Below are 144,179 nucleotides of genomic sequence, written 5' to 3'. Positions count from 1 at the left end.
TATCGAGCGAAAATTGCATTCTTCAAAAAACGCAAGTAAAGATCACGGGACGTGGGAGCGTCCCGCCCCGCCAAGGAAACCAAACGTCAGCAGCCAACAGAAGCAAATCCACCGCCAAAGACGAAAGAAAATAAAAGCGACCAAGAGCAAGATTACACGACAGAACAAGTTGGGGTTTTTTGGGTTTTTCATCCCTCTGTATGACAGCCCCATGAAGGCCCTCGGAGTTTATTTTTGGTACACTCAATCTCTAGTGGCCCCTGACGCCGTAAACCAAAATACAATCCGCTGGACCATCAGGGGGAGGAGATATTAAAGTTATAAAATCGCTGTTGAAAAAAGTTTTCGCTTTCTTTGACAGGGCTTTCTTTGGCGAAAAAAGGAATCAAGCTGAAATTTCGCACACACATTCCTTGTGCCCTACTGATGTGCCTTTTGTGCCATTTGACCCCCCCCTCCCCTTCCCCCCCTCGTTTTTTACCTCCCAAATTGTACCTTCCCGGGGTTCTATCACAGCCCCCCCCCCCCGGGGGCTATGGTAATGATTTTTTGTATACATATTATTGGGAGGGGGGCATTGAGTACATATATAAAAATTCAACCCCCAGGGATATCATGGGCCGGAGTAATTAAAATTTGAAAATCACTAACTTTCCCTAAATTCTTATGTACTTACTCTCAGTTCATAGGGTTTGTTTATCTCGGACTGCAATTGCAAGGTTAGAAAAGATCTAACAGTTATTCCAAAGTTGTCTTAGGAAATGAAATTCAATCAAGACTAAAACATATCCAACAGTTGCAACTAGACGTTAAATCACGGATATCCCAAATTTGCCGCAGCGACTGTGCATGCGCGCAGACTTAGTTCATTGGGCTTCCTGTTTTCAGATTCTATGTTGTTTGTTTATACTTAAGCAGAGCAACAAATCTATGAATGAGATTAGAATGCTGTCCCCCCCCCCCCCCCCCCCAGTTTCGCCGATACAAAATTTCTTTTCTTCCTGTTTTTCAGTTTTGATATATTTATGGAGGGAAGAAATTTTAAATGTCTTCGAGAAACTGGGGTTAAACCATTACAATATTTTACATGACAAATTATATGAAACTGTACGCATATGAATACAGCACATATAACTTTTTAATTGAAAGCGAAAAATAGCACTTTTTTATTGGTTTGCTTATTTTCTAAATTAATGGATTTTTCACAAACATAATGAATTGAAAATGTATGAAATACGTGTGTGGATATCCGTGCTTTGCAGTAATTTGTTAGCTGAAAAAAAATTTTGCAATTAATTTAAGCAAAACTTTTAATGAGCTTAGTCCGTGCGCAACATGCGCATTCGCTATGGGAAATTTGGGATATCCGCGATTTGACATCGAGTAATGTTGTATAGATCTTCTGACACATTCAAATTTAAAATATTTAATGGCTTAATTTTTTTTTTTTTTTTTTTTTGCTTGGTGATAACATGCGTTATTTCGTTTTTTAAATAAACTCTTAAACAAAACTAGGTATTAAACAAGACAAAGACTTCTATCAAGAAAAAGATAAATCACCAAACAATTAAAATTATCCCATAAAACGTAAAATAATTCACGATTTAAGAAAAAATGTAATTAAACAAAAAGTGAAAAGCTAGATTAAAATAACCCTCAAGCTGTAAAACATTTAAAGAAACCTTCATGAAAAAGTTGAAAAATCTGTCAAATAAAGAAACTGTAATAGAATTTATTGCGAAGTTGTAAAAATACTCGAAAACAATATAATTTAAAATATAGTATTTTATTATCCAAGAAGTTTTCTTTGTAACAGAGAGGATACAAGAATTGTAATAAAATTTAAACCGCCAAATTCTGGCAAAATGAACATAGAATCTTAAAAGTCAGAAAATAACTTGACGTAAAATTAGGCTAGCCATTATTGTTCCTTAAAAACACAAAACAGCGTTGTTTCAATTGAAAATTTTCTGACTTGAAGTTCTCAATTCTAAAAATACAGACAAAGTAATAATATCAATGCAAAAAGATGTGATATCTCATCAAAAACAATCCTGTTGTAAAAATTTCCCCCCCGCCAAGAAAACCTTAAACTTTTCCGCACAAAAAAGAAAACCTTCATCCTAAACCCAAAAACCCTCAGCCATAAAAAGTTATGATATCTAGTTTGCTCGCCAAGTATCTGCCAAACTATCATCCTCCCTCTTCTCCTTTTTCATCACAACTACTTCCATTAGAACCTCATCCCACCTTCAACTCCTCAGAAATATGGATAAATCTTTTAAATTGTTTATCTTGTTTGGCAGGAAGCTTTTCAAAGTGAAGTGGTTGCTTGGTGAGCCTTGAAAAATGCGTGTTTGTCGCCCTGTCTATCATTCTTTAATAAATTTTGAAGGAATAATTCAATTTTAGAGAACCTAATAAATATCTTTGTGCTTGAATAGGAAAATAAGATCTAACAACGTTTTATCACACAACATTAGCATATTACTGCAGACACGTGTTTCGAGGTTTCTAGGAACCCTTTTTCAATGCAACGAAGCGTGAGCTTCATGATAAAGAATCAACCGAGAAAAGACCGGATGACGTTATTTGAGCCATTCGTTTTGATTGTTACGTGAAATTATCGTTTTATTGGACATCCGTCATTTTATAGGTCTCTACCTTTTAGATGTATTGCACAATCTAAACAGATAAATGATTAGAAAGCACTTAATCGATTAGAAATAAAGAATTAAGGTAATCTTTTTAACCGTGAGACCGGAACCAAAATTCTCAATTTGCCGAATGAAACTGAAAATTTTACCGAATGATGATAATTTTGCCGAATTGTGAGACAAAATTTGCAGAATAAGGAAATTTTTGGAAGGTCACAGTGACTTCCCAACGACGCCCCTGCGTGAGAGGCTTGTCAGCAAATTTTTGCAAATTCGTATTTTGGACGTTGTTTGTTTTTGCTACTACTTATTGCAGACTAACTCACATTACGATTGCCCCTGGCAGTCCAAAAATAGTATCAAAATTGTTGTTCGGATAAGGCGAACTACGGTAAAGACGAATTGATTTTAAAGATTTTTAAAAGTTCATTTTAACGACGTTCAACAGTATTAATATATTTTTTCTTATTTTAACGTACTTTTAAACTAACCAATTTTATTTATTTTTTTATTTTATTTATTTAGTTATTTATTTATTTATTACGAGTAACCGATATTTTGACTTCTATGTGCTATGAAAAATTGAGAAATCAATTATAGATAGCAAACTTGACGTTGTTATCTATATTATGTTATTCACAAATAAAATCATTTTGGTTTTTCCATTTCATTTGCAGGGCCCTAGGCCACACTCTTTTTCAGAGCCCACTGTAGTCAAACTGTTTTATTTTATCCGCTGTTTGAAACAATTTTAGCCGTATGGAATGTATAAGAAGTGAAGGTCTTAGGCAACGACCTGGTTGGACTTTAAAGAAATCAGTTGCTGTTCATTTGATCCACTGATGTTGACCATTGCAATGAAACTTTTTTCCTTTAAAACGACCACTGAGAGTCGCTGTCAGTGGTTCATTCAAAAAAAAAAAAAGAAATTTTCACATAGTATTCTTCAAATTATACATTATTATGTAGTAGTTAAAGAACTGTGTATAAACTTTGTGTTGTCAAAAAAAAAAAAATAATAATAATAATAATAATAATCAAAAATATGCTTTTCTGTATCAAATTGACCTTACTCCCTCCCACCTTAAAAAAATGGTGCATGATTGGAACTTAATTGCGAGCTTGATTGCGAATTAGAGTTCATCACACTAAAAACACCCCAAAAACATAAACTTCGGAGGCAACAATTTCATCGCAAGCAAGTGCAATTGAGTTTCCATGTGCAACAAATTAAGCATAAAAAAAGCATTTAAGCTGATGGAGGAGGGACCGTATAAAGGGGGAACAGTTGCTCTGGGGTTTAAGATCTCTAGGGGCGTTAAAAAAACTTTTTTTTTTATTTAATTGATATTAAAATATAAAAATAGAACTACGAAAATATTAAAGATCACTTAAAATTGAGTTTTTAAAACTCCAATTTCGAAAATTTATCCCGAGATAGCATATGAACCTTCCCTCCTGCTCACATCACTATAGATCATTTAAACTTGCTGTTTTAGTATTACAATTCTGAAAAATTGCCAGAGGTAGATTTTTGAAAATCATTCTTTTGTCCAATGCAACTAAGTATTACCGACAACCGTGCGTTTAAGAACTTAATTTCGAAAATTTCCCAAGCTCTCGAAACTCCTTCGCTCTTAACGTCACAAAAATCGTCCATAAGCGCGTTTTTTAGAGCTACAAGTTAGAAAATTTACCGGGGGATAGACACCCAGCTCTTCCTATTTTCCCATGAGTATTATATTTAGAACTAGTCTCATATTACTCATGTAAATTGTACTAGAACTTGTTGCCTGTGCCACGAAAAATGTATTAGTAATGTTTTTAAATTAATTTTTTTCGCAAAAAGAGTATTTGAACATTTATGAATTAAAAGTTAAAAATTTGTGTGTGAAATTTGTTTCTGTCCACCCTATTCCATACTCCCAATTTTAAATTACTTATTAATATAGTAGATAAAACTTCACAAAACCCCCGTGCACACACATTTATACTAAAATTTTTGCTTGTGTGAAAGAATACTTCCAAAAGTATCATACAAAGATATAAAATATTAAGAACAGTCGACATTCTTCAATGAAAAAATAAATTTTTACTGTATTTTAAAAATGTTCTATTATTCAACATAAAATATTGTTACCACGCACAAAAGAGCATGAAATAAAACAGTACGGTACGTACAGTATGTAGTAAATAATAAAATGCAGCACTATAACAATACTGAGCAGCAGATACAATAATTCAGGGGCGGATCTAGAGGGGGGTCATTGGAGCCATGGTTCCTCCCAAAACCTTGTGATTGTAGGAATTTTTTACTTTTTTTAAGAAGCAAAAAGAAAGAAAATATTATGAGAAGATAACAAAATGTAACACATGTGTTTGACTTAAAAAGAATTTCAGGTCTTAATTGGGAGAGATATTATATCCATCTCCTCGAAATAGAACTATTATTTCAAAATTTTGCTCCATCGCATCGTTTACATCATTTCTTGATTCCAACTTTAGACACTTGGACGATCTCTTAATACTGCTGTCCCCAGAATACACTTATTGCTCATAAGAACAAAGAGAGCCTAAGTTTGCTTCTCTATGTCTTTAATTTTTTTGGGGTAGGGGAGAGGCCCTTTTCCGATGCTCCTCCACAAATGCCATGAAAGGTAACCAAAGTTGCATTTTCGGACTTCAATTTAGAAAATGTTTCAACGCCATCAAATATCGCTTATCTTGATTAAAAGCGACTTAAATGGCTTACAGCTGGATTTTTACAGCTTCAATGGCAAAATATTTCCAGGAAGGGAAGATTCCAAGCACTCTCACTCTCCCTTTAATATCAGCAAAAATTGCCTAAAGGTACATTTTTATGCTCGACAGCAGAAGAGCACCCACCCACTTTCCTAATTTCTCAACATTTTAAGCAGAATATTTCGGTTTCTTAGCTTCATTTTCAAAAAGTGTTTGGAGTCAGCACGCAAACCACCCTGGCTGCATCATTAAAACTAGTCTAAAATGCTTTTTTAGGACACTAATTTTCAAAAATTACTCGGAAATTTCAGTTTGGAAACATGGTTTGAGGGAGTTTCCTAAACACACCCCCCTTACCAAACGTCTCTAGAGATTGCCTAAAACTGAGTTTTTAAAACTTCATTTTAAAACTTTTGTGGAGTTTGTTCAAAAATTTCTTATGGCCCCTCCCAAAATTATCGGCTAGATCCCCACACTGCAATAATTGTATTTATAACTAAAAGAAATGAAGATGATGATTATTTATGCTGCGCGATCAGACAGTTATCTCTTCCCAGACGGAACCTGCACATCAGGCTCTCGTCAGAAGTAAAGCCCTGGATCCTTCTGCTTTAGTCAGAAGAAGGGGAAGAAGAAAGAGTTGTGAATTGAGCTGAATCTTTCTGCCGAAGTTATCCTTCCGAAAACTTTTGTGATTTGAGCGAGAATAGCGCGTTAGCTCTTAAAATCGTTACTCGTGAAAAACTTGCGTTATAGCCATTTCGCGTAAGTCGAATCATTTGGTACCGTGAGTCAACTGTACTCTAATTTTTAAACTGATAAATACTAAAACTATATTTCTAGAAATAATATTAAATTGTACGACAATGAAGAAATATTTTATTTCAGATTTCTCATGTACACGCAGGGATTAATTTGCATGGGAGCTCACAGGACAGGAGCCTACACTTCTTTTCTATTCGTGTAATTTTTCTGATTTTAGACGGAATTCGAATTATTTGTGAATTAAAATAAGTTCTATGGAATAGGACTTCTGGGCACCTGCACTTTTTTCGTTGGAAATTGAACCCCGATAAGAAAGGAAATTATCTTGCAAACATTAGCCCGTGCATTGTTTCGAATGATTTAACTTTTTAATGTATAAAGTTACAATAAAAGTATCTGAATGATTGAAAAGTCAGTCCTTTTCCCCCCTGCAAACGTTTTAAGTTTTAACAAAAACAGAAAACTTATTAATTTTAGTGGTGCCATCTACTGCCAAAATTAGAAGATTATTCTGATTTTAGATTGATTTATTAATCACAAATTGCGAAAACAAAATTTTATTCAATATTGTTTTGGGGGAAAATTTTTATTCTTCAGTTCAAAAGTTTTTTGTCGTGAAAACATTTTTTTTTTTCATTTAAGTATCACATTTCAACTGTTTTTATTTTTTGTTGCTATTAACAATAATTTGATACAAAAGCTAGAATATACTACTATATGCGGAATATTGAAAATATACAGAGATACCTATACTCAGTTATTGAGTAAAGGAAATAATTTACTATCCCTCTTATCTCCTCCGGCAAGAGGGGAATTCATTAAGTAGGCTGCGTCATTAACACTTTTAAACGGGGGAATGAGGGAGAGTAATTTTAGCGGGTTTTTTTTATGTCATGGGGGGGGGGGAGTCTCTTTTTGGGATTTGGTATAAAGCACTATGTAGCATTTAAAGTGGGTGTGGCATCACCTTTAGAGAGCGATGGGCAGCAGAGGCGGATCAATTGAAGGGGGGGGGGGCCCTAAGCGGTAAAAAATTTGCCCCCCCCCCCATCTTAGGTAAAAAAAAGAAGTTCCAATAAAATAAAAATAAAGTATAAACAAAAATTTAAAGCAATTTCGTTACACAATAATTTTTATTTTTAGTATCTAACTTATATAAATTTTCGGCGTGCTTTACTGGCAGCAAAATCGTCAATTATTCTTTTAGTGTCGATGCGATTGAACATATCTTCCTCTATGTATAAAATCGCCAAGTTATCTTATTTATCTAATCCCATTTTATTTCTTAAATAATTTTTCACTCTCTTCAAAACAGAAAAAGATCGTTCGCCAGGCGCATTCGACAATGGAATAGTTAAAAAAAATTTCAGCAATGTTTCCATGTTCAGAAATGTACAAGACATTTCTTTCGCTGCATGATAAATGTGATAACAAGAGTCTGGAAGTGAGTCTAAAGTGTCTGGATTTTCTGGTGTTGTTTCAGAGGCGTTTTTTTTTTTGAAGGAACATAATAAAGTGATAAAATTCATCTTCTAAAGTGCAAAAATCAATATCATTTCTGTAAATTTCCTTCAAACTTTTGAGTGATGCTTTTATTTCTTCTGTAGATATGCTTCGATCAAAGAAGATCCGAAATGGCTCAAAGGCAACTTCATATTTCTGAGCTCTTAGAAGAGATAACTGTGCGTTTATGCTGTCACATATCACAAAAAAAAAAGAATTAACTTTAAAATCGTTTCTGGTTGAGAACTCGTGTCCTGTTTCTTTATTTTCATCAAAAAAAAGAAAAAAAAATAGTTCCTCTTTCGACGTATGCTAGTTTGCACATCCTCTTCACTAAATGCTAACCCTGAAATATCAGTCGCTTCTTTTTCTACTCTTTCGTATTCTTTTCGAAAATTAATGATGAAATTTTCTAGCGATTTCATTAAACTGGAGCCTTTTAAGAGTTCACTCTATTGATTGCAATGATTTGCTAACTGCGTTTATTCGTTGCAAAATAGTGTTCCAAATCACAGTCATTAAGGCAGTTTCATATTTTGCCATCTTCTTTAAGAGTGCTGTCGCCTCTAGAACTGCCGCTTTTTTATCTTCTTTCGCAGTACCAATTTCTTGCAGAGCCTCTATTATATATGAGAATCCAAGTTTTATAGCCAATACCGCATCTGCTCTAGCTGACCAGACCACCTTGTGTCAGATACTCTTTTTAGAGAAACTGATTGTCTCTTTGTGTACACTTGGAAGCCAAAGTGCTCCATCTGCTGTTGATGCAGAGCCAAGTGCTGTTGATGCAGAGAAAAATGTAAACAGCTTCTGTATAAACATAAAATATTTAATTGCAGAGGTACAACTTTCTGCAGCGAACTTTCCTATTAAATTTAGGAAATGGTTCGCACACAGAATAAAAAGAAGTTTGGGACAGTACTTTCGTTTCGACATATCTGCACGGGCCGTTCGTTTAATTACAGTTAGTAATATTTGAAACCAACATATTCGACCTTTGCATTCCATTCAAATTTCGGGGTCCTATGGCATAGTGGTGAAAACTTTGGGGCCCCTAAATCAGAACTCACGGACCTGTTGATCAAGGGCAGATCCACCATCTGGTTAAGGAGGGTTCATTTCGGGAGTCATTTTTTGGCATAAAAACAGCATATTTTGGAGGCCCGTAAAGTAGAACTCATGGGCCTATTGGTAAATCAGGCTCCGGCTGTAAAAAGTCGTTCATTCAGTTTCAGTTGGAAAAATCTAAAACCAACGTATTCGAACTTCAGATTTTAGTCAAAGTTCGAGTCCCTACGGCATCGTAACTCAAAATATTGGTTAAAAAATTTCGGGGGATCCCTAAACTGGACCTTACAGACCTATTGGGTTAATCAGATCTCGACTGTAATAAATATCTGTATTTTAGTTACAGCTGGTAATTTCTAAGACAAACGTATTCGAGCTTTAGATTCTAGCCGAACTTCGAGGCCCTATGACATCGTAATTCAAAATATTGGCGGAAAATATTTGGGGGGATCCTAAACCGGACCTCATGGGCCTATTGGTTATCAGATCTCAACTGTAAAAAAAAAACACTTTAGTTTAGTTACAGTTGCTAAACCCTAAAACCAACGTATTCGAGCTTTAGATTCTTGTCGAACTTCGAGGCCCTATGGCATTGGCATCGTAATTCAAAATATCGGTGAAAAAGATTTGGGTGGGGGCCCCTAAACCAGTTATAATGGGCCTTTTGGTAAATCAAACCTCAATCGAAATAACACATTCGTTTAGTTACAGTTGGTAATATTTAAAACCAATATGTTCGAGCTTAACAGTTTCCACTCAAGCTTTGATCCCTATTGTATCTCTGAATTTCGGGGCCCTGCGCCATCACGGGGCCCCCCGCGGCCGCTTAGTTTGCGTACCGTTAGACCCGCCACTGATGGGCAGTATCTCCAGTGGTTACTACCTGGGGGGGGGGTCAAAGCGCAGACTGCGCCAGTGAAATTTTTAAGGGATGTTGTTTTGAGGAGTATTTTTCCATTTGGGGGGGGGGGGCTCTTTCTTTTGGAGATCTTTGTGATATTACGGGGGTCGGGGCATGCTGTTTGGAGGGCACCAAGTACTTCTTATTTTTACGTTCATTTCTCGCATAGACTTCTAGAATAGGACCTACATTATCACCTCAAATTTTGACAGGGGAATTTGTTTCTAAGGAGTGAATATCTGTAACAAGAAAGTTTTTAACATATTACAAAAAATCAGTGCAATGTTGTACGTTTAAGTTCTTTCACTACTTTGTGTCGAGATTGCGTTCTTTGAGTTTTGTTTTCTATGTAATCGCTCATAGGGGTCAGGCAGACCTATGCCATCACCTAGGGCGGCAGATTTTAGGGGCATTAAATTCTATGATGGCAAAATGTAAGATCGCAAAAAAATGAGAAACTCCAACTTGTTCCTCTTAGTTTTTCTTCTTTGCAGCTCAAATTGCAACAATAGGTGCGAGTATGCTCGATTACTTGTGAAGAAATATAGCAATTACTAGCTTTTGCCCGCGGCTTCGCTCACGTTGATGTAGTTTTTTTTTCAATTGATTCAAGTTAATGGTCATTACAGGCAGAGGTCAAATAGGTACCAAAACATTGTTTGTCTCTAGCTTCGCCGACATTTCAAATTGCCTGCCCCTTTAAATGTATCAAAAGGTATGATTAAAACTGAAAATTAAGGGGAAAGGGAGTAAATGAAATGTTGGCAAAACTGAGAAGAAATCCAAAAATCACAAAAAATAAATCACGAAAACGTTCAGGAGTTGTAAAGAAGTCAGTTTGAGTAATTCCCAAAAAATCCAATTCGAGTGAGGTCAACTATTCCTAAATAAAGTGAAACAGTTCCCTTATAATCCCGATCTCCATCAAATACATAATATCCAGCGCTACACCGGCAATCTAAATTATTGTATAATGTGTAACTTCTTACCGTAGAAATCGTCCCAAAATAGGGTCAACAATGATGCTACCCGAAATGTTTCCAATAAACAGTAAAAATTTGGCAATTGTTTGAAATTGTGTGCAAAGACAAAGTAATGGAAGTTTTTGCGCTGTTTATGAATTTGCGAATTAGTTGGCGAATTATTTTACGTGTTAACAAATTTAAAGAAAAAAATATTAAAGAAATGGCGATATTTGGTTACATGGTGAAAACCGAGAAACAGTATTGCGTAGTCTTTAGCTTCAAAAATAGCGACAGTTGAAAAAAATGCCAAATGCCTTAGCTATTGAAATGATTCCACAAAAAAAGTTTGGCTATATTCCAGCTGATCGATTAAATATCCAGTCAATACAAATAAATAAAAAAAACATTAATTGCCTCAAAGTTGCATTAAAATGGAAAAAAATCAGCCAAATCTATGTATTATTTGCCAATCTTGTGCAAAAATCTTACTTCAAGATTTGACTTGAGAAAAGCCTTGAACAGTCACGAAAAGCAAAGATAGTCAACAATACAACAGTAGTCGTTATCGACAGGGAGTTGAGATGATACACTAAATATTGTATTGAGTTAAGGAAAGCCTTTGAACATGGAACTAAAAAGCTCATAACTCGTTTTTTATTCTACTTAGAAATTTCGAACAGGTGCCATCTTCAGCAGAAAAATCAGAGCTTTCGATGGATATATAATGTTAATATGTGCAAGTATTTTTTCATCCCCATATTAGAGAATTTATACGAAAATTGTTTTATTGCCCCCTAACGGGGTTTTGCCCCCCATAATGGGACGAAAACTACCCTATGTGTTATTCTGATGCATAAGCTATATTATTGTAAAGTTTCATCAAAATCCATTCAGTAGTTTTTGCGTGAAAGAGTAACAGACATCCATACATCCATACAGACAAACTTTCGCATATATAATAGTAGTAAGATTAAGACCAAAGAGCGGCAATTGCAATTATCGCCCTATAAATGTTCTAGGTTGCAAATATGCTACGTTCGTTACAGCATAGGTGTGCACAGAAATTTTGGAGCCTTCACAAATGACTTTTACGGGCTCCCCCCCCCCCCCCCACCCTCTATATTGTTTACCCTACATCCCTACACATATTTCACCTCTCATTTTAAAAATCTCGGGCCCCTTCAGGCTCACGACCGGCCAACAGGTGTCCCCCCGCCCTGTGCACGCCCTTTCGTCACAGTATAGTAATTTTGTTTCAAAAACCAATTTATGGCATTTATACTGTATGAAGTATTACGCATAAGTTTTATTCTTTCGCAAAATTTTGCAAAACTACAAATGATTATTAAACGTTTAAAGCTCTTGTTGTGCAATGAAAAAAAGTCTCTGAATGTTACGTTCGTCGCGATGGAATGTCACAATGAACAAAATTTTGTTGCTTAAGAAATCACAAACGCACGTAAGATTTTTGCTCTAAGATTTTCCAATTTCTGTCTGTCTCGGACTACATTTAAATAACAAACGAAGCATATTTTTTGAGAAAGAGCGTTTTTTTGCTCTCTCTAACTGAAACACCATCAAACACACATACACAGACTTTTTTCTCTCTCACAAGTGCAGGATGTTGTCACAGCTTTTGATTTAAGACCACTAAAACATTGGTTTACTGCACATATGTAACTCTCCCTCCCCATTATTTTTATTATTTTTTAACCACGTGTTATGCAAGGCACCCACCATTTTTTTTTCTTTTTTTTTAATGTGCAAAAAGCTAGAAAATATGAAGTATTTACTGCACGTACAATAAATACTGTGATTATCAATAATCTCAATCAGCAAAGTGTTGTGGTCATGGTTTGAAAAAAATACATTGCATAATGATCAAACGGTATGCGTTTTAAAAACAGTAGCAATAAAATAAATGTTTGTATGGAGTGGAAACCTGTTACACAGCTGTCAGTTCAACATGCTTTTCATTGCATTAACGTGTTACGAGTAAGACTGTTTCTGTAAGAACAGGTGGCAATAAACATCTTTTATTATTCTTTTCCAAAAATGTTTCGTCAATCTTCGTTTTTTTTTTTTTAATGCTAACTAGGGCAAGTGGGCAGATATTGCAGAAGTAACATTTTTGAAGTGAAACTTCATATGCGAGGGCTTTGAAATTCTGATCCAAAACCTTTTTGACGTAGTTGGTTTTAATTGTTGCCAAAACTATAAAAATAATAGTAATTATAAAATTAAAATAATTCCACTTTTTACTTTCTGCCAAAATCAATGAAAAATAATTATTTTTAAGTTAGTTTTGTTAATGAATTTAACAAATTAATTTCAAGGACAAGCAGGAGCTCGTGCGTTTTGTTGATTTTAAACTTTGCAAATAATGCAGGTTTTCGAAGATTTATTTGATTCAAGCCAAGTCAATAGTTAAAAAGCGTAATCCAAATTGCTTAAGTTCAGCCTTGAAATTTGTTTGTTAACTTTTATTAACAAAATTAACTTTATAACAACTATTATTTTTCATTCTTTTTGGCAACAATCAAAAATCGGATTTCAATTATTATTTAGTTTTCTCCTTGTTCATAATATATTTTCTTCATTAAAATATACAATTTTGTTGTGAGTATGCCAAGTCAGGCACAGAAAGAACAAGAGCTTGTCGTGAGAGAAAACGTGTGGGTGAAAAAAAAGAAAAGATAACAGTTTAACTTCTATCCTGCGTATTTAATTCACACATTTTTATTTATTTTTTTAAACGCACAAGAAAGATAGAAAATATCTATTAATTTTTCGATTGAAAAATTGTCACAAAAAAGAGGTGCGGCAAACTTAAATTTAGGAGAAGGGAAAATTTGCAATTCGCCGAATGAAACCCCGAACTTTACCGAATACAATAAGTGGCACACATACATAAAAATAATGAAAAGATACGTCAAGCAACATTTACTTTTTTTGAGTGCAATATTGTAAATTATATACAAATTTGTCAAACCATCATACAAAATATGCCGATTAAGAATTTTTGTTGGAAAATCTCTGTAACCTTCCGTGACTTCGTATCGGGGTGGTACTAATTCTTGTCCACTGCTGTGCTATAGGTATAATACTTATGCCATAGTTAATCTTTGGAAATGTTATCGAAGTAAAAATACTGAAATCTTTCATAAGTAAAAGCTGCCTTCAGATACGAACTGGTAAGCCATTTGATACCTCGAATGAAACATTCATCATTTCATCTTCATTCTTCGTAGAGGCCTCAATATCCTTAAAATAGAAATTTATTGAATGGACAACAACAAAGTTAAAACTAAATTCACCCCGTTGCGGTGGAACACAGCGAGCCAAATTTAAGTTCTTTAATTCCCTTGCATCACAGAAAAAGTGAACAATTCTTCAACTGGCAAAAACTGATAAGAATAAAAGTGAAGTCCAATGAAGTCCAAGAAAAAAAAGAGGAAAGGAAAGAAATACAGGATGATCCGAAAGTGTAGATTTCTAAACCTAACCCGGCAGCATTGTAAATGTTATGCACATCCTAATTACAGTATTACGACGCTGTCAGGTTAAGTTTTCCAACCCTATAGATATTTTTATACGACGCATAAAAACATATTTACGGTGCCATCGTGACAGCTAGATTTACATTCTTATTCCTAACACTGAATTTAAAAAATATATATATTAAAAAGGTATAACCACAAACATTATATTTTCGCAACATGCAAACATAGAAATTTATTTGTGAATTATTACTTTTCATTAAAATGAAGTAACATGTCTCACATTTGAGAAAAGCAAAGTAACGTCAAATACGCAGCAGATATCAAAATGGTTAAATATAGAGAGCAAGACATTGTGAAACGTCTTGCTTTCGTCCTACTTTTTACGATCCGCAAACGAAAAGTATTTGAGGAGAAAAGAGTCAACACAGATCCATTTCTAAAATGTAGAAAATCTGGATTGGAAATAAGTTAACTAATTAAATTATCAGTTGTTTTGATAAATACATTTGGAAAGTTCAAGCAGTTTGTGGCAAACAGTTTAATAAATCCATATTTACTGAAAAGAGAAAAAGGTGAATTATTCCACTTTCATTGAAAATCGGTCCCGGTTTAAAAAAGATTTTACACTACCAGCTTTTGTTCTTTATGTTATTCTTAATATTTTAACTACGTAGATCTCTGATGATCAAAGAATCTAATAATACAAGCAATTTCCGAAAATTGAGACACATTCATATTGTAACATTTAGTTGTAAACCAAAAATCATTAAGAGCCATTGTCTGTAAGGATCAGGCAGGTTGGTGATTGTTGACATTTTTAATTTTCTTTATTTTTTCAAATGTTGTTCCTTATCATGAATATAATGTTTGTGCAAAATATGAGCTTTATCTGCCTTACCGTTTTGGGGGAATTAAATTTTGAAATTTAGGGGGCGTTGCACATTTTTGCGTGTTTTTCAAATTTGCAGATTTTAAAGTTCTTGTTACTTTAAGCGCCCCTATAATGACATGGATCTTTAAATTCTATACTATTATATGGTCTTCTTAGATACTATTATAGCTGTTAAATCGGAGTCACTACGAGGGTGACGGCCACAAACTCCGTTTAAAAATGACCGAAAATGAATTTTTTTACTACATTCAATGCCAATTTTCTCAAAGCGCCTTTATGATGACACCAACGTTTTTACATAAATTCCTAGCTACACTTGCATACGTCAAAAATATGTAACAAAATTTATGTCACTATAAGGGTGCCAGAAGATATCGGAACTTTTATGTGATAAATTTCACAAGAATGCAAATGTTTAAAATCAAACTACTACTCTCACTCTCATAGCAGAGAGCTGAAACTAATTAAGTTTGATAACCAACATGTTCGTCTAACATATGAACTAAAAAAATTGGTGTCACTCCTATTACTTTCGGAAATATAATCATTCGAAATTAGTATGTTATGGAGTTATTTAAAAAAAGACTTTTCTAATTCGAATGGTTTTTTGCACGGTTTGTTTTAAACTTTAATATAAAATTACAGTAGTGACACCTAAAATAATATGTTTCTACTGCTTTTTATAAGAAAAAAGCTTTATAAAAAGCATCAGAAACACAGTAAATCGATATGGGTACAGATGGACATGTTGTGTAATGTGCATTATAGGCTAAAATAGTCGTACTAATATTCATATTTCTTCAACCATACTAATTTTTAATCTGTTATTTATATTAAAAATGCAACTATTTATAACATGATGTCTTAAATAGTTATGAACAGAATGTATTATATAGCCAGCATTCAGAATCTGAAACATAATTTGAGGATGACGTAGACTAAAACAAAGAAAACATAAAAAATCAAATCACCCAGTTTTAGAAAGACGGTCATCTCTTATTGATATCTGGTAATTTTGTAGCAAAAAAGGTTGGAAAAACATGGTATCCCGGAAAAATAGTAGATGTTGACCATTTGGCTAATCTGAATACAACTAGCCCCCTCATAGCAGAGATCTGAAACTAATTAAGCTTGATAACCAACACGTTTTTCTAACATTTGAACTAATATAATTAGTGTCACTCCAACTACTTTTGGAAATATAATCATTTGAAGTTAGTATGTTGTGGTGCATTTTTTCATTTATTATTATTATTTTTAATTTATTTTATTTGTTTATGTATTTTGTTAATTTAATCTTATCACACCCAGACAGTGTTTTTAAACATATTTTTAATTTATTACAAAGAAGCAACGTTTAACATAAGCAGCTTTGGGCAGTAAGAGTGTCTTTATCTTGAATAGAAAATGCTTGTTTCGATATAGGTACAGGTGGATCCATTGTGCATTATATGTTTAGATTATCATAGCAATACTCGCCTTTTTTCCAGTCAAATAAATTTATTTATTCCAATCCTTCTTGCCATGCATTTGACCTTTACTTGCAAATAGTCAACTTCTACTATTTCTCCGGGATACCATGTTTTTCCAAGATTTTTTGCTACAAAATTACCAGATAGCAATATGAGAAGACCGTCTTTCTGAAACTGGGTGATTTGATTTTTTATGTTTTCTTTGTTTTAGTCTACGTCCTCCTCAAATTATGTTTCAGATTCTGAATGCTCGCTATATAATACATTATGTTCATAACTTTTTAAGACATTATATTATAAATAGTTGCATTTTTAATGTAAATAACAGATAAAAAATTGGTATGGTTGAAAACATATGAACATTAGTACGACTATTTTAACCTATAATGCACATTACACAATGCGTCCATCTGTACCTATATCGATTTACTGTGTTTCTAATGCTTTTTATAAAGCTTTTTTTATAAAAAGCATTAGAAACATATTATTTTAGGTGTCACTACTGTAATTTTATATTAAAGTTTAAAACAAACCGTACAAAAAGCCATTCGATTTAGAAAAGTCTTTTTTTAAGTAACTCCATAACATACTAATTTCGAATGATTATATTTCCGAAAGTAATAGGAGTGATACCGATTTTTTTTAGTTAACATGTTAGACGAACATGTTGGTTATCAAACTTAATTAGTTTCGGATCTCTGCTATGAGGTCGAGAGTAGTAGTTAGATTTTAAAAATTTGCATTTTTGTGAAATTTATCACATAAAAGTTCCAATATCTTTTGGCGCCCTTATAGTGACACCAATTTTATTACATATTTTTAATGTATGCAAGTGAATTGGCATGAATGTAGTAAAAAAATTCATTTTCGGTTATTTTTAAACGGAGTTGGTGGCTGTCGCCCTCGTAGTGACACCGATTTGACAGCTGTAATAATATCTAAGACCATATAATAGTATAGAATTTAAAAGTCCATGTCATTATAGGGGCGCTTAAAGCAACAAGAACTTTAAAATTTGCAAACTTGAAAAACACGCAAAAATGTGCCACGCACCCTAATTTTAAAAATTTAATTTCCAAAAAAAAACGGTAAGGCAGACAAAGCTCATATTTAATAATAATTAAAGCACAAACATTACATTCATGATAAGGAACAACATGTGTGAAAATAAAAAAAATTAAAAATGTCAACAATCACAAATGCCGTAAACTGCCTGATTCTTACAGACAGCGACTCTTAATTGTAATCATCAAACAATAATGTTTTTATTTCTAGCATTCTTAATATTAATTAAGATCTACAAATATTCAGTGCAGTATTTATTAATATTTGTTCATTTCATTTCTCGTCGTTCGTTCGTCGGCTAGCTTTTATTTCAAGCATTTTTAATACTAACTGAGATATAATATTCATTGCAGTATTTCTGGAATTAATATTAGTTCATTTCGTTTACTTTTTCAATTATTTATTAAATCACTTATGTATTCATTTACTAATTCACCTGCATTATTTCATATAAAAAGTCTCTAATTTATTCATTCATTCACCTATTTGATACACTCATTTATTAATACTCATATTTTAATCATTAACTTATTTGTTCGTTGATTGTTTCACCATCTATTCATTTATGCATTGATTATTTTAGTTACCGATTCGTTTTACCAAAAATATTTTTAATAATCAAACAGAAAATACTCCATTAGAAAAATATATTGTTTTTCACTTTGTCCCATGGAAAAAAAGAAATTTCACCTTTTTTTTAATGTACAAATTTCCTGCCAAAAATTAAAAAATAATGTTTCTGTGCCAGTTTGATTAAAAAAATTTTTTTCTTTATATACTGTAATTTTCAAGACCAATTTTCTGTTTGTTCATATTTAGAAAGATAAGTAATCTTAGGTATTTCAGTTCACCTTACATTCCTTCACAAAGTGGTTATAATTACAGATATTGCAACCCACTATATGAGTCTACTTATAGCTCGTTCTAATAGAGGTATGTCCAAGAGTTAAGTTTCCATTAGAGGTGGGCTATGTCGTTCTTTTTAATGATCCGTTCATCAGAGGATCGTTCATTCTTTTGATCCGTTCGTTCAACTCGTTCATTTGAAAAAGTTGCAGGTGGTCTATCTGCACGACATGCTCATGCACATTCGAAATGTTTCATTTGATCAGTAATATTCGTTGAAGGAAAAATAACTAAAATTATCTAAAAGTGAGAAAATTTGTCTATGAAAAATTAATCAAAAAAATTTTTATTTGGAGTCATATGTAGAATGTTCAGAAAAGCGCAGCTAAGCTGCTTCTTCGTCAGTGGGTGGGAGTAGCATACCCTAAAAAGAGACTCACTGGTGTCGGAACGCGTCGCAAGACAGCAAGTAAACAAAGCGAAAGTATTCTTTGATATATTATAAAGCAAATGTTGAATTAAATACAGAAATGATGTTCTTTAAAGCAATTAATTCAAAATACGATTTGAAAAAAGACAAGATGACTTTATTTTAAAAAGAATTAACGGGGTAGTTGCAGCCAATTTACTGTAAACTGGTTTCAAAACAATTTTTTTTTTAAGTAAACATCTGCTTTTTAAATAAAAACTGACGTAATTGTCGAAACTGACCTTTTCTGAACCCAAAACAAACATTTGTCAACCATGAAATCTACACAAAAAAGAAAAGAAAAAGGTGCGTTCCTGCAATATTTTTTTGCAGCTCCAGCACTGTATATATACAAGTAGTTTTACCAATAGATCATGTATAGCGAAAAAAGTAACAACAAACATATCGGTAGCTCAGCCGGAGTACCACCGGATAACTTAATTTAAAAAAAAGACTCGTCTAAACATTAGGGAGCTTCAAAATTATTCCACAGTACCGATGAGAACAGAAAAAGAAACCGCAACATCTTTTTAAACGGGGACAAAATTACAGAGTAATAACCCTTAAAAATCTCTGGATATTGAATGTTAAATGAGCGTCTTGGAAGTCGCCAACCAAGTTAAAAATAAAGCCAAATCAATATAGACGGTAGTTGATAGGAATGTTATAGAATACCAGGATCGCCAGAAAAGTAATAAAAGGTATTTTTAGAAATAATTTTGACGGCAGAAAGTGTGAGAAGGATTGTTAGCAGGTGGGAGGGACAGGAAGTGGAAAGTCCGAGCATTTTGTTAATAGCTCAAACAAATTACGCAAAACATTACTAATGGATACATTGGATAGTTGCAAATGAACTGCAATGGTCGAAAAAAAAATATGAATAAGCAGAAAGTAAAAAGGTGCGAAATGAATACGTTGTACTGCATTGAGAAAAAATAAATTTGAGATTGATTGAGAGTTAAAAATTTGAAGATTAATGTAATACAAAAATGCGATTTTATCTCAAGTGCGTCAATAACATGTTCCAAACTGCTCACCGTTCAAAATAACGGTCGTTCATTCTTTAGATGAACGAACGGATCCGTTCATTATAAGGATTCGTTCTTTTTGACCCGTTCGTTCATGAACGACACATCCCTATTTCCATAAGAAATTTGCAATGAGAAAACACTGGTTATTAACTTTGACTACCAGGTGAAAAAGGGATGCATGGAGAAAAACAATCTATGGACAAAAATATGATTTGATCACAAAATTTATTCAATGGATTTTCCATTTGCTTCAATCCAGTGGTTGGAAGTAGCTCGCTACAAGTAGCGACGCTACTGAAATAGCTACATTTTTTAGTAGTTTGTCCACTGTAAAAAATCTCGGAAAACTCTCTGAATATACAAAAAAGCTTTCCGTAATAAACAGATTCGTACGCCCTCAGCAGTTTTCTGCTCTTATCAAATACCTTTCCCGTTTAACAAGAAAGTAAGAGTCGACGCCTGCGCAGCTCACACGGCAATTTTATAGTCCAGCACCAAATCCAAACTGAAACTCGTGAAAGCACGCAATGATAACAAAGAATCTTATTGCGCAAAAAAAAAAAAAAAAAAAAAAAAAAATCGGTATTTTTTTTTTTTTTTTTTTTTGTCTTAGAGAAAATTCTTTGGAATAAACAAAATACTCCTGTTAAATGCATTTTTCTGATCTAAAGCAATAAGTTGTTCTTCTCTCTAGAAAGATGACTCATGTGCGAAGTAACACTCATCAAGGCCATTAGTAGAAGTTTTGTTCCTCGCATGAATTCACTGAAGATAATTTTAAAGTCTTATATTTTCTTGCTAATGTATCGTCATGAGATTGAAGTGGAAGCTATGTCACTTATTTTTAAGTACGAAGTGCAACTTCTCGACGCATGCTCGCGGAAGGAATACAAACTGAAATTAAAAACCAAATAACTGCCGAGAGGACGCCATGTAAATTCGTTGCTTCGCATAACTTGTGTAGGTAATTTACTTTTTTCTTGGATACTTTTCTTCTTTCGACCAAATGGGTAATTTTTGTAGGCAGAATTTTATTCTGTCATAAAAATCACCTTTTTGGTGACCAAAGCCTGCAAAAGACCACCACCGAGGAATAGGTAAGTCGCTTTGCAACTCTATTACTTTAAAGTGATTTAGTTCGTTAAAAAAACTATTTTCCTCGGTATCATTTTTTCGTTGTGAACTATTGCAATTTGAAAATATTTTACATTACATAGAACACATATTTAAAGTGCAAGTGTGTCTAGTTTTTTTCTGTAAAATTTATGAATTGAAGATTATAAAAAACTTTAAATAAGTGTTATTGTGTACTTTGTTTTTATGAGTCAATCTCAGTTAATATTTGGCTGAACATTTATGTATCAAACATTATGAATTAAAAATGTTATAATATGCAAATTGTCAGGTTTGATAGTTCGTCTTTAAGGTTGCATGTTTTCATTCTCTTGTAAACAGTGTAGCTAGATTGTATGAATAAAAAAAAAACTATCTCTTGTAATTAGGAACATAGTGCTTCAGTATTATCTAAATGACGATATCTCTTTAAATATTTGCATTAGCGAAACGCTTTAAATTAGTTAAATGTGTATTAATTTATTTAACAAATAAATACATATATGTATTTAAAAGTGTCTTCATTTTTTTCGTTTTACGAGCCTCAATTTTACCAAAAGCAAAAAAAAAAAAAAAAAAGACTTGATAAAATAAATAATTTTGTATTTTTACACCATATTAAAGTATTTGACTTATAATTTATATGATACTTTGATTAATAATGTATATGATACTTTGATTTATAATTTATATTATACATGAAATATTATTTATCTCAGCAGAGCTTCATTAGAACGATTTATTTTAGTTGCAATGTACCTGCCCTTAAGGGAAAGAAGCTGCAAATATAACAAACAAGAATTATTTCTCAATAATATATTTTTGTATATATATGAAATACACAAGCAATGAATAGCAATGAGAAAAACAAAATTAAATGTAGCAATTATTAGAATAATGTTGAAAGGTTGAATTCGGAGCTCATCAGCCGTGGAAGATTCGATAAATATGGTCAAAAGACCAAAAGATATTAAACTACTTACTAAATAGAGAGTGTTTAAGCTCTAATATATGCATTACATTGGGCCAAACGCACCATATGCTAAACTATATGCAATAAACAAGAGCTTAAACCTAAAATTAAAAGTAGGGGTTTTTTACCTCGACTAAATTAAGAAACAAGTCCCTATAATTTGTCTTCCTCAGGACAGTACCTACTGCATGCATACTAGTTTAATGTAGGACAGTCAGGAGGAATGAGTCAGTGGCAAAAACGGAGCAGCTGCATTAACATGCCAAAATAAAAAGTAATATTATTTCATGTCATTGTTTTAAAAGTGATCATTTTTTAAAAAACTATGTTATTAATATACAATGTACATATGGGGAGAAGACGAGGGGCGTTCACCACGCAGACTGTGCCATTGACATTTTCAGGGGGTTGCTTTTTTAAGGGGGGGGGCGCTTTATAGCATTTTATGGGTGCACCATCACTCTTATGGTGGGGGGGGGGGATTCTCGTATATATGAAATGGAATAATCATGTAATAGAGTTCAATGTTTAAATAAATAAAATATATATTGCATTTTGCGCACACTGTAAAAATAAAATCAGTAACCTATTTTGAATAAGTATTTATATTTGTGATGAGCTGGAAAAGGGCAAGAACAGAAGAATCAACCCGAATGGTTCCAGCAGGGGGACTTGGTGTCATATTTAAATTCATCAATTTCTCTGTTGGTACTTTTCGGTACACTTTGTTCTTCAGAGAAATTGACTTGAGGTGAACGAATTCCGGAACGCGAAGGGTAGGTAAGTCCTGTCAAATTTTATCCAAAGATATAAGCTATCAAGTTTGATACAAGAAATGTTTTTAAGTTCTGCATTAAAAATACAATATGTTGATAGTTTTGTCTTTAAAATATTGAGAGAAAAACTGAAGTTTAAGATTGTTTAACAAACAATCCCCACTTTTCAGAAGGTACACCCCCCCTCCAATTCCCCGAAGATTTTGTCATTAGGAATGAAACTACTAGCTTATTTCATAATTTTTCAAAAATTTATAACTGTGCATATGTTATGCTGTTAACCATGCTATTTGTCATTAGAAATTCAAAAAAAAAAAAAAATCCACGAATGATTCTAAAATTGCTTGTATTATTGCTCTTAGATATGAAAGAATTGAAACTGATATGGTATGCAATACTATAATAAAGAATTATATTTTAGAAAAAAAATCACGGAAAAAGGATTCCGAAATTCTCGGAAACGTTTTTGAAAATTGTTTGGAGAATTCCGAAATACTCGGAAACGTTTTCGAAACTTTCATGAACCACAGCTGCACAGAATACTCAGAAACATTTCTGGAAATTACGGAAAGAGGATTCCGAAATACTCAGACACGTTTCCGGACATTACAGAAAGAGGATTCCGAAATACTCAGAAACGTTTCTGAAAATTACAGAAAGAGGATTCCGAAATACTCAGACACGTTTCTGGACATTACAGAAAGAGTATTCTGAAATACACAGAAACGTTTCCGGATTTTTTTTACAGTGTAGTGTAGCGCACTGCTTTATAAAAAAAAAAAAGTGTAGCGAGTAGTTCGATACAAAAAAATAGTTTGTAACGATTTCTGGAAACTACTTTTAAACAAACTTTAAAAAAAAAAAAGAATCCTAGGTTCAAACGAATTTGACTGGCGCAGATTTTACACAAGTACACCGTCAAATACAATGCGAAATATGACTCATAAAAATACGAGCTGAACTCAGGGATATCATTTTGACTCCATACGTTCTATCTGTTTGACGCCATTACTTTGTTTGCCATCGTAATTTTCATATTTCGCCAATATTTGTATTAAATAAAGCTTGACTTACAAAAAAAAGTATATGAATTAGCGATAACCGCAAATTTAGTAACTCCTTTGTTTTTTCTGGCTGCCGAGAATGTCCCGTGGATGAACGCTTTATACTAGTATTTTAAAGAGATTATTGTCACAATACTGTAAAAGCACTGAATTTCACAAAAATGATGATATCGGTGATCTCGCGAGTCGAAAATTTCGTGAATTTTATAAGAACAGACCGACAGTCGGAAAACAAAAATATTTCGCGAGGCTTAAATTTTCGTGCTTACGACGGGCATGCGAAAATTAAAATCTCGCGAAAATAAGTGCTTTTACAGTATTTACCAAATAAAGAAACTATTGTAAATGTTATAGAAGAGGATGATATTGAACGGCCCTTGCCGGCTTACAATAAACACGAACATTTTATATAAGAGTATGATAACGGATATTTTTTGGGGGGAAAAAAAGAAAAAATAAACAAAATATAATTCTTAGTAATTTTCCATGTTCAGATGAGCTAATTTATCAGTCTAAACCTTTTTTTTTTTTTTTTCAATCCTCTTACGGTGTGTGTATTACGGTGTCGCAAAAAAGTCGAAAGTTGATTTTTCAAGTCGCACGCCCTGTCATATTTTTGCTTTTGCGTCAAAACAATGGGGTCGTTTCTGAAATTTTAAAAGTATTTTTTTCTGAAAGAGCATGCTTTAAAACATGGATTTAACCATGTTTTAAATAATTTGACAAAGTTTAATATTTTTAACAATTATTTTAAACGGTGCAATTTCACTGTTTACGCTTCTGCAAATGACATCACAAATGATGAACTGCAATTCACTGCTGCCATAAGCAGATCGCAATATTTAATTTCCATCTTGACTCACGTGTACTGGGAATGATAAGGTTAACAGGAAGCGTTGAGCGCAATATTTAATTTGCTTCTTGATTATCATAACGTGGAAACGCGGTAGACAGATGCTCCAAAGTACGTCATTTGTGACGTCATAAAGACCATACCTTACTTTTGAAATAGAACATTTAAAAAAATTAATTAAAAACAAGCGTTGGGAAAATAGAAGTTTTTTTTTTCTTTTCTTGCTCCATGTTTTTTTTTTTTTTTTTTTTTGCTTATTCTATCAATTTCAGTGATTAAAAATAATAATTTTGACTGAGGGAAACAACCCCATTGTAAAAAAAAGTTTCTTATATATAATTTGAAAACAGCAACCAGTTCCGATTTCCGTCTGAAAGTATGAACCAGCACGTGTAATGCTAGACCAAATAATATGTATATATATTTTAGAAACTCGAAATTCCCTCTGATAAAACGATTCCCTTATACCAAATATGCACCACAAAAGCATTTATTCAAATTAAAAAACATTTAGGTATTCCATGCTTGGCCTAAAATATATAAATTTCTTCAAAAAAATGATTTTTCGATACATATTTTTTTAAATATAAGGTCAATTTTATGAAATTATCAAACTGAAAAATATAAACTGTAAAGTAGGTTATTAACTTTAGACACAAATGATTGCTCTCCTGCAATATTTAAGTCTCCCACATAGTACTCAAATATATGGATTTTTTCAAGGCTTGGTTAAAGTTTTAATTTTAAATGCATTTTTTATTATTCATTTGCAAATGTTGAATTTCATCTGAAAATGTATCCGCTTATAATTTGTAAATTTTGAAAAGATAAATAGAAAAAAATCAATTTTTTGAAGAAAATTATAAATTTTAGGCCAAGTGTGGAATACTTAAATGTTTTTTAAATTTGAATAAGTGTTTTTGCGGTACATGTGAATGTGGGGTATAGGGCAACGTTTTATCAACAGAAGCTTCGACTTAAATTTTTTTTTTTTTTCGATTTGGCCTAGCATACAAGTGCTGGTTTCAGACGGAAGTCGGCACGGGTTGCCGTTTTTCAAAGTGTATGTTTTTTTTTTTTTTTTTCACAATTGTTTTGAAATAAGAGGAAAAATATAAGAAAGTATGTGAATTGAAAAATTGACTTTCATTTTTCGTGAGACACCCTAGTGTGTTTGCTTTTTTTTACTTATTTTTTGAAAAGTAGTGAAGTAGCGACTACATTTCAAAAGTAGTTTGTAGTTGCTACATTTAAAAAAAAGTAGTTGTAGTTGCTACATTTAAAAAAAAGTAGTTGTAGTTAACTACATTTGTAACAAAGTAGATGCAGTTCGCTACAAAAAAATGTAGTTTTTCCAACCACTGCTTCAATCACATATTCAGATAGAAGATGCTGGAGATATCCTTCTCAACAGTAGTAGGGATAAGTCGTACATAAACGATCAGGTCGAAAAAGGCTCCTTAAATGAACAGCGCAGTACGATCTCTCTCCTAAAAAATGAACGTCCTTTCTTTAGAACGCTGATATTTATGCTTTAGTTCTCATCCTCTCTCATTTAACTTCTTGATTAAAATATTTTTTTCTTTTAGTATCTTTAGATGTTACTTTCATTTTATACATTCAAAATTATTTTTGATTCTCACTTTCAAACCGTTTTATAAAACTCGCTTTATAAAAAAAAGGCTCAATTTTTTAAATCTTTTGACGTCACAAACGCGTCAGTTTTATTTATTTTTTAATATTAAATAAAATGTAATTATTTAATTTTTTGGCGTGTCGAAATTGAACCTGCGGCTTTTGGAGTAAGATAATAATGTCTTTACTACTCGGTTAGCTAGAAATAGCTTACAAATTGAACTATACTTTTCTTTATACATCAAAACCTAAACGATATTTTCGATTGAATTTTATTGGCATATCATAATGGGGGGGGGCTGTTTTTTCTTTCTTTAAAGTTCACGGGAAACTAGGCTGGAAAATAAAGTTCGAGTTAATATTTATGCATATGAGAGTGACGTTCTGATAAATTGTTAATTGATACGCGAGTGTTCAATATGTGAATATAAATATGATAATAATACAAGTGAATACTTAACATTGTAAGAAAATGCGGTCCTAATTTTAATTCAAGAAGTAAAATAATTTTTACACATTGTTCTATTGTAACAATAAACAATCTAAAATACTTCAGATCATTCCATTCCAACTTTTTATTGACAAATGGCAAAAATAAGAGAATGTATTTTTTTCTTTTTAAATTTTCATACAAAACGCAACAGTACAGATATTCATAATAAATTTTCTGTCGATTTTATTGATAAGTTGCGGTACTGCTGTTATACAAGAAATTTCAGTTTATACGCAGAGAAACTTCTTTCTGAGAAAAGAAATTCAGCATACCAATGCATGTTTTCATACTCATTCACAGTGGTGTTCTCCATATACGTTGTATACTCTCAAAAATTTTTTAACCACATCGCATACACCCTCAAGCTTCAAAAATTTTCATATTATGACATAGTGTATAGGATCGCATACACATATAATGGATCACTGGGAGTATACCTTCAGAAAATTTGATGGGAACATCACTGCTCATTCAAAAATAAATCAGAAAGTTGTCACAACAGTAAGTTTCATTAGATGTCCTTTTTGGGATATAGTACTTAAATATGTATTATTTCTTTCTTATCTCTAGTTTATAATGGCTGTTTGGGGGGGGACATGCTTCCCCCATGTCTAATTCTCCCACTCCCTATTATGTCATATGTTGTTTCTCATCGATTAAAATAATTATTATAAACACTAAAAGTAGCCTTTTATAAAATAGAATTTTCATTTAATAGTTATTTTCATAAGTCGTCAGATTCTTTTCCATTATTTTCCAAAAGCTTCAGAAAATTCTGGATATGAACATTGTATTTCCTTTCAAAAATATTTGACATCCAAAACAATAATTTTACCAATCTTTTTATGGTGTTATCGGAAAATTGTCGACTTTCCATGGCTCGGCATTTGGGTATCATGAGGAACCCCCATTCTCTCCGGGATTTTGTAACAAAACGTAACTATAAATTTTTGCATGCATATTACCACTTTCTTCCGTAAAATGTGTTGAATGTACCGCCTCCCCCCAAGGAGAAACCCTCTCCTTTTGAAATTTTGAATTCATACACGAGTACAGAATTAAAAAAAAATTCAAGTCATTTTCAATTAAAATGATTTCGGTCAAATATTTTTTGATTCTTGCCTTTAAAAAAAATCAACTGACCAACATTTTTTCCCTACTTATATCTTTGTAATAATTCATGTGATTTCTTGCCCGTAAGATTGAAAATTAAATTATTTGAGAATGTTATGTCTTCGCTTCGTTTTATTCGCAGCATTCGTATAAGACAAATAAGCTTGTATGTATCATGAAACGAACATAGTGATTTAGAATTCAATTTTAATATTATTGCAAATTATTGACGAAATTTTACCACCACATTTTCAAATTTTAAGAAAAATTTCTGCTTAATATGCAGCTTAATTCGTTTCAGTGGATAGGTAGGGGAATGTGGGGTAAAATGAAATGATGAAATATTTACTCCGCTTGTAGCGCCACTTACCAAGTAATATTTTAACTATGTAGTAACATATGTATAGGCTATTACAGTCGTGCAATATTTATTTAGTTTACATTTAGTTTTTTTGTATTTTCAATATTTTTCACAATTTGTCAAGTGTCAAGTCCATGCAGGGCAAAGTGGATGGGGCAAAGTGAAAGAGTTTATTTTGTTGACTCATTCAATCATTTGCTAAATAATTTATGTATTCATTTAGAAACTAATATATAAACATTCCTTTGTTTAATAATTCATTTAGTTTCTTATTCATTCATTATTTTATTCACTCATTTATTTTTCCTCATTCATCAATTATATTTGAAACAACTTTATTTATTAATTTATTTTTTCATTTTATAGATTATCATTTTTTTAGCTCATTAATTTGTACAAAAAATATTTTTAAAAATCGAGTAGAAAATATTTCATTCAAAAAATATTTCATTTTTTCACTTTGCCCCATTAAAAAAAGGGAAAAATTTCCACGTTTCTTTTGAAGGCACAATTTTATTGCCAAAAATAAAATATAATGTTTCAATTTTTCCGTATGTACTGTAATTTTCAAAACAAATTTTCAGTTTGTTCATTTCGAAAAAACTTAGTCATCTTAACCATTTATTTCACTTTGCCCCACATTCCCCTTGTGAGTTCATTGCCTTTTACTGGTGAAAACAAGTCAAGTCAATTAGTTGGTGCTGCCATCTATTGAAATATTTTCAAAAGCTTTCCAAATGCTTTGGTTTAAAAATAAGTTTTTGCGCTGTTAGAACTCTTATTACAAACAAAAGCTTGACCCGAAAATTTCAGTAGCATATAACTAAATAGATTTTTTTTCTTGCATTGAAAAGCTTCTTCAAACAGAATATATTGCTTATGATCTATAAACACTTACCCACAGAGGCATGATCACTCTTACAGTGTCCCTAAGTCAGTGAATGTAAAATGCCCGAATAAACTTTTAAATTCTGCTTAGGCTTAGTATGCCAAATACTCTAGATTGGTTCCGAATCCATGTCTCTGTCGGTCCTTTCTCTGGATATTTATAAGTTTATCTTTACTCCCGGGCCGGGCATGTTGGTAGGATCTGAGGCAATATGCTGGTTGCAAGCAGGGCTGTGGAGTCGGAGTCGGAGTCGGAGTCGAAGAGTCGGAGTCGGACTGATTTTGGGGTAAAGGAGTCGGAGTCGGAGTCGTTAGAACACATTCCGACTCCGACTCCGACTCCGGGCTTCTTTTTTTCTTTCCTTTTTATTAACTCTCCTTGCATTTTTTAAAAATTGACTACCAATTGGTTCGGTTACGTGTGTAAGAAGATACTAATGAGAAAATAACTGCCATTATGGCAATCAGCTAGCTTGGGTGCTTACCGAACTTTCTGTAGCCGTCCCCTAGTTTGCTTGCTTTTTAACTTAACTAATAGCAACTGTCAGCGAACGGTTTTGTTGCCTAACATTTTCAAGTAATCACTTTCATATAAAAATAGAAATATATATTGTTTTGTTCGATCTCAGTTATAAAGTAGTAAAGGAAACGTAACAAATTAGTAAGTCAAAGCCGGTAGCTAAGGTTGAAATTTTTAAGAGTGATCGGCAAATTCAAAGAAGTTCTGGAGCGAAAGCACGAATCCAAAAGATCTGATGAAATAATTTAATGTTTTTTTCTTCTATAAGACTATTTCTATAAATTTGTTTCTCACTAAAAAGTATAGAACAAAATAAGTGTAAATGATTTCTTGATTACAACACTCAATAATTGCAGTTAATCTTAAAATCTTCATATTAAGGTTAATTCTAAAGCAGCCAATAAAATTTAAATTAAAAATTTAGCGAAGAAGAAATATAGGTATAGTAAAAGCTATTCGTACAAATTTGTATACCGCCGCATTTTGTGTAAAATAAGCTCCTGATGTATACAAGCCCTATTTTCGTTGAAATTTTATTGATAAAATATAATTTAAAATATATTTACGAAAATTTTTAAAATTAAAATATTTATATTTTTTATAAACTCTGAAATTAACTTTGAGTGTCATCTACCAGATGGGTGCCACCCGGGGCAAACCACCCCCACTCAAGAACTTGGATTTAGAAAAAAAGCTTTTTTTTTTCTCTCAAGTTACAGCTTTTAAAAATTGAAAGAACACGATTTGGTTAATATCTATTTGTTAGACATTAAGGGGGGGGGGGCAAATTACAGGCAATCCTTTTCAATTTTTTTAAAAGGGTTTTTTATGTCATCTTACTTTTTAACTCGTAACTATTGGAAAATTTGATTTTTAAATTGAATTTCTAACGTTGTATGCGTCTTGGGTTTCATAAAAAGGAATTAATATTTCAATCTCTGTTTAGAGGTTTTCCCCCTTCCCCTGAAGGGAGAGAGGGAGTTGAAAAAAATACAATTAAAAAAATTTTAAAAAGTCCGGAGTCGGAGTCGGAGTTGGAGTCGGAGTCGGACGTTTCAAAATCCAGGAGTCGGAGTCGGGGTCGGAGTCTGCCATTTTCCTTCCGACTCCGCAGCCCTGGTTGCAAGTCCCTCCTACAAAACCTATCCGAAAATGTCTCCCTTTTGATCGCTTTCCTCACCCCTAAACTACGCTTTAATAGTCTCATTTCTTTTCTGTAATGTAAGTAATGGCAACATAGGTATAAATAAATTTTTAATGAACTTACAAGTGAAAATTGCATTACATTCCTTCCGTGTGATTGCTATCAAAGTTTGTAACATTTTGCCAAGTGTCGGGAAACCAATGGCATGGTGTCAATGGTTGATGTCCGTGACAGAGCGCCCTAAGGCTCCTGTCACAAGGAGACCAACATGAAACCCAGAAACCACAGACGATAGTATAATAATGAAAAAATAAGTCACAATTGAAAAAACATGGAAAAACAAGTTTTTTCACGCATAAATTATTTGCCCTCGTGTTCCCGTTATGGAAATATGAGGACTAAAATCCGCCAAAATTTTAAGAAATGTCGTTAAATTAGCAAGTTTTGGTGAGTAATGGAAGACATCTTTCATACGACGGTTTGTACATGGATGCAGACGGTAAAATTGCGTGATCAATTTGCAAAATCTTTAATTTGGAGCTTTTTTTTTTAAATTTTGGCTGATTTTAAGATCCGATGTCTCGATAACGGGCAGACGAGCGCGAATAAGTTTTGCGACAAAAATATGTCTCAAGATGATCTTTCGATTGCTACCTAACTTTCATCATTATTACACTAATCGTGTGGTTTCCTGTTATGGATATTCCTCGGACAATCCACCGACAGTCTAGGGGAATTAGATCGCTCTGAATGTCAATCTGATTTTGAGGAATGGAGGGCCGACCTGTGCCTTTAAAATCCGCTATCCCTTCTCCGACCCGAACTAAACTTTTTTAACTCGTAGTGCTACCGTCCTAAATGCATTTCAGCAAGCTTTCAGTAATTCTTGATATCATTTTGATGCTTTTTTGTCAAGGGCAACCCTTATTTTAAGCCACAACCGTTGATCACCTTTTAAAGTCATGTTTTAGAGAGATGAAAATAAAACGCATCACTTAAAGGCCACATAACAACTACCCTTCTATCTAGATCGACTGTACGTAGCATTTTCACATCCATAGCAGCTCCCCCTCCCTCCCCCATCTCACCTCTTCCATACCCCCATTTACGCATGTGCGCTCTTTTGCAAGCTTCGAGGTCAATTTGTCTCCGTTTAATTTACAGCCCTCGTATTTAACCATTTTTGTGTCTGTTTTGCATATTTCTGCTCTACTCTTATAGTGGAGTGCTACTTAAAGCATTTTTATATAAACTACAACTACAGTAAATTAGCAATGTATAAAAACCCAACTAACATTTGACTGAAAGTATTATTACATTATAATGTTACAAGTTTTCATTCACTTTAAACGGATGAACTTCTTTTTGTATTATTTTTGTTCCAAATTGGTTCTCACTTAAGACCGTAAAGCGTAGACTTCGGAAATAGACTAGACGCTTTTTATTCAGTAAATAATTGAAATGCGCAATCAGAACTTGAAATCCTTGTTAGTTTTCATTCTGTAGGTAAAACACTGATGATGAAGAGGAAGAAAAAGATAAGAGAAGCTAATGATGAGTTAATGAAAAACTTTCAATTTTCATGTCTTGCAAAGTTGTGCTTAGAGCTGAAAAATAAAAATCCACACCAGAGTCATAACCAGACTTATGTTCCGGGAAGATTTTTACCAAGCACATTTCTCATGAAATCTGTGTGATCAATAAAATTTGATTTCATTTGTGTATTCTATTGATTTTTCCTACCAAGGGTTCCCACCTGGGGGGGGGGGGGGGGTCATGGTGCAGACTGCGAAATTGAAATTTTAGAGGGGTTGTTTTGAGGGGTATTTTTTACTTTTCGAGGGCGGGTACACTCTTGTTCTTAGGAGGGTTGGCACCCCTGTTGTTACAATAGGTTGTTTAAATGATGTGGTGCTGCATTATATAACATGAGCAAACGTAAAAAAGGACGTATCAATTAAATGAAGGGAGGAAATCTGATGTGTACACTACATAATTCCACCGTTAATTAATTGTTAACTTAAAATATTCCATGTCTTTTTAACAGCTCCAAAGAATGCGTGTACTCATAAATCAGTATTCGAATTAATACTTCTTAAATTCATATTTTTGATACTTATAAGATTGTGTTGAATATACAGCATTGCACTTTCAAGTGTAAAGAATCCGATGTTTTTGTTAGCGTTACGCGTCAGGTATTCAAAATTTGCAGGAAAACGCTGTATTGTTTTCGAAGAAAATTATGTTCACAATAAATACAAACGCTGCAGATAAAGCAGAGTTGGAATATTCTTCAATAATAATAGTTTAATTTTTTCAAGAGAAATTGAAACATTAATAATCAAATAAAAAATAAATATCAATTTTTTCAACAAAAAAAGTGTAATAAAAAGGTTTTTTTTTTTTTTTTTGAATAATTTTGCAATTTTTTTGGAGGAGTTTTGAACTTAAAAACTCCACCCTTTAGTTATGGCCCTAATCCATTCATTTAATAAAATCGTATTAGAATACGAGGTTTTCCCCTGTTATAAATCGAGCATTTTTGACTTGAATTTCCTTAACTACATTACTTTTTTTATTAATTATTTCCAACGCATTTCTCACGTGGCTATAAGTTAACCTGAGTGTCAGGCTAACTTTTTATCAGGTCAAAAATTCATTTTAAATGGTTTTAGCAACACATAATTAGTTCTTAATTTTAGATAACTGCATAATACTTTATGATTTTTTTTCTTCGGTTTTATGCCGATAGATACAACAACCCTATTACAATAGATATGAAGTAGTCAAAATTAGAGATAATAGTGGCACAAAGTTACCTTGAGTAATTATGTGTTATCCCGAAAATATAAAAAAATTCCGTTATCGAACACATATAGTGTAGTACAAATGTTCCCCCTTGGTCGGCGGAGCAAACAAAATTTTGCAAAAACGTGATTTTTCTGACTCAGTTACAAATGCCGAAAAATAAATAAAGCAGGAAAACACACACACACACACACACACACAAATTGTCAGACGTAAAAACACAGGACAGAACTGAAACTTATTTTTTCTTCCTTTTACATTCTAAACTGTTACTTCATTCGCAAGTTTTCTCTCACGCCACGCTCTTATTTTTTCTGCACCTGACATAAGCACATTCACAACAAAATTGTATATTTTGATGAAGATTATAAATCATGAGAAAACTAAGCAATACTCGAAATCCGCTTTTATTTGTTGCCAAAAATAATGAAAAATAATAGAAATTATAAAGTTAATTTTGTTAATGAAAGTTAACAAACTAATTTAAACGCAGAACTTAAGCAATGTGGACTACACTTTTAAATTGATGGTTTGACTTGAATCAAAGAAATATAAACTATTTGAAAAGTTCAAATCCACGAATATATGCTTGCTTAAGTTCAGCCTTGAAATTAAGTTGTTAAACTTATTAACAAAACTAGCTTTATAATTGCAAATATTTTTCATTGTTTTTGGCAACAGTTAAAAACAACACTTCCGTCACACAAAACGTTTGCCGATCAGAATTTCAAAGCTATCGCCTAAAAAGTTCCACTTCAAGTTGTCAAAGGCAACAATTTCATCAAGGACCATTCACTTTATTCCCTAACTAGACGCACTCTATAAGTGGGAAACAAAAAGCAAAATTAAGGGTAGAAATTTACTTAAATATGTTTATGACCCCTTCTTTACTTCTCAGAATTTATTACCAAAGAATATTATTACCCTCAGCTATATGTTCCGCATTGCCCGAAGGATAATGCATGGAATCCGTGTCCAGTTTCGAGATTAAAGGCATTTATACCCTACCATATTTTTGAGTCACTTGTTTTTGAATTCATTATTTCACAAAAGCTGAGTCATGTTTACCAAGGTTCTCGAACTCAGGTCACTCAATTCACTAACAAGATGTTTGTTTGGCAAGACGAGTTTAAATAAGCAAAGATGAAACGGATCAAGGTACCGTGTTGTTAGTGATTTCGGTTTCAAAAGTGGAAGGTACGTTTTTAAGAATTATGCAAACTGGTTACCGCTTTAAAACTACTATGAGACCATCTTTACCTGTATATATTATTTCTTTAGCCTGGTTTTTGTTTCTACGCGAGATCTTCCTTAATTCTCGATCGATTTCTTTGATTTACCCCTCATTTTAAAGTTCATCGTTTAGGCTATTGACGAAAAATAGACCCAAAGTCTAAAAATTATTTTTCTGTTAAAAAAAATCTGTTTTAAAGGACCGGACTGAGGTTTTAGGAAAAAATTATAAGTTTAACTTGCTCCGTGAATGGCAGAGCAGAATAGTTCGATTGGCAGAGCGTTCGACTGGTAACCAGAAGAACGAGAGTTCGGGCCCGTCCCGGATGATCTGCATCGAAAAATTAGACAAAAATCATGCATTACATAAACACTTATAAACGATAAATAACACAAGTAAGGGAATAAAATAAATGAGATAGGAACGCTCCTTGTTATTACGAAAAGTTGATGCAAACCTTTAGCTCAATTGATTCTTAATTATAAGGATTTTGTTTTGTTTTTAAAGCTTTGGCTTCTGTCAGAAAAATTAAACGTGATGTGAACCAAAATATAAGTATCAGGTTTAAGATTTCAGACTACAAAGGAATAATTTTTGTTCAGATAAAAAATCGTATACTAAAATGTAGATCTTCTAATGACAGTTTTTGACTCCTTGGACAAGAAAAAATTACTACTCTGATTCGAAGCACAGGGCGGAGTTCCGCACGGGTCGACTAGTTGCTTCTTTATTACCTAAGTATTTTAATTTAAAAAAAGGTGTTAAATCCATATTGTTGTGTTCAGATTCTTTTTTAAAATCTTGAGCACATGCTTGGATCTATTTAGCCTTTCAACGTCGCTAGCCCATTTAAGTTAACCATTCTGATCCTGCAAACCTGGGGCTACATTAGGCCCTCCGAGCTGTAGTTGATCAACAGCTTATAGCCAATTAAGGCAGTGAAGAAATTCAATGAGCCATTGCTCAGATACACATCATGCGGGGAAATTTTAATTTTTTATTATCGCAAGCTTAATAGTACTTTCTGTACTGGGCCTGATTATTGGTCATGGCCTAGGTCCCCCGCTGTTTAGGGCCACACGTATGGGCAAAACTATTTTAGCCAATTGCTAAAATTTTTAGTTTTTACTACGAAAGGGCCCAGAAAAAGCTTTTGGCCTTGGGCCTCTCGATATCTTAATTGGTCCCGGAGAATAAAGTGGTCCAGAGGTGGGCGCAACACCCTCCGCCTTTGTTTTCATCATCATGTTAGTTGGGGTTGAATATTTGTTATATATATAGCTGCCTTAAAGTCTTAAAAGTCATAAACACCGGTAGAACACCATCAATGCCGTTACACAGCCATGTTCTGTGTCGTGTTCTCGCAGTTGTTTCGCGGAGTTTCGAAGATTCGGAGAAGTTTTGCCGCAAAACATTTGCGAGAACAAGTCTCAGAATTCAGCTGTGTTACGACATGTATGGCGTTCTACCAATGTTTATGACTTTTAAGACTTCAAGACAAACTGTGCATAACAAATATTCGAGCACAACTAACATAATGTTGAAAATAAAGGAGGGGTATGCCCACTTCGGACCATTCTATATATAGTAAAAAGTGTAATAAAAAATAACAACGTCGAATAGCACAAATTGCAGATTACTGCATTTGAAATAAAATTGTTTCCTCTTATCCTTGGAAAAAATTGTTAATTCTAGAAATGCGTCTTTTCTTTTTGAGCAATCACTATTGCTTATTGTTCTCACTTGACAGTTTTGATGTGCTATCATTTTATTATCCCGCCAGCACCCTCTGCCAGCACCACCATCGATCGGCTCCTCACGATGCTGCTCCTCTAGTGAAAACCATCTCCAGGTTGCGTCTCTTACTTGCCTGCACCCTGCACTTACTCCTACACACACACATACACCTACACACACAAAGACATACACAGATGCATACATACAGACATACAAACACATACACACACCTTTACATATACACAACTACCCACACACAAACACGCAACTACCCACTCACACACACGCCTACCCACACATACACAAACCGCCCACACACAAACAAACATACCCCCCCCCACACACACACAAACACACACGCCTACATACACACACACACACACTCGTGATTGTGAAAAACATAACTTGAATTCAAGATGTCAAATTTTTTTTTTTTTTAATTTTTTTTTGCGATTACGATACTTTTTTTTAATTTGTTTCTTTTTTTTTCGTAAGACAACTAGAACTTATAACAAAAACAGTTTCTTTCTTTTACCGTTAGTGAACAGATAACGAAAATGTGCTTCAACTTAATAAACCACTTAATAAACCCTCCAGAACTCACGTCAAATCAGTGACCCAAGAACTCGCCGCTTGAGAATTTTTCTCACACCATCTATTGCCTTCAAAAAATGTTTAAAGTGCTTTTTTGTTGAATATATTTCATTTATTGTTTGTCCTAGACAATAAATTATGTACAAAACAATACCCCCCACCCCCTTATAGAAACAAATACAATATTTAATAAAACAAAATGTAACAAAAGATTTTTTTTCCTTCTTGGTTTGAAAATTTCGCTCACGAGTAGTGATTGCAATACCGGTATACCGATTAGGAGCTATTTTGCAATTTCGTAATACCGATATTTGCTGGGGTAGAATACCGGTATTTTCGGTATTAGCAAAAAAAATAAATATTTTTAATTAAAGAGTTTTTATTTTAACTAATTAGATATCTACAGTTATTTAAAATATAAATTTCTTTTCCGATGAAACAGTACGAAAATCAATCTCATGAGTAAAAATTTGGCGTCAAAAGCACGAATTTAAAAAATTTCAATGAATAAAAGTAGCGGAAAGATTACAAAATGATATTTTCATCACTAGATGGGTGTTGAATCGCACTTTTATAAGTTTATATGAGCCACGTTTTTATTTTCTCCATTTCCTTGACTTGCTCTCTTATGAAAATTAATTATAAGTGTAATTACGAATATGTTTGTGCTGTGAACACTTTATTCCAACTATCAATAGCAGAAACTCTTTACGATATTTTTTCAAATATTTGTCTCAACTCTACTGAATTTTGAGAAAAACTTTTTCTTGTTAGAATATCAAACATAAATTTGTTGTCACCGGTTTTATTCTGCTTTGTACCAAGCGATATAACAATTATAATGCCTTAAACATTTGCAAAGAGGTAAGGCATAATCAGTTGAAACATATTTTCTGACATTTATATAAATTTAAAGAATTTCGAAAAGAAAATGAAGAAGAAAACACAAGATCAAATTCATAGTAAATTTCAAACCAAAAGATTAATAAACGCAAACACAAACTAATCTGACCGAAAGGAAATCGTTGAAGACGATGTTAATACTGGGAAAAAAATGTCGTTTGAATAACGGTTACACTAAGCAATAAATAATAATGACAAAAAAAAACTACCCAGAAAAAGAAACATCCACACTCACAAAAATGTTTTTTTTCAAAACCAACAAGATAAAAGACCGAACCATTTGAAGACGAAGCACTTCCAGGCGGTGTATCGTGCTTTATTAACAGTACCACCGGCTTGAATGAATTCAGAATGAATATTTTCAACTGCAGGTAATTTATTCACTAAAAAGGCGTTTCAGTCTTAGTGACAATAAAATATATGCATCATGTTTCTTGCTAATAATTGATTTTTATTATGATATTTGTTCCTTCATTTCATACTTGTTCACAAAAAGTAAACAATACTCCTTCTGCACAAAATAAAATATGGCAGCGAAACATTATGTTTTTGAATGTTTTACGGAAATTTCCGATACCGGTATTAATACCGGTATCACTATAAAAGAAATACCGAATACCGGTATTGCATTTTTGGTCCGGTATTGCAACCCCTACTCACGAGGAATAATGATCTTCTGGTACAACAAATAAAACTACATACAGGGTGTTCATAATTAAACGACCTTATTTTAAAGATGTCTAGAGGCAAAACTGTGGCTCAAAAATTAACGAAATTTTATGTGCAACACAATAAAGATGGGGAATGGTGGGAATTCGTTCGGGAGAACAAAAAATACAGTTTAAAGTTTCACCGTCAAAGGGCATATTTAATGAAATACATACTTCCCAATCATCAAATCTTGATCCATGTGACTTTTAGCTTTGGAAGCAATGAAACGTCTCGTAAATCGTGATTATGCGAGAACTTTACCTGAGCTTAAATACAGTTCTCTTCACAAGTCGGCATTTCTCAAAGCACACTCAACTGTAGAACATGCCACCTCACGATTTCAGAAGGTAGACGAAAATGATAACCGTTATGCTGAACATGTTTGATGCAACATTCGTTTTAAAACCAACGTAAATCTTTACTAATAATAAAGCTGAAAGTCTGGATCTCTGAACGTCTGGTTGTCTGGATGTCTGTGACGCGCATAGCGCCTAGACCGTTCGGCCGATTTTCATGAAATTTGGCACAGAATTAGTTTGTACTATGGGGGTGTGCACCTCGAAGCGATTTTTAGAAAATTCGATTTTGTTCTTTTTTTATTACAATTTTAAGAATATTTTACCGAGCAAATTATCAGGAAGAGTAACTTATCATAACATGGACGAACAAATTACCATAACAAGGATGAGCAAATTACCATAACATGGACAAGCAAACTAACATAGCAAATTGGCGAGAAATTCATCATCCATTATTTGTAAATATACAGGCGAAAAAAATTAAATTTAAATGTTCTACTACGGGCAAAGCCGTGCGGAAACCGCTAGTGTATTATAAATGTGTACCTTATAAAAATGCGTTCTCGCGTGGCGAAGTTTTGAACTACTTTTTTATTCGCTCCCATACCTGCATTATGTTGCACAAAAAATTTCCTTAATTTCTAAAAAATAATTTCGCCACTAGACAATTTTAAAGCAGAATCTCTTAATTGTGGACACTCTGTATAAAAAATAAGCATCAGTTATAAATAATACTACTAATAAAAAAAACTGTTAGTTTTAGATTTTTTCAAAAGATGTGTAATTAAGAATTCATGATGGCTTTTTGAAAGCAAAGAGGAAATACAAAACGTTTTGTTATTTGGCACTTTGACAACGTTTTTATGCACGAAATAGAGGAAAATTAATTGCACTTTCTTTTTCTAGGTCGCTAAAGGGCACAGTTACAACTACACGTGCTAGGTCAATGCAGGTATTCTGTAACTTAGAAAATCCACATAGAGTCATTTGTAGAAAAATTATTAAAGTACACTAAATACAAAGCAAAAAGTTGGAAGTTATAACGATTATTGCAACTAACAATGAACATCCTCTTTTCTTAACAGACGATTTCGAAATTCAAATTCCAGCCTACTTTGTTTTCAGTCAATTTTCAATTTCAGATTGAGTATGTCGCGCTCCGGCAACAGAAGTGACACAATTCAAAAATTTTATAAAACGTACTAACTAATTGAAAATTTAATTTTGAATCTCTTTTTGCCATAAATGTCGCACTACTTTTGCATAGCTTGCGTGTGGTGGTGTTTGAACGATACAATAAAATACTGACACATCCTTAAAATTACATAATTTAGAAGAATTGTTTTTCCCTGTTGCCAAAAACTAATTTAAAAAAAATGAATAAATGTACTTTCAAAATAAATAAGAAACAACAAAATGTCAACTTTAAAAAAATCATTATCGAAAAAAAAATTGTATGCGATATCTTTATGTAGAAACACAAAGGACTCCGAATTTCTCGTCCACAAACGCTGCATACATAAACTGAATACATAAATTAACACTTTAGCATGAAAAAAAAAATCATACCAAGAATAATTATTTCAAAGTAAAAATCATGGCTACGAAGTCAGAGACAATCTCATTTTGGGGTAAAAGAGTCAGATTCAGGAGTCAAAGGTTTTTAATTCAAAGACTCGGAGTTTGAATCGATCATTTTCCCTTAAAGTCCCAGGCAGGGCCGCGCCAAGCCTGATCGGCGCCGTCGTGCAGATGTCTTTGGAGCACCTTTATGCTCTGGCGTTCGAGGAAAATATAGTTAACACCTCAAGGGAGGTTTTGTAAACAAATATGAAATGGTAAAAAAATATGTTTGGTATTTAATTTATGCAAAAAATGATGAGTGAATATTTAATTTCGCAGTATGGTGTACGTTTTTACTTCATTTCTCGAAATTATTTCGTGTTCAGCAACTCCTCTGATGTGCTAATAATGCGTTTTGGACGAAGAAAATATTTTAATATCAGAATTTAAGCCACTTTGAATGTCTATCTAATCTCTAAGTGATGAACAATTTATAAGACTTTTATGCCTTTCAAAACATGGCAACAGGAGCAGTGGCGCAACTAGAAAATAGTTTCAGGGAAGCTCAAATTAAAAAAAAATCTCTTTTAATGAGAGGGGCCCGGGGATTCTCTCCGGAAAATTTTTGAAACTTGTAGTTTAAAAAACGCAATTTTAGACGGTCTTTGGTGGTGTTATGGGAAAAAAGGTACAAGGGGCTCCAAGGAAAATTATAGAAGTAGGAACCTTAAAACGTGATTATAGGTCATTTTTTTTGACGTTGTAATAAGGGATGGAATTCTAGGATTTCTACTCGATCGTTTTTTTTTTTTTTTTTTTTTGAAAAATAAATAGAAAAATCAATTTCTTTTCTCCCCTTCAATTTTTTCGAAACTGAACTTCCAAAAACGCAATGATAGACAACTTTGAAGATCTCTACAAGAAGGGAATTCTGGAGCTCTAGAAACCTAAAGTCCTAGAAACCTAAGCAGTATTTTATGATATTGAGAGAAGTGGTTCAGAGGATATTCTAGCTTAAATTATTCGTAAGTCATGTTAGAAAAACATAATTTTTGATGATATTAAAGGAAGGAGGTTCGGAGGCCTTTTCTCGAATATTTTCTGAAATTGAAGTCTTAAAAACGTGACTGACCATATTTGGTAACATTAGAGCCGCCAATCTTTCGAAAGCGAAGCTCTAAAAACGCAATTGTAAGTGATTTTCGAATGCAGTTTTAAGCGATGTTGTTTCGTATTCAGGAGCTTTCGCGAAATTGAAGATTTGGAAACGAAATTTGAGATGCTCCGTAATGCTTTGGGGGGAGGGGGGATTCGGACGAGTAGCATTTTGGAAACTTTCTTATTTTCAGGTAAACTAGAAAAAAGAAAAATAATATAAGGAAAAAAGAAGCGAAGTAGGACGGGGAGGGGGAGGGGAATAGCTGACCAATTAGCTAAAACTATTGAGAATTTTCAACTCTAAGTTTTTTTTAAAGAAATGAAAGTTTTACCCCAACATCATTATTTTTTTTCTTATTAAAATCACTTTGTTTTACGAAGACGGCGTTTTTTCCCCCTTCAATAGTAAATATTTTTGAAAAACATTGAGTTAAGCATTCTGGTAAAATTTTCCGGTAGAACGAAAAGTTAGGAAGTACGAAATCGTTAAAAAGGCATTGAACTTAATATCTAAAACAAACATATTGTCCAAAGCTCTTTCTTTAATTTAATACACAAATAGTTGAAAAAAAGGGGGTGGAAGAACTGAGTAATTAGGGTCAAGTCGTTATTTTTCGAAACTAAAAAGTTAATCTAAATTATTGTCTACAATGTATGTATTTTGCGCACGAGTAAATAACATGTAAATGTACTTACCGTATTGTTAAATGTATGGTAAGATGATGCAGTGAAATTACCACGAACAACATTTAAAAATCACAAAAAGACATATTGCACGAGTTATAATATAACGTTTCACCGCAAGAACCAAAATGGGGAATAGCAAATTTCTTGTGCTGCTCTGTATGCTCAACCTTGTGAAATTATAGACATACCGAAATAATATTCATGGCTCAACATATGAACAAAAATTCTAATGTATGCACTAATTAGCATCATATGTTTTCAGTGTAAAAGATTGCGCTTTTGAATAGCATATCACAGCCTTCTATATATCAGGCCTACGCGCTGTATTGCGCAATCGATGTCACGTGACCTCAAGGAGGCTTTGAGCGGGAAAACCCCTTTAGTTCAAACAGTGTTGTGGACTTCAAGTAGCTGCTCGTTGCGGATGCAATATTGTATTTCATCTTACAACTTTAGTATCAAATAGCAAAGTAATAGTTATTCCAAATGTGTGAATACGTTATCAACTGTCTTTATGGAGACTTGAAATGATGTTTTCTTCTTTGCTCTTTGTATTTGACTGTGCTAAATCGTTACGTTTCGTCAAGTTTACATTATAAGCCGTTGGGATACTTTGGTGGTGAAAATTTAACGTATCAAATGTTTAACATCTCCAAATATGTTTGAAGCTACTATTGTTGGATTAAAAAATGTTAAGAAGGTAAGTGTGGTTACCAATGGTTATTTTTAAGCAGAATTGATAATAAAAATAAATACAGTAAAATCCCTCCTAACGGATACCCCTCCTATGTGGACAGTATTTAATTCCTCGATTCTAAGGTAAAATTAAAAGGTATTAAACCTTTGTCATGCGGACACCCCTCTATTGCGAACAAAAAATTTTGTCTTGTTAGTGTCCGTATTAGAGGAGTTTTACTGTACTTGTTAAATAATATTTTATGGATTTTTTACTTGTAAGGGACGAATTTTTATGTATGTTTTTTCATGCTACATATTTTTATCACTTTCGATTTTAATGACGAAGCTTTTTTGCCCTCAATTTGTGTAATGATTATTTTTTATAACTATTGTTTCAAGGAACTTTTTAACATGAATTGGCTGAAGAGTGCTGTTTAATATATACATTAGATCGCGGTCCATTAAAAAGAGCAACTGTTTTAACTTTTAAAGCAGTTTCTATTTCTGTAAGGTACTGTACTCTATTATTGAAAGGTACACATTTTTATTTATGTTTTTTTTTTCATGTAATACACATTTATTACTTTCGATTTTAATGACGAAGCTTTTTGCCCTCACTTTGGTAAATGATTATTTTTTGTAACTAAAATTTCAAGGAGCTTTTTAATATGAATTCTCTGAAGAGTGCAGTTTAATAGATACATGAAATCGTGACTTTTGAAAAACACCAACTTTTTCTTTTAAACGCAGCTTCTATTTGTATAAATGTATTTTAAAATGTTGTGGATTTTTTTTTTTTTTTTTTTGAGGAATTCATAGCAAATGAAAATGAATTAAAGCGTTTAACAACTATTAGCGAGCCATGCATTATAAATGTGGTACATGACCATTACAAGCTTAGCTCTCACACCATTTTCTTGATTTTGAGAAATATTATGCAAACGATTTATAACATACTGTTAAATAACTTCTCCAAAAAAAAAATCTCACAGATAACTCATGATAAATTTAATTATATTTTTTACTCTGAAATATATGCATCAGTATTGTCCTTTATACCAATTGTTTAGTTTGTTTCAATTGTTCAGATGTTTTGTAATTATTATTGGGTATTGGAGTGATTTTTCTCTCAAAAATGTATACTGTTTCTTTTGTTTGTAACAGTTAGAAATATGGCTAAATATTGGTTTATTTTATTCCATATTATTTTTTTTTTCATTTGTCTGTATTTTTGTCAAAGGAAATCAATTTTACTGTAAATCATTCGTGTGAAAAATGCAAAATATTTATTAGTTTATGAATAAGAAATATGCACTTCCCGTTTATCTTCCCCGTCTGTCTTAATCATTTTACAATTTACATTAAGCAAAATTTATTTCGTACTTTCTTTTGCATTATGATTTGAAGTTGAAGTGTATTTTCTTTTTACCCATTAAAATTTTCATTTTTATTCATTATCTATACATTTATTACGAATATAATATGTAATGCGTCATGCATGAATTTTAATTTAGTTTACTATTTAAGAACTATTTGTGTCGATATTAAAACTCGAACGATATAAATTTTTAATTTAGAGATGTATCGGAGTATTTCATGTAAAAATTAACTGTTTTTTTTAATGGATTATAAAAAAATCTAAATTTTTATTCACGGTAGAGCTATTATGAAATGTAAACAAACCGCCTTCACTGGCGGCCATGTTGAATGAGCGCGCAGGCCTTGTGTTAAGATGGCTGTGAGCATATGTAGACACAACGAGGCAATAACTTTTCCTTATAGATAGACAGCAAGGAGAATTGCTTGTTTTAAGAGCAGTATAATTTCACCGCTACTTTTATATATATAATGAAAAGTTTAATTTTATTTTTTGGTTGGAAATCTCCCCCCCCCCCCTATTTGGAGCATTTTTGATTGGATCTTGGCGCCTTTTTGATTCTGGCGCCGTCGTGCGTCGCACGACCTTGCACATATTGACGGCGCGGCCCTGGTCCCAGGGAACTTTCAGGTTTAGATTATGATACCAGATTTAATATGGCTTAATATGTTGCCTGGACCAAAGGAGGATCTGAGGGGACATCATTCAGTTGTTTAAATTTATCAAAATGAAAGATGTTAATGAATTAAATTTTTGCAGCGAAAGCAGGACGAGGGATATTGTTTTAAGCTATTCAAATCTCAGGCTAACCTGGAAATAAGGAAAAACTACTACTTTAGTAGGTTTGTGGGCACTTTGAACAGATTACCGGAAGAGGTGGTAATGAGCAAGGGGGTGGATAGCTTTAAGAGGGCCATTGATCTTCACTGAGGACTAATCAATTGACTAGGACCAGCCTAGCTGGGCCAAGAGCCTGTTGCTGGTCGTCACATTTGTATTTGTATAAATTTCCAAGAGTCAGAGTGAGTCATTTGCTCCCATCCAAGTCTAAATTTTTGCCAAAGCGACGGAGTCGAGGAATCGGAGTGCGACTAATTTTCAGGTACAGGAGTTGGATTTGGAGTCTGAAGTTGGTCATCAAGAGTTATTTCCAACAAAATTTGTTTGAAGTACACACGGCTTTAAGTTCGGGACCTATATTAACTTTCAGTTTCGATGTAGGCGCTAATGTTAAGGGATTTAAACTGTTCAAAATCGAATGAAAAGTTGTTCAAATCAGAAAGATATTTTCTATACATGCTCTTCTTCAAAATATTTGTTTTTGAAGAAGAGCATTTTACAAAGTTTTTACAAAGTTTGTTTAAAGCAAATTCACCTCTAATTTCGAGATTTATGTTTGCCTTTGAATTTTCTCGTAGGGTGCTAATGTTAAGTTTTTTTGAATTCTTCAAAATTGAACGAAAAATCGTTCAAATTAACAAATGAAATGTGGAAATGAAGTGTCTGACATTTTTCTCCATCTCTACTTTCCAATTTTTAATTTTTTGATATTTATTTAATTATTTTATTTATTTTTGATTTTTTTTTTCGCGATATTTTTCAGATGCATTAAGTCTTCTTTCATGCGTTTTCTTCTTTCTCTAACTTTTACTGGAAAAGTAGGCTAAAAACCAGCAGGAAATAAAACATCAGGAATACTTTGAGCGAATTGTAGTACTATTTGTGAGAAAATATACCAGTTGAAAGTAGTATTGCGTAAAACCTTGATTTTCTTCAATGTTGCTTTTTTTTTAGTTGCGTCACGTTTTTCCAATGTTGTTTTTTGGTATATGTCCCTTCTGTCCAATACTAGTTTTTGAGTTATGTCACTGCTATCCAATGCTGGTTTTTGAGCTATGTCACTTATAGCCAACGCTAGTTTTTGAGTTATATCACTTTTATGCAATGCTAATTTTTCCTTTTTTTTTAAGTTGTGTCACTTCTGGTTGCTGTGGAGCGATATGATACGCAAAATCGTTACTGCAAAATAACAGGTTTTTTCTGTTTTAAAAATGTTTGTGCCTAATTAATATCTAGTAACGAAATATAATTACATAATATTTTGTTCAATCCGGTTTTTTATTGTTGTAAAGAAAAATGATATCGTTTTCTGCACTCAGTAGATGGAGTTGGATTTGATATAATTTTAATTCGTTATTTTTACATTAAAGAGTTATCTTCGAATTTTCCAATATTGATCATAAAGGTAACATTTGTCTCATTTAAATTCAAGAATATACACATTGTTGGGATAAAATCTGCTTTCACACAATCCGTTAAACGTGCTTGTAAATTTACATTAATGAAAATCGAAATGAGAATGTACAATTTATGAATCTACGAATGAGCGCTCTGTTGCTGGAGCTAATCAATTTGCCACACTAAGCTGATTGAGGGTTTTTTTTATGCAATAATGAGCCGATTGAGTTCATCTATATGTGATAATAAGCTGATTGAGTTTCATATGACACTAGAAGCACCCGCACGACTTTGCCCGTAGTAGAAAATTAAAAGGTCTTTTGGTTCGCCTGTATATTTACAATTGATGTATGATAAATTTCTCGCCAATTGGCTTGCCCATGTTACGGTTCCACGTTATGATAACTTGGTAATTTACTCGTCCATCTTATGATAATTTTGCTCGGGAAAATGTTCTTAAAATTGGAATAGAAAAAGAACAAAATCGAATTGTCAAAAAATCGCTTCGAGGTGCACATTCCCATGCTACAAACTAATTCTGTGCCAAATTTTATGAAAATCGACAGAACGGTCTAGGCGCTATGCGCGTCACAGAGATCCTGACAGACAGACAGAGATCCAGACAGAGAGACTTTCAGCTTTATTATTAGTAAAGATTTGAATAATTGAAAGAAAAAGCCCTTTATTTTTAAGCAAAACATTTGCTTATATTGCCTATCATAGGGTTGTTACTTTTAATTTGTGCTATAAATCTTCTTTAGTGTTTTTATTTCTTTTTTAGAATATACTTCATACATTAAACATCACCTATGATTTCTGATACTACAAGCATTTTAATCCTAAAACATTCAACACCAGCTCGATATTATCAAAGCTCGAAATTCTAGTATGATGCTTATGACAACAAAAACAAAACTTCATGATCGATGTGAGAGGAAAAACACCTGTTAGCGAAATCTTGAGGAAAGTTTTAACTCTTTCAGATTCAAAACTGTTTTCGTGACGTCTTACAACTTGTCAGCCGGAAATGAATCGAAGGACGTTAAAACTCTTAACGGAGCGTCAGGCCATTCGAACTGCAGTTAAATGTATTTTTTTCGCAACTGAGGAAATGGCATTCCAATGAATAAAAATCAAAGTAAAATGCGTTCATGATTGCTTTAGAATGCTACTTTGATTTAAATCTGCGTCGGAAAAGTCTACTTACTCCACGGAATTAGTTTTAAATTAGTTGTTGATTTGAATCTTAAGTTAAAGAGCCGGTTTAATAAACTTGGACCGGATTGGTTTCAATAAACTCCTCCGAATGGAAATATTTTGCGAAAAAAGCTGGTATTTGTACATACTGTTTTTATATATATAGGTGTTTGGAAACTGGCTGAAACTTCACGTTAACGAATGTAAAAAAAAAAAAAAATGCATTAATGATTATTTTCGTCGTTGTAGCAAAACGAAAAGAAATAGCGTTTACAAGTAAAATTTCAGTCGTTGGTATCCGATTGAAAATGTGCAAGTAAGCAGAAGTATATTTCATATTTTTCAACACGAATTAACCGAATGAATGGCAAACAGTGTAAACTAAATAAGTTAAGGGCTTAACTTAGGATTAAAAAAAAAAGACGAGAACCCTATAGTTTTTCACTAAAGTTGTTTTTATTCGTAAAGAGCTTAAATTCCGTCTAACGGGCCATTCATGAATTACGTAAGGATGATTATGGCAAATTTTGACCCCCTCTCCCCCTATCAAAGGGTACGTAAGATTCCCCCCCCCCTCGCCCCCTTATTGTTACGTAAGACTCCATTTTGTTTTTCAAAATAATAAAATAACAAATCTAACATCATTGGAATCGAAATAAATTCACTTTTTTTTAAATTAAACCTTTTTGTGTGAAGAAATATTACTAAAAAGTTGGAATCTAGACAATGTTTTTTCGACATTTTTTTTTTTTTTTTTTTTTTGTATATGATGCGATATTAATTAAAAATAAAACATGCCATACATAGTGAGACTCTTTTATTACATTTTACAATATTCTATTCACTTTGTGAAACAAATAAAGAACAGCTCATACTAACGTTTTTTACCTTCCAGGCGCAAATGAAATATAATCCTGTCAAACCACTCAACCGCGCGATTTCAAATGTAAAATATCGACTTGGAAAATATTACGTAAGAATGGGTTTGGACCCCCCCCCCCCCAAGTAAGTGTATGTAGAGATTTTTCCAACCCCCCTCCCCTCGGGACCCTTACGTAATTAATGAATGGCCCCTAATATGTAAATTTCACATAAAAAACAGATGCTGGAGCTGAGGTTCCGTGAGCTTCCACTTCCACGCAAATTTAATTCTTGAACATGCTGAAAATGCAGAAATATCTGAAATTCAGAAATTAGCAATTTTTTATGAAAGAAAAGTTTAAAAAATATGAAAGATTTTTTCATTCTATCCTCAAAATACTCATTGACATTTCTTACAAAAATATAAATGTAAGATATTTCAACTGTACGACACAATACCTTTTTTCTTAACGTAAGGACGAAAGGCCGGTTCTGTGTAATTCGATTGCACATTTTCATTCAATTTGTGTGCATAACAACACCTTAAAACAATCAGTTGATTTTCATTAAAAGTAAACTACTTGGGTTTACATAAAGATTTTCGGTTAGTTTTAATAACATCAAAATCTGTAAGTTTTATTCTATCTTTTCTTTATATATAGAAAACATCAAACCACATTCATCTAGGTCATATTCAACAGAGCTCGAATCCATTCCGTTTTAAAAAGAGAGATTCTAAAACGTCTAATTAGCGTTCCATTTTATCGATTTAATTATTAACTAGTGAGGTGATTTTATGGTAACATAAATGGTGAAATGTTCTGTAGGTAATCCCAACATATATATATTACATTTCAAGTTCACTCCACAAAGACTAGAAAAGAAAAGTAGGAAATTTCTCATCGCATTTGTCAGTGGCGTCACTACGGGGTGTCGGAGGGGGGGAGGGTCCGCCACGGGTGTCACCCGTCCCAAAGTGGAATTGCAAGTTTTTGAAAAATATGAAGCTAAAATGCATTTTTAAGACTACAAATTTGAAAATTTTCCGGCGGAGAACCTCCGGATCTCCTCTTTCTTTTATGCACTCTTTTGTACATTAATCCATTTAAAATTTCGTTATAATACAAATGTAGTTTTTTCTAAAAATTTCACGAATTCAATGTTTTCATGTTTACATATTTTTATTCCCTTTGCGTTTGTAGGGGGAGGGGGGCAACACCCCAAATTACAGCCCCGGGTGTAACCCATGCTAGGTACGCCACTGCTTTTGTATTATTTATTTAAAAATTGTAAATGCAACTGTGAAACAGTACCTTAAATAAGATTTATATGCATACAAAATCGTTAATATTATCAAAAAACGTTTGATTAAAAACGTTTTTCCGGAATGTAAAACACCTCAACTCACCTCACCAATGACTGAAATCAAAATTTTTAGGTGTTATCCTATATATGAATGTTTTTCATTTATACATAAAAAACATCGATTAACATTTCGATTGTGAATCTAAATCAAAGTCATATTTCAATCAATCTTGAATAAATTTTGCTTTAAAAATAAGTATGTTCCTAAGCATCTAGTTAACATTCTATTTGAGAATCTTAATTTTTTAATGTCGAACGTGCCACCGCTGAGATTTCAAGTGCTTAGAAGATTACTGGGTCGTGGACACTATCACTTCTGAAACAAATCATTTCGTTTCTCACTTATCTACGAAACGATGTACTTGTAAATAAAGATGAGCAAAATGATTTGTTTTTGTCACTTAACTGTCCACAAAACGATGAGATGATTATAAAAGCGTGATGAAATTAAGTATTTCCAAAACTTGTTACATAAAACTAGTTGGTAATAAAATCGAGTCAAAAAAAGAAGATCTATTTACTTTAATTAACTTACCGGTGGAATATTTTCTGTAACTTTACCAGTTAAAGTGTCCTGTCCCACATAAACACAACAATCAGTATCCAAATAATGACAATGAAAATATTCAACTTCTTCCCAAAATATTTATTTCTTGTTCTTTCCTTCCCAACGAAAGTATCTAGCACATAAAACTTATTATGGATGGTACAATTTAAAGTAACCATCGATACCTCCATTTAAAAATATATTGATCTTGTATTTCAGTGACTACACAGGCTCAAGTTTGCTTGACAAACATTCTATTCTATTCTATTCAAGAGTCACAACTGACTTCAACTGTATTTATGTCGAGGACTGCATACTATGTGCCTTGCCTCTATTATTTTATATACCGATAGATGGCAGCACCATCACCGGATCGAACAGTTAGTGAGAATTTTGAACTAGCCCAGGAGCTAATAGCTACCTAGTACTAGCACCCCCAGAGGTATCGTTTCACTTGGAGGACATTGAGACCACGAGCATATTTAACGTCGCCCAGTCCCCATTAATAACGACGGAGGGTCTTCGACCAGCGAGGATCGAACCCGAGGCCCTCCGGTCCCGAGTCCAATGCCTTACCGATCAGGCTACCACGGCCCCTTGACAAACATACTCGCATGTTTGTGTTGCCAGTTATTTTTCTTGCAAAAGAAAAATATCCTGTGAAAATACTAATTTAAATAGTAACTTTTGTGGCTAAAACAGTTTGGTATTGTGAAACATCTTAATGGTTGAAAAAATGTCTTGGAATTAGCAACACTAATATTTTATACTTTGGCAATTAATATAATTATTGCTTGCACACGCACGTGCAAGCGTCTTTGATGCATTCGTTACTTTTCGCTTGCAAAGGCGTGTTTCCACAAAATTTCATGAAGAATGTTTAATTTGTCCTTAAGTTTAATGAACAAGCGACTTTCTTGTTCAAAACTATTCAACAGGCGTTTAAGTTTTGCACGAGCATGTTTAGCAGTATTGTCCGTTTTCCACGAGAAGGCACTTGACTTCGCCTTTTTCACTTGGTATCCGATCAGGGGAGGCCAATAGAGGGGTCAAGAGGGATGGTCGGGCCCCCAAATTTTTGAGAGGAATGATAAAAAAAGTGAGCAAATTCAATTTATACGTAAATCGCCAATCAATGTTCAAGAAAAACAATCTTGCTGGTTCTCCGTAATGGTTGACGAAACTCGACACATTTCCAGACAAGAGCAAGTGTTTTCCGTTTTTTAAATTATTAGAAATTCATCAAGTCTTTACCGGCCTTTTCAGAACAGAAAAAACTGATGAAGAATCATGGTTAATTTTAACTAAAGACGTAATTTTCTAATATCTCGTTCTTGTGTGCTCTGCGTAACGACGGTTATGAGAGGCTCGTGCAGTAGTGTGGCTGCATGATGTTCACAAGAAAATGCCTTGGTATTTTACATTCATTGTTACTCTCATACTTTAAATGCGTCTATTTAATGAGTGCTCATCATTTTCTTCTGCTAGAAACACATTTCAGATGCTCAATGCGTAGTATGCTTCCATAGATACTCTTTAAAAATACATAATATTTTCGAAAATAATATCTCACATCAACAAATATCTTTTCTGTGGGCTCTTTAACTATGCAGTCTCCCCCCACATCACCCCATTACTTGTTGTTAGCCAATATGTGTTTTGTTCCATACTGAGATAATTCGTATTTAAGAGCCATTGTCTGTAAGGATCAGGCAGGTTGTGATTGCTGGGATTTTTAATTTTCTTTATTTTCACATAGGTTTTCTTTATTTTCACTAACTTGGAACGATTATATTTCCAAAAATAATTGGAGTGACACCGATTTTTTTTGTGCAAATGTTAGACAAACATGTTGGTTATCAACCTAATGTAGTATCAGATATCTGCTATGAGGGCGACAGTTGTAATTAGATTCTAAATATTTGTGTTTTTGAGAAATTTATTGAATAAAAGTTCCAATATCTTTTGGCGCCCTTATAGTGACTCCGATTTTGATACATATTTTTGATGTATGTAAGTGTGGCTAGAAAATGATCTAAAAATGTTGGTGTCATCATGAAGGCGCTTTGAGAAAATTGGCCTTGAATATAGAAAAAAATTCATTTTCGGTCATTTTTAAACGGAGTTTGTGGGCGTCGCCCTCGTAGTGTCACCGATTTGACAGCTGTAACAGTATCTAACAAGACCATATAGTAATTTGGAATTAAAAAATCCATGTCATTATAAGGGCGCTTCAAGCAACAAGCACATTAAAATCTGCAAATTTGAAAAACCAGCAAAAATGTGCCACGCCCCCTAAACGAAAAAAATGTTTTCTCAAAAACAGTGAGTCGGACAAAGCTCAAATTTCGGATTTACATTACATTCATGATAAGGAACAACATATGTGAAAATAAAAAAAATTAAAAATGTCAACAATCACAAATGCTTTAAACTGCCTGATTCTTACAGACAATGGCTCTTAAGAAAGTCGACCCCCCAAATGAAATGCTGAAATGCCGTCCCTGCATCCGATTATCCTATTTCACTGTTCTCGGTGGAAGGCATACACGGATCATAGCATTTTGTCGTAAAAGCAGCAGTTTTTAAATTGTAAGAATAACGAAATCAGCAAAAGACAAGGGAAGCAAGCCATGTAAAGGACACTGACCTTTTCTGCACATTAAAATGTACGCCTAAGTTAAGGTTGTCTCATTTACAAGCACGAGGATGTGTTTACCGATCACCCCCGCGTAAAATTGAACTCTGCGTTCGATAAGGCGGGGCGAAGTGCCTTTTCGTGGAAAACAGAAAATACTCAACACTCTAGGGATCCCCTTACTTACCACTCTCGATGGTTGAATATGTTGGATGGGGCTCTAAAGAACAAACAGCACTGAGACCAAACACACTTTAGATCCAGAGCAGGAGCTCAACAACCCCTGATTCAGCACCTCCAGAAGTATTGATTTGGAATGGGAACTTGGTGAACATTGTAGCCACGACTGGTTTAACGTGCACCAGTCACTATTGGCGTACACGGAGGGTCTTTGACTGGCAAGCATGATCATTTGTAGCTTGCTTTAGTTTACAGACAGTTTCATAGACACAAATAAATACATTCTTTAGCAACTGAATCTACTGTCGTCATGCATTATAACTAGAGTAAGAACAATCTTCTCGTGCGAAAAATCATTTCTCTGCAAAAATTTTTTTGTAGCGGAAACATTTTCATGCGTTACATTTATCTGAACAGACTGATTAATCTCCTTACCGATAAATGAAAGATAAACCATCCATTAAGTAAAAATGCGAAAAATTAATTAGGAAAACATAACTGTGTTTAAGCATTATTATTAAAACATATTTTAAAAAAATGATAATATTCTCTATTTTTTTTCAAAATTACTTTAAATGGTACGAATTTTACTTCTTTTTTTTTTTTTTTTTTTTTGTAATACTTTTCAGAATGCGGATGAATATTAGAATTCAAAAACATATGGCATTTTCTAGAACTTTTTTATCAAACGTTGTTTAAATCACAGTTGGAGACACAAAAGGTATTTTTGACTAGCATTTTTCTTTCTTCCTCTTTTTTTGTGCGGAGAGGGGGGGGGAGCAAAGTACATTGCTCTATTGCCTTTTTGGCGCTCCTGGATTTATTTTCGAATGCACTTGTTGCCCTTTCAAGAGCGTTCTGTTGCCACCCCCAGTACGGCGGGGTCTTTTTTTTTTTTTTTTACAAGATGCCTGTGTATACCTAAAAAGCATTAAAGTTGACTACTTCACTTCCTTTTTCCCGCAGGGCTGGTTGCATAATGGTTAGGCGATGGCCTTCTACGCCTGTGGACCCATGTTCTGACTTGGGGTGGCATGTCGGTGGATTTTCGAGATGAAGAAAATCATCAGCGCCCGTGTCGTATGATTATGCGGCATGTAATAGATCCCTTGGGTATTCGTTTGGCTTAAAATTTCCTCGGCAAAATTAAACTCCTAGTGCAATTTCGAGTCAAAGAGAACTCAGGTGCCTCCATCTGGTGGAAACTGGACGCCCAAGTTATCCGTGCCATTGACATCCGCGCCTTAATGGTGGCGCAGGAAAGACTGAAAATCGTATCGGGAATCGCACTAAGTCTAATAAAAGGCTAATTAGAGTAAAAACGCAGCCCCCATTAGCAGAGGGAAAAAAAACTTCCTTTTCCTAAAAATTTCACTGACATAAAGCCGAAGACTACCCCAACATCCAATGATTTTTCCCTCGAAACGAAATTCAAATCATTGAGTTTGAACATAAAATCAATGTACTGAAGTAATAATATAAATAAAATAAATGTCTTAAAATTACGTATCAGAATGTTTAAACTTAAACAAATGATAGCCCAGTAGTTTCCAATTCAACAAGAAAAATCATTACCAAAACGATATTTGGGAGCATTAAACTTTAGAGTGCAGAAAAAACGCTCACTTCCGTATCGATAGCGAGAGATCTCTCTCGTTGGGGAGAGGTGTCGAACATAGACGCTATTATTAGGCAATCAATTCACTATTACTCATAAATTTGAAGCATTTTAGTCTCTCGTACATTATTTCAGGTAGGAAGAGTTTGAAAAAAAGGAAAAAAAAACTTATTTTTCCGTATTTAGCTATAGCATTTTACTTTATTTTATTTTATTTATTTTTATTTTTTTTTCATTTTTTTAACTTGAGGAAAAAAATAATGTTTACAATAAGTATTAAATTGAAATAAAGAACTTTTGTACAGAAGTCAAACACTAAAAAAAAAAAAGTTAACATAAATATCAGGCTCAAAGCTTTGGGAGGCCTTTTCTAAGTGTTGTGTTCAAATAGCAGGAAACTAAAAAGTTATTTAGCATTAGACAATTTTTAAAAGTTTAAATTACTCACTTTTTTTTTATTTGCTTCAGCTGCTTCTAAAGTTAGCACAATTGATAATAAATCGAAAACAAATAGACTCTTTAAAAACATGTCTACCAAACTATTACAATTCACTAAACATTCTATTGATAACTAACAATTACAGATATACGAACGATCGCTTAGCAGCTGATTCACTCTCTTTTTGAAAAGTCTTTTTTGAAATTATTTTTACTTTTGAGTAATTTTAAAAACTGCAGCTAACCACAAATAATTTAGTAACAAAAGCATGTAAGCACATAAATCAATTAGTTTTCTCCGACTTCAGTCAGCTGATTTTAACGAAGAAAGCACTATGTTTTCAAGAACCATTTTTAAGACTCTTTCTTGGCAATGTGTTGTTGGCCAGGCACTATGTGATCGCGGAATTAAAAGTAAAAAATAATGGCAAAAATGTCTCCCAAAACAGATTACACATCACTCTCTTTCCCTTTTGAAGATCAAAAAAAAAAAAGACTAAGGTCTCATTTATGGTTAATGTTTTTAGGATCGACAAACTCCCCTTATAATTTAAAAATATTTTAGGTCAAGAAACAAGATGATTCATAATATTATTAGAGTAAATATCATATGCAAGTTCAAAGCCACAAACTCACCTCCAGGGACACTACTTGAGAACGGGTGAAGGACATTGCTTTAAATGCACGCTGTTCGTACTAGCTTTTCAGTCATTATTATTCGTAAGTAATATTTTTTCAATTCGTGTTAATTCTAGTCTTTTAATTTCTCTTACAACCTTACATATTTTTATTTTTATTTTTTGACAAAAGCGCCATAGAACATTTTAAAATTCGCAAAATATGTAATATTTCATGAGAACAATTGACTCCATTAAAAATTTACATTTTTAAATTTCTTTATACGCGGGTTTGATTATTCTTTTATCCGTGCAAGGAAATAGAATTTCAGAATTACAAACGTTAAACTAATGACCTGCAGACTTTTTAAAATTCTGTGTCCGCCTAAATTGCTTGAAAATATATAAATGATAAAAATCAGCAAAATTCCAAGCAGGAAGGTATAAAGTGTATGTGATGAAAAATCTAGGGTAAAAGGCAAAAGATATCTTTTTGCAGTACATGCACGTTTTTGCGATCTAAAATATGACTGAAATTTTGATAGCATGACTTTGTTTGGGTACAAATTTGCCTTCACTTTCATTGATAAGTCTTAGTTTTCGGATAAGGAAATAGCTTCAATCAAACTTTTAAAGTGAATTTTGCGACATTTAAAAGCTAATTTTGCTAACTTAGTAATAATGTTACTCGCCGTTTTTAAATATATTTGGTTATTTAGCCAAAAAAGGAAAATATATAGGAAACGAAATTAAAACATAAAAATTTCTGTTAAATGAGCAATCATCTTATAAATAATAGCCAAAGGCGGAGAGTGGAACTTATAAGTGCAGGGGCAAATTTTTTTTAGGAAGTTGAAGACTATTTTAGACTATCTTCAGTAACTAAGGGGGGGAGGGGTTCATGTTTTCTCGCGTAAATGCTTTGAAATTGTAGTCTTAAAAATGCCGTTTTAGAGAGATTTGTCCACGTTTGGGGAATGAAGAAGAGTTTCCAGGGATGTCTCCGCTTTTTTTTTTATCAATAAAGTCTAATTAATAATAATAATAAAAACGAAGAAGTTTTGACTGTCTTTGATAATGTAAGGGTAAGGAAGGATCTTTTCGAAAAAAAAATAATCTTAAACTGTTGTTTTAAAGTTCAAATTAAAACCATCTTTAGCAAACTTAGAGTTTGGGGTTCTCTCCAAAAAACTTTACAAGTTTAAAACTTTTTTTTAACATCTTTTGAAACGTTATTTCAGATTTCTCTTTTATTGATTTAAGGAGGAACGAAAGGGTTCGGAGGTCCTACCAGATTTTTTCTTTTTTTTGAACTGAGGAAATCCTAAGAAACTTAGGAAACCACCTAAGTTTCTTCACCCTCACCAAAGAAAGTCTTAAACTTCCTTCGGTGACTTCAGAAAAAGATCTCCACATTTGTTTTTTTTTTTTTTTTTTTTTCCCCCCCCTCAATTGGAGTCTTAAAAACGCAGTTTTACGCTGTCTAAGAGGATTCTTTTCTAGAATTTGTTTCTTCAAACTGGAGTGTTTATAACTCAAATTTAGGTCATCTTTGAATTTAAAGGAAGGAAGGAGTGCGCTCGGGGATTTTTTCTCCCGGAAAATTTTTGAAGTTAAAGTTTTAAAACCGAAATTTTAAACAATATTTGAGCATTGTTTCGTAATTGAAATCTAAAATTTGAGGCAATCTTTGATGATGAAAAAAGCACGGGTGCAGTCACCCGCACCCCCCTTGCCCCCTGAATCACCACCACTGATAATAGCCGATGATCGAGTAACCCGCGTGCTTCAACAATGAAACTCGCGCCACTGCATGATAATTTGATAGTGTGTTTTGGTAATGTGTAACATGCAGGGAAAGGCTTTATTATGACAAGGCTGAACTCGATCCGGTAACTTAATTTTACTGGTAAGACTGTCATTTCAGGGGAAAGAAGAAACGAAAAAATGGTCAACAATGAACGCTACCTACTGGAGTTTAGGATTAATCCAATGGTTTTATGGTTACAATTTAACAATCAAAATATCACCAAACGCGCAATTGCTTCGTTCAAATGTAGAAGCAATTTTTACTCGTCATACCTTGATTGGCGACTTTCTAGTAAAATAAATATAAATCATAGACGTAACTTGCCTGAGGTGGTTTTTGCAACGGCCAAAGCTAATGTTAGTATAAACGATGCACGAAACCCAACTACTGTATAACCTGTAAAGTTGACCACCCTTGTAAGTTGACCACTTGTCTAAGTTGACAGCTTTTTTAAGGTACAGAATAAATCCTATATCATATAAATCAACCTCTATAAGTTGCCCACCTGTTTAAGTTGATTACTTAAGTGGTGCACCACAAGTGGTCAACTTCAACAGGTTTCACTGTAGTACCATTTCTTTGAAAATTCTTCTTCATTCACCAGTTCTTGCAACGACTGGGGGGAATAATTTCAGAAAACCTAAATACGTACTAGCATCTTTAGTGAACTCAAGGGATGCCCCCATTCCCTCTCGCATTATATCATAAAAATTCAATAAAATCAGTAACATTAGCAATTCATTATGAAACGTTAATAATGTATGTAAAAACGCATTTATTTTTCAAAAAGACATTAATTTTGAATTTTTTGTTTAAAAACACCAGAAGAATGTATGCAGAGTAAACAAAATATACGCCATTACTAAAAGAAAGAAAAAAGAACTTAAAAGAAAATAAAAAATAAACATTACAATGATTATGTTATGATTAGAAAATTAAAACCCGTATAAAAGGCAAAACTGTACTGGGAGCCCTATTTTAGGCAGAGTCGCCCCGAGGGCAAAAAACTGGTGTGTGAGGGGAGGGTGGAGGGAGGAGCTATGTTATTTTTTTAAATGCCTATCTAAGTACTACAGAGGGATCGATTGATACAGATTCTAGTTTACGAGGGAGAATAGAGGCTTTATCAGATCTAGATCTAACTAGCAGTATAGTATCAGCAGTACGACTAATCGTAAGTTCAAATATTCGCTCAGAAATAGGGGGTTCGGGTTTTTTTTATCCCAGATCATTTTCAAAACTGCAGTTTTGAAAACAAAGTGTCAGACGATCTTTGGTAATATTAGTATTGAGGGAGGAGAGGTTTTGGAGCCCCCTCCTTCAGCAATTTTTCAAAATTCAAACCCTAAAAGTTATTACAGAAGAGTGTTGACCTGACTACTTAATCTTTTTTATTTTAAACAGTAATTTTTGTTTCTTCATGGTTTACTAGTATAAAAAAATGTTTATTGTTCTTGAAGCCTAATTTATGTATTTGGCAAACTCAAAAAGAAAAATTTCGTTGAGTACCATCATTTTCCTGTGATTTGATAAGCTAAAAATGTGGATTGTCGCCCAGTATGACCATAGTTGTTCTTATTAGAACTGCAGTGTCCTTATTGGAACACCGGAGGATCGAGTAGAAGATATAATCCTGTGCTGCATAAGCTGCACATACGGTAAGTGTTTATTGTTCTTGAAGCCTAGTTTATGTATTTGGCAAACTCAAAAGAAAACTTTCGTTGAGTACCATCATTTTCCTGTGATTTGATAAGCTAGAAAAGTAGATTGTAGCCCAGTATGGCCATGGTTGTTCTTATTAGGACTCCAGTGTCCTTATTGGGACACCGGAGGATGGAGTGAAAGATATAATCCTGTGCTGCATATGCTGCACATACGTATGTGTACGAACTGTGCGTAGCAACTGACCAAAAACCAGAAAATAACGAATTATCAGTGCTCTCAAAGTGACGATAGACCTTTGTCCTTTCCATCAAAGTAAACATGGAATTTTTTATACTTTTTCCGAGTTTATCAAATGCTGTTTGATATGTTTTTATGCTGATATTAAGGACTTTTAAAGATTTTTTTTAGCTTGACCGTGTTTTTTGGCATTGTTTTGACTTCGAACCCGTATAAGGTATTCCTTGCCCAGAGTTGACCTAATTGATGAACTATGTTCTTAAAAAGGCTAAATAGCCTTTTCTTTGTTAAAAGTACTGAAAAACATAATTGAAACTTAAATTTTCACTTGAAATTGTAATCTTTAATTCTAGGAGCCATGTGATGAATGTGAAAAATTTATAGCAAATCATAAATGATCGAGATACTAGGACATGAACCTTAGGATGGCCTTCTCTGGTGCACTTTTCTTATTTAAAAAAAAATGTTTAAATACTAGGTCGCCATTGAGAAAACTTTATTCGTCGGAAAGAAATTTAATATTTTGCCTTATTTAATCCCTAGTGCTTAGAAAGGCAATTATAACATTTGAATCTAAAGAAATTGTTTAAATGTGTCTACTTAACCTTGGAAAAAGAAATACCCTCAGAAATATTGCAACCGTATAAAGTTGTGTAAATTGTGCTTCGAAACAAGCATTTTTGTCGTTTTGAAAAGTTTTACACTTCGATATTTCCAAATATATGAACCATGTTCTCTACATGGCTTATAGTTTTAGCAAAAAAATTATTTTTATTAAATGAATTTATTGAAAGCTATGCTCGTTTTAAGTGCTAAGTAATTAATAAATTTAATTTATTGTTGAATAAAAAGGCAAAATAATTCCGCTTTACTAGTGAAAACAGAGCTGATTTTAGCTAAAAATAATAAGCACTTGAGGAAAATAAGGTACATATTTCAAAGTACCGAATGCTTGAACTGTAACGGTTTATAAAAATGTCCCATTTCCACTTTGAAGTTGTCACATAACGTATGAATATTCAAATATTGCTCGATATAACTTCTACCTTTGGAACGAACGTTTTGTTCTTGAATGCATTTTCAACTTAAATGCTTTATTTTCAAACTTAAAGGAGTTAATCGGTTGTCGAAAACATGTTGAGCTTGTACAATCTTTGAAATGGAGCGTAACTAAACTCATAATCAATAAATACAGCGCGGGAACAAGCCTTGACATAAAAGATAGACTCATCTGTTGCAAAATGCTTTCCTTTTCAGACAGCATTTTTCGTTCTTTCTTTCTTTTTTTTTTTTTTTTTTTTTAACTTCTTGTTCTTTTTATCATTATTATTTTTTTATTTATTTATTTATTTTCTAAATTTTTTTAAATTATTTTTTTAATTCAGAGCATTGATTATGTTAACACTCCGTCGGGCGCAATATGTTGTAGAACACGATCGGGCGCATTGAGCCTGGGAAGCACACTTTGATCTACTGATTTTTTCTACGCATGTTTACATTTTCTTACGAAAAAATTGTCAACTACAAACACCAAAGAAGATAAATAAAACAGTTTTTCATGATTTTTGAATGTAACATAAGTTTAAGAAAATGAATATACATTTTTCCATGAGCTATTGTGGGAGCGTGGCTAACTAAAGAATTCGAGGTGTGCCTAATAGATCAGTTGCGCCCGACGGAATGTTAAGAGAAATGGGAATGGATAAAAGAAAAATAATCTGTCTAAACAGACGGCGCATAATATTAAAAGGATATGTATTCAGTTAGAAGAATAAATATATGCATAAAAAGAAGGGTATTTGAGTCAGTTCTTTTGGAAGCACCCCCTTTATTTCTTTTGTAATTTGAAATATTGTTTTTCTGATAAAAAAAAACTCTCACATATTACCAAAAAAAAAAAAACGATATAGATAAGAGAAAGAAAACACATACTGTTATGTTCAGAAAATGTGATTACAATTTAAAAAACACGTATGAGTTGCAAGAAAAAAAATATATGGGGAGAAAATAAATGGCTATTTTTGTCAACTTCATTTTACATAATTCATTTGTTACCAAGTGCTTTCCAAATTGCGTTTCTTTTTTATGCACTGCGTTTCTTAACTCCGTGTTTTGAGTTGATATTTTCCTGATTAAAAACATTGAACATGCTTGAAAAAGGATATGAGTGAAAGAAAAAATATACTTTTGGATTGAAGACGTATCAATAAACTTTTAAAAGTGTAAATATAATAAAAATACGAATAAAAAAGAAAGATGTTTGAATCAACTTCAAAGCTGCATTCACTAAATTGCAGTTAAATTTATTTTTCATTATTACAGATTTTATGTTCATAAACAGATGAATAACAATACTTTGCTAATCTACCAGATCAAATTTTTTAATACTGTAAAACCACTTATTTTCGCGAGTATTAATTTCCGCGAAAATGAAGGTATCGATGATTTCGTGAGCTGAAAATTTTGCGACTTTATATGAACTGAACAGAAAGTTCATCCAAAAAATATTTCGAGCGACTTTACTTTTCGCAATTGAATCGATTATTGCAGAAAAGGTATAAGTCACATTTTTTTTCAAAATTGAGTTAGCTGTGGTTTTCCCACATTCGTATGTTGAGACATCGACTGATGTAGCAAGGAAATCAATTCTTGTACAACAAAGCACTATTTTGGAGTCACATTTTTCGTTTAGTGCAGAAAGAAATAGTAAGACGCAATGGCAAGATCATAGAAGAACTAGATTTTTTGACGTAATGAAGAAAAAACAAATAACTTCTTTGATCTATCATAATTTTGGGAATGGTAGGTTCGTCAATTTGGGAGTTAGGGGGGATTCGAAATGACGGAATTTATTAACGTAAGAGAAAATAATAAGTTCTCAGATTAACGTAAGAGAAAATAACACAATGCCGTATTGTATCTTTAAAATCCAACATCGTATTTCATTTTCACTCTAAATATAAGACGTCCCAATAAAGTATTTGAGTGAATCAAGTATAAACCTGCATCGAAAGAAATGTTAAATGCAAACGGGGGGAAGTTGTTTTCTTAGTAGAGTATGGTCGCTGTTCTTTGGATTAGAAAATAACTCACGGTAGAACAACTTGTAAAATTCGGTTGGAATCAGTAGCGTGCATAGACTTCGGTGCACCTCCCCCCATAAGAAATTTTTTCTATGCATAACTTTAAATAGTGTTATTTTTTTAGAGCATGCGCCCTCACACCTCTTGCGTTGCGGGGTTGTTATGTACACCACTGGTTGGAATATGAATTCAAACCACATTTTGAAACCAATAACTTTAAAAAGAAGGTCAGCGCAAGGTCAAATTTAAATAGACTGAAGTTTTACTGAACATGAGATAGACATTACTTTGGAAGTGTTCCTTTCATCGAATGAAACAAATAATCCGTAAAATATCATTATCTTATATCTAGTTTTATTGAAAGTATTATAAAAAGTACCTTCTGAAGTTATCACTTGTTCGATTGCAGTGATCAGATGAAATTATCAGTATTATGTGGTACCTTATCAATCATGGATGTCGACTGAAGGGGGAAGGGAAAGGGCACCTTGCCATCTTGGGAGTTTATAGTTCTACTTGTAGCATACTTGTGCACAAAAATTGCACCAGTGATTCCTGTTATCACAGTTTTTAATTTTATAAAATAAGAAACAGTTTTCTTTGCTTTTTCAATAAATTCATGAACAAATATAACTTAATTGTATAGAACAAGGATTCCCATTCTGTTCCAATTCGCAGAACCCTTAGAGGAATCAGAATTTCCTTACGGCACCCTAGCACATACCTATTATATTGTATATGCTTCTGCAAAGTTTTAGACCTAAATAAGTTGCAAGTATACAAATGTTAATCAGTGAACATTTAATCTAATTGTCCCAAAGTAAAAGTGGAGTCACTCTAAAGAAAATTCTATTCGCAATAAAGAGTTAAGAAACCATCAGTTTTATCAGGAAGTGCGTTTGGTCATTTAATCACTAAAATAACTCAGGTTGTAACTCCCATTTTCGAACATTCATTTTGATTGCGACGTTGTGGTAAACACTTTACGTTTAACAAACAAATTGAGTTTATAAAATGATTAAAATATTTCTGGGCTTATAGTTCGAAAAATATTTAGCAAAAAAAAATTTTTTTTTTCGTTTGTGGAATGAGGTCGTTTCCGAAATCTTAAAAGTACTTTTTCTGAAAGAGCATTATTTAAAAACACAGGATCCAACCATTTTTTAAATAATTTGACAAAGTTTAACATTAAAAAAAAAGAAATGCTTTAATCGGCGCGCAGATTCAATTTCATTTTTCACACTTCTGCACATGACATCATAAATGATGAAATGCCATTCACTGATGCCATTATAGCAGAGCGCAGTACTTAATATGCATCTTTACTCATATGCAGTGGTAACGATATGGTTGATAGCAAGCGTAGAGCGCAATATTCAATTCGCTTCTGAATTATCGTTTCCTAGAAATGCAGTAGAGAGCAAGCGTAAACATTCAGCGCACCAGTAGAGTTGCGCCAAAGTACATCACTTGTGACGTCATAAAGACCACGCCTTGCTTGAAAAATCGGACATTTTAAAAAATTAATTAAAAATTAAACGTTTTGAAAATAATAGATTTTCCTCACTCCATGTTATTATTTTGTTTGATCATTCTATCAACTTCAGTGCCTAAAAGTAGCACGGGAACATGGGGCAAAGTGAAATGGTGAAATATTTACTCCACTTTTAGTGCCACTTACCTAGTAATGTGTTAACTATGTAGTAACATATGTAGTCTCTTCCAGTCAAAAAAATTTTACCTCTGAAAATCAAAGCATATGATAATATTAGCAATTTTCAAAAATTGGTTCTCAAATTGTAATATTTTGTTGTAAGTCAAAAATTACTTTAATATCATCAAATGATATATTTTTTTGTTATTAACACTTTAAATATTGATTGGACATTCTAATATTCGGTACAATATTCATTTAGTTAATATTCAGTTTATTTGTATTTTTAATATTTTTCACAATTAGTCAAGTGCATGCGGGGCAAAGTTGATGTGTTAAAGTGAAATTACTTAATTTCGGTTACTCATTCAATCATTTGCTAAATCACTTACGTATTCATTTATTAACTAGTTTATTTACATTTCTTCATTTAATAATTCTCTTACATTATTACTTCAATCATTTACTTATTTTCTTATTCATTCACTACTTTATTCACTCATTTGTTTTTCCTCGTGTATTAATTAATTAATTAATTAATTTTTTGTTTTATTATCTTTTCATTTATTCAATTATCCTTTTATTTGCTCATTAATTTCTTCAAAAATATTTTTCCCAATCGAAAAAAAAATGCTAAAATGCTTCATTTGAAAAATATTTCATTTTTCACTTTTCCTCATGATTTTTTTTTTTTTTTTTTGAAGAGACAGTTTTATTGTCAAAAATATAACAAAATATATATTTCAATGCAAGTTTTATTATAAAATCCAATGTTCTTTCTTTGCGTACTGTAATTTTGAAAACAAATTTCGAATTTGTTCATTTCGAAAAAGCTCAGCCATTTTAACTATTTTCCTTTTCTTCACATTCCCCCACTTATGACTGATAGAAACAACCCCTTTGCTCAATTATGTTCATTGTGTTATATTTATTCATTTTGATAGTTAGACTTTTTGAGTGCTCAAGTTTTCTTTTCCATCAGAAACCCAATTTCACGCTTAAAAATCAATTAACTTTAATGCATCTTTGCTGTTGTTACAATAGATTTTTCTTTTCCGAAGTTTAGACTTGACCTACAAAAAAACTATAACAAAGCACAAAATCAAAAGGAAAATAAAAAATAACAGCAAAATAGGTTCTCCTAAAATGTTATGTGGCAATTCAGCGAACATCCACGCAATGAATATTTAGTAATGAATAAAAATAGGAGATGTTTCACTCTCAAATAGAATCTAGATTGTTCAAAAATCTGACTCGCTTCGAGTGGGAAAAAAATGTAATGACTTAATGTCTCATAGAGAAAAACAATATAATTAAAACAAGAAAAATACAGCATTTAACCCTTTATTTATTTATTTTTTCCACTTCAGAAACTTAACGCAATAGCTCTCGATTTTTCTACCGTCAAGGTAGTCTTGCATGACTAACGTGATAAGGAAGTTTTAAAAACTTCTTTCACCCGCTTCCAATCCTGAAGAATCAATTAGTAGTCAAAATGAAATTTATTTCGATTTAAAAAATAGAACCAATAAATTCAATTTTTCATAAAATTCTCCATCTACTGTTGCGGGTATTATATTTTTTACGTACATACGCTGGTAAAAAACGTTATAGATTCATTTTTTGAAACTTGTTTCAAAAATACCTTAAATCGATTCAGTTATATTGGTTTAAAAGTAAAGAAAAAAAGATGAACAATTAAAAAAAAGCTTTAAATTCAATTTAGCAGATAAATTAAATGAATCAATTGATAAAACTTTAAAAATGTCTAATTTGAATATTTCATCATTACGTGAAACCCCTAGAAAATAAACTCAAAGTTCAAAAAAAAAAAAAAAAACCTAGATTATACCGAAATTTTGCTCGAATAAGTTCTTGAAGTGGTTAATAGGCGTTATACAACTTTGTACAAATAGCTTTAACTATACCGTCTATTTCTTCTCCTCCCAAATTTTTAATTTATACTTTATTCGCAGCTTTCAAATTAACCCATATATAAAGATATTAAGATTAACTGCAATTTTTGAGTGTTGCAATCAAGAAATCATATATTTAATTCATTTCAAACTTTTTAGAGGAACCAAGCTTTAGATTTAAACCAAATTAGATTTAGACCAAAGTCTTTAGATTTTAAAATATTTTTATGTTTTATTTTAACGATGTAAAACTAAGTTCTGTTTAGTTATAATTTTTATTCCAAGAATTTTAAACTTCGACTTTTATTTTATTATACTTGAATGTAAGGAACCATTCAACCAAGAACCAAGGTGCTGCGTGCTAACGTAAAAGTCAAACTTTCGTTTTTGAACGAAAAACTCTTCGTATAAAACTGATACTTTATACTAATGTACATTCTTATATTCAAATGCAAAAAAAAAAAAAATAAAATAAATAAATAAATAAATAAATAAAAGCCAAAACTTAAATTTTTATTCATGTATTTCTGCCTTAGCCCTGGCTATAAGGCCCTCCCCCCCCCCCGGTAATTTACTGAATATACCATGCCTTGCCTTCATTCTTCGAGTTGAACCGAACCATTGCTTCGGTCACTCGTCTGGTCTGTGCTAATTCTATATTAGCTACCACTTTGTTTGGCACTCTTGGCTTCCTTAAGAGGTTTTCCGCCTCCAGCTCAGTCACTCCTATGCCGGGCTGATGAGTGCTAATAAGCACGAAACTGCAGTCCTCGGCTGGAATTGACTGAGCTGGCGCTGTATTTCATGCAAATATACGTGTTTAAATTTGTCCCTCTGCTACAAATGGGTTGAGCAGCAATAAGTATTCAACACATCATATCAACTGGTAATTTTTATCCTTTCCTTTTCTCTTTTACACTCCGTTAAATTTTGCATTGAAAGCATTTCATTTTATGTATTTTTTCAGTACTTTTCACATTTTTAAAAATAGCGTTCTGAATTATTTTAGTCAAAGATTTCTGCAAAGCGCTTGAATGTTAGATTTTTCAAAAAACTATAACATTCAAAATATTTGTTAATTTTTATACGTTTATAAACTTATACTTGTATGCAAAAAAAAAGATATTTCCATCTAAATTTATAATAGTCAAATAGTTAGTTTTAAATAAAGAAGTTTATTACTTTACAGTTCATCATTGTTTTTAACACTGGTTGCAAAATATATGATACTTGAACCTTCATGAGCTAATATTTGAAAGTTAAAAAAATTCAAGAATATGCTGAAATAATCATAAAGAATTTCATACTGACATAAGATTGGAATCAAACATGCTGCGAGGAGAAAAATGTTAAGAGGTTATTGACACTAAAATTACGGCTGTCTTTGTATATACCTGGAAGTACGACGGGGGTCTTTTTGATCCTCTAAGAAGAAATCTACATAGTCATAACCTGCATTATGTAAAATATTTGTAAAAAAATAGTAAAAGTAACATATTTATAATAAAATACGTTTTATGGGAAAAATGCAGAGATTTTAAGGATATATAATGAAGAATCCAAAAAAAATTTATAAAATGTCCTTAAAATAACCAGCGCTGTTTCAGTTGAATTTCAGTATCTAACTGCTAATGCTCTTTTTAGACTTTTTTTTTCAGTTTAAAAGTATTTTTAATAAGGGATTTAAAAATATTTTAAAGGAGAAGAAACATAGTAACTAATGATATTTCTATGTAAATATTCCATTTTTGTCCCTTTTGTTTTTCCTAATATACGTACGAGACTTGTGTTTCCTGACTAAACAATAAACACTGCATCAGTTCTTGTTTGCCACTTCCGCAAAATAATTCTTCATTTTTATTCGAGGTCCTTTTAGGAAATAATTTCTCAGTTCAATATTCTAAACTTTAAATCTATATAGTTTTTAAAGTACTTTTATTTTTTTTGCAGCATAAAAGCATGCTTAAGTATATTTGAACAAAAGTTTATTTTTTAAGAGAAAGAAACATGTCAACGTTTCTATGTAAGTGTTCCATTTTCCTTTTTTCTCGTTTTGCAACACGCATAAGAGAACTCCGTTTCATGGCTGAACAATAAACACGACTTTCAGGTCTTATTGGCATTATATATTATTGAATTACGTTTTTATATCGCTCTTCAACGATTCTTAGCACGAACCATTCTACAACCTGCTCAGGAAAAACAACGCCATAAAATAAGGACGCTGTTCTTTTTGAAGCTTTCAATAATTATTGAATACTTATTTCTAAAGAAATTAGACCTTTGGGTCACTTCAAGGTCAAGCAGCGTTGCTTTTTCCTTCCTTGACTTTATCGCGTTACGTAATTTTCAAATAACATATCAAACATGAACACTTCCTTGAGTAAAGTAGTCTCGAGTTAGGTATTATTTTATATTATTTACTGGCTACGTTGCTCGGCGTTGCACGGTCTATCTCGAAATAGAAGTTGTGTCGAGTGACGCATGTTCGACAATTAGGCTGAAAAAAAAAATAATTGTAAAGTTTCGTGTGGAAAAGAGACAATTTATGACTCTAAATTTAAATTTAGACTTCTCTGTTTTTTTTTAAGTTCCAAATATTTAGTTATTTTTATTAATAGGCGTAAACGTTCCGTTTCAGGATTTTCTATTGAAAACCCCCTATGTGAATTCCCGAGCATCAAAGGAGCTCTGTCAAATTTGACAAAGATCCGTCGTTAACTGTGGATTTGTAAAAGAAACATACAGACACACACACACATCTTCAAGTATTTATATATATGTATATATGGATTTCTCTTCAAAACATTCAAATGAGTTGAAAATTTGATACGCTTGAAGTCAAAAGTAAATACTGATCTACTCTTCATTAAAAAGGAAAAACTCGGAAGAGGTTTTCAATACGATATTAACTATATGCTAACAATGTTGCATTTACCCATTTTACCAAGTACAGGCAGCGAGGTCGCTCGGGCGACTAAAACAATACATTGGCAAGTAATTTTTCCAAGTACAAGACACCATACAACACTAAATTCTCCTATTAACTCTGAGAAATATTCTGAGTGACTTCTTAAATGTTTTCCTAGCTACCAAGAGTTTACGATTTTTGTCGGTTTGTGCTCCTTTTTATACGCCTAATGAAAAAATCTACCCCAGAATTTAAAACTATTTAGTTTTTATTTCAAGAACCACCCTAACTTTTATGTACTAATATACGTGAAGCCTTTCAATTTTTGTGCAAAACACTAAGTTTCTTTTATCACAAAATAATAATAAAATTCAAAAGTTCGTACTATTCTTTCAAAATACTTTTAGCCCTTAATTTGTTCATCTATTTGATAATATAAAAGCACGGTACGTATTCGAACTTGCTTAGTGGTAGTTTCGATATTTTACTTTCTTTTAAAAACATTTTCTAAATGACAGACAAAGAAATGTTCTGTCATGGTTTAGGCGATGAATTTGTCCTTTTTGCATCTGGAAAATATTTCATTCTATAAACATGCATTTTCATTTTCAAATTTTATTTACTTGGCAATTTGACACATTTTAGTCCTTTCCTGGAAACCATACTATAATGTAATAACTAAAATAATTAAATAAGTAGCAATTGAAAGAGCATAGTAAAACATGTTTCTGGGGAAGCATAGATTATTTGCTCTCGTGTCCCCATTATCAAAAGGTCTTCAAGTCTGTCGAATTTTTAAGAAAAATCGTCAAATTCAGCGATTTTTGATGAGTAATGAAAGACATCTTCCACGCGCTTTGCAAATGGATGTCCTGCGGCATGCAGACGGCGAAATCTTTGGCGAGAAATTGGTACCCTTCATTTTTCGCCTGACGCTTTTCTTAATTTTTCTGCAGACTTTTTTGAGACTGTACATTTTGATAACGGGGGCACGAGGGCAATTAATTTTTGTGACAACAAATGTCTCAGTATGCTCTTTCGATTTCTAATTATTATTATTATTTTTTTTTTCATTATTACACAACTAGAAAATCGACCGTCAAGGTATGACGGGTGAAAATTGGTTCTACATTTGAACGAAGCAATTGCCTATTTGGTGGTATTTTGATAGTTGACATTTTAATTCTAACTCTAGTGGATTAACCATAAACTCCAGTAGGTAGCGTTCGTTGTTGATCAATTTTTTGTTTCTTCATTCCCCTGAAATGACACAGTCTTACCAGTAAAACAGTTAAGTTACCGAATCTAGTTCAGTCCTGCGAAAATAATGTACTTCTCTGCATGTCAAATATTACAAGAAAATATTATCAAATTATCATGCTGTGGCGCGAGTTTCACTGGAGTCGTTACTTGATCAGGAGCGTTATTTGATCAGTAAATTGACTATTATATATTTATATGAAGATTCGTGAGGTACCCTAGTTAACAGGATGATATTGAATTTTATTTCAAAAATGGTTTATTCAACTATCATGTCAAATAATTATATTTTATGCGTATATTTTCCATACACATATAAATCTGTATGTTTATGGAAATAAGTACATTTACCCACTTTTATAATGATAGTTCAAGTTAAGGTTTTCTTAAAACTGCTATTAAATGTTTTTTAGGAATTTTATATTTTGTTACAGCGGATGTTAAAAAATAAAGTAGTTAATAAAGTTTACATACTTAAGAAGTGTGGCACTTTTTATTGCTTATGATACTAATATAAAATATAAGAAATGAATTTCGTTCTCATGGCCGTTCAACACGCAATGTGCTATTTATCGTCAATCTGTAGAACGTTACACATTAGTTCTTTTATTATAGGTCTCATAATCTCTTTCTCATCAGAAACTTTTTTATCATCAATACTTAAACACATTTTCTCGCATTTAGACACTGACGTAGCTAAGGTGAGGTGCTTAGGAGACGATATGCCAAGAGCGGCACTGGTTTCCAGTGGCGGCAAACTGACCCTTTTTGATAAAGGAAAAATAAGGGCATTTTCTCAGTAAGGAAATTATTTTTTTTATCTATTATTGCAGGCAAAAACAAACCTCTTCAAGATGCAAGGCTTTGGTATGACTGCTAGAATGAAATTACTCTGATATACGTTTTTTTTTTTGTGGGCATGTCACAGGGGTGTTAGTGGACTGAAGTAAAACTTTCTGAAGACAGTGTGAAATTTTTGGAAACTATGAGAAAGCTCGCTCCCCCCCCCCCCCCCTCATCTATGTAAAAACTATTCAAATAAGCATGCAAAAATCGTCAGGAAATGTTAAAAAATTTAAAATTTTTTTTTTTAAGATTTAGAATGTGTTGTCAACCCAAAATTTTCAGAAACGGGAACCCAACATTTTTGGAATTTTCTGAAATTTCATATCACAAACACCGCCGCATCAGTACAATAATTGTTCAGTACCCTCTCAGAGGCAGTGATAGTGACCAGTTTTTTTTAACTGTAGAGGTTATCCAAATCCCCCAAAAAAGAGAAAAATATCTCTGAAAACAACCCTCTTACAAACTTTTAATGGCGCAGTCTGCGGCTCCCCCCTCTTCTCCTGACTCCAAATAATTCTGTATCCTTGGGTTATCTGTAGGAGGAAGGAAGTAATTAAATGTTTTCAATTTCCGTTAAGTAAGTACGTTATTTTAAGAGGGTTTCTCGAAAACCTCCTTATGAAACAACAACTTCACTTTTCCCTTGTTCAGGAAAGGGACAACAAGAGCAATAAAGGGAGGAGGAGGGGTAAAATGGTAGACGAAATAATTTACTGCGCATCACAGGCGTAGCAATATATGTTTATGTTTCAGAGCTTGCTTTGATTTACCATTCATTACAAGATCGAATACTGCAAAAGAAGTAAAGAAGAAATTTCGCTTTTCTCGCTTTTATAAGAGTAGGAAATCATCCGACAACTTTTGGATCACACGTTGAACTGTTCCTTTTGGAAGGTAAACGAATTTCATTTTTTAAACATTTGGTTTTGTCCCTTACCTTGGCCCAACATAGTCAAAAATTGATTTTCTGTAACTTCAATTTCAAACAATTTGAGGTTAGGAACCTCCTCCCTCCCACTCCGTTCAGGGGCGTGCACGGGGGGGGGGGGAGAAGGGACACCTATTGTCCCGGGCCTGAGTTTTTTAAAAAGATGGGGGAAACATATGAAGGGATTTGGGTGTAAACAACATGGAGAGGGGCCGTAAAAGTCATTTGTGACGGGCCCCAGAATTTCTGTGAACGCCCCTGACTCCGTTTCCGTTACCCAACATCACGCTTTAAAATGCACTTTTAGGTGGGAGAACTTCTCGAATCTCCCATCCCTTTGTCTGATTCACCAAAGACAGCTTAAATTATGTCTTTAGAGCATCAATGTCGGAAAATTTTCGGGCTGAACCCCCTAAGGTCCACGTGAGCTCCAGTGGGAGATCAGGGGAGGTCTTCCAAAAATGCCCTTACTCGGCAAATTTGGAGACAGAAATGTGTGGCAAGAACTGAAGAGTATATTTGTTCACAATAATGGGCATATTTGTATGTTCTTGTGAGAATATTAACTTATTTCCAGCTCTAGTAATGATTGATAATTCTTTCCAAAAAAAATTAATTTACAAGCATTTTCAGTTGGGAAATCCGGTTAACGGAGAAAATCTTCGATGGAATGACTGAAAGGAACGGTCAAGATTTTTTTTCATGATCATTACTAAGATGGGCATCACTGGAGTGATATAATATTCATGAAAAAATTCCTTGATCGGACGCGGGTCCGTTTATCTGTCACGATAACGCGTATTCCGTGAAATGTTTTACATCTTAGTTTTCTTTCTAAGGTCAAGCATTTAGACACTTCAAATCAAGCACGACCTTTCGTTCCGCTCCACTGCCCACTTACTTCGTTTCGAATGCACGGAAACTAATAGCCCTCCGTTTCTTTTTCGCTTCGACGACGTTATTGATTAGCGAGACATTACGCACGTAGATGGCGCTATGGTCGCGAATGCTCTTTTTTGTTGCGGAGAGGGAGGTTTCCCTGGCAGAAGACGAGAGTCATACCAGCCATCTGTCAGGTCATGAGTATTGTTTGTCAACAGAAGCATGCATCTCTATGCAGACACAGGATTATGTTCCTCACGTAGCTCACCTTAAAATTATAAGAGCTGGTTCATTTCCTGGTAAGGCTTTTGAAAAATAATTTCTTTTTCTCTCTTTAGTTTTTTCTGTCGCTGCTGAAACTTGTTGATTCAGCGGAGTAGTTTTACTTTCAGCAGAGAATGGAAGAAAAATTCCTGATTGCTGAATGTTGTTGAGATGTTGATGTTTTTTTCCGTTGTTTTGTCTAAAACGTGGACAAACATGTCTAAAAAAAAGAAACCTTACAATTTAAGAAAATTGTTTCAGAATCAGATATCTCTGAAACTGATATTTCACCTAAAAAAAATCATTTTTTGAAATATTGCCAAGTACTTTTAAGGTAATATTTATCTCTTATGGGGAGAAGCTGTGGAAATTTTCGAATTTTCTTCAGTTGATAGAACTGTCGTTGACAAACAATTAGAACTAACTCTGAATTGTAAACTCCGATCTTGTATTTTCAATCTGTTATAATGCATTACACGCGGGGCGCCCCAAACTAAAATTTTCGGGAGGGGTTTCTCAGTTTGCCGAATAAAATTCCAATTTTACCAAAGGATAACATACAAGATACAAACATGCACACATAACATTTAAGGAAAAGGGACCTTAGGTATCATTAAAAAAGATTTGTAAAATTAAAACAATAATAACAATGATAATAATAATAATAATAAATGATCTCAATGTTATCTCAAAATTTTCCGAATTGCCAGCAAAGTTTGCTGAAAAGGTCAAGTGACCTTCCATCGGCGCGCCCCTGATTACACCTTTCATTTCCTAGTTTTAAAGGAATATACAATTATCACATTGATTTCTATCAAGAAACAAAAAGTATATAGTAGCATTAAACACAAATTAAATTCAAGGGAAAAACAGAAAATTTCACATTATTTATTTATTTAATTATTTTCTTTCATAAGAATCAAAGATTTCCGTTACCCGGAAATTTTCCTCTTTTTTCGTTATTAGAAACGACCTGTCTATAAAGATATAACGGAAAGAAAAATTCGAGTGGACAATAATTTTAGAAAACGAAATTTACCGTAACCCTGAACAAATATGAGTTTGAAAATTTTGCAAAATGGTATTAAATTATAGCAGTTATCGTTGATTCTTGAATGTGGAGTGTTGGAGAGAAAACTTAAAGAAATGAAATGAAGTCTGGAAGGACTTGAAGGGAAAATAATGCGTTTCGGGAGGAGTAGGGGAACATGAGGCAAAGTGAAATAGCGATTGAAATAGTGAAATATTTACTGTGCTTTTAGCTCTACTTATCTGATATTATTTTAACTATTTAGTACCATATGTAGTCTATTCCAGTCAGGAAAAAAATTCAGCCGAAGATTAAAGTAGTTGCTAATATAGACAATTTTAAAACATTGGTACTCATATTGTAATATTTTGTTTAAGTCAAAAATTATTTTTGTTACTAAAAATGATTAAGTTCTTGTTATTAATATTTTAAATATTAATTTAGACCTCCTAATATTCAATGCAGCATTCATTTAGTTAATATTAAGCTTATTTGTATCTTAAATAAATTGTAAAATTAGTCCAGTTCATGAGGGAGAAAGTGAAGTATAGTTTGTTTCATTTACACTTTCAATCATTACGTTTTCATTTATTAATTAATTCATTTACATTCCTTCATAAAGTATTTCACTTATTTATTCATTAATTCACTTATTTTCTTGTTCATTCATTCTTTTACACGCTCATTTTTTTTTCTTCATATAATAATTGATTTATACATTTAATTATTCATTTATTCATTTAACCTTTTATTTACTGATTCTTTTGATCAAAAATATGTTTTATAATAGAATAGAAAATATTTCATTAGAAAAACATTTTATTTTTCACTTTGCCGTATAAAAAAAAGTGAAAATTTTCCACTTTTTTTTTTTTTTTTTTTTTTGAAGATTCAAATTTACTGCTAAAAATTGAAAAAATACTGTTTTAAACGCAAATTTTATTATAAACTAGTGATACCCGCACGGCTTTGCCCGTAATAGAAAAATCAAAAGGTCTTTTGGTTCGCCTGTATATTTACAAAAAATGTATGGTGAATTCTTTCGCCAGTTGGCTCGTACCCATCTTACGGTTATACGTTATGATAATTTCGTATCTCTCCAATTGGCTTGTGCCCATGTTACGGTTCCACGTTATGATAATTTCGTAATTTACTCGTCCATCTTATGATATTTGTTTTTCTTAAAATTAGAATAGAAAAAGAGCCACATCGAATTTTCAAAAAATCGCTTCGAGGTGCACACCGCTATGCTACATACTAACTTTGTGCCAAATTCATGAAAATCGGCCGAACGGTTTAGGCGCTATGCGCGTCACAGTCATCCTACAGACATCCTACAAACATCCCGACATCCTCCGGACAGAGAGACTTTCAGCTTTATTATTAGTAAAGAATACACTGCTCGACACTGAAAATGCAACACCAAGAAGGCGTGTTCAGAAATTTATGCAAATTTTAGAGTAGACGTACATCACTGAGTTATGTAAATAATGTGAAATGCGCAGCTCTCCGACTTACGTGATGTTAAGATATGAGAGATGGAACTTGCAGAATAGGCAATATTCGTGTCGTTATTTCTGACTGGAGAATCATCGAAGAAACTTTGTTTTTGTCTTGGAGGATACGTGTAACACGAGAGAATGCCAGGCCGACGTCAACGAAAGCACTTCCAGCAGATAGACGATTTTACGAGGGGTATGGTGATCGGACTGAGAAGGGGAGGTTGGTCCGTACGTCAAATCGCAGCTGATACCCACATGGATGCGAGCACGGTGCATCGGTTGTGCCGAAGATGGTTGGAACCACGAAATGTGGCAAGATTGAGGGGTGCAGGGGCAGCCAGAGTGACGTCAGAACGCGTGGATCGACGCATCCCCGACAAGCTGTAGCAGACCCACAAGTCACTTGTTCCTCAATTCTGCAGCAGGTTCAAGATACCCTGAATGTTCCCGTGTCAACCAGAACCATTTCCCGTCGTTTGGTCGCACATGGTCTGCAATCACGGCGTCCGCTAAGAAGACTGCCATTGACCTCATAACAGAGACAGCAACGTTTAGTATGATGCCGGACTAGAACGACGTGGATGACAGAATGGCGAAATGTCATGTTCTCAGATGAATCCTGCTTCTGCTTATCCAGTGATAGTCGCCGCATACGTGTGTGGCGTCGACGTGGAGACAGATCTAATCCGGCAGTAACTATGGAATGTTCCACCGCACGACAACGTGGCATAATGATTTGGGGCGCAATTGCGTACAATTCTATATCACCTCTAGTTCGTATTCAGGGCACTATGACGACCCAACGATACTTGGATAATGTGCTGCGGCCGGTGGTAGTCCCTTACCTTCAAGGGCTACCTAATGCAATTTTTCAGCAGGATAACGCACGACCACACAGTGCTCGCATCTGCCAACATGCTTTCCAAGGCACACAGATACTTCCCTGGCCACCATACTCTCCTGACCGTTCACCAATCGAACATGTGTGAGATGTGATTGGACGCCGTTTGCAGATTCTGTCCCTGCCTCGTTCAGAAGACGAACTGTGACAAATGGTTGAAAGAGAATGGAGAGCCATCCCTCTGGACACCATTTGCACCCTTATTGACTCTATGACTAGACGTGTTTCTTCTTGTATCGCTGTCCGCGGTGGTCCTACATCCTACTGAGCCAACGCCGTTCTCGCTCTGTATTCTGCCTATCATTTTGAAATTAAGATCATTTATTATTCCTTGCTGTCTCTGCCTTTTTTTCCGAATTTCATCACTTTCTGACCATTCCTTCTTGGTGTTGCATTTTCAATGTCGAGCACTGTACAATGTTCTTTCTTTGTGTACTGTAATTTTCAAAACAAATTGCCGAGGTTGTTCACTTTGAAAAAACTCTGTCATCTAAGCCATTTTACTTTGCCCCACATTCCCCTACATGAAAAGGAAGTCAGACTCAAAGTGATCCGTTAAAAAAATTAAAAAAAAAAATGTAATGAAATTTGTTGATCCTTTTATAGATCAGTATAAGGGACTTCATAAGGGGTCGGAAGAAAAAGAGTTGACACTTAATAGTGAGTATAAAGTGATATAAAGTGATGCTAAGGGTCTTGCCAGAATCAAAGACGGTTTTCAAACACTCCTTGTTAAAGTGATAGATGTTAGTTATGTCTTCAAAACTTCGTGGAAAAATATGAATCTTCAGATTAGTTATAATAACCATATCTTTATTACCGGATCCTATTTACCATTTTTTTTCTATGGATAGGTCTCGTATCTGGAAAATCAACAGTCATAATATGAAGGATGCAAACTTCTTCTCCATTTTCATTCCTTTCCATTTCTAGAAACAAGAAACCAAACGAGTAGGTCCTATCGCAATTCGTGATTGCGAAAAACATAATGTGAGTTCAAGACAAAGCTCAAATGAATGCCAGGGGCTGGATACTGGATGTTGTAATTTTTTTTCTGAGCAATCAATATTTTTATTGATTTCACATTGCTGTGGCTTGGTGTTAGTTTTGTTCTCTTTATGATTTATGATTGGTAGATCGTGAGTCGCGTGATCCATTTCTCTGTACGGCGAACGGATCTTGCATAAAACGATGTCGTGTGGCGATGATGAAATTTGTTCTCTTTTTTATCCCTTTTTAAACATTTAAATACAGTGATCTCTCGCTTATACGCGACCTCTGTTACACGCGTTTTTCACTTATACGCGTTTTTTTTTCACGGGCCCGGCCAGCGATATAAGGAAACAATGTTAACTCTTGTTCATTTATACGCGAAACCTAAAATGCACCTTTCACTTATGCGCGATAAAATTTTTTCAAGTTTTAGTTAAATCGCGTATTTGCGCTTCGCTTATCAGAAAATTTGTACCCTTCTTGTTCTGTCTATTTGAATGTATCGCACGCCTTTATTTCATTTTTCGAATTCTTCCAAACACGCGTTCTTTTTTGCACAAATGAGCAATTGGGGGTGGAATTAGTCTTGTGATTGACATCGAGAGGGGAGAACGGGTTACATACGAAAAGGTTGTCGTCATTAAAAGTCGTGGTCAAGCGGTAAGCATTAACGTTGCCTTGTATAAAAAATAACAATCGTACATCTTCATTTTTTTAAAAATTACAATGTATAAACCGAAATTATGTGCATATTGATTCATTAATATTAGTAGTGTACTATTAGTATTAATATAACTGATGTAAACTTATTGCGTTTAAGCTTATTTTTTGGTTTTTCGCTTATGCGCGAATTTTACTTGTGCGCGAAAATTTCGTTGTCCACTTGGGTAGCGTATAAGTGAGAGGTCGCTATACGGTAATTATGAATGATTTCTCTGTAAATCATGGCGATCTTAAGAATTTCCTATTAAAGACAGAAAATAAATTCTTTTAGAACAAATTTTTCCTTTTCATTTAGCCTGTGTTAAAGTAAATAGGTTCTTATTTATTTATTTTTATTTTATTTATTTTTTAACAAAAATTGTAACTGTATCTCTTTTTTTTTTTTTTTTTTTTTTTTGTATTGAAGTTGCTCACATTGCTTAATGCAAAGAACTGATATTTTGATGATTGCTTAATGTATTTTGGTAGAACTTTTCAAAATTATGGATTTATTTGTGTTCTTTTTACATGATATTTAGTAAGGGAAAAAAATCTGAAAGGATAGATTGAAATGCATGCAAAAATTATAACTTTTAGAAACCTGAAACATAAAAATTAGAATAGAATTTTTAAAAAAAAAATAAATTAAAACAATGTGTTATTTTATTTACGGGTATGTATTACTTTTATTATTTTATCTCTTTCTTAATGTTAGTACTCTACGAAATATGTTCAATTGAAATATAATTTATAAACTAATATAGAGCAAAAAAAAAGGGAATTACATTAGGTTTTTTTTATTTACAAGTGTAGTTATAATATATTTTCTTTTATTCTGAATTATTTTCTGTTATTCTATTTATCTTTTAATTATTCTGAAGATGAAACGCAGTCTCTTCTATCGCCATAAAAGTAATTTCCTTTAGAGCAATAACTCTTAAATGTTTCTCATCCTTCAGAAAGACAGTCCTGTTAATGAGCCTTGCCTATTATTAGAAAATCTGTTTTGTCTCATGAATCGAACAAAATCGATCCGTCTGCTACAAATTTATGGGAAATTTTTAGCTTTGAGAAGACGATGTGATAAAGAAATTTTAGACGAAAAAAAAATGTTGAAGTATTACTAGAGTTTTTAATTTTGTGACTCTTTTTTACTTTCTTCTATATCTAATATATAGAAGAAAGTATTGGATTCGTGCAAATTTTCGAATTTCGAATTTTGACAGATTCGAACGTTTTGAGGTGTGCTGTGTCCATTTCGACTATTTTTGGAAAATGTCTGTCTGTGTGTGTGTGTGTGTATGTGTCACGTCTGTGTGTGACCAGTTTTTTGTGGCCGCTCTACATGAAAACCTACCGCATGAAATTGAACGAAATTTGGTACACATATGTGCCCCTATGTGAACTTGTGCCCATTGGTTTTTGGCGCGAATTCCTCCAAGGGGGTGGAGCAATGGGACGTTTTTTGAGTTACACGTGCTTGCTATTCCTCAGGAAGTAACTGGCGGAATCGAACAAAATTTGGTCCACATGTTACCCCTAACAGGAGCAGGTGCTAATTCAATTTTGTTGTCAATAGCTCAAACGGGGGTTGAGTTATAGAACGTTTTTTGTCGTCAATTGTGACTGCTGTATCTCAAGAAATAACGAACGGAATCAAACAAAAATTTTTTGACAAGTAGCCCTTAGTGGGTATAAGAGCTGATTTTATTTTGGTGTCAACAGCTAAAAAGGGGGTAGCGCAATCGCTCGTTCTTTTTTTCCATTGTGAGTGCCCTATCTCAAGAAGTGATGCTATGTTCTTGCTGAAATTTGGAATATATGTGAATCCATACGTAAACAGGCTTTGGTTCAATTTTGACTCCAATCGCTCCAAAAGGTGTTGATTTTTTGAGCAATCACGATTGCTTATTGTTCTCACTTGACCGCTTTTGGCGTCCGTGCCTTTTTCAGCTTGGACCAGGCCTGCAGCACCACCGGCGGCGGCGCGGCTGGTCCTGAGCACTGTCCCCCGAAATCCACTTTTGCTGGGCGGTGGCGCCCATGTCCCACACACACGAACGCCTACACACACACACACACACACGAACGCCTACACACACACACACACACACACGAACGCCTACACACACACACACACACCACCGCCTACACACACACACACACACACACACGAACGCCTACACACACACACACACACACACGAACGCCTACACACACACACACGAACGCCTACACACACACACGAACGCCTACACAGACACACACACGAACGCCTACACAGACACACACACGAACGCCTACACACACACACACACACACACGAACACCTACACGCACACGCACGTACACAACACTCACTCACACACATGCATACATACACTTACGCACCCACACACATGCGCCTACACAAACACACACGCTCGTGATTGCGGAAAACATAATTTGAATTCAAGATGCCAAAAATTCAAATTAATTTTTTTTTTTTTTGTGCGAATAAAAATAGCTTCATTAATGCAACAATAAGAAAGATAAATCGTAATAGATTGTCATCTGCGTATTTCTCATGATTTTAATTGTATGGAAATGATCGGAAATATTCTATTCTATTCTATTCAAGGGTCACAACTGACTTCAACTGTATTTATGTCGAGGACTGCATACTAAGTGCCTTGCCTCCATTATTTTTATGTACCGATAGATGGCAGCACCATCACCGGATCGAACAGTTAGTGAGAATTTTGAACTAGTCCAGGAGCTAATATCTACCTAGTACTAGCACCCCCAGAGGTATCGTTTCACTTGGAGGACATTGAGACCACGAGCATATTTAACGTCGCCCAGTCCCCTTTAATGACGACGGTGGGTCTTCGACCAGCAAGGATCGAACCCGAGACCCTCCGGTCCCGAGTCCAATGCCTTACCGATCAGGCTACCACGGCCTACATCGGAAATATTATCTCAATGATTTAAAATTTTTAACTGTTGCCATCTTATGTTTGTTAATAAATAAAATATTTGTAATTACTTCAAGCAAGGCTTTTAAAATAACTTTCAATTTTCGCTCTTTGCTTTGCTTTTACAATAATTCAGACATTGGGATGGTCGTCAAGTTTTTGCATGTGTAATTTTGTTTTTGTTAGGAATATTGCTTCCTCGTCAAGCATGGGGAGGGATCAGAAAAAGGAAAAATATAGAAGAAAGTTTCGTGATGGCCACAACATACTAGTTATTATAAGTTTTTTATAATAACAATCCAGCTAGCCTTTTAAAAGGTTTTTAATTTTGTCAGAGTAAAACGCAGATTATATTGGTCGTAGTTTTAAGATTAAATAATTAACATCGTATATTTCTTTTTTTTTTTTCTTAGTTTTACTTACTTGCCTACTCCACGTTTAAAGCTTTGGGACAGTTCTATAAAGCCGATTAAACTTGTTTTAACTATTTGTTGACTTAGTAATATTTACTTTTTAATTTGTTATTTGAATTTAATTGGGTAAATATAGAGCTTTTTGATTACGGGCACAGAAGCAGGGGTGCCCTGATGGTAGGTCACGGGAGGTCATTGCGATCTCCCGAAAATTTCGTTATTCGGCAATTTTTGTCTCGCAATTCTGGAAACATTATTATATTAGAGTCGGGATTTGAAAACATTATTGAAATATTGCAACTTTTTAATGTCGGGGTGTCCCTTTTCATTAGATGTACTTATGTTTACATACCCGTATTTTAGCATTCTTCAAAATTTAGAATTCTATTCAGCAAAGTGAGAATTTCTGCACCCCTAAAAATTTAAGCTGCGGGTGCCCCTGTACAAAAGTACGCTTAGTAGGTGAACTTTGGAATTTTCTACTACAAAATTTGAAAAATCAGCCTTCATCAAATTTTATTTCTTGTTTTTGAAATCTTATTATTACTCTAGATAATTTTTTTTTGTCTTAAAATGTATATTCTACTCAATATCTATTTATAAACCTCTGTAATCACTTTTTTAACTTTATCCTTAAGCTTTATTTTCAATCAAGTAATGACATAACTTATTATATTACAAAAACAGCAAACAAATTGGCCTTTTTTTTCTCTCAACCATTTTATATTTTGGACCTTAAACTGTAATGACGCCTACCTCCTTCGGAAGAAGTTTAGGACCCTTTGTTTTTATTTAATATTGTTTGTCTCGATGCGTAATACCATTCCCTAAAGTTTTGTCCAAGAGTTTGGACTCACCCTGTTATACCTTAGTACACATTGAAGGCAGAAATATACATTTTGACGACCTCCCAGTTAATTATCACTATTTTTCTTGCGACGTCTGTTTGTGCGTATGTATGTACGTATGCATTTCACATCACACAAAAGCGGTATGCCGTAGAAGGTTGAAATTTTGTATGTAGATTCTGAGTGGGTCTAGTTGTGCACATCCCCTTTGGCTGTATTTGAATGTTCCAAAAGGGGTCTTTTAAATGTTTTTGGGGCAAATTGCTGTTTATTTAATAATGACTTAAATGATATAATAACTTGGCCACAACTTGGCGATATGTCGCCATGTTGGCAATAAATTTGGCAAAAACAATTGTTATTCTTATCTGGTTTCAATTTGACGCTATTTGCGATATTTAGTGAATAGTCCACTGAATCATGTTAAACTCTCGATGGTTTTAAAATGAAACTGTATAAAAATATTTATTGCATCGGTTAGCGACAGGTACTATTATTTTATATTTTTGAACTTTACACACTTTTCACACATTTTTAAGGAATTTTAGATCATAGACGCTAATAAAAATATCATCTTTCTTTACATTTGGAAGTATAACTCCCTGCGTTCACCATACGTTTATGCGTGTAGAGAAATGTTTTAAAAGCTATTCCTTTAAGCAGTGCTGTTTATAGCACTCGTACAAGAGTAGACGCACCCATTTTTTCATGTTATCAAATATTCAATCATTTAATAGACGTAAAAGGAAGCAGCGTGAGGTCCACACGAGATTTTTTAAATAGTGATGGTACTCTACTTAGTTATGGTTAATTAAATTAAGTTAATTTATTACACACTAAGTATCTATCACTCAAATGACAGGGTCTGCACTGAACATCAGTCCATGAAAATAGTCCACTGGCTGCAAAACTAGCCATTACCATTACCCTCGAGGGTCCCCTGTTCCTGTCACTGACGTGACATACCAGATGGGAGTCCCTCGGGAAATGCAAAACTAGCCGTCGTATCATAGCTACCAATATTGAAAAAAGAAGATTATGGAGACATATGTGTGAAATGAGGGAGATTTTGCATAAAGAAATTTTGCGATAAAAGTTTGAGTGTAAGAGGGATTTTTACAATATGCATAGGGGTTTCTTGAATTGAGCCTGCATTACAATTTGCATAGGGGTTTCTTGAATTGAGCCTGCATTAGACCCAAAATTCGACGTCCGGAAATCCGGAAGGGCCAGGAATCCAGAATTTGGGATTACTTTTTTAAAATTAAAATAAACTTCTCATATAAGGAATAACAAACATTCCTTGGAGCAGGTAAAAATTTAGGAAATTCACAGAAAAATCGGGAAGATTTTACCGCGTTTTTTAAGAAATAAAAGTTTAAAAAGGAGAAAAAAAATGAAATTAGCGTATTGGACGTACGCAGTTTTTACACTCATGTGTGTGATTTCGTTTTTTCGATAGCGATCGTTTTATCTAAGGGATTCTTCTCGAAATTTTAAGCACTGAAAAATCCATTTAGGAGGCAGTTTCGTTGCTTCAATGAAAATTCGGGAGATGGTTACTTCATTAAGGAGTTCGGGAGAAGGCATCAAAATTCGGGAGTCTTCCGAATGAATCGGTTGATTTGGCTGCTGTGCCGTATTAAAATGAATGAGTGTAGCAGAAAAAGCAATTGAAACATTCATTAAAAACAATAGAGCGATTTTTTTGAGTGGAAATTACTATTAGTAGTTTTATTTATTTATTTTATTTATTATTTATTAATTTATTTATCTATTTCATTTATTTATTTATTTATTTTGTATTTTCACAATTCAAAGAGAACAAATTAAAATGCTTTGCATTCTAAATTTAATTTTTAATGTTGCCTAAAAAGATAAATATGGTTAACTCCTATCCCATTAGTGGGTCGATAAAATGAGCACCAAGCACGCTTGGGAACTACATTCTGGGGGTTACGCGTTAGACTGAGCCCCTAACCGAAACACCTGCCTCGCACCCCAGAGCCCTCGGTTGCGAAAACTGAGATGGACACAGTCGCCCTTGGCCGAAATGGGATGTTGCATCACTGAGTTTCATTCAAAAATGCTAAATTCAAATTTATTTTTTATTAAATCCATTGTAGTTAATCATGGTTTTTACATAATTTGTTTACATAAAAGTTGGTGCAAATGAATCATTTTTATTATAATATGAAATGACTATCAAAGTCATATGTTGTTTATTTTGCTATCATTAAGAATTGAAAGAAACTTTTTCTTTTCCCGACCATGCATTACCATTGCTGGAAAATATATTCCTCGCCCCCCCCCCCCCACCCCCACACACACATACAGAATACAGTTGACTATCTATCAATTTGTAGAAAGGTTTTTTCTTTTTCAAAGACGGCTTTTTTTTTAACCTAGAAACCACAAAGGAAGCATGCTCGAAAAACATTTTAGAACGGACAGTATATCAATTCAGGACACTCTTAATTGATGCGTTATCCATATCATCATCAGCATCATACTTGATTAATGGTTCTTTTCTTAGCGTTGTGAACGATATAAACCAAGAAGAATGTATAGCTTAAATGTTCTGTAACAATGGTATGAGTAATCGATTTGGTCAAACTTAACCAATAGGCTTAAAAATAAAAACAATTCATTCCAACAATAAGTTGAAGTGTCACCAAGTTATCTTTTATATACTAGTGAACATAGTATTTATAGATATTGATATTATTTGATAATTAATATTATTTGTACTGATATCAATGTCTTTGCTTCTGGATCAGAGACCATTATACGCAAAAATCCTAACAGTTCTATTGAATAAGCAGAGGACAGGGTCCCCCAAGATGGCGCCCGCCAACCTTGACTCAAAAAGGGCGCAAAAAAACCAAAGACGCACAGGTCCGAGGGTGCAAAAGAAAAAAAAAGTCACACAGGTTTGAGGGCGAAAAAAAAGAAAGAAAGAAAGAAAGAAAACTTAAGATGCACAGATTTGTGGGGTTAAAAAAGCTGAAGGTTCTCAGGTTCCAAAGTGCGAAAGAAAAATGAAAACAGAGGGCGCACAGATTTGAGGGAGCAAGAAAAAAAAAAGAAAGGCGCCCGGGTTCAAGGGCCCAAAAAAGAAAAGAAAGAAAAATTGAAGGCGCACAGGTTCGAGGGAACGAATAAAATAAAATAAATAAAATCGCACAGGTTTGAGGGTGCAAAAAAAAAAAAAAAAAGGATGCACAGGCGGGAGGACGCACTTGCCCGTCCGCCCCTTTATAGAACATTGCGTATGCTGGCTAAGAGACGTTCTGAGTAAAACATTAAATGTAGAAATATTATTTTTGTTAATTGTATAAGAAAGAATATCGTATAGCGCAAATGCTACTTTAAAAAACTGAGCTAAATCTGAAACATCCATCCCAGAATCCCAGTTGTTATATCTGAAAAAAGGCTTTTAAATCTAGAAGATGTCCATAGTTAAACTAAAAAAAATATAGTCTTCGGTCATTTATAATTCTTTGACAAACGTTTTTTAAGTTAGTTAAGATGTTTAAAGATCAAACAAAAGTTAAGTATAGTTTTAAAACAGCATTAAACTCTGTTAATCTTCCAGGAACTTTTAAATTTTTTTAAATTAAGAAATTTAAAGATAAATGCAAAAATGAAGAAGTTTTGAAACAGCATGTAAAAGTATCACAATCTTCTAGGAACACTGTTGCAACGATTAAACTTCTGAAGACAAATTTATTAGGACTCGACCGATGCATCGGCCTGGCCGATGCATCGGCGCCGATGGTTCAACAATTTAGCCATCGGCATCGGCATCGGCGGCCGATGCTAATTTGTAGGAAACATCGGCCCATCGGCCTTAAAAAACATTGAGAAGCCGATGGAATCGGCCGATGTTTTCGAAAAAAAAAAAAGACCTTTGCTGTTTTACTTTTTAATACGAAATAAAGGGAGTAATTGTTTTTATATAAAATTGTTTACTTAAATTTCTCAGTGTGAATTTCTATTTTAGTCACCCCTGAAAGAGATTTTAATACTGCATTCAGATACCAAACAAGTTAATTATTGCGTACTTTCTTGCGGCTGGATGTACGTATGTATCTCTCAAAAGTCATAACTCAAAAATGGTAAGATGTAGAAGGTTAAATTTTTCCATGTGGGTTGTGCGTACGTTCCAGTTGCGCACTTCCCTTTTTGTTTTCGATCGGGTTTTCTAAAAAGCCCATTTACTCTTTTTTTTTTTTTTTTTTTTGTGGCTATTAATTACTTATTTCAATTCGAAACTAATATAGCGTCTGAGACTGAGACTAACGATCATCTGGTGATATATTTCCGAATTTGAGACCATGGAAACAAATATGAGATGGCGAAACAGGTTTTTGTGTCATTTTGTTAGGTAAATATACAATATTACTGAAGTCTTAGTTATATGTTCAATTTAAAAAACAAAACAAATCAATTGGTTATTAAACATTGTCTTTGTTTTTCTTCCCTTTTTCTTTCTTTCTTTTTCTTTTCTTTTACTTATTTATTTATTTATTTATTTTTTTGGCTGTTGTTCTTTCTCTATCATCATGCAACAGTCAAAAAAGGAGAAGCATATTTACACCCTATACAGATTGTGCGGTACTTAGTTGAAATAAAAAATCTTCAAGCGAGTGGACTGTATGCGTTTATTGCTATGGACAGAAAAGACAGGTTTTCAATGGCAATTTTCTTATCGTAACAAAAAAAAAGGTTTGCCATATGTTGGCGTGAATAGTTCAAAGAAAATAACTTCGCCAGGGCGATAAAGTTACAAACACTGAACATCCCGCCCGGCGTTAAAATATAACATTATTTCAAATTTTCAAGAAATTACACAAGACACAAAACAATTTTAAACACAATAGATAATAGAACATTTTAGAAAAGAGAACAAATATGAAAATTACAATAAACTGATTTAGTTAACATTATGAAATTTGATTATCTTCAAGTGGCAAAACACTAAATTTTGATATTGGTCTTTTAAAAATGCCTTTGGCCGTACGTATTTCGGCAACTCTTACGTTTCCGTCTGGACCTGGAATTACCTTAACAATTCGACCCATTGACCAATTACATATGGGAAGTTGAATGTCCTTTAATAAGACTAACATGCCTGGAATTAAATTTTGCCTTTTAAACAGTTGGGACCTTTTTTTTTTTTTTTTGCGTTTTCTGCCACCTACTCTTATTAATCCTTCCGATAGGTCTATAAAAGGATTGAGAAATTTTAACTTGCTTGTAGGCATAACTGAAGTTCCCTTTTTCGGTGCCGATATCTCAGGTGAAAAATACCTTACCTGTAAATTTCTTAAGAGATGGTTTTCGGCATTTACACATTCTTCATGCGTGAGCGGACCTGTTTGTTTCACAGGAGACTTGCAGTTTCTACTGAGCCTAAAAATAAATGCTAGAATCCTAATTAATTTTTGAAAGTTGTTAGTGATATCTAATAATCTGTCAAAGAAGTTAGAGTCACTACTAGAAGTTAATGTCACTTGGGAAACAGGTTTAAGCTCCTCGGTGTAGAGTTGATTTGACAAATCACTGGAATTTTTCAATGTCTGCGGATCAGTTAAGTTCAGCTTGACAAGATTCGGACCATTCCACCACAGTTCACAAGTAGCAAGAGATTTGACATCCATCCCACGTGAAATCTTGTCGGCTGGATTATCCTCCGATAAAACGTGTGACCATTGGAAGTTCTTTGTCATTTGCTGGATTTGCGATACCCGGTTGCTTACAAAGGTTTTGAGTAGACTCGAAGAGGTATTAATCCATGCTAGCGCAATAGTAGAGTCTGAATACAGTTCCACAGAGTCTATATGCAATTTAATAGCGGCTAAGACTTTTTGCGTAAGTTTGGATAGAAGCAAACATGCAGAAAGCTCGAGACGAGGTATACTCATGAATTTGGTCGGAGAAACTCGTGATTTACTGCACAGAAGTTGCTTCTTTATTTCGTTGGTTTGGGAAACAGTTTTCACATATATAACTGCACCATAAGCCTTTGAAGATGCATCTGAAAAACCTTGAAGTATAACAGACTTGGTGTCGGATTTTAAAATACATCTAGGCACTTGGATAGATTGCAACTCAGGGAATGTTTTGACGAAGTTGTACCATTGCTCCGCAATTTCTGGAGGGAGCGTTTCATTCCAGTCTAATTTAAGTAGCCATAATTGTTGCATAAATATTTTTGCCTTGGAGATGACAGGGCCTAAAAGTCCAAGTGGATCGTAGATGCGTGCGATTTCCGAAAGTACATCTCGTTTGGTGAAATTACGATTTGGATTGTTGCTAACCTTGTACATAAATGAATCACTTGAGCTATTCCAAAGCATTCCTAGCGTTTTTACTACAATTTCTTCAGAATTTCTGTCCAGAGGAAATTCCTGAAGTTCGGTCGTAGAACCTTCGTTGCTGCATCACTTGTGTAAATTCATGCCGCCCTTTTGGAGAAGTTGCGTCAATTCTGACTGAAGATTCAAAAACTCCTTCAAGTTGGAACTACCAGAAAGGCAGTCATCCATGAAGAAATCTTGAAGAACGGCTCTGGACGCCAAAGGAAAGTTCTTTCCCTCGTCCAATGCAAGTTGCTGTAAAACCTTCGTTGCTAAGTATGGAGCAGATGCAGTCCCATACGTGACGGTTTGTAACTGGTAAATCTTAGTTGGTGCAAATTCACTCTCTTTCCATAATATTTTTTGTAGCTTAGTTTGAGAAGAATCTACTTCAATCATCCTGAACATTTGTTTAATGTCAGTGGTAAATGCGTAAATATACTTTCTAAATCTAATTAGAATTGAAAATAGATCTTTCTGAATTACCCCTCCTTTACTCAATAAATCATTGAAAGAATGTCCGCTGGTTGTTTTCGCACTTGCGTTGAAAACTACGCGCAATTTAGTAGTTTTGCTATCCGGTCGAAAAATACCGTGATGAGGGAGATAGTACCTGACATCTGTTCCCTTATCTTCTTTTATTTCTTTCATGTGATTCAAAGTTTTGTATTCGTTAAGAAATTCTGTATACCGCGCTTTCATAGCCGGATCCCGTTCTAATAGTTTCCATAGTTGATCTAACCTTCTAGATGCCGTTTGTTTAGAATTTCCTAGCATGATTTCAGAACAATCTGGTTTGAATGGCATTTGAACTACGTATCTACCATCCGAATTCCTGAAATGCGTTTTTGCGAAGTGTTCATTGCAGTAGTTTAATTCATCATCACTACAGGGTGTGTGATTTTCGACTTCTTCGATTTCCCAGAACTTAGTTAGAGTAATATTGAGAGTTTCCAAATTTTTTGACAAAAAGCAGTGTTTTGCGGAATGATCAGAGCTGCTGTCTGAAATGCTACCCGAAACAAGATAACCAAAACAACTCGATTGTAAATACAAGTTATCTATCAGCTTTCTTTTATCTGCCTTCAAAAATGCGAAGAATAATTCTGCACCCAAAAGAATATCTACTTTTTGTGGAATATAAAACGCTGGGTCTGCTAAGCATATATCGTTTGGAATGTTTAAATGAGCGATATTAATTTTCTTAGAAGGCGTGAAATCTGTGATTTTTGGAACAATTAATAAGTTGATTTCCCAATGCGAATCATCCCCTTTATTGGATAAGTGAGCTGATATCTTCTTCTTAATATTTAGCGCTGAATCATTTAATCCACTTATCGGAATATTTATTCTTTCCCTTTTCAAACCCAAAGCTTCCGCTGCCCTAACAGAAATGAATGAACTTTCACTTCCACAATCCAAAATTGCGCGTAAGCCCCTTCTTATGCCAGTAGAATCTCTAACATAAACTATTACTGTATTTATCAAAACAGTTTTCTCGTTTCCATTAGTAAAGAAAGATACGCGAGTATTTTCTGACATTTGCGAGTCAAATTCAGAATTGCTAATGTTCTGTTGTTGGCTTAGTCCTTGCGATTGAATCTGAGGCGCTCCCGTCGAACCACCACAATCTGCGTTATTTTGTCTGCTGTTTATGCAGTTTACGTATTTATGAAGTAAAGTATGATGATTCAATTTTTTCTTACAAACGAAGCAAGAACTTTTCGAATTACATTGGGAGACTAAATGACGCTCGCTTAAACAGTTGAAACAAAGCCGATGCTTTTTAATGAGATCTATCCTTTCGGATAATTTCATTGCTTTAAATTTATCACAGTGGTACAATTGATGTGTTTGAGTTTTACACGCGACACATATTTTCGAAGTGTTATTCGATTTAACAATAAAGGATTTAGATTTACATGAAATATTCGCACTAATACTATTTAAGATTTGACATCTTCTTTCTAAGAATTCCAGCAATGCATCAAAATCTGGAACTTCATTATCTTTAAGAGTTGGTTCATATTGCTTTCTTGTTTCGCGGTCTAATTTTTCTAGAACAAAATTTAATAAAATTGCATTAGATAATTTGTCTCTTGCGAAATCAAGAGTTTTAGCGATCTTAGGTTTTTCTTAACATTATCCAAAATGATACGAAGATCTTTAGCAGATTCGTGTTTAATTGGTTGAATATTAAGAATGTTGTTGATGTGACAGTCGACAATTATTCTTTTGTTTTCGTATCTTTGTTCTAAAGCTTTAAAGAGTGAAGAAAAACTATCGTCAGTTGTTTCTAGAATTTTTGCTTCTCCCTTTAATGAACCGCGTAAGTAATGAAGCTTTTCACTTTCAGAAAGTTCGGGATTTTCATTTATTAGACTATTGAATTGAGTTTTGAACAAGTTCCATTCCTCAAATTTTCCGCTAAAAGTTGGAAGAGGAATTTTCGGAAGTTTCATTTAAGCCTTTTTTGGCTGATCAACATTCATCGAATTAATTTCTTGTGTAGAAGTATCAATACTTCGTTTTAGTACAGAGTCACTGTAATGCTGTAACTTCAGTTTGTTAATAGATGATTTCAAGCTTACCTCCAAGTTTTGAATATCTTCGTCCACTTGAGACAATAAGTCTTCACATTCCTCAAATTGCTTTTCGGTGATGATTTTGTAGAAGTCATCTTTTAGCGGTATCAAATTTTTGATGTATGTTCAGCACTGTCTCAAAAAGAGCTTCTAACTCGGAAATGTCCATCTCGTCCTTTCTTTCAGCGAGGGCAATAGAAATCTTGGTGATTTGCCCTTTAATGTTACCGCGCTTGCGGTTTAACGAGGTGATGTCCGCCATTGCAATTTATAGCGATTGCGTAATTAACTTAATTGTATATTTGCGAGTTAACTTGAATTTTATAACTAATTCAAATTTATCGTATCCGGGTCGCTTAGGACCAAAATGTGCGGTACTTAGTTGAAATAAAAAATCTTCAAGCGAGTGGACTGTATGCGTTTATTGCTATGGACAGACAAGACAGGTTTTCAATGGCAATTTTCTTATCGTAACAAAAAAAAGGTTTGCCATATGTTGGCGTGAATAGTTCAAAGAAAATAACTTCGCCAGGGCGATAAAGTTACAAACACTGAACACAGATTGTACGTAGTATGATCCAAAAGTTCGGGAACAAGCTGTATAAAACCTTACCCAGAATAGTTTACATTACCGAAGCACATCCACCTTCAAAGGGTCACCTTGAGGTGGGACTATGTACTTCTGTCAGTGTTCATATAACTTTTGGAAACACCCCTAGAAGCCATTTTTCGCAACCTTCTATGATGCAGCTTTATCTTTTCCTGACGGGAGAAAGCGGCGTCCATGCAAATGTTTTTTTTGCTGGGAACAGCTAAAAGTCACACGAAGCTAAGTCCGACGAAACGTTATGTTATTTGTTTGTCATATGAGAGTGTTGACCAAGCGAACCGTGCATCCTCAATATGAAAGTCACCTTCTTCCCCACGATTAAGTTAAAGCAGCAGCGCAAATGGCCCTTCAGGAGGTTGCGAAAAATGGCTGTCATGAGTGTTTTTAAAACTATACGAACGTTGGCAGAAATGCATAGTCGTTCAAGGTAACTATTTTGTAGATAGATGTGCTTCGGTAATGTGAACTATTCAGGGTAATGTTTTGTACAACTTGTTCTCGAACTTTTATACGTATGAGTTTTCAACTTACTATTTCATAACGTTTTTGAGTGACGCAAGTTTACGCGCATAAAGACATCACAAGAGAACTTGCGATAATTAACTGAGGAGGTGTTCAAAACGACTATTTCGGTCATATATGTGATCTTAGGTACATATGCATGTACAGATGTGCCGAAAAGACTTGTGAAGTTTAAATTGGGTGATCGTAAAATAGAAATTTAGGTCTAAATCTTATTGTTATTATTTTTTGTGATTTCAATTCCTTATACGTAGAAAGGAAGTGAAGTGAAATGAATAAATGATCCTTTAAGTCCCTGACAATCTTATCAATTTGTTTCCATTAGATTTTTTTTTTTTTTTTCGCCATCGGCCAACGGCATCGGCCATCGGCCATCGGCATTCGGCCATTTGGAGAAAAACAATCGGCAATCGGCCATCGGCCATCTTTGAACAATCGGCCAACAATCGGCATCCGCCCATCGGCCAAAAAATGCCATCGGTCGAGCCCTAAAATTTATTTCGAAACATAATTAAAAACGAAAAAAAAGCTAAGACACATTTATTCTAACAATAATTCTAGATCAATTTTTATTTAGCTATTTTTATTCATCTTTTTTCATTCATTTGTTTCATTTTTTTAGTTCCTAAATGGAACAAACTACTAAAGAACGATGCTGTTACTCCCGGGAAAAAATTAAATATTACTTTATTTGTTGACTTATTTTATTTTTAGTAGGATTTCTTAAAACATCATCTGTCAAGTGCTTAAAGAAAACACTGAGGCAAACGAATATTTCCCTCTTTATTTATAACAGTAGTAACTTTGATTTATTTTTAAAACTATGTAGATAAATAGAGAGTTTCAATTTTTGTATAATAATATACTAGAATAAGAGAGTCGATAATCTTACGCTTTTCCTTCAGAGAATTGCTGCATTTCTTTGTAAAAATAAAAGAAATAAATTACGATATATGCGTGATTTACCTAAAATTACTCAAATTTACTATACGTGCCCAAAAAAATGTAAGAAATAGCCTCTTAATGACTGGGTGATAACTTCTTTCACATTAAATTATAGGATTGTCGAAAATCTATTCCACAACTGCTGTTGAATGGTAGTTCAAAAGAAACCTGATTCTGTTTCATGTATTATCCAAAAATTTCCACGAAGTTACGACTTTATTTCGGATTTATTATTATCATCATTATTTTTTTGACAGTTATATCATTCTATTAATTCCTGCATCATGAGCCTTTGAGCTATAAAAGTATTACCGTTTAAAAATGCATTTCAATTTCTGTTTACATTTTACAACCCACTAAAGTTAATAAGAAACTAGAAATAATTGATTAAAATATTAACAACATAATAAAATTTTCTTAACGTAATAAAAATAGAAAAATTCACCAGGCGCATGCACAGAAATGTTGGGGCTTGTCACAAATTACTTTTACGCTTCCCCCCCCCCTCCATATTGTTTACCCCCACTGTTGGTGATATTTAGAGAGTAAACTATTGAATCACTTTAAAATTGCCATCAATGTGGAAATGACATTAAATTTGGGTAAAAGGAAGTCATGTGATGCACACATCAGCACTTTTTTTCTTAATTTGGCGTTTAATTATACTAATTTTAACACAAAAGAAAAATAAACCAGATTTTTGAATTTCAATTGTTTCATTCATTCCTAGTCGTAGGAATCTGAACAATCTGCAGACAAATAAAAATCTCGGGAATAATCAAGAGTCAGTTAAAAAATAAATAGCCACAAATTAACACAAATTATACACAAATTAAGTGTGCTATTAATAGCGCTTTGCAAGAAAGAAGTGCATTTGCTTTGCAGATAAAATGAATATTGCTTATTAACTCACAACAAAACTGTTTCAGATTTTATTTTGAAACATCTCCGAAACTTTAACTAAATAAATCAAGATTTTAGTGAAATTTCACTTTTTATAATTACTATTTTCTTCGAACTCAAGATGAAATTCCAAATAGTTACCGCTAGGAAAATTTTGTAAGATGATTTTATTTGATGTAAAAGCGTAGTTTCTGGAAAAAAAAATTGATAAATTTTATAAAATGCAATAAAGAAATTAGCTAAATGGTATATGAATGCATATCAATGTAAGGTTACTAAATATTTCCCTTTGTACCAAAGATTTCACAAATAAGAAGGCAGTTTAGTTACGCTTTTCAAAAAGTATTACCGATGCTTTTCCTAGAAATAACTTCAGTGATTAGCTATAGTCAGTGCTAACACAACAAAAAACTCAATTCGGTACTCAATTCTGCCATGCAGTGTGAACAAGTACCATAAAACCAACATTAACTACATAACATTTATTGAAGCAAAAAAGAACAAAAACTACAGAGAAATCTCTCTATTTGAACACCCCTAATGTGAACACTAATATTTTAAGCACATTTTGATGGTCTTTGCCAATACATATGCTCCATCTATAATGAACACCACTGTAATCTGAACACTATTGTTTGATCCCATGAAACATAGTTCAGAATAGAGTGAATCTACTGTAAATCAAAATTCAAATGAACAAACATAAGAACATTAATTATAATCAGAGAACCTCTACAGATACTTACAGGATATATATACTGAATTCTTTGGCCAACAGTGCTGCCACTAAAAGAACTTAAAAGTTTTTCTGCAGGTCCCATCAAAGTGTAAAACTGAACAAAATCTTGTAACCAAAGTCGCCGTTTTACTGCTGTTAGGATCAACGGAATAGATTTGTTATAGGATAGGATTCAAAATGCTCCATGGTTATAACATCACATTCACTTGATAATAACAGATGTACAGTGCTTGAAAGCATTTTAGGTAGATTAGCAAAGAACGGATACAATGGAGATGGCGAGGGGACAAAGGGAGGCGATCGCCCCTCCCTTGAGAGGTCTTTCACCGGAAATTTTTCCGAATTGAAGTTCTGAAGAACAATTAATCGATTATTTCAGAAATCCAATGGATTACTGTAGGACTTATGTCCTTTCTGAAATAATCAAATCAAGTGTAGGCCATGTTTGTTGACGTAAGGAAAGAAATGAGGTTCAAATCTTCTTCTCGGAAATTTTTCGTAATTGAAGGTTCAAAAAAGCAATTTTATATTATCTTTGACGATGTTCAGAGGCCTTCCTTCGGACTTTCCGCAAAATTTGCGTCTTAAAGATACGATTGTAGACATCCCAGGTAGTATTAGGGAAAGGAATGGGTTCAGTGACTGCCTTTCGGTAACTCATTACGAAATTGAAGTTTTAAAACGTAATTTTAGAATACCAGTTTCAACAGAAAAGGAAAGGAATAAGTTTGGGGTTCACCTTAGGCAAATCTCTACATTTTAGTTGCTTTAGATAAAAAAGCAGTGGAAGCGTCCCAAACATGTGTAATCAGACACAAAACAAAAGGTGAATTACGAAGGTGAGTTAAGAAATCTCTTTGAAACATTTCAAGATCCGCCCTTAAGACTAGCATTCAGTATCGGCTACTGAGAAAGTTTAAGAGAAGTTAAAAGAATGAGTACTCGTATGCAATTCTCCATACATTATTTCTCCAGTTTGTTTTTTATGTTGCTTCATATCTACTATCTGAAGGGGATAAAACTGCCCAAATAATTTAGAAATAAGAATTAGTAGAATCGATAAAAATGTTTATTGTTTTCAATCTTTATAGGAAAGATTGAAAAATTGATTTTAAACAGATCCATTGTGCAAAACAAAATCCTGAGGCAGTTACACATAAATGCAACACAAGAATGTGGAAGTAGAAATTGACATAAGAAAAAAGTAGGAAAAAGGGGAAAGATTTCTCTCCACTAGTGACAGCTAATAAAGAAAAAATGATTCAGAGAAATAGACCTCAAACGAAGCAATTCACTTAAGGCAATTATATTCCTATTTTCCTCAATTGGTTTCATCAGTGTTAAGCATTCATTCCATTGTTCTGACAAATCATTTTTCACGGCACTCCAGAGGAGGACGCCGTCGTTAATAACCGTCGTCTGTTCACCCATGAGCGATTGCGGAACGTCCTTCGATGGCACGCAGCCTTGAAAGAAGATCGAAAAGATTCATAAGGCACGTCCTCGGCGATGTACCCATTTCGTTAATCGAGGAAGGAGGGTGCCCGAAGACGTTTTCGCCAATAACCACATAAAATGGAGAAATGGAACGACACATAGAAAGTGTGACCTCCTTTTTTCGGGCCCGTTTAAGTAGGCCAGAAGGATTACGAGAAGAGGAGAGGCTCTGAGCCAAACAGAAAATCGATGGCTCTCTGATGCTAATCTTCAGCTTAATTAAAGTCTTAACTCTTCTTCGGTGGTTCCGGTAATTTCTCTTCAGAGAATAGAACTTTGTTAGCATGACCTCATAACGAACTCGCTTATCTGGTACACGTGTATTTATACATACATGCGGCACGTAAATGTCACGGACGTTTGCGAAGATTTCGTTTTAAAGGAGGTATCAGTTCTCGAATTATGTTTTCTTCTTTGCGAATTGAATTGGTTTTGGAGGGATAAATGCTGGACTGCGGAGCCGGGCGGAAAATGACTGACTCCTACTTTGGGAATTTTAGAGCCTTCGTCCACTCTTCCTGATGCAGTAGCGAAACTATGGGGTCTAGCGCCCCTGACGTACTAAAGAAATTGCGCCCCCCCCCCCCCAACCCAGGGTCACCCAGATGGGAAGTTACCGGAGAATTTTTCTTTTTTGGAACATTTTGATTAATTGATTTGACACATAGGAGGCAGCATTGTAATTTTTTTTTCTTTCCTTTTTTAGATTTGTTTTCAATAATACTCAATGTGCCTTCTCAGTAGATGTTATTTATGTGTATATATATACAGGGTGTCTCAAAAGGTTCTTGACAAACTTAACATGCTGGTGTGTCATACCATGATGAACAAGATTTAATTACGAACATGTGTTCGCAAACGCAATGCTGCCGCACTACACGCACACAAAATTAGACACTGACGGATGCACAACATGTCACATATCTATTACACAAATACGGTTCTACACAATATTTTAGTTTTTAAGGAAAGCCTAGTGCAGTTGATAAAATTGCGTCCCGCCAGCTTTCATAATCACGTTGCAACGACAACGCAGCGATCGGTGAAATCTTGTCAGAATGGATTGTTATTACGACGCGCGACGGTCGGTATAGTGTCGTTGCGACACGTGTATGACAGCTAAAGGCAGCAAATTTCAACAACAGCTATAAAACTTCCTTGAAAACTAAAATGCTGCGTAAAATCATCTTTGTGTAATAAATATGCGACATGTTGTGCACCCGTTAGTGTCAGGTTTTCTCTGCATGTAACGCGCCAGTATTGCGTTTGCGAACATATGTTACGATGTAAATCTTGTTCAGCATGATATAAGACATCAGCATGTTAAGTTTGTCAACAACCTTTTGAGACACCCTGCATACATACATATATATATATATATATATATATATATATATATACACACACACACTCCCTCTAGCTCCTAAAAAGAAATTCTTCAAAAAAAATTTTTTTTTAATCAGATGAAATGCCGTCCCCTTGGCGAGAGCCAACCCTTAGCTACGCTACTGTCTACCTGTTACTCTGACTGTGATTGCACAGCACTGGTAGAGCTCTGGACTCTGAGGGACCGACTCCGACTTTTGGAATTTTAAACCTTCGACACCTGACTCTGACTCATTTTCTCCAAAATAAGATTCCACGATTCCGACTCTGTACCCCTAATTGTTGTTGCTCTTGACGTGTCTGTAATGAACTACTGGGAAAGATTAGCGCCATTGCCCCAAAAGGTTGGACTTCTTTGTTAGCAGATACTACAGCAAAAGAGAGATTTTCAGCACATAAGGAAAAAATAACACCCAATGCACCGGCGGGAATCGAACTCGCAACCTCCGGCATATGAAGCGAAGCTTCTATCATATAGAGCCACGGAGGCCCCACTCCGCACTCCTCGTAAAATATACGAAACAGTGAAGACCAAACTAGAGATCAATTCCGTGAAGTTACTACCTGTCTCGGTATGAAATGCAAGAAAACAAAGAAAGAGAAGGTGTTGATTTTTAACATTATTGTGTTTGACATTTTGTATTTATCAATTGTATCAAACGTGATATTTTAAAAATTTCAACTGTTTCCCCCCCCCCCCCATTTTCCATGATATTAAATTTTATTTAAAATAAAAAGCGTGGAAATACGCTGGACTAAAGTTTTGAGGCGTATTTCAATGCATGAAATTCGCTTGTTAAGGATATCTCTGACCATAGAACCAAACCTTTTTAAATGAATGGCCTATGATAAAATTATGTGGACACATTTTTTCTAAAACTGGTTTTGCATTAAGTATTATTTTAAGTTTTAATTTTAAAATTGAACTACTAGCTAAATAACTGTTCCGTAAAATACACATTTTAGCAAAAATTATTACCTTACAAGAAATTTCCTCTTCAAATGCCACCTTAATACACACGTTGCGCCTGAGGTTGCAGTATCTTTAAAATAAAAATGGCTTTTTTGTCCTAACATTTCTCATTTGCTTTATTACTCCATTCATTAGTTTGCTTTCATCATTCTTTCACGGCTCTTTTGAAATTTTACCATTTATTTCATTTTTAAGGCCTGGAACAAAAAGCGCATGGACATTTGCCAACAAAGTGATCGACTCTTCAGAAATAAAAACTCGATATCCATCCGACCAATATGTCAAAGTTACGAATATTTTAATGTCGGAATACATCACGCAACGCTCACTTTTCACATTTACTTATCTCGAAACATGGTTGATTGGGTATCAAGGTGAAAAGGTGGAGAAAATGTGGGGCAGGGAAATTTTGTTTCAGGGACATTGGTAATTCATTATTTCATCGGGATTAGCTTTGATGCTAAAAAGAAAAGCTAGTTTGAGTGATTTTATATTTAAGTGCAATCATTTTAATGTTATTAAGTTTGAGAATTTTACTGTAGTAGTTTCTGAAAGAATTCTTATTTGCTGAAAAAGCTACTTTTAAAAACGATATTTAAGAATGAGAAAAATCTGTGCGAGAGAGAATTTAAAGTGTTTTTTTTTAAAGAAATTAGGAAAGAAACCGAAAATTATCCATTCTGTCTTCATCTGCTTCTCTTTTTTTCCCCTTCCTTTTGTAGTTAAGTTTGTTTGTAAAATAAAGAACAACGACTATAAATATCCTTGAAATTTAGATGCAGTAAAAACACGAGTTTATATTGAGTATTATTATAGTTTATATTAGTACACGAGACATTTGGTGATACTAATTGACCGGCAACTTGGGTTTGTCTTGGGCAAAGCCTAATCTTCGCTTTTTTTTTTTTTTTTTTTTTTCAAACTGGAGCAAAAACTAAAATCTGATAACATTACCCATCTTGTTTTCAGTGAGTTACCGCCCTATAGACAAGGCTAAGGCAGAAGTACATGAAATACACTTTTCCTAAGCCGGGCTGAAGAGTACTAATAAGCACGAAACTGCTATCCTCGGCTGGAATGACTGAGTTGGCGGTGTATTTCATGTATTACCCATCTTGCTTCATTTTTTTAAATCGATTTTCCGCGAAAAAAAAACACAGAAATAAGGTGTATTTGATGCCCTTTAGATGTTGCCGCAAAGGGCAAAGGCCCCGAGTTTCCCCTCCATCGTTCCGTCCCTGATCTTAGGGTTTTAAGTCCTTTTTTTCGAGATTGTTGAATAAAAACTAAATTTAAGACACGAATTACTTCAGCAGAACAGCATTACACAATGCGCGGACTATTGCCATTTCTTCACAAAAAAGACATTTCTTTTGACAAGAACAAAAAAAAAAAAAAAAAAAAAAAAAAAAAACCTTGAGAGCCAGAAACGTATTCCCAAAGAACTACTTTTTCAAACTTAAATTAATTTTATTTTTGTTTCAAAAAATGTTCTGACAATTTCTCGTGCATCTCCATTGTTTATTTCTTTACTTCAATTCCCAGCAGAAATTATTCCTCTTTGCGAAGATGTCAATAGAAAATTATTTCAAAACAGCCCAAGAAATATTGTGAGTGTTTACCACTCGTAGTATAGTGTACTGAAAAAAAAAGACAAAATGAGCCAAAAAAAAAAAAAAAAAAATCCGTGACTAGCAGTTTGGGACGCATGTTTTTTTTATTTTTTTTCATTCTAAAATAAATATATTTAATCGAACGCAAAAAATACTGTAGTTGTTGCTACACGTTAAAAACTTATGCCATTCAAGTGTCGGGAAAAACATAATTATTTTCTTTACAAATTTGGACATTGTATTTCTCTTTTCTATACAAACAAGCTTTCCAAAGCATTTGTGCTGTAAAATTGTTCCCGCTATAACTGTAGATATCTTTTGAAATGAGCTGAACAACAATAATGATCGAAAATTGGTTCTCTCCGGGAACTAATTCATTCTTTGCGTTTCATTTTAGCTGTGCTTTCAGTTTATACATGATATTACTTTAACTACAGATTCGAAAAATAGTTCGGAATTGAAAAACTGAGAATCACCATATCTCAAGCATACAAAAGCAGAAATCTATTAAACCTATTAGACTATCAGGGGCGCGCACAGAAATTTTGGGTCCCGTCACAAATGACTTTTCTGGGCCGCCCTACATATTGTTTACCCCTATATTTCACGCCAATGAATATTGGGCCTCCTTCAGGCTCGGGCCCGCGAGAACAAGTATCCTTTCTCCCGTCCCATGCACGCCCATGTAGACCATACGAAGTGTTTGAAATTTTGAAAATGCTCAGATAGATTTTTCAGTTTGCTTGCATATAATCAAACACCTTAGTTCAATGCCTATTTTACCACCCATCAGTTTAATGTTATACTCAAACATTACTCAAACAACTATTATAGTATCAGTCTTAATTAGTTCTTTTTTTCCTTTTTTTTTTTTTTTTAGAGTAAAGATGCCATTTACGGAATGGTATCTTTACATGGTGAAAAACAACACAGGAAGGGACTACTTTTTCACTACCGCGAAACAATTCAACAAAACAGAGCCGAATGTATGTTGATGAAACAAATTTTAATTACAAATATAAGAACTCAATCTGGAACAAAAGTATAACCTTGCATTAAAAAATCAATTGTTGACTTTAAAACTCGCTAACCCTATTCTTCTTCAAACATTTAGTTCACAAAGAAAAAACGTGTTAGACTTCGGATTTCCACTGAAATTCTTTATTATTAACAATAATTCATAAAATGTAATAAAAGTTGACCGGACTCAAAAAATAAATAAATAAATAAATAAATGAATAAAATAAATAAATAAATAAATAAATAAATAAAAATGAAAACTAAATAAAGAAAAAGAAAAATCGTATTCACAAACGTGTATAGACAATACGTGTTCACACGCGTAAACAGAAATGCGAATTCCCAAAATGAGCGGCCATTTTTATTACAAAAGAACTCCTTAATAAAGCTGTCTGCTGTTGAATTTCCGATGTCTGACGGTATTCAGTTGAACACTAAAACGTTAAACGCGAAAAGAACTAAAAATATGAATCTGTAGGTGGACGAAATAATTATCTGAGAAAAAGAAAATTTTTTGACTAATACGTGGGTATGTACGTGATTATTTCCGGAGCTTATAAATGATTAAAGTGTAATAGTGAGCGGAAAAACAAAGTTTTTCATTTCTTTTTACGGGTTGTTCAGATTTTTTATGGATTTTACTGTACTTTGAAAGATATTTTAAAATTGCAAAAATAAAGAGCCCACAGAAATATAATTTTAAAACAATCCAAAGAAAATATTAGAGAAAAATCTTAAAAAGTTCTTAAATTTGCCTCACAAGAAAATAAATTAATTTATTAATATTAATAACAGTAAATAAAGAAATATAATGAAATTGCCAGCTGTCGTAAAACTTCCTTTTCTGGTTGAAAGTTTGTATTTCACATTCATTCTCTACATCCTTCATAAAAATTGTAATTTTTGAAAATTCAATCTTTTAAGTAGGACAGTATTCAGGGGTGGGTTTTTAGGGTTCAAATTCCCATCGAAATTTTTTAAAACTGTTCCAAAAAGTGCTCTTCATCATGCTTTTTTTTATCCGAAAAAAATATTGCTACTATTTATTTTTCATTGATTGATTAATTTAATGTTAAACTTTATTTGAAAAATGAAAAAAGAAAAAAAATAGAACTCTACAAACTTTATCCGCAGTAGTTATTTTTATTGCAGTTATTGCGAACATCTGATCTTACAAAATAACGCTGAGGTTTTCTTAAACTTTTGAATACCTGACCCTAAGAAAAGCATCAAAATTCTTTAAATTTAATAGTGCCTACCTTATGATTAACACATTTTATAAGTACCAGCAAAATATAAATTTAGGACGTGCGGCTTCGAATGCCCGTATACACATTAACACTAATAGATAGACATAGACATAGACTGATAGTATACACATCTAATAGATAAGTCATACTTTAAGGAGTGCCCCTTCATTTCAATAAACTATTGAACAAAAATCAATAGAATATACGAATGAAATCAATTTTGATTGGTAATATAGATTTCACGAGAAATGTGTTTGGCAAAACACTCCCCGAAACAAAAATCTGGTTACGATCCTGATCTCAAAGTAATAGTTTACTGGATTTATTATTATTATTTTTGTGAAAATAAGAATCAAATTTTTAACTGAGATTTTGCTACTGCAAGGTGTTGGTTTATCCTCTGATAGCTTCAAATTTGATTTGAATAGAAATCGGGTTTTGAAGTAATTTTTGAAACTAAACAATTAAAAGCTTTTTATTATTTAAAAAAAATTACTTCTGCGAAATTGGCAGAAAATTTTAGAACAAAAAGATTTTGATTAAATCGGACAATAATATTTGTCACCCTAATAATTTTTAAGGGAATAAATACCCTTAAAAATTATTAGTAGAAGAGGCAGACAAACAGACAGACTCACACTTCTCTTTGTCTTCTTATCGGTTTTATTTAAAATTATTTATTGAATTTATTAATTTTATTTTCTAAATTGTTTTTGTTTTTAGAGGCATTAAATGAGGCATTGAATCTTCCCCGTTCTTTTGATTCATTAGTCTTAACTTTCAGTTTTAATTTATTAAGTTATTTATTCAAACTTTTGCGGGAATGTAATCTAAAAGAAATTTAGTGTTATGAAGATACTGTGTGTCGTGATATTTCTTCTTCAATCCTAAAACTCTGCTGACTTAAAAAAAAGAAAGTACGCATATCCATCATGCGGCAAGAAAAACTTGCTTTTTCTCTCTTCAATTCTCTATATCACAGAAATCAATATCGACAACATCCAAAGAAATGAAGAGCACTTAAAAAACTTAGTTCATGATCATGCATTTTATTACCATAACTCTGTCGTTTTGAAGTTGAACCTAACTGAATGCGTCCTTTTATGTGAAATAAATCAATATTTATCCTTTTTTACTCCTGTTGCTATGCTTTTCAGAAACCAGAAAACAAAACAGAGGGAATATTTATCGCATTGAATTTTAATTTTTCTAGAATTCATTATGCTACATGTCTGTTAATGTTGTGAAAATGAAACTCAACCTGATCGCTCTCTTTAATTTTGGAAAATTAACAGTCTTAGTATTTTGTCTTGAATATATCCGCTTACTCAAATACATGCATCATTATGTATTTATTGTACGGCGGAAATACTCTCACACTGTTCTGTGGAAATCCTGATTCACTCTACTCTCGTAAGTTGTTGTGTGTGTGTGTGTTATTTCGTCTAATGTAATCAGATTATTGTCATCCTAGCGACCCCAACACCTACCAATTTCGATTGGTTTTATCTGGTCGAAATGCCACGGCAAGCTGTGATAAGTGGATCACCGAGCCTTCCACAATTTTGGTAGGGTAATGAATGGAAGGAGTACTATCAACCCCATGACTTTCGGAGCCACTGATTTTACGAGCTCGTACTCCGCATGTACTAGGTGGGTATTTCTCAGGGCCGGTGAAAGACCAGTGCGGATTGGAACCGGAGTAGCTTACGTTCTATAAGTTTTATGGAAACAGACCCCGGTGATCACACTGAAAAGAGGCCGACCTTGGCTCACGGCGGCCCTGGGTATTTTGGCAACGTCGAGCTCTGAACTCGTTACCCTCCGATTCCAAATCCAGCTTCTCATTCATATTAAACAGTTAGATTCGCCTGTAATCGCTCCAAACTTGCTATTACTTTTTAATGAGTCTGAAAAAACAACTTCTCTACAGCCACACGAGACTCTGCTCTGAAAAGTTAAAAACGTGTACAAAGCTATACTCATTCTCATTGCTTTTTTGTTAAGGAAATTTGCAGTGAATGTCAAAACCTGTTCTCGAAAAAGGATCCAGAATGCTTTGGAAGAACCGTTATTGAAAACTTAATTTGTTTCATAAAATCAAATTGATTCGTCAACTGATAGAAATGTTTTAAAACGAATAATTAAACTTGCAAGGTTAAATGCGATGTGCATATTTAAGTTAAAAAATTGTTGATGTAATTTACTTCCAAATCAAATAATAAACACACAAAAATAATTATTTCTGTATGAATTCTACCTTTTCCGCTAAGGATAACTGAACCGTTTATTTCAAAAAACATTCAAGCGACACACTCTAAATTTCGAAAATTCATTTTTACCTTTATATTAAAATGTTTCTGTAAGGATTACTATGTTTTAAACTAAAAGGGATACATTTTTAGATATATTTCTTTCAATAAACAATGTTGTACTCATTATTGAATAGTTTAATGTTGTGATATTCACGTTTCCCTAAAATTTGCAATTTTTTCTCTTGACTAGTTTTTCAAATAAACGATTCAATTATTTATTTCGCAATCCATAAACCTTTTTTCGTAATTTCGTAAAGTTACTTCATCATACATTTAAGTTTCCTTTACACCAAAAAATTTCTTTCAAAGGCTTATATCACCTTAAAAAGTCTTATTTTAAAAAGAACATGAAAAACTTCAGAAGATCCTTTAAAAGTCCTCAAAATTAGTTAAAGTAATTAACACGCATTTCAATAGCTTTTCAGAAATTCGTTAAGGAATTGCTAAGCTATCCATATTTTCTCACTGAGACGAACAGCCCACTCCAAAATTTCCCAAGACTTATCGAAGATTAAAATTAGCTGTTGCCACGTGCCACTTGCCTAGTCCGTTCAATAACTTTTGATTGTGTTTGTTTGCTAAGGGTGGAAAAAGTGTAAGAAGTTGAATGTCAAACACTATCGGTGTCCTCTTTCTTTTAACTTACGAAAATGAGACATCCTCTTTTGAGCTGCAACGTTGAAGAAATATTTTGTTGAGAGATCGTTTTGTTAGGTGATTGTCTAAAAACCTCTTTCAACTTTCAATGATGTTTCATTGACTACTACTTTCACTTCACCGACAAAAATGTCAATTAGAAAGATCAATACAACTTGGCAGTAAGTCATTTTATTTTTTCCTTATTCATTTTGTATTTAGTTCACGAAATTTTGATGATCATGTTTTCAAAATGTGTTTGATAATTTTGTGATTTTAAGCTACGGAAAATTAAAAATAAATAAATAAGACTGCAGCCGAATGCCTGTCAAAATTTTCTGAAACTTATGCATGAATGTCATTTTAAGGTTTTATTTAAAATTCTAATAATCCACTTAGTTTTCTTTTGAAACAGCATTTAGCATTGTCTTTAAATAACTATATATGCTGGGAAAACCTTGCGTTAAATTAAATAAAGAATGTTATTTTTAAGTAAAAGTTTGTCAGATTTGATTACCCCTTAAAACTAACCATTATCCCACCATCTTCACATTTTAATTTCAACTATAACTCAAGTGAGAGTGCCGGATGCTTTTGCAAATATGTAGTTTAAAAACTACACACAATACCACACACAATATTTGTAAAGTGTTACGTAGAAGCCTATCATCTCAGATTTTCCATTAGGGAGGGGGCAAAGAGTAAAAAGTCAATGCATTTGTTTATGTGTTTATTTAAGTGCTCACTTAAGTTATTTATCAATATTCATAAAATGCACTTCGAGATGAAGAAATTGCATAAGAGTTAACGACGCATTCACTTAGTTGTACTCAAGTTATATGCTTTGTCATGCATTTTTTTATTGTACCACTAGTCAGATAGGCAACTGTACCCTTGTTTTACAATGTCATAGTATTGCTTTTATTATAAGTAACAAAATATGACTTAGTATATGTTTGCTACCATAATAGTTCAGTGCAGAGAAAATAATTTTTGTCACTATAATGTACAGAGTAAACAAATTTCAACGAACAATAATGTACAGTACAAACGAAAAAAAGCTATCTTAATTAAAATAATTAAAAATATACCTAAAATACCTTCAAAAAAGTGTTATCAATAACTTACGTTTTTACCGCAATAATAATCTCCCCCCCCCCCTTTGTTTCCATTTATATTATAAAGTATGAGAGTAAGCATAATCAGTCTATTTGAAAGTCTACAACTCTTTTATGGTAAGTTTTTGATCATATTAGTTTTTTTAAATAGTATCTGGAAGACCCTGGAGGAAAGTTAAAACCCGTATATGTTGATTGAATTGGAAACTAAATAGTTCATTTTACTTTTTTGAAATGCGTATTGTGCTTTTGAAAAGAATTTGCCCACAGTTGTCACTTGATTGCGAAAATACACGTACTCTAGTTTGAAATGCAGGCAGTAAGTTCTATACTGTCCCTCAGTGCGCTGAGATACAGGTCTCTAAATAGTACACTTTTTATCTTATTTTGATGACAAAACTGCTAATTTTTCGCAGCAGTGAGCATTAACCATGCATTTAATGAGCTACTTTAATAATTTATATATATCACTACACAAATTGCTCGCTAAAACTATGGTTGAACCCCAGTGCATTTAACCAGGATGCCTCAAACATAACACATTTTCACTTTCTTCGGCACAGAGTTTAGCCACCCCTGACAGGGTCCACTGAAGGTCAGCCATAAAATGTACGATATATTTTATTTGAGGGACTAAATATCATGTTGTAAACACAAAGATTTTTTTTTTTTTTTTTGCTGATGCTCAATGCGCAGAGATAATTAAATATTAAAAAATGTCGATTTGAGAAAAACCCTATGTTGGGACCAACTTTCAGAATTTTTGTGAGTCACAAAAATTTTTTTTTGGAATTAAAGAAAAAATGTGTCTTCTAAAATTATTCAAAGAAACACTGTAAAATGTTTAGCGAAATCAAAAATTGCATGTATCTGACCTGCCTGACTCTGATAAAAATTGACTCTTAATGTAATGCATATTAAGGCGATACAAACTTAGTCGATTTTTTTCAAATTTTAGCTTCAGATTTGGTGCCCCGGGGTCGTGCCTCACGCTCCCATGCCTTAATGCGACCCTCTCTTTTTGCTTGTGTACTTTTTTGCAGCTGCAAAAAGAAATCATTGATTCATTTTACTTTTAGCATTGCCGTTAAAAATTTATTTAAACGTACATGAGGTCACTTCAAAATCAGAAATGCTTAACCATTTTTTCATGTATTTATTTTTACATGCAATACACTAATATGCCATAAAACTTCATCAATAACATTTAAGATACAGCAAACTTTGACCGTGAAAATAGTTGAAACATAACTAGTTTCTTTGACTCATATGAAGAAATCGAAAAAGAAAGTTTAAGTAAGGCAATAAAACGTTACAGTTACAGTTCCGTGACACTGAAAGGGAGTATGAGCTATGAATAATAAATATTTTTTCGCTCCACATGGCAATGGGAACTTCGTCATAAACGACTGATTTATCGAATTTCATCAGAGGTATAGTCAATCAAAAAGACCCTCCTCCATGATACTATAAATCGATAGTTAGAGTAATGTTTCGAAAACGTCTCTTGCACTAGCTTTAGATGTATATTGCATTCGATTGCAGAAAATATTCTGAAAAAATCATCATTTAAACTGATTTTTCTTTTTTTTTCCCTTTTTTTTTAAATTTAAAGTTTGGTATAACCGTAATACAATAAATTTCAAAACAAAACTGAGTAAATAAATAAAAATGCTTAATAAAAGTTTTTAAAGTAAGATGTTAGGATTTTTTAACATTATTTCGGATATTTCACTTAATTTTTTTGGTCCGTTTTGTTTATCTACTTTAACTGATATAATTATTGTTAGAACAGATGTAATTAATGAAATCTGCATCAAGCAATGATAACAACAATTCTCTTTTTGTAATGTTCTTAAACGTGCATTAGAAGTGCACCGTGACAAATTTTGTGTAACCTTACTCCTTAATATCGGTGGCAGCTTAGCTGCCTCCACTGCCTTGGAGTAATTTCACTGATATAACTGGTGTAAATTTACACATCGCTATGTGGAAGGTTACACAATGATAACGTAACTGAGTCTCACTAATTTCTACGTAAGGTCACAGAATTTTCTGTATTCTTACAGAGAAATTGCTTGATAGGTTAGGTACACCCTAGAAAAATTTAAGCTTTCATCTGGCTGTCTTGAACTAGTACTCATTTTTAATTGTAAGTAGACTTCAATGTAAGTAGAAATTCAAGTTAGCTATTCGATGATTAAAATTATCCAGATATTTAAAATGATCAAGTAACAATGATTTTTATACGTTTGAAATTGAAAATACAAAAATTAATTAGTAGGTTACAATACTTGAAATTTCGTTACAACAGTATAAACAAAACAAAAATCATCCTTCTTAACAGCACTTGCTTTTAATTATTCATTTATTCAATATTTATCAACAGGCTTTTTTTACAACCAATATACACAAATTATTTATTTATTTTAATATACGAACAAGACATTTTTATTGTACTAAGAGAGGAAAACACTGAGTGGTGTCCGAACCCACAACGCGAATTTCATAAACAGGTCGCAAAGCAAAAGCTTTTACCTCTTGGCTACAAAGGCCGGTTTTTGTTTCGCTAATAGAGAATAATAGAGTTTACCGGCTCTGCACCGATTCTGATCTTTACGCATGCGTTTTGAATTTTTCTGATACCAAAGAGCAAGGTTCCTCCAACAATTTGAGATTTTAAAACAATTATACGACACACTTCAGAATTCGTGTAACATTACATCCATTAATACTGGTAACCTTAATATATTTTTACAGCGCATGTTATTTAGAAATTTTTTAAATATTTTGAAATTTTATAAGTGTTTCGATTCTTTGGTGCGGCTCTCTGGGGAAAAAAAGGTTGGGCATCACTGCTTTAGAGTAAATTGTGGTTTTATAAAAAGACAGAAAAAGAAAGATGCACAATGCTTTACTGTCGTGCATAGAATCATTAAAACATAGCTAATGCTTAACTGGTTCGGATTTACCGATTCCAAACTTTTCAGATAACATTTAGGCTGATCCATTGTTAATGAATTATATGCCTATCCTAAGCAAGATTTCAGCTGCGTTTAAAAGTACTTCAGTAAAAAATGATGAATAGATTCATCTGTTTCATTGTTAACTAAATTTGTAAACTAAATTTTTTAATTTAGTCATAAAATATTTGAAGAATAACTAATGCGCAGCTGATGATACGGGGTTTTGAAATGGGAAATACAGTAATAACTGTCACTCATAAAATAGAGGTTTAATCCACTCTAAGTTCAATATAATGTGCTTATTGTATGATTTTTTTTCTTTTCTTTTTCCCCACTTTTCTTTTGCAAATTTTGGGTCAAAAAATGGTTTCTGTATGTCAACATCTGCCTCTCCCTCCCCATATAGCACTATGAGACTTCTTGATTTTTCAAACAAAAAAAAAGAAAACATTCTGTAATGAAACCGTGTTGGCAGGAACATTTTTTTCAACATGGAGGCATAATGAAGCAGCTAACAGCTGTTTTGAATGAGTTTAATTCATATTTGAAGTTAGATAATTACTTTGCTTGCAATAAATTATTCACCGCATGATTTATACACACTTCGTGTATTTATTTACTTACATAGCATCTCTGATTTCGATTATATTGCTAGTAACTGAATTACGGCAAAATCTGATTATTTTTAAAGGTCAAACAATTATTTATTTTGATTGTAATTTATATGTCATAAGATTTTATGAGATAATTGTAATCGAATTGTATAATCAAACTATATTGAAATTATATAAAATACGAGATACTGTATTCGTGATACTGTATTCGTTCCTATTCCATTTCCATTAAAAGTCAAGATGAACAAAAGAACTCAATGAAATTTCATTCAGCTCATCTAATAAAACACGTGCTCTCCTTTTCTTTATTGAAAGAAATAAGTAAAAACAAGTTTAGCTTTAATTGCTGGAAAAATTTCTATCTTCAAATAGTTCCTCCATGTTTGCGAAATCGTAGAACAGGGAATAGGGCCATAAGGTAGCATTGTGCATGCTGCATGGCGTGACGTACTTCCATTTCGAACAATCTGAGAAAAGGTTTTAACTTTCTGTTCAAGTTGGTAAACATTCGTGAGGCAATGCGAAACGAAGGACTATCTCTAAACCTTTCGTGTTCTTCGCGATGTTAATATTTTTCTAATTTTTCTCAGGTAGAATTTTTTATTTCAATTAATTATTTTTCTTAATATTGCCTAACGTGTAATAAATTACTTTCAGTACCAAAGTATTCAAATGTAGCAACTAATTTGGGAAAAACGAAGTACGTTTTTAAATCTTTCTATTGCATCTTTGAATTTATCTCTAAAACTTCAATATAGAACAAAAAAACATTTACAGCAGAACTCTAATTATGCGAATCGATTGGGACCAGATCCGATTCGGAAAATCAAAAATTCGGAGAATTGGATTTTTTCCAAAAAAAAGGGGGACTATATTTTAATTAATTACAGTAGGTATGTTGAAAATGGGAGAAAAACTTTTTAAAGAGACTTGATGCTTTTTATTTTTCAAAGTAAACTTTTCAAAAACTTTTACTTGTTAATCGTACTCACAAATGCGTGAATTAGTATAGCCCGACCGCGAACAAATGACCCTTGTCAATCATATGAGAAAACAAGTTCATTCTTTAAAATAGGTAGAGAAGGAAGAAAGGATGTGTGCCATATTTTCGAATTTAGCAACATTTTGGCGGTATGAAAAAAAAAGTACTCCTATACTTAGACGTGAAATGTTCAAGTCGCAGCAATAACTACATTCAGTTGGCGAAAAGTAAAAATGACAAGCTTTGCATTCTTCATTGTAACCCTACTCTCGCCAATTTTCGATTGAAATTAATTACAGGAGGCGCTGTTGTCTCTAACCAATGGCTGCTGAAAGAAGTAAAACCAAGACCCACCCACTTACGTAGGATGTGACCTGTCCAATGATACATCTACCTCGGCAGCACAAAATTAAAATGTTTTACCTCTTTGGCCAATTTCTTAAATTCCAAGTAGATGTATTCAAGCTCTAGAACCAATGACGCACTTCCAAATTCCGTTTTTCAACTTTCCTCTCCATATCGCCAATTCACGAAAATGGACACTTCTGAAACAGGGCGGAATCAAGGGTCACCTCTTCGCGGTCAGACTTTACACAGAATTGTATATATACCGTACTTTAAATGAAAGTCATTGCTTGTTGAATATCTCGGTTAAAGTAAACTGTTTGACTAGCTTCAGGGAGGGAACAGCGTGCAAACAGATTATTAATGTACGTATTTCTTTTCCGCCTCATATATTTTTCTTTGTGAAACTCCGAAAGCTATTCAGATAATCAGCGCTTTGGATAGTAGGCGTACGGATGATTGGAATTCTACTGTTTATAAAATTTGTTTCTTTTAAATTACCGAAGTTTTCCTGAGAAATATTTCGGCGTTTGTCAATTTGGTAGTCTTGCTAATGTATTTATCTGAATTATCAACTCTATAAATTGCTCAACGTTGTTTTTTTCTTGTCAATCAGATGGCTCAACTGGTCGCTCCCGATGTGTACCAGCAGTGTATTTGCGGTCATAACGATGCCTGCAGCTCGTGTATCTCCAGCCAATTACAGCACTAGGAAGAATGGGAAGCATCCCGCCTTCCAAGAAACCAGGAACAGTTCCAGCTCCGAATGTCCCTCGTTACAGGTCAGTATTTCACAATATTTCCCATTCCCCTGATATACTTAAAACAAGATGAAAACAGGATCCCCCAAAAATAAATTGATTCATATTTCTTTCTTCATTTACATATATATGATAGCGAATTGACTGATCGAGTAACGCTGACATCACCGACAATGAACCTCGCGCTATAGCATGATAATTAGATAATATTTTTTTTCGTAATATTGCGGACATGCAGAGAAATGCTTTATTTTGACAAGACTGAACTGGATCCGGTAACTTAACTGTTTTACTGGTAAGACCCATTTTGGGAAAATGAAGAGACGAAACAGTGATCAACAATGAACGCCAACGTTTAGAGTTATTCCACTGGAGTTAAAGTCAAAATTTCAACTATCAAAACATCCCCGGTAGAAGCAATTTTCACCCGTCATACATACCTTGACGATACCTTTTCTAGTTTCATAATGTTTCCCATTCCCCTGATGTATTTGAAACAAGATGAAAACGTGATCCTCAGAAAATAAATCGATTCATATTTTTTTCTTCACTGATTAAAGAAAGCCTTTTTAATATTAAAAATAGGTAATCTTCAATTAAAAGCTGCTGATCCTTTGGTAGTGAATGGCCTTCTACTGCCATGAGCAAAAACTGCTTTTTTTTTTTTTTTTTTTGGCTTTTGTCATCTAATGTACGAATGTACGAACTCCAGCATTTCCCTATTGTTAGTATTGAATCCAAAACGAGTTTCTTCAAATATCTCGAAACTCATTTGTGCAGACACTGCCGTTTACCTGACCACGACAGTATACAGCTTCTTCTGAAGCAAGGAACTGAAAAGTATAACTATTATCAAGAATATTTTTATTCGAATACTTTCAAAGCACTTTGAATCAAAAAGGTTTGAGGTCGAAAATCGCTACAACACTGTAATGACGTAATGTGCACCAGTTTCAAAAATATTCCCTTCAAAAATAACAAAAAATCAATCATATGTAATTGTAGTTATTAAAGAAAATAAATATTGTCCACCCTTATAAACAAAATTTCCCGTGAGAATGCTTTAAATTGTCTGTCCTAGAGTAGTATTGCATTTAACACCCTACTATGTTTTTAGTGCAAGAAATCTATTTCCCATTATCTTTCTCAACTCAATATTCTTCGCTGCTACCTCCTTCGTCATCATTATCGTCGTCTGAAATAGAATGAACGATCTTTGATTTGCTCTTTGGGTGATTTTAGACCTATTAAATCCAACCCAATTTGGGCGAGTAGCAATGATCAATCAGAGCACCATTCAGTGCTTATTTTCTAAACGTATCTTTGAAAACATAAGGAGGTGGGATAAATAGCCTAAAAGCAATCGTGTGCGTCACAGCTGTAATCAACAAGACTCGTTCTTTGGGCTAGTTTCTAATTCTACTTTTCAGTTCAGAGCAAAAGGCATACTGAAAATAAATATGTTTCACATACGCAAAAAATAGCTACAGCCTTAGGAGCCCCGAACTCAAAATTTGGGGAGGGCGGAAATTCTTAATTTGCCGAATGGAACTCCAAATTTCTGGGAAGAATGATCATTTTGCCGTATGGAACTCCAAATTTCGCTGAATAATTATAATTTTTTTGAATGAAACTCCAAATTTCGCCGAAAAATGATAATTTTGCCGAATGGAACTCCAAATTTCTGCAAATGATGATAATTTTGCAGAATGGAACTCCAAATTTCGCCGAATGACGATAATGTTTCCTAATGGAACTCTACATTTCTGCGAATGATGATAATTTTGCTGAATATAGTTTCAAATTGTGCTGAAAACTGATAATTTTGTGAAATCATCAAAATTTCCCGAATGAAGAAATTTTTAGAAGGTCACATTTACCTAACATCGGTGCGCCCCTGGTTACAGCAGTGATTTCCAATCTGTGAGGCACGCCTCTCTGTGGAGGTATAGAATTAGTTAAGAAGGGCACACAGATGTTACCAAAATCTATGGAGGGGCGGTTAGTCAAATCTATGTGCGTCAGAAAATAATAATAAGCGAATGTCATCTCTATAGTATTCAGATTTGAGCGCCTGCACTAAGAACAGCGAACAATCTTTTCCATGGCACCACGGTGTGAGAAAATTTGCTCAAAAATAAGCCCATCCATCACATTACTCTTGTATTAATATTCCGCTAATATTCTATCTTAAACATATATTCTTCTATAATTTTGTACGAATAGTTAAATGTAGTAAAACTATTAATACTCATAGTTTACCCAAACCTGTTTTTATGCGGTGGATAGGGACTGCATAAAAAATCGCATTCAAAAAAATTGTTCACAACTTCACAAGTAGCTATAAAAAGTTGTTTTTGCAACACAGTTAAAAAATATTTTTTTTATGCGGTGGATAGGGACCGCATAAAAAAAAGTCTCACGTAAAAAAAAAAAACCCAAAAAGTTATATTTAAACGAAATCAAAATAAACCAAGTGATGTAATTTTGCGGACTCCCAAATAAGGAAATTTTTGGGAGGTCACAGGGACTTTCCATCGGGATGCCCCTATCGTCACTTGAAGATACTACCTCGCACTCGTTTCATAAATGATTTGCTCTCGTTTTATAAATAATTTTCATATACCGCACACACAAAAAAAAAAAAAAAAAAAAAAATCGCACAATAAAACCGCACAAAAATAGGTTTGCGCAAATAAAGTATATCAATGACTAAATATGTTTTGGTGCGTGTGAAACAATTTATATGAAATATGGTTTTTTTTTAAGTCCATAGTATAAATTTCAACACCAGGATAGCAACTTATGAAAACGAATAACAGTAGAACCTCGTTTATACGGTCCTCGTCTTTCCGGATCGAATTTGTAGCTTTAAAAAAAATATGTTTGCATAGATAATTTTAAATTATGATAGACAGAACATAACTACAAGTAAGTCTAAAATTCGTTTCATATTTTGACTAAATGTCCCTGCATATTTTGACTAAATGCTCCTGCATAGATTGCAAAAAAATTGTGGTAATGTAACAAACAAAACTGCAGCTGAACTATTATGATTGACCATGCTTTATTGAAAAGACTCACGTGTTTGAACCAGAGGACAGTGGACCCATTCTTTGTTAAGAAATTATATGAGAAATTCTTTGCTATCTTTTATAATGTCTTTTAAACATAAAGAAAAAGACCATGTGGCACGACAGCCCGTGAGGACCAAAGCCTACTGTGCCCAACTCAGTTTTCTTGACCAGGGGCTTTGGGATGCAAGGCAGATGCTTTGGTTAGGTGGTCTGCCTAACGCGGATTCCCCAGTGTTTGGTTCCCAAGTACGCTTGGTACTCATTTTATTGACCCACTGAAGGGATTAACGGCTGAGTCAACCGTGCCCAACCCGGGAATAGAACCCGGGCCTGCGTCGTGGGAGCGCAAAGCACCACTGAACCACTGGGCTTACGTCTTTCAAACAATTCTAGGCAATTTTGCTGTAAAATATGTTTTTTTGTCGCAATGAACGGTAAGTCTGCTTATTCAAGGATTTGCTTTGCTTATTAACCACAATACTTGGATTATCGGGAATTTCGATCATCCAGATTGCCTTTGATCCCAGATATGGATAACCTAGGATCCTAGATCTGGATAAACTAGGATGTACTGTAATTGGAGAATTGAAGAGGGTATGAAAAAAAAGATATAAAATATTTGAAAGCCTCTGAGTTAAGTACTCTTTTATTTATATATGTGCTCTCTGGTACAAAACAAAAATCCATACTCTTACTTAAAAACTTCTGATAGGCCAGCTACAACCACAACTCATCATTGAATTATGCAATGGAATTTGTGGTGGTCGAACAAAAAAAAAATTTTGCTTATTGACTCTTCTAACATTTTCCAATCCGTTTAACATTCCTGAAATTGATATCTTTAATTTCTGTTTTGCTGCAGCCTGCGGTTAAATGTGTTCGCCCGCTTTTCTCGCGAGCGTTTTTGTGGTTCTTGTAGTTCTTTGGTAGGCTTTCTGCTATTTTATGAAACGAAACAAAATAATGAAGGTTTGGTTTATTTTTCCAGCGATGGTAAGTTTTTGCATTTGGAGTCTCTTTTTTTTCCAACGGGAATTCAAGTTTGGTATTAAATACGGTGAAAGTTTTGAAAACATTAGGCTCTGTTGTGTGAATTTAAATTTCGTGTTGAACACGACGTAATTTAGTGAAAGTTTTGAAGTATTAATTTCTTCTAGGAGTAAACTGAACGTTTATTGCTTGTTTATTCAAAATAAACAAGCGGTACAATAAACATGCAAAGCGATACAATATTTATTATGTTTGAATTTTCTGTTTATTTGTATCTGCGAATCGCAGACTATCAACGATTAAAACTAATGAAGTTCCAACGCAATAACGAAAAAAAATTCAAAAAAAAACTTTTTTTTTTCGTTTTCAAACACACAGCCCGATTTAGTAGCACTTATTGCGAAATTTTAACTTGCCTAATCTTTAACTTACCCTAGGACGAGTTACTAGTGAATAGAGTTCGTCAAATTTGACAGGTAATATAACCCTTCCCCCAATCCAGTGCTTCCCTGTAATACAAAAGTACCACTTCTATCGTGAACAACACTCATTTTTTTATTTTTTCATTTGTCTGCCTTAAATAAATAGATCTTAGGTTTTTCTTTTTCAATATGATACTTTTTAAGAGTACAGAGTGCATTTTGTTTAATATATTACAATTGCACTTATATCTTACTGAATAGATAATTATGATATTTCTTTTATTTTTATTTATTTATTTTTTATTTATTTATTTATTTATTTATTTGTGCAATCACGATTGCTAATAGTTTTTATTTGACCGTCCTTGATATTTGGTTCCTTTTTCAACCCCACCGTCCAATGTAGGCGCGACTCCTCCCGGTAGCCCTTGCTCCTGGTCGGTGGCGTTCATGTCCCAGACACACTCACGCTCATACACACTCACACACATACACACACGCGCCTTTACACACATATACACACGCCAACGTGCATACTCACAGTTCTACGCACACACACAAGCCTACACATACACAACTATGCACACGTAAGCGCCCAAGAGGAGGGACGAACCGTTTCTAGAAACAAGCGAGTGGATAGTAACCAATGAGTAGGGTCCTGTCGCAACTCGTGATTGCGAAAAACATAATTTGAATTCAAAATTTCAGAGTTCAAATTAATTTTGAAAATTCAAAAGAGTTTTTTTTTTTTTTTTTTTTGCTTTACGTATTATGGTGTAACATTTAAAATAATACTAAGATTCATTAGTGTTCTTTTTGGAAATTGGTTGGTATGGATAAAAAAATCTGAAAACTTACAGTGAATTTTGTGAAAAGTTATAACTTTTAAAAGCATAAAGTAATCCTCTGGCTGCATTTCTGAATTGTGAAAATCTAAATTTGCCAGAAACCAGTTCAATTTTTCATTTATTATTTACTTATACAATGTCGCTGATTGACCTCGACCTACAGCAGTGACGACTTGCGCTTAATTGCGGGGCATGATTGCTGGCGGCGCACTCGGTTCGAATTGGTGTTTTGCCAAACTTAATTTGCTCACTTTGCACACTATTTTTTTTGGAAAAGGTTCCTGGAAAATAACGGGCAGTTAATGTGCCTAATTTCTGACAGTAACATATCTGTGAAAACTAAAGAAGTTTCCCTCTAAAAATTAGTAACCTTTCTGAAATTATCATGGAATCTTTCTGAGAAATTCAGAAACTTTCCGATTCAAAGACAGTCATGTTCGTGGACTAATACAGGAACCTACAGTAAAGACTTATATCCTCACATATATTATAGCAAATGATCAAGGAACGCTCCTGACATCACCAACAATGAAACTCGCGCCACGGCGTGATAATTTGATAATATTTTTTGGTAATGTTTGACATGAAGGGAAATGCTTTATTTTGACGAGGCTGAACTGGATCCGGTAACTTGAATGTTTTACTGGTAAGACTGCCATTTTAAGAGAACGAAGAGACCAAAAAGGGGTCAACAATGAACCCTATCTACTGAGGTTTAGGGTTAATCCACTGGAGGTAGGATTAAAATTTCAACTATCAAACTATCACCAAACAGGCAATTGCTTCGTTCAAATGTAGAAGCCATGTTCACTCGTCATACCTTGACGGGCGATTTTCTAGTATGTATATTATAATAGCCTTGCTGATTTTTCAGGAATGCTGCTACAGCATATATGGCAGAAACAAAGATGGAATGGCAAGCAATCCTTTCAAAGCTACAATAACAGGAGACTGCATTTCACATTTGATTTTGCTCGGTCAATCCGGAGGAACCGTAACTAAGCTGAAAGAGGCCTAATATATTTTTACACTGGTGGCTAAAAATGTTTTTCACCGCAGTATAAAATTAGCATTTATGGAAGTTGTTGCAATTCAGGAAACGTTTTCCCAAAAAAAAAACTTGTCTTTCACAGGAAACTGGTGTAAACCCTTGAATACCCGAAAGTAATTAGTGACGTTTCGGAGTTTTTTTACAGTGCAACACTGGGACAAAGGATGAGCACCATCTCTCATATATCGCAATACAGGGATAATGGGAGACGGAGAAATGTTGATTCTGGAGACTGTGCATGAGGAAATGACTTTTATTATTTTGTTTCAATTCTTGTTTCTGTTTCTGTTTTCCTCTTGAATATTTATTTGCCATATATCTTACGTTGGAAAAGAAAATATTTATTTACTTTTTATTTCGTCTTTTTTTTTAGTTTTATCCATTCATTTATTTATTTATTTTGAGGTAGCTTAATAGCCCTGCAACCATTGAGAAGAGATAAAATGGAGAGAGTGAAGACTTTTAGTCGTGAAGCCAAAATCCCAAATCACGTGATAGATTTTACGTGACATAGCATTGGTAGAAATCAGGTTTCTTTAACTTGGTTCAAGCAAAACGTGCTAACCATTCGTGGTCGTTGAGTCACGTGATTTGGGATCTTTGGGCCAGTTTTTGCTAAGCCAATGATTGGACTTGTTCCCTCCATTTACTAATTCCTACTCTAAGCTTGCAACATGAAAAAAAAAAAAAAAAAAGAATGTAAACTTCCCTTTGCATCAGAAAGGCATTAGCTAATGGGAGATGGTCAAATAGTTCATTATAAGACATCAACCTTAGTTGAAATTGGTGTGAAATTTTTCCTCATTAACTGATTAAGGATTAAAATACTTTTTTGTCTAATACTGTTGGCTTCTATGTCGTTTTAATTATTCATAGTAATTCCTCTTTATTTCTACAGGATGTGGAAGAGGAAGATAATAATGTCACGAAAGACGTCTGCACACCCTATCAGAAAGTGCTGAAAAAACTAAGAAGCGACGAGAAATGGCAAAAAGAAATAGCTCTGGGACGACGGATAGGATTTTACAAATTGAAAGAAGAACTGGGAACGGGGAATTTCTCACAAGTCAAAACTGCCATTCATTCCCTAACTAAAGGTAGGTGCCATTTATTATCAACATATGAAATAAGCTCAATGGGGTTGTTTCCTCCAGTCAAAAGTTATACTTTTAGTTACTGAAATTGATAGAATAAGCAAAAAATAAAAAATAAAATAAAATACATAAATAAATAACATGGAGCGAGGAAAAGCTTTCATTTTCCTTACACTTAATTTTTAATTTTTTTTAACTGTCCGATTTTGAAAAAATAAGGCGTGGTCTTTATGACGTCACAAATGATGTACTTTGGTGCATCTGTCTACCGCATTTCCACGTTATGGTAATCAAGAAGCGAATTAAATATGCTTGCTATCAACCATATGGTTACCATTCACTTGAGTAAAGTTGCAAATTAAATATTGCACTCTGTGAATGGCATTTCATCATTTGATAACCTATTCCAAAATGCGTTTGCGATATGTTTCTTGACTAGTTCCTCTAATCAACAAAAACAAGTCATATTTTTCCACTAGCACATATCTCACCCCAAACCATTAGATTGGGGTCATTGACGCAGTTCAACAGTGCAAGAAGGTATTGGAGACAAGGTTGTGTGCTAAACTTCCTAAAACATTGCCTAAAGAAATCCTTATGCAAGGGATAGGATAAAATATCAGTAATTGAGTTGCGAACCAGAGCCAAAAATTTTGTTATGTGTGTTGAAGTTATTTCTTGTCACCCTGTATATACCAAAACTAATTCTTTACTTCCAACACCAAAAAATTTTTAATCGGCATTATTATTATTTATGATTGTACTGTCGTATACTTTATTTAGTGTATGCAGTATTATGCATCCTTATCTCATTCGCGGAACAAAAATAAAGTTCTACAATATAATGGCTTGTTTCTATTGTTCTTCTATTTATTGTATGCCAAACTGCACCTAAAACTAAGAGTACCCCTATCTGAAACTAAGATTTTTCTAGTAATGTCAGAAAAATAATATAGGTTTAAAAATGCTTACAAGTCAAAGGGTTTGCAGTTATTGCAGCTAAAAATAAATAAATCAACAAAGTAACAAGCAACAACGGGCATTCCTTGTAACTTTGAAAAACGTGTATTCAATGTCGTTCCCGGTTTAAGCCATACAGTGTTAAATTCATGAGTTTACACTGTTAAAACTACGGGTTGCATATAACATCTTTTAGGGTGAAACGTTGTAACGCCAGCGACACCCCCTTCAGTTTCCTATTTGGATCTCTGTGGCTCCTTTAAAGGTACCAGAGGGAGCCAAGTGGCACCCTTCGAGGTTTCACAAGGTGCCATACGGCACCAAATGTCACATTTAAGAGTGCTTTAAAGAGTCAATTAGCACCCTTATGAAAGTATCGCTGGTACTACTACATTTCACCCTAAAAGGTGCAATATGCAACCCGCAGTTTTAACTGTACACAGCCAACATAAAAGCTTTTAGCAACCCAATATTCAGGATATAGTTCTGCAATAAACTATAGTCGGGGCAAACCTAACCTGGCAGCATTGTGAAGGCTACGCACGTCCTAATCACAGCGTTGCGATGTTGCTGGGTTAGGCTTGCAACAACTACATGAAAATTGATTATTCCTTCCTTCCTCAGTGGCACGACAGCCCTGAGTGTGCCCTGACCATCTCAAAAAATTTTCTTCTAGGCTTCTCCTTTTTTGGCCATGACTTGCGAATTTTTCACTTTTATGGCAGAAAAATCTTTATGAACGCAATCAATCCATCTGAGGTTAGGTCGACCCCTTGTTCTAACTCCTGTAGGCTTAGCCAAAAAAATTGTTGCTTGTTGATCGTTCTTTATTTAATCTTATAACGTAACCAGCCCAATTTAATCTTTGAATTTTTATGAATTTTACCACATCACGTGATCATTAAATTGATCATTACTTTTCAATAAATGAGTATTTTTTAAAGAATGTAGTTTTGACAATTTCTGATCTTTCTCTTTAGAACGAGTTGCAGTAAAGATCTTGGACAAATCAAAGCTAGACAAGAAAACTCAAAGAATGCTGTCCAGAGAGATATCTTCTATGGAATCTTTACATCACCCTAACGTAATACGATTGTATGAAGTTTTAGAAACCTTTTCTAGGATTTACTTGGTTATGGAATATGCTGGGGGAGGAGAATTGTTCCACAGGATTTCCCAAAATGGACAGTTTACCGAGAAAGCTGCAAAACCTATCTTTGCACAAATAACTGCTGCTGTGGATCACATGGTAATATGTTATTCTTTTACGTTTTTTCATAATAACTAATTAAAATGACTTGAAGGTATTGTCCATTTTTCACGAGAAGGCACGTCGCCCCGTCTTCTTGAACGTAGAACTTCATTTTACACGGGGGTGATCGGTAAACGTATCCCTCTGCTTGTAAATGAGACAATCAGACCCTTAACTTTGGCTTGCGTTTTTATGTGCAAAAAAAATCTTACCAGAAAACCACACGATCAAGGAAATTCGAAAAAAAAATCCAAATTGGTAGCATTTGAAAGAGCATCGTAAAATATGTCTATGGCACAAAAGCTATGTGACATCGTGAGCCCGTTATCGAAGTATGAGTCTTAAAGTCTGCCGAATTTGACTAATTTCGTTTAAAAATGGTAGGTACGGCGCGAATTCAACATTTGCATCTGACAAGACATCTCATTGCCAGTTTTGGTTGTTACCAAAGTGCGTGAAAGATATAGAATGTGCGTTTTAAGTAAATACTTTACTCGTGGCACATACCATTAAAATTTTTAGGGGGTTGTTTTTAGGTAATTTTTTCCCTCGGGGGGTGCCTTTTTTTGTGGGCCTTTCCAGGTATGGGAGGGGCATTATCGCTCTTGGAGGAAATAGGCACCCCTGCTTTACGTGTGTGTATCAAACTTAAGAATCACAACCAAGCTCAGCAAATGGAAAGTTTTTCCAGATTACGACAACTTTAAAACAAGATTAAATTTAAGTTTTATCTTATTGTTGGTGATGAAAGCAGGTCCACAACTTAAGGGGGTCAGGAAGTGGCGTTTGACTCTCCTGATATTCAAAGAAAAAGTATTTACATGTACTTGCAAAAGTGTAGTATGGTTGGGGAGGAAGACGCGGGGGAACGCCGCCGCCGTCACCCGAAATATTTGGGTTTTTCTATTTTAAAAACAATGCAAATATAATGTAAATTGATTTCAAACCACCTCACTCTCTCTCTCTCTTGACGAGTCTCCTAAACATCTTTATATATTAATTCTGTAGCCTGTTTTTCGTTTCTACGCGAGATCTTCCTCAATTCTTGATCGATTTGTTTGATTTACACCTTATTTTAAAGCATATCGTGCAAGCTACTGACGAAAAATAGACCTACAGTCAAAAAAAACCTGTTTTAAAGAACCAGAATGAGGTTTTCGTCGACAGAGCTAAACAGTTCGATCGGCAGAGCGATCGACGGGTAATCAGGAGAATGAGTGTTCGGACCCATGTCTGGACAATCTGCGTCAAAAAATTATAGAAATATCACGCATTACATGAACATTTAAGAACAATGAATAACAAATATGAGGGACTAGAATAGATGAGACGGAAATTCTCCTTGCTGTTATGAAAACTTGATGCAACATGTTGCTTAATTGTGAGGCTTTTTTTTTTAAAAAAAGCTTTGACTCCGGTAAGAAAATTAAAGCATAATGTAAGCGAAAATATAAGTATCAGGTTTAAGATTACAGACTAGAATGGAATTGTTTTTTGTTCAGAAAAAAATAATAAATCGTATATTGAAATATAGATTCTTCTAATGAGTTTTTGACTCTTGTACAAATAAAAAATTACTGCCTCAATTTAAAGGGTAAAATATATATTTTTTCTTCTTTTTGCAAAAAAACAAATAGCCTATCACATTTTTACTACATTCGGAAAGCTACGCTTAAAAAAGAACTTAGTTCAGAGGTGAAGGGTGTTCTTCCTTTTTTTAAAACTTTGACTCCTTCCAGACCACTAAGCATAATGTAAGCATAAAAAAGTATTAAATTTACCTCAAGAGAATCCTTTTTGTGCAGAAAAACATTTTCATTGTATGCTGAAATGTAGATTTTTCTAATAGCAGTGTTCGACTTTTTGTACAAATAAAAAATTACTGCGCCAAATTGAAACTACGAGTTTCACCCATTAAACCTTTAAATATTTATTCGAATACGATATAAAACATTAAAATTATTATCAACTTTATTACTAAGAAATCATTTTCCACTCCTCTGCTTTTGGCTGAAAAAAAAAAAAAAAACATTTTGTCTACGTTCGAAAAATTTAACTTAAAAACGGACTCAGTTCAACTGGTTTTGGTTTTGAATTTTAAGTGTTCGATTAAAAGAAAAACATGTGCGGGCATTTAAGCCGTAACGGTTAAAGCAATCTGCTATGGGAAATTGTTCAATATTCAAAAATAAAAACACTTATTTTCAATTGAATTTATTACTTCTCTAGAAGGTTTGTTTCAATCGCTACGTGAGATCTTCCTCATTCTTTAATCAAATTCCATGTTTTACGAATAACTTTAAGTCGTATCATGCTGGCTAATGACAAAACATAGACGCATGATCTTCTTTTTTTCGGCAAAAAGCTTTTTTTGCTGTTTTTTATTACGCATTCCTTAAATGAATAGCATTCGAAAAGGAAGGCGCAATTGGTAGATTTGTTGGAGTGTCATGCTGTTAATCAGAATGGCGTCAGTTCGAATCCGTGTTAATAAATATCTCTTTAATGTTTCTTTTTTTCCGTCAAATGCTCACATGGGCAGGACTCTATTTGCCACAACCTGTTTTTTTTTACATGCAAAATTACTGCTTTTTCACGAGTCACTCAGCCACACTGTTAATGATTTTGCATTGAAAATGCGTACAACCAAAAGGTGAGCGATGATCAAATTATCACAACGTTGTATTTAACGAGGTTTTGTTACTGATGTCTTCAAATTACATGCCTTCTCTTGTGCGCTTACTTTTTTCCGTTTACTTTTTTCGGTTCTTCTTCATAATGTTCTTTCTTTGAAATTTTTGAAGAGTGAAATGCCTTATGAAACGATTCGAAGCACCGTGCGGAGTTTCGCATGGGTCGACTAGCTAAGGTGAATTCCACCAAACATTTTTCCAAACTACCACCAAACCTCCAGCAATGCGTATGTTTTCCTTTTTTTTTTTTTTTTTTTTGTCATCTTCTGTGCATCAGATTTAGTGTACAAGCTTGCTTAATTTAGTTTCCTTTGAAAATTAAGCAAAAAAAGGACATTATATTCTAACGTTTTTCTGTATGGAATCCGAAAAGCGTTTCTTCAAATACTCAAAAATTCATTTCTGCAGATTCTGCCCTTTAACTTCCCACGGCAGAATTAACCCTTTCCCCAGTAAAATTTCGAAGAGACGAACCGGATAAAAGTTTATTTTTGCATTTTAGTGTATTTTAAGTAGATTTTACTTTAGTACTTCAAGTGCTAATTAAAATATTACTGATATACTATATTTTAAGTATTTCTTATTATAGTTCTTATAAGTATTTCTTTTAGTTTCCGTGAAAAGTTAATTTGTGTAGTTAAAGCAATATAAATTTTAAAAAAATATATTTCTATTTGAGAAATTTTAATTAGCGGATGGGTGTTAAATAAAAATAAGATGTATAACATAGTAAAATCATAATTAAAGAAGCCTGTCGAAAGGAAAAAAAAAACATACTACTAACCCTGACAAATATGATACTGAACAAAATAATGATTAAAAGATAGAAAATTGTGGCACCAGGAACATTTCATCAATTTAAGTCTGGTACAGATATTGCATCGGTCAAACTCCGAAAAGCAAAATTGCAAAGATGTTTCAAATGGAGGAAGCCGAGTTTGTAAACCCAAACTTGTACCATGCAAATTGTATCACGTCCGAGTATTGTGGTGCACTAATCTGGAAATGAATAAGTGATTGTAGTTTCATTGAAACAAAACGAGTAAAAGTTATTCCAGTATTCAAAAAAATAAATAAATAACATACAATAGTTGTGCATTTATATCATAGTCAATTTTACCTGTAGTGACAGGTTTTGTTCGGACGACAAGGGTTGTTGTAACGAACGCCAACAATATTAATAGTTTTTAAGAATAAAAAAAATATATTTCCCTCTATCCATGATACAATTTCCAATATCGATAATTTTGAAGTGCTTATTACTAACACTTACTATCCGTTGTTTTCACTTTATAATTGATTTTTTTTTTCATTTTAAATTAAAGGTTAAATATTTTTCCTTACACTGGTGAGACAAAAAAAATGTCATGTATTGATTATCACTTTTTTTAAAAAAATAAGAACTGATACTATAACCCATGACCATTTTATTTCAGCATCAATGCCTATCCATTTTATTATCTGTATACTATATGAGCTCAAATTAACCTGTTTTTGTACTTATTCATAGTAATTCTCCGAGAATATGAAGAACTACTTACAACACATTTCCTTACTAATTCACTTAACACACTTAAAATACAGTAATATTCTGAAATGTATTATTATCACAAATGAAATTCTAAAATTTATGTTTAATTGCGTTGTAAAGTTGTCGTTCCTCTGAATAAAGCTATCTACTTTCTACTACGATAGTGATTTTTTAATTTAACACGCACATGTAAAGGATTAATGCAAAACATTTTTCACACGCATTGCAGATGACTCAAAATGGAAATGAGATGCCTTGCAAGATGCAGACGATGAAATAGCGCGGGGTTTTAAATTTCTTGCCTAGCCTTTAAATTTGGCGATTTTTCTTGAGATTTCGACAGACTTTAAGACCCCATAGCCCGAACACTAGGAGGCGAGGTCACCTTCATCTAAAGTTTGAAAATGTGAAGAAAAAGAAAGTTCCTAATAAAAAAAAAATTAAAAAGGCTAAGATTCTCGATATGCTTGAACAATTACAAAACGTCGAAGGTAGCGCGACAATAATTATGAGTGAATCTTCCATATGTACAATTAAAAGTCAAAGCAAAAAGATGTCCGTAAAAGTTTGGAACTTAGTTTCAATATTGAAGCTTGCAGAGCAGTCTAGCAAAGTAAAAATTATGAAAATTAAAGCTACGCGCGCTCTTGCATTGTGGATTAATAAAAAGATCAGGTAGAGGAGATGTAGCCACAAATTGAAACGTTTCAAATAAAAGGTGAAGCGTATTTAAAAATGTATTAGATAAGAATAACGATCTGATCTTGGAGCATAAATCATCTCTAGTATCCTAATTTTTTAACTCGTAAATATTTCTACTGTATCTACTGTACAGTACTATTTTGTGCATCATTTTAATTTTACTGCATGCAGTGCGTACCGTGTTGTTTTATTTTGTATCTTTTATTCCCATTGGTCATTCATTTTGTGCATCTTAAGTATTTCATGTTGAATAACAGTTTTTTATTTTTTAAATACTGTAAAAGTTCAGTTTTTAATGGAAGAAACTGTAATGGTTAAGGAATACTTTAGAGCAGTTTGAGGGGTGTTTATAAGTGCCTAAAAGTATTTGGTATGCTTTAAAAAATTCGTATGCATATATTTTTCCACAACGGGAAATTTCAACTTGCGCGAGGAGTCTTGGTACGCATCCCTCGCGTAAGTCGGGACTCGACTGTAAACTCTTATTAGGATCATTCCATGCAAAATGAGCAAATGCTTGCGCTAAGCCTAAATTTTCAGAGTTCATTGCTGCCAGTTTGTGACTCAATAAATCCATAAGTTATAAACGTACACTTAACAAATAAATATTTCCGCATTCTATAAACAAATCTCTATTGGGAAAAAGCAAAGTAAAATTTATTCGGATCTTTTTTTGAATCTGAGATAGTAACAAATATTGAAATTTTGCCAATTTACTTCAGATTTCAAATCACTCTTCTAGCTCTTTTAATGAAAATATAAGAGTAAAAATGATTCAGATTGAAAAACTATCTATAACTAACTATCTGCTCTAATTTAGTTATTATTTATGAATTTCTTAATGACGAAATCGTACTTTAAAAATTTTTTTTTGAAGATGAGGGAATGCTTTAAATTTACTCAAGTTTTTTTATGTAATACATTGAAGTGTCTTTTAGATGCTATTAAATTTTAATCATTGGTATCAGCGTATTTTTGTTACTAGAGTAACTAGAACTTAGGCAAAATTTCATTAGTTAGTTCTTTTTATTGTAAGTTTAGCAAAACTAATCATTTCTTTAGTATTTCATTTTCTCAAAAGCATGTTTATGAAATACTTGCTAAAATGCACATTTTTTTAAAAATCGAAATAAATGTTAGATACACTTGCTTTTGCGTCATTGAGTCTAGCGTTTTGAATTCTCGTAATTTCACATAAGGGTCAATCCATACAAGTTCCATACAGTATAAACTACTCATTCATGTTCAAATATTTCTAAGTAACAAAAATAAAATAATTATTTTGAAAATTACAATATGTTTTTTTAGTATAATGCATTATATAGGGCACAATATACGTCATTTAAGAAGGTGCAATGAAGTTTTCACACTTTTTATTTCTGTTTTAGTGTGTGAATTGACTAGCAAAATTGCTCAATTTCAAAGACCTGTATCTTTTTTACAAACCAAATACGAAAAACAATATGTATAACATGTATAGTACTTGAATGGAATATTCAATTGGCCAAGAAATTTTATTTTTAATTCCATCCCCTTTTGGTTTACAGGGGCTTAAAAATGCCATTTTTGTCATTTTTTTCCGATTTTTGGGGGGTTATAATCTATAAAGGGTGCACAAACACACAGCAACAGTTACATATTCTTTTTAGAACGGTTCCAGTGATTAGTTTTTGTCGTATTTAATTTTGTGTTTCCATCCCCTACGCGAGTTATCTCCCTTTGAAATGAGTAAAATTTTTACATTTGACCCAGAACTTTAACCTTTTGCCGTTATTTTAATTATTAACTTACAGCTACGTAACTTAGCATGTAAGACTATCAATTTATGCACTTTAACATCAAAGCGTTAAAGTAATTGTCATAAATGTAATTCAAATAGATTTTGGCCAAAATTCAAAGATCTAAAAGTACCATTTTTGACTACGAAAATCACTTTTTATGACCTCTAAAAAATCAAGGGTCCAGTTTAGAGAAAAAATAAAAGTGGTTTTAAACATCTTTCATATCCAGCTTTTAGAGATATGAATTTCAAAAAAATTAAAAATGGTCGAGCGCACCCATCCATCGAACCTGTATGGATTGACCCATAAAACACAAAGAAAATGCTATTTTTCTGAATTTTATTTTACGTTTGGAAATCAAAAACCAATTTCGAGTTTCTTCAAGCAAATAGTAGAAACACAGCTCTATATTCTTGTAAAATTTTGAAGTTGTCTGAATTTTCCCTCATTTGAATTATTGTGTTTATGTGAAGGGGAAAATCATCATTTTACAAAATGGCACTAAGTTTAAAACTGATTTTGAAGACAAAGGAGTTAAAATACAACTTCAAAAGTAAGGTATTTCTTTTATGATACTTAGCACATTATTGGGTATTAATTTCATCAAAGCTAATGCATTCCTTAAAGATTGAGATTAAAAAATAAAATGCTTAATTATGCAAAAATTGAAATATTTTCAGTTTTTGAAACTCGGTTAAAAGTAAACTATAATAGCTTTGAAAATTTTACTGACATCAGATTAATTACCCTACTCCATTGATTGCAACAAAATATAACTTTTATGTTTTAATTAACACTAGAACGACTGACATTTTCTGTATACCTAGAAAGACTGAAGGGGCCAGTGTGGCCCCTACCCATTTTTGGAGTGAATTCTTTTGAAAATTATCCCTCAGGGAGTCCACATGCCTAATACACCTTCTTTCATGATTAAATAAAAACTTAGTACTTAATTATTTTTAGTTTTTCTCTCTATACTGGGCAAAAGGTTGAATTAGTTTTTCTTTCTAAGAGCAATGGCCACCGTTAGGATGCTAAGCAGTCGGTACTGTTTATAGCATTTGGATATCCAACTGGCTGCATAAAGAGGAAGTTACAGGTTAAACTAGAGTGAATTTCAATTTTTTATGCTACAACAATTAGGAGAAAGGAAAAAAATTAATTTTTTTATTGTCAAAATGCTTAGGGGCCACTGTGGCCCCTCCCGTCTTTCTAGGCATAAGGATCAATATTAAGATCAATATTAACAGTACTATGGGGCGAATGATTAAATGATTAAACAAGCATTCAAATAGTGTCATATAATGAAAAGTCAGAATATTCCATTAAGTTCCGTTAGATATTATCCGAGTTATTAAACAACAAACTACGCGAGGGGCCACACAGGCCCCTCCATTTTTCTAGTGTTAAATAGTTAATAAGATACAAGCCTTCAATAATGTAACATTTAGCATTTATGAGAATGCTGTTCAATTTGACCAATTTTCAATCGCATGTAACTATTCGAATAAAAAATTTTAAGCAAAAATATTTTAGATATTTTTATATAGGCATTAAAGGAACCTGTATGCCAAATTTCATAAAAATCTGTTACCATGCGGCCACCACTTTTTTGCGAATTCTGTTTATTTCGTATGGAATGACCCATATTAGCGAAACGAAAACTGGCCCTTGTGACCAAGCGACGAAAGCTCTTGCTATGCGACTTGTTTGTGAGACACACGTTGTGTGTTCGGACCCCACTCGAGTTGTTTCCCCTCTTAGTGAAATAAAAATGCCTTGTTTGTGTATTACAATAAATAACTAAGTGGCTTATATTGGTTGTGAAAAAACATAAACTTGGTAAATATAGAATAACCGAATAATTAAAAGCACGAGTTGTAAACAAGTGGTTTCTAGGATGATTCTTTTTTATACTGTTGTAACGAAATTTCAAGTATTGTAATCTACTAATTTAGTTTTGTACTTTCAATTTACTAAATTATTACTTGATAATTTAGTAGTAAATTTAGATACTTCCATCCATCGAATAGTTAACTTGAAATATCCGTCTACTTACAATTAAAAACGAGTACCCGTTCAAGAAATTTAAATGAAAGCTTAAATTTTGCTAATGTGTAACCATACAAGCAATTTTTCTGTAAGCCTACAGAAAATTCTGATGAAGCCCTTCGCAGAAATGAGTGAAACGTTACGCTATAGTCACATTACATTGGAGTAACCTTCCACAAGCGATGTGTAACTTTACACCGTTTATATCAGTTAAGTTACTCCAGAGCAGTGGAGGCAGCTAAGTTACCACCGATTTTATGAAGTAAGGTTACACATATTTTTTTACTGGGTTGTTGTTGATCAGTTTATTAAAACTTCATGTGAGAGCATTCAGATTTTTATCATATTGGATTTTTGATGTTCTACTGTAAATCTTGTCGTGGTAATGTGTGATTCGTTTACACATAGTTTCACAAAAATAAATGCAATGCATACAGTATGGAATTAAACAAAAAAAATGCTTTTTTGAACTCATAGTGTCATCACACCTGATTGTCTTTTTAAGAGAAATAGCAATAAGCAGATGTTTTTTAGTGTAGGATATGCCCTCGCCTTACTGCAGTGGTTACTTCGCACCATCTCTTTATAGTCCGCACAAGATTGTTCAACAGTTGTTGAGGTAACAGTGTCCATTCCTCAATCAGCATCTATATCAGTTTTTGGTTGTTCACCAGAGGAGGTAAACGTGCCGAAAGACATCTCCCCAAAGCATCATATACATGTTCTATCGGATTTAAATCGAGGGAGTACGCTGGTCAAAGTACTCCCGTGATATCTTCATTTTCCAGTTGCTGCTGAACAGCATCAGTCCGGTATGGCAGTTCATTGTACAAATGAAGTCTGAACCAAGAAGACGCATATGGAGAAGGATGACATCCTTACAATAGCGATCTTCTGTTACTGAACCGCTGTCAAAAACATGGAACTCAGTCCTCCCGTTCAGCATATTGCCTCCTCAAAACACAACTCCAGGGCCGCCGTAGTGGGTACGGAACGGAACAGGGAACCCCGCTCTGCTATGCCATCTGGGGCTTCCAGAGAACGGACCTTTCGGCCGGGGCCCCCCTACCCATAAGGGAACGAGATCTAAACCACTTACGACTCTAGACACCGTGGACCCAGGTACGGACCTGACTCCGGTGGTGCCCATTGCCTACTCACTGTTCCACTCGATAGCCATTGGGCAGATACAAATCTGCTCACACGCAAGTAAAGAGTGGTCGTTTTACATACGTGGATGCTACACCATCGTAAAACCCTCCCCATTTACCCGGGCTTGGGACCGGCATAGGGACGGGCCCGGTCCCCCAAAGACCAGACCCCACCTACGGCTGGGTTCGCCATAGTGGGTGTCTTTCCGTTACATTACTGGCATTAAACTGTGGTCCGACCCCTCTCCAAATCAATAGGCGTCGAGAATCACTTGTGGCACTGAAACTACTCTCATCCGTAAAGAGTACATGATTCCATTGATGAGATGTCCAGTTTTTATGCTCCTTACACCACTGTAAACGATGCCTATGATGGCCTACAAAGCAGTGTTCAAAACGGTGGATGGGTGAACAGGCGCTTGTGTGAAGACGTTAGGACACTGTAAACCACGACACTTTTCGCACTGTTGCGGCAGACACTTGCTGAGCAGTGTTGCTTGCTGATTGGCTTCTGGCTTTTTTTGCTTGCAGGAAGAGATATCGGTCATCAACCTCGGTTGTTTTCCTGGTTGCCGGCCACCACCAACCTTTTTTAACAGCTCTACCTATGGTTTGTAAGACTTTCCAAGCACGCGAAACAACACTTATGTTAGTGCTGAACTATTCAGCTACAATGTAGCCCCTCCTCAAGCTGTCCGATCATTCTTTCGCGTGTGAAATCGTCGATATGATTTCTTCTATCCATAAATTAATGAAATAACTCCCTTTGCACTTGCAGCAAGTTGGTTTGTTTGTAAAATTAAAAATAATTTGAAACTACTGGAAAATTCATAAGAACATTTTGAGAAGGTCTCGAAAAGCATAATTAAATTTTATTATGAAGATACTATATTACTTTGGGGAGACAATGGCAGAAAAAAGATTAAAAGGTTTAGTGTATAGGTTAAATATTCGCTCTCTGCCGTAAACTACTAAAACAAAATTTCCCCCAATCTAATGTTTATTTATTTATTCATTTATGAAATGTATAAAATTCTAAATATTTCTATCATTTTTACTTTTAGCATGCTCATAGCATTGTCCACCGTGACCTGAAAGCAGAAAATGTGTTCTTCTCTGGCCCAGAAACAGTCAAAGTGGGAGATTTTGGTTTCAGCACTCGCATTCGCGATTGCCACGAACCTCTGAAGACGTTCTGCGGATCCCCACCTTACGCAGCTCCAGAACTATTCCGTGACGATAGCTATGCTGGACCAGCTGTGGACGTATGGGCTCTCGGAGTATTGCTTTATTTCATGCTAACAGCAACTATGCCGTTTAAAGCTCAGACTGTAGCTGGATTGAAAAAGCAAATACTTGATGGTGAGTTTACCATCCCGGACTTCCTGAGCACGGAATGCCATTTTCTCATCGTTGGAATTCTGAAGCAAGACCCAAAACTGAGAACTAGTCTGGATCAAATCAAAAGGTCGAATTGGCTGAAAGGTCAAACTCTTCCTGGACCTTTACCAAAGGATCGTCTTCAAGTCTCGGAAATTTGTTCGACGCAAATAAGTGAGAAAAATGACTCAAAGTCATCTTCACAGTCTGAAGATAAGGATAAAAATGGAAATGTGGATTGCATATCTTCCAGCGTTGCTAATACTACTGCCTCTTCAACTCCAAGCAAAAGTCCAACTACTACAAACAGGGAAGACAATACGAACACTCCATTATCAACAATTGAATTTGGAACCAGGCAGAAGCTTCATGATTTAGGTATCACCATGGATATGTTAATTGAAGAGGCTGAGTCCAAGGGCTCTCGAAGTAATGTTCTTGGAAGTTACAGAATTGTGCTGCATAAAATGTTGACACAGTCCGGATTGACTATGGAAGATACTATTTCGATGCCCGAGAATGTACAGTTCCTAAAAGATGGTGATAGTCCAAAGAAACTGAAAGTGATAAAAAATAAAAAATCAAAAATGTGTATTATTTTGTAAATATATATAATTTGTCAATAAAACTATTTATGTAAAATATTTATTTGCACTTAATTTAATTGATTACTTATTTCAATAAATGACTAATTATTGCAAGTTAGAACATTGAAATAAAATGTATACACAGTCTTTTAGAGTTGCCCAGAAATCTATCTCATGCATTACACATAATATGTCTCTACTATTGCCTTAATTACCCCCGGACCCTTTAAAATTGCAGATATTCTATACATATTTAAAGTGGATCATTTCATCAATCTCTTGGGTCGTCACTCTCTAAGGTCAAGAAAAAAAAAAGATGAAAACAGGAGCATTAAACACAAAAAAGAAAAATAGATGGGTATTTATTATCAGCAGAAAAAGATACACATAGTGAAGAAAAAAAGCCTATTTTGCCTCCCGACAAAGTTAATTTGTCTACAAAAGGGGCAACCTAACTTAGGGCATGGCTAAGTCTAAATCCGACTCTGCTTGTATCCCGCAGCATGATTAGAAACACTGTCATTATGATTATAACTAGAAAATCGCCCGTCAAGGTATGACGGGTGAAAATTGCTTCTCTTCTTCTACATTTTAACGAAGCAATTGCCTGTTTGATGATCTTTTGATACTTGAAATTTCAACCCTAACTCCAGTGGATGAATCCTAAACTCCAGTAGATAGCGTTCATAGTTGACCTCTTTTTCGTCTCTTCATTCCCCTGAAATGGAACAGTCTTACCAATAAAACAGTTAAGTTACTGGATCGAGTTCAGCCTTGTCACAATAAAGACTTTCCTGCATATTAAGCATTACCAAAACACTTTATCAAATTTTCATGCCGTGGTGGTTTTATTGTTGAAACATGCGGGTTACTCGATCATCGGTTATTAGGATAAGAGAAATATGTTAGTAAACGTATTTTCATCGAAAAAAAACTGATTTTATTCAAATATATATTGTTTTTTTTTTTTTTTTTTTTTTTTTTTTTGCACAAGTTAACATTTTATTTGCGCAATGAGAAAACAATTAAAATTATTTAATCTGAAAATTAAAACTTATTCGGTCTTCTAGTTCGTGATCTGTATTTGCTTAAAATTATCCCACAGGTGTTAATGTTAAGTTTTAAACTGTTCAAAATTGAACGGTAAATTGTTCAAGTCAAAAAGTGAAATGGAAATGAGGTGTCCTCGCCGAGATCTTTCGAACGAAAGAAAACTTGCTTGAATTGGATTCTTCCTTCAAGAGGAGAGAGAAAACAGACAGACACGCACATTTTCCTCAAAATCCTCTCTTCAACTTTCAATTTTTCAATATTTACTACCTGCGTCGCCCGCCTTTGCACGGTCTACCTCGAAAATAAAAGTTATGTCAAGTGACGCATGTTCAACAATCAGGCTTGAACAGAAAAAAAATTCAGTTAAATTTTGCGGTGGATCGCAGAAAAATAATCAAAATGGAAGCATTTTAAAATCTTCGATTTCAGGAAAAACCTCAAAACAAAATTCCAAATTTTGTTTGTTTATGTTCGAGGAAAAAATTGCAACAGATCTTACGTTTAATGATTTTCTTAACACTACAAATTTTAATAAAAGCAATGTTACGGAAAGTTGATTTGAAGCACTGAATAATAATTTGAATGGAGAAAAGTCTGAAAAATAGGGATTTTATGTCGAAATCTAAGTGTCATAATTAATAGTTTTTAATTTGATATCTCCGCTAATTATTATCGGAAGATTATGTTAAATAGCCAAACATAAAGACAAGAAAATTAGAAATCTATCGATACCTGGCTCGATGGTCAGTTCATTGGCGTTCGGGAGAAGTAACTTGGACATACATACATAGGTACATACGCTCAGTTTTTAATTATATAAGATTTATTTTCTTTTTATTCTCCTTTTAAGCGACATTTTAAAGATAAGATGCATTTAGCATTCTTATGTACTTTTCTTCTTTTTTTAAAACTTTTACTGGAAAGTAGGATAAAAATGCGTTCTCCAATCTTCTTCAAATAACACAGACAAAAAAGATCATTGAAAATTGAGTAGTTTCGTAAAAAACCACATCTCAGTAATATCCCCCATTAGAGTTGGATCTACCTCTAGTCTTCGGATGTCTTTACTCCGCAGCAAATAAGAGTCAACGACATCCTAACTTTAATCTTCTTAAAAGCATATCTAGAAGTAAAAGAAATTCCATTATTTTACCATCAATAGAATCTCACTTGTTTTGTATATTACGCTCGGAAAAAGAAACGAGTTCAGTGCCATTTTTCTCAGTGAAATTTCTGAGCAGAGCACCTTAAACGAAAAAAAAAAAAAAAAATCTGTGGACAAAGTAAGTAATTATTTTTACATTTCACATGGATGAAAGGTTAAGAAAATACTGTTACAAATTCTGTAAATACTAAATATTTTTGTAATTAATTTGTTGTAATCTAGCTAAATTTGGTTTTTATTCCGTTCTTCTTCATCTAAAATTATCTTAGTAACGTAACCTGTAAATAGTTTCTTGTAAAGTACATACAACCCCCTGACATTCGTCTGAAGTATACAGTCCCCCCTATTTTTCATTGATAAGATTCGTGAAGAGAAGCATTTCGAATTTTGTGGAAACTTCTTTCGAGATTTATAAATAGCCACGGCCGACGGAGGAGTCAGTCTCATGTGAGTTTTTGCTTGTGAATCGTGTTAGTGGTGCGCTGGAGAGCATGTATTAGCTCTGTTTTGCGAAGCCTTTGAGCTGTATTTTTGCGTATTTGGATGTAAATACGTATGTAACCGTTGAGTTTACGGTGTTAATTGATATTTGCTTAATTGCTGATGATTGATTTAGCAGTTGTAACTATGCTTCCTGTACATAGCTGTAAATAAATCTCCTGTGTTTTCTCAAGAACTGTGCCGTCATTTAAAGAAAGTTTTAAGTTGTATGACGAACTCTTAACAATATGTTTTGTAAAACTACGATATACAATAAAAATAAAACGTGGTTTCTCGGGAACTTGTTCTCTAAAATATGTATTTATTCATAATTTTAACTTCATGTGGAGGTGTCTACAAATTGAATTTATAAGAAACTGGAAAGTCGCCCGTCACGGTAGGACGGGTGAAAATTTGCTTCTATGTACATTTGAAAGCAGCGATTCGCAACTCCAATAAACCATAGGGGGCGCTGCAGCCACTGTGTAATGGCGGATGAAAAAGTTAAACAAACGCATGCCGTAACTTATAACTTGCTTTGACGCTTAGTGACCGACAGTATTTTTTCATCATATTTGTGGGAAGCTTTCTTTTCTATTCTTCTGAAATTACATTACACCATAAACTGTCTGAAGCCTGTAATTTATCCCAAAGAAATTACGTGGACTGAAATGTTTTACTTTTTTCGGCAGTATTGTGAATAACCGCAAGGTAGCGTATTCGAGCTCTGGAGTTGCGAATTGCCTGTTTGATGATATTTTGGTAGTTTAAGTTAAAATTGGCAGTTTAACCCAAACTCCATCGGATTGAGCATTAACACCAGGAGATAGGGGTCACTGTTGAATATTTTTACGTTTCTTTATTCTCCTAAAATGAGTCTTACCAGTAAAACAGTTAAATCACCGAATAGAGTTCAGCCTTGTCACGAAAAAGCATTTATTTCCCTGCATGTTAAACATTACCAAAACATATTATCATGCCGGGGCGCGAGTTTCATTGCTGAAACACGCGGGTTACTTTATCATCGGCTATTATTACTTTCTTCTATATCTAATATATAGAAAAAAGTATTGGATTCGTGCAAATTTTCGAATTTCGAATTTTGACGGATTCGAACGTTTTAAGGTGTGCTGAGTCCATTTCGACTATTTTTGGAAAATGTCTGTCTGTGTGTGTGTGTGTGTGTATGTGTGTATGTGTGTGTGTGTATGTATGTGTGTCACGTCTGTGTGTGACCAGTTTTTTGTGGCCGCTCTACAGCAAAAACTACCGCATGAAATCGAACGAAACTTGGTACACATATGTGCCCCTATGTGAACTTGTGCCCATTGGTTTTTGGCGCGAATTCCTCCAAGGGGGGTGTAGCAATGGGACGTTTTTTGAGTTACGCGTGATTGCTATTCCTCAGGAAGTAACTGGCGGAATCAAACAAAATTTGGTCCATATGTTGCCATTAACAAGAACAAGTGCTGATTCAATTTTGGTGTCAATAACTCAAACGGGGGTTGAGCTATAGAACGTTTTTCGTCGTCAATTGTGCCTGCTGTATCTCAAGAAATAATAAACGGAATGAAAGAAAAATTTATCGGCAAGTAGCCCTTAGTGGGTATAAGAGCTGATTTTATTTTGGTGTCAACAGCTAAAAAGGGGGTAGCGCAATCGCCCGTTCTTTTTTTCCATTGTGAGTGCCCTATCTCAAGAAGTAATGCTACGTTCTGGTTGAAATTTGGAATATATGTGAATCTTATGTAAACAGGCTTTGGTTCCACTTTGGCGCCAATCGCGCCAAGAGGTGCTGATTTATTTTTATTATCATTATTTTTTAGCGAATAAAAATAGTTTTATTAATCTTTACTAATAATAAAGCTGAAAGGCTCTCTGTCCGGAGGATGTCTGGATGTCTGTAGGATGTCTGTAGGATGTCTGTGACGAGCATAGCGCCTAAACCGTTCGGCCGATTTTCATGAAATTTGGCACAAAGTTAGAATGTAGCATGGGGGTGTGCACCTCGAAGCGATTTTTCGAAAATTCGATGTGGTTCTTTTTTATTCAAATTTTAAGGAAAAAACTATCATAAGTTACGAAATTATCATAACGTGGAACCGTAACATGGGCACAAGTCAATTGGCGAGATACGAAATTATCATAACGTGGAACTGTAACGTCGGTACAAGCCAATTGGCGAGAAAATTCACCATACATTATTTGTAAATATACAGGCAAACCAAAAGACCTTTAATTTTTCTATTACGGGCGAAGCCGTACGGGTGCCACTAGTGCAACAATAAGAAAGATAAATCGTAATAGATTGTCGTCTGCGTATTTCTCGTGATTTTAATTGTATGGAAATGATCAGAAATATTATCTCAATGATTTAAAATTTTTAACTGTTGCCATCTTATATTTGTTAACAAATAAAATATTTGTAATTAATTCAAGCAAGGCTTTTAAAATAACTTTCAATTTTCGCTCTTTGCTTTGCTTTTGCAATAATTCAGACATTGGGATGGTCGTCAAGTTTTTTGCATGTGTAATTTCGTTTTTGTTGGGAATATTGCTTCCTCGTCAAGCATGGGGAGGGATCAGAAAAAAAAAAAGAAAAATATAGAAGAAAGTTTCGTGATGGCCACAACATACTAGTTTACTTTCTTCTATATCTAATATATAGAAGAAAGTATTGGATTCGTGCAAATTTTCGAATTTTGATGGATTCGATCGTTTTGAGGTGTGCTGAGTCCATTTCGACTGCCCGGAAATTGGCAAATTAATATTTTTATTAATGAACCGATAGATGAGTAGGGGTGCTCTGCCATTCGGGAAACTCGGGCGAGTCATGTATTACGATGTTTTTCTCTAACGCCACCTGACCCGACCTTTATTGATGCATTTCTACAAGACTGAGGCGATCGCGGAGAAACTTGCTCTCTGTTGTCGCCTCGGCTTCCCATCTTCGAATGACCCCCATTCTTACGCGAGATTTTGCCACCAGCGTGGGAGGCGCCATTCTCTCCTCTGATTGACCTATCCACTCACTTCCTTTCATTTTTTATTTTTTAAATTTTTTAGTCGTTTTTAATTTTTAAACTTTCTACTAGACTTACTATACAGGGAATTTAGAAGCTCTAAACTTCAGGCGTTCCAGAAACAGTCAAATGTTCATGTTCATGTCTGTCTGTCTGTGTGTGTGTGTGTGTGTATGTATGTATGTATGTATGTGTGTGTGTCACGTCTGTGTGTGACCAGTTTTTTGTGGCCGCTCTACAGCAAAAATTACCGCATGAAATCGAACGAAATTTGGTACACATATGTGCCCCTATGTGAACTTGTGCCCATTGGTTTTTGGCGCGAATTCCTCCAAGGGGGTGGAGCAATGGGACGTTTTTTGAGTTTCGCGTGCTTGCTATTGCTCAGGAAGTAACTGGCGGGATCAAACAAAATTTGGTCCATAGGTTGCCATTAACAGAAACAGGTGCTGATTCAATTTTAGTGTCAATAACTCAAACGGGGGTTGAGCTATAGAACGTTTTTTTTGTCGTCAATTGTGACTGCTGTATCTCAAGAAATAATGAACGGAATGAAAGAAAAAATTATCGGCAAGTAGCCCTTAGTGGGTATAAGAGCTGATTTTATTTTGGTGTCAACAGCTAAAAAGGGGGTAGCGCAATCGCCCGTTCTTTTTTTCCATTGTGAGTGCCCTATCTCAAGAAGTAATGCTACGTTCTGGTTGAAATTTGGAAAATATGTGAATCCATATGTAAACAGGCTTTGGTTCAATTTTGACGCCAATCGCTCCAAGAGGTGTTGATTTTTTTTTTTTTTTTTTTTTTTTTTTTGCGAATAAAAAAAAAAAAAGCTTTATTAATGCAACAATAAGAAAGATAAATCGTAATAGATTGTCGTCTGCGTATTTCTCGTGATTTTAATTGTATGGAAATGATCGGAAATAGTATCTCAATGATTTAAAATTTTTAACTGTTGCCATCTTATGTTTGTTAACAAATAAAATATTTGTAATTAATTCAAGCAAGGCTTTTAAAATAACTTTCAGTTTTTGCTCTTTGCTTTGCTTTTGCAATAATTCAGACATTGGGATGGTCGTCAAGTTTTTGCATGTGTAATTTTGTTTTTGTTGGGAATATTGCTTCCTCATCAAGCATGGGGAGGGATCAGAAAAAAAAGAAAATTATAGAAGAAAGTTTCGTGATGGCCACAACATACTAGTCTATTATTATTGTTTGAATCGTTGTGTCCACAACATTAAGAAGCATGACACAATTTACCTAAAGAGACGGAAAATATCCCCTACATGGGATAACTAAATGTAATATAAATATAGTAGACTAGCATTCCCGTACCCGGCATTGCTCGGGTAATGGAATTAGCAGGGGTTAACAGTGCTTGGTGCACCTAGTTTCGAAAATCCCCTATAATAATTACTTATTACCTATAACTTTTTCTAATTTGGGGAGGATCCCGGGGCCCCTGGACTCCTTACATATATGCTTTTGTCCTTAACCGATCTTTAACTGTTATTTACGATCCTTTTAAAGTATTGATTATCTTTGGAAACACAGGCCATCCACATTTTATTGATATACCTATGTTTAAGCAAGAACTTCTTTGTATATAACATTTTTAGTTTTTTTTTTTTTTTTTTTTTTCTGGTGCTAAAATTATTAAGCTGCTTGATGAACTGACTTTGGAACAAGCTATTGGCCGTGTGAAAAAAAGTCTTCTCTTAAATCGGTCCCTGCTACTTTTAATGTCTGTCCTTGTAACTTATTAATGGTTATTGCAAAGCAAACTTTAACAGGAAACTGCACTCTTCTAAATTCAAAAGGATAGTCCGCCTGTGATGATGTTCTTAAAAACTTCGTTTCTAGTTTTGAAAAAATGAAAGCAATAGACAGAAACATTATGATTTGACTTGAGAAAAGCCTCGAAGAACCACGTGAGAAACAAAAACAATATCAAATTTATAGTTCGCTATCGACCAAAAGTTGAGATGAAGTACTGAATAATGATTTGAATGGAGGAAAGCCTTCGAAAATGAGGGATTTAAATTCAATGACAGGTTTTAATTTCGCAGAAATTAAGAGGTTTTAATTAATTTCTCCCGAACAAATTGAGATTTCGAAAAATCCTTTCATAGTGGTTACTTTCGTAATCACGCGGACATGCCTGCCAAATTTCAAGTCTGAAGCTTCAGCGGTTTCGGCTGTGCGTTGATATATATATATATATATATATATATATATATATATATATATATATATATATATATATATATATATATATATATATATATATATATATATATATATTGTATGTATATATATATATATATATATATATATATATATATATATATATATATATATATATATATATATATATATATATATATATATATATATATATTAGGGTGTCCTTATTTATATGGGAAAAAAAATTTCTGAATTCAACAAGTGACGCCCTCTAGTTTTGTGACACTATAATAAAAAGTAACGTGTGCAAAATTTGAACTCGATCGGTCAATAATAACACGTGCCCCTAGGCCTTTGAACTTTAAGACTTTTGATAATTTTCTCACAAATCTTCGAGTTTTTACTTCAGACCCAGTATATCGTTTCTCCTAGGTTTTCAAAACACAGGGTTTTTTTTACAGTGAGGTAGCACTAAAATTAATCTTTTTAATTACTTTATATCATCTAAATATTTTACGTTGAATAAGAATGAAATAATGCTTTAGAAACGTTCCTTAATCGTACGCTTTTCTCAATGTATCTCGATAGTGTGTATTTTTTTCCGATAGTCTTGGACGGTCTGTAAAATCAATTGTTTTTGTGACTCATCTTTGGTAAATTAGATGTGAAATTCTTCAATTAATTGTGCTCCTCTTTCAGTTGCATCGTTCACACAATTTTCAGTATTTTAACGATCTCTCTTCCCTTTAAAAAGCTTCCTTCATTTTGCCATGAATCAGGATCAAGTAGGAAAAAATCTTTTAGTATTTGCAACTTATCAAACAGTTTTATTGACTCGTAATTGATTCTATAAAGAGGAAGATCTTTACTAAGAAAGTATTCCAAATCACTACTGTTATCTGAAATTTGTTAAAGTCATCAGACACGTCTTTCTTATCACAAGCATTTTTTGAACTAGTCTTTTCCTGTCTTCAAAGTTAATTCCGTCATCCAATACGGACAAAGATACTAGTTTATCCCCTAAATACCATAAGTGATTTATGAATTTTCCAATCACTGCGTCTGCTGAATGTTTGTCGTCATTTTGTATGCTGCTAGTTTTTCAGACATATATTATTCAAAGGAGCCTCGATTGGGGTGCTGCGAAAAAACCATATGTTCATACAGCATTTAATTGTAAAACAGCATTGAAGGGCTTTCTTTTCATGTAAGGTCAATTTAAATTGTTTCCTAAATATAAAAATTTTCAAACAAAAGTTCCTTTTGCCACCCATGTGGCTCAGGGATAAGCTCCAGGTTGCCGAAAACATATCCCTGTAGGAGGAAATTCACCAGGAAGTATTATTACAAGTTATGAGAATTCTCTGTAATCTTTCTCAATTCCGCTTTTTACGAACAATAATATGTCATCAACTTCATCTTTTGGAATTTGAGTGGTATGTGTACTTGATTGAAATGTTATAAGTTCTGAATGATGGAGGTCTTTCCACAA

The 144,179-nt window shown here is 33.7% G+C and overlaps 1 protein-coding gene across 1 annotated transcript; it reads left to right on the top strand.

Moving 5' to 3' along the window:
* The first annotated feature begins 73,624 nt into the window (after positions 1–73,624).
* Positions 73,625–134,818, top strand: LOC129217297 (serine/threonine-protein kinase NIM1-like). The gene is made up of 5 exons (XM_054851572.1): positions 73,625–73,755; positions 113,067–113,232; positions 120,498–120,696; positions 122,634–122,902; positions 133,880–134,818. Exons 2-5 carry the CDS (start codon positions 113,089–113,091, stop codon positions 134,798–134,800), a joined length of 1,533 nt encoding a protein of 510 aa, XP_054707547.1. The 5' UTR covers positions 73,625–73,755; positions 113,067–113,088; the 3' UTR covers positions 134,801–134,818.
* The last annotated feature ends 9,361 nt before the right edge of the window (positions 134,819–144,179 follow it).

Source organism: Uloborus diversus, chromosome 2, assembly GCF_026930045.1.
Source record: "Uloborus diversus isolate 005 chromosome 2, Udiv.v.3.1, whole genome shotgun sequence".
Taxonomy (NCBI): domain Eukaryota; kingdom Metazoa; phylum Arthropoda; class Arachnida; order Araneae; family Uloboridae; genus Uloborus; species Uloborus diversus.
Note: the sequence above shows the minus strand (reverse complement) of the source record. Positions and strands in the feature narration are given on the sequence as shown.

Coding starts and splice junctions, on each gene's coding strand:
- LOC129217297 (XM_054851572.1), top strand. CDS start 113,089: ATGTGTACCAGCAGTGTATTTGCGGTCATAACGATGCCTGCAGCTCGT. Junction 113,233..120,497: donor CCGAATGTCCCTCGTTACAG/GTCAGTATTTCA, acceptor TTATTTCTACAG/GATGTGGAAGAGGAAGATAA. Junction 122,903..133,879: donor CTGCTGCTGTGGATCACATG/GTAATATGTTAT, acceptor TTTTACTTTTAG/CATGCTCATAGCATTGTCCA.